Source organism: Mercenaria mercenaria, chromosome 16, assembly GCF_021730395.1.
Source record: "Mercenaria mercenaria strain notata chromosome 16, MADL_Memer_1, whole genome shotgun sequence".
Lineage (NCBI taxonomy): Eukaryota > Metazoa > Mollusca > Bivalvia > Venerida > Veneridae > Mercenaria > Mercenaria mercenaria.
This window is the reverse complement of record NC_069376.1, coordinates 14312529-14456707: the sequence shown is the minus strand read 5'-3', so window position 1 is coordinate 14456707 and position 144179 is coordinate 14312529. Positions and strand designations below refer to the sequence as shown.

At 34.4% G+C, this 144179-nt stretch overlaps 3 protein-coding genes and 1 long non-coding RNA gene across 5 annotated transcripts; 3 read left to right on the top strand and 1 right to left on the bottom strand.

The window, feature by feature from the left end:
• Positions 1-29634: 29634 nt before the first annotated feature.
• Positions 29635-34909, bottom strand: LOC123541334 (failed axon connections homolog). Of its 2 annotated transcripts, none has more exons than XM_045326757.2 (6): positions 34527-34909; positions 32980-33112; positions 32207-32409; positions 31660-31868; positions 30822-30941; positions 29635-30275 (listed from the first exon to the last, which is right to left on the bottom strand). In XM_045326757.2, the coding sequence occupies exons 1-6, from the start codon at positions 34622-34624 to the stop codon at positions 30175-30177; spliced, it is 864 nt and encodes a 287-aa protein (XP_045182692.2). In that variant the 5' UTR covers positions 34625-34909; the 3' UTR covers positions 29635-30174. The 2 variants fall into 2 exon arrangements, with proteins under 2 accessions (XP_045182692.2, XP_045182693.2); XM_045326758.2 differs by lacking the exon at positions 34527-34909 and adding an exon at positions 33447-33589.
• A 2856-nt stretch (positions 34910-37765) lies between these two features.
• LOC128549485 (uncharacterized) lies at positions 37766-121247 on the top strand. The gene is made up of 5 exons (XM_053526151.1): positions 37766-38193; positions 89117-89915; positions 90375-90533; positions 93308-93923; positions 121031-121247. The coding sequence occupies exons 2-5, from the start codon at positions 89343-89345 to the stop codon at positions 121243-121245; spliced, it is 1563 nt and encodes a 520-aa protein (XP_053382126.1). The 5' UTR covers positions 37766-38193; positions 89117-89342; the 3' UTR covers positions 121246-121247.
• Positions 121248-121261: 14 nt separating this feature from the next.
• On the top strand, positions 121262-131323 carry LOC128549249 (uncharacterized). Its single transcript, XM_053525770.1, has 3 exons — positions 121262-121346; positions 121479-123648; positions 130479-131323. Exons 1-2 carry the CDS (start codon positions 121262-121264, stop codon positions 123455-123457), a joined length of 2064 nt encoding a protein of 687 aa, XP_053381745.1. The 3' UTR covers positions 123458-123648; positions 130479-131323.
• A 2183-nt stretch (positions 131324-133506) lies between these two features.
• Positions 133507-139138, top strand: LOC128549484 (uncharacterized). Its single transcript, XR_008367758.1, has 2 exons — positions 133507-136729; positions 136792-139138. It is a non-coding gene; the product is annotated as an uncharacterized LOC128549484 (long non-coding RNA).
• Positions 139139-144179: the final 5041 nt, after the last annotated feature.

Here is a 144179-nt window from a genome sequence, read left to right as displayed (position 1 = left end):
ATTTGACCGTGTCGTCATGAAAGCACTTCTTTTGTCAAATATTTGCAATTAATTGATATTAAGAAGCGCACCGAGTGGGCGTCAGATAGGGGTAAACAATGCATTTTGAAATAAATTTGTACTGAAAGTGGTTAGAGAGTAAAAAACATTGAGAGACATTCTTGTCGTGAAGGAGATATTCATGTCGCCAACGATTCCCTATAGTTAAACATATTGTAGAAAAACAAAGGTGGTTTACCGTATTATCTTTTAATTTGCAAACGTTTCACAACATATTTACAAAAATGGTCCAAAGTTGCAAATGATTTAGGCAATTAAAGTCAAACTAAAGCAGTACATAAATTGAAAGCTAACGGAAGTAATCAACATATCCAGGCTATAATTCCAGTTGTTAATTAATCGAACTTATATTAATCCACAGAAACCGGGTTTCTTGTTTGAAGGAAAAGTGTAGAGAATTAACTCTTAATGCCCAATGCTCTATCACTTGGTTTTAATAGAGAAATTATAAAGTCGATTTCATGTACTTGTTTAAAGTATGTCTCTAATAATATAGATAAATATAGCATCAAAATAACACTTTGGTTGGATGGTAAGAAAACCCCTGGAGGAAATATGTTTACCATGTTAACAGCAAAATGATAAAGACTGATAAAGAAATATTACATTTGTGTCTTTCTTTACTGAATTCAATATACTCGTAGATTAAACGACATGACTTCGTATTTCATCATTATATTTTACTCGTTTCAATAAAGTCGTTAGGAAAAGACACCCATGTAATATCCTATATATTTGTAGAGCTACATTAAAAATAAGATTTCGTTACATTTTGTAAAATAGTTCCAGTTTTAAGTTTCATTATATTAATGCTCTACTCATGTTTACATTTATTAGTACGCAGGAGTATGAACTGTGACCTGAATGGAACAATGTTTGCAGCAGCGTTGTTTGTGCCGTGTGGCGGCCGTAAAAAGTCTCCCCGTACATTCAATCAAGGCTGTTATATTTCGATCTTCTCAGATTGTTCAGCACGACTTTTATGTCGTGTTATCGGTACTGTTTAGTTTCTCAACATGACCATTTGGGCCTGGATGGTTCCAATAATCCCGCTTTCATAGCCTTGGGTATTGTATAATCACCCCTTGGATATGGTGTTGGGCGACCTGTGATGTTTTCACTTTTTTCTATTTTGACATTTGAAATCAATTGAAGCCAAGGTTTAATATACGCCTTAGGTGTTGCTGTTGTGAAACAGTTTCCAACTTTGATGGAAGAAGAAGCTCCAAGGTGCTTAACTACACTACGCGAGGGCATCCTACCTTCTGTAAGCAGCTGGGCGCCGTTCTTACAAGAAAAAATCAACACCCTGAGTGAGGGTCGTGCCGATCACGTGGAGTTTATCAATCAAACGCTTCCTCCCTACATATTCAAAGCTGACAGCTGCAATATGGAAATAAACACACTAGATAATTTCTATAAACTTCTCCTTTAACGTATGGTATTCGATTATTTCCAGCACAAGCGGATAGACGTTTACTAAAACACTCACTGAAAGTAGCTTTTTGACGAAACGCATAATCGTTAAACATACGATCATATTGTTATGTCAAAAATGGATTTAAAAATGCCGTTTCCTGTTTCTCGTCAATAACGACATTGGCTTTTTTTCTGTCGTGCGGGTTCCAGTAATATCATTTGTGTGACACAATAACGTTTAATGAGATACCAGTTATAAGATTTCATTGTGCCTAAATCTCATTGTCAAACCATGTACAATGCTGCATCTCCAAACATTTGATAAAACAAATTCCTTTTGAAGAAACATGTCACGGTTGTCTGTGAATTTAGCGATTTTACCATTTAATTATCGTTCGTTTGAAATATTCTCGTAAATTGTCTGACATTGCGGATTAAAATTAGACTGAAATCTTCTTTTTTTCTTCTCCCTTAATTATTATGGACATATTATGGAAAGTAGGTCTTTTCGAAGTGATAATCGTATGTAAATTATGCATACTCTTTATTTTGAACAGTTGTTTTTATCTGTTTATTTAATTAATAAGAGATAAAATAAAATAGCATATTGAACTTCGCTACAGAAACGCTCTCACGAATCATGTTATATTTTTCTTACAGTATAAGTAGTCCGTAGATGTAAAGAGACTTTAAGATATTGCTAAACCATTTGTCTTTATTTCCCTTGTGAGATTTAAATAACAATGAGATTAAATTAGTTCTTTCAGACAATTTTGTGTAACCAATTCTTCTTTAACCACACCGGGAACGAGTGATGCTAGATTTGATTAAATTCTATATTCGTCCTTTATTCTGTTAAATAATTTCCCATTATTCGCGAATTAAATTCAGCGCCGTAGAGGTATATTGTTTTACATTCTGCACATTTTAACTTACTTTGCTACAATATACGTGTGTTACTATTGATGTTGAGCTTATAGCATCTGTTCGGCAAAATGAATTTGAAAAATCTTTATGGTAGCACTCTGCTTTTTATCGACATACTTCGCACCGTTCCTGAGTATGCGGATTCCACTGATAATTTGTTGTAGTTTGTAGTAGTTTTTTTTTCTTAACTATTCAAGAAACAAATGTCTGAGTCGGGAATCGAAAGCTGATAGCCTCTGTAATAAAAGTTTTCCTACCATTTTTACCATAACACTGTTATGATGACGGAGAATGAAATGCTTAACAAATAACAAAATCTGTTAAAATTAATTTGAACGAATGAAACAGATCTTAGCCTTTACTCAGCTAGATTTCTGAAATGAACTTTTCTATCTTTCAATTTGAACAGTACCATCAGTCGTTGAATGGGGTGCTTACCATAAAGATATTGACGGAAAGGCTAACAATGCAGGTGTTGATCAGACAATAAAAGCAGAATCAATCCTGTTCAACCTGATAAGGGATAATTTTAATACAGCACGTCCAACATAAATTTCTGAATTTGAAGCCAAGCAGCAAATGTCTCAATAAATTTCATTTAAAATAGGATACCAAAAGCCATATTGAATAAAAACCTTCATGTTGATAGAAAATATGTATCTTTCACTGCAGCAAAAAAATCTGTTAAATATATAAATACAAAACGTACAATGTATATGATTTCTGCCAATCTTCAGTTCAAACATAAAAAATAGGACTCAAGAACCGTTAAATAAAAATTCAAAACATCTGATGCTTATAATACTAGTATTTGAAAACTGACTTTCCGAAGGTTGGTTGTGTAGCGATATATTCCCTCCGCGCTCGGCCCCTTGCTTGCATTAAACTTTGGAAACTACAATGGGACGAGTTTTAATTATAAATTGACGAGGAAAATGGTAAATATACGTGTTTATTGAAATACACTATTAAGACATAATCATAAAATGATTTCTGCAAACAGAATTGCAGTATAAAAACAATCTTTTCTTTGCTTTGCTTTTACTTTCAGCTTTAGTTTCCTGATTGAGGTGTAAAGAAACTTACGGGGCATGTGCTATAACTTTCTTTAAAAACTTTTATTGAAAATGTTTAGTATTTATAACCATTGTTTTAAACACATTAATTTGCATCAATATCTTAATCCACTGCAAGGGTAAAGTCAATTAGGCGGTATGTAAAGCCCCGTGTTTATACATGACCTTTATTATCATAACCGCTTTAGAATGCTATAAGACATTACTTTGAGAAAGTGTATGATGTCGATACAACACCCAAATATATACTAGTATTATCATTGTAAGATACGTCTCAACAAAACGTCTATGATTACCTGGGCCTGTTATTGGCTGAATGAGAAACTGTAACCATACTCGTACAACAGTCCGTCTACTCTCAAGACCGAGCGCCATATGATTTGTTTGCTTTTTCGGCAGGTTGAAAAACCTTGAGCTTATGCAAGTTCTAAAAATCAGGGTCTTCCGTAAGTGAGCAAATTAGGCCCCTTTTCGGCCTTTTGTCAGTTTTCAATCCTAATAGTCCTTTTAAACTTAATTTGTTTAAACGAATCTATCGAATGCAATTGCAGTAAATCATTTGTTTCTGTCATTAAGTGTTCTTTGTGATTTTTCATCATGAAAGTTAAAGTTAAAAGGAAATATGTGCTCATTTGACGGAACGCTTTTATAATTGGCTATCGATACCGATCGATATGACATGGAATCTGACTAAAAATGGGGCAAAAAACGTAAAAGCTGTCGTGCAGCTTGGTCGGTACAGATTTAGAAAGTTAGTTTTTGGCCCTGGGTTCAGACCCCAGTCAGGCTGCATGTTGTTTTTGGCCCTGGGTTCAGACCCAAGTCAGGATGCATGTTGTTTTTGGCCCTGGGTTCAGACCCCAGTCAGGCTGCATGTTGTTTTGGGCCCTGGGTTCAGACCCCAATCAGGCTGCATGTTGTTTTGGGCCCTGGGTTCAGACCCAATTCAGGCCGAATGTTGTTTTGGGCCCTGGGTTCAGACCCCAGTCAGGCTGCATGTTGTTTTTGGCTCTGGGTTCAGACCCCAGTCAGGCTGCATGTTGTTTTTACACTGTGGTATTTTGTACCCAACGAGGGACTGTTAATATTCTCCGAGATCATATTTACCTATTTTTTTCTGTCAAGCAAAACGTTCAAAAGCGAACTTTAATATTAGGTAAAAGTTTTCTGTTCTTAATTGAATGTATGCAAACATTTTCTTCAGAATGGTACACGCATATTTTACAGTTGAATTGTAACACAATTGTAGATAATTCTTGTGAGAAATACATATTCTAAACAAGCAAATGTTCAGCTTAAAGTGATATTTTATAGTCATAATCTACTGTTTGAAAATGTTCTATACCGTGATATATTTCTTATTTAAAGCCCCTTTAAGGTCACTTGAAGTATTTTATTAATTTATTATTATTTTTTTTTGTTGGATTTAACGTCGCACCGACACATGATATCGACGTTCCAGCTTTAATGGTGGAGGAAGACCCCAGGTGCCCCCCGTGCATTATTTCATCACGAGCGGGCACCTGGGTAGAACCACCGACTTTCCGTAAGCCAGCTGGCTGACTTTGTTTTATTATTAGGTCTTCTTACTAAGAGTGTTGTTCAGAATACTAAAGAAAATGTGTATATTTATTATAATTATACCTATAGAATATAAAATGCACTGATTTTATTGAATAGAAATATATTATTCGAGCCTCCTTTAAACATATTACGTAGATAAAAGCAAGATATCCTTTAATGACATTAAACTTCAAGGAGAGTTCGGAAACATTTACAGTGCTTCAGTCTATCGTTGATATTACTAAAGCATTCGTGTAAATTTCCCTTGTGAGATTTAAATCACAAGGAAATTAAGTTTCCATGTCCATACGTTTTCGTTAAACCAAATCTGCTATAACCCGGAAACAAGATCGAGGAAAAGGGTTGCGAATTGTGACTAAATTCTTTATTCCTCTTTTATTCTGTTATTTGGTATATTTTTTATTTAATAAATCAAACGTCTAAAATATGTGGAGGACCACTTAACTTCTATATTAATGCAGAATTTAACCTTAAAACATCTACAAATTTTTCTTTTTACCAAACTGTTTTTTTTTAATTTTTTTGAGGAAAAAATTTCTGTTCCCTTTAAAAAACCTGATGGACTGACGCGATATTATTAGCTTTTTATATATACGGCCTGCGTAGAAGATCATGCGACTGCCACGCAATAGATTGAGGGGTCCCAACACAGCCCGGGTTAAAAAAGTATTTAAAACCAAATTTTGAAATCAGATTGTTTTAGAAAAAAACTATTAAAAAAAACGGTAAACTGCAAGGTTTCGTTGGTCTTTAAATAAATAATAAAAAGCTCGTTTTCTCACAAGACTTCGAATAACCAATAGTTGTTTCGCCCCTTCGTGGTTTTTAAAATTAAACGTCAATGCCTTGCTCTAACTGGTATTTGAAATCTTTTGTAGCATCCAAATCTTTTTTGGGTCTAGTGGGTGTACGTTTTTAATCTTTTTGATTTTAAATTTTAGGTTTAAAGGGACTTTAAAAAAAAACATAAATTTGAGGATTAACAGTAAATTGTCTCACCAAAAGATTTATAATTTAAAAGAAGTTTATAGAGATATACCTAAAATTTTAGATATGAACAAGTAAAAAATAATGTTTTTTCCCTTTTATGTAACATTTATGATAAATATAGTTCTTCATTTTTGTATGTCTTTTTGAAGCAAAATTAAAAAAAAAAACTAAAACTTTTTGTTTACAACCTGTAGTGCTTTTGCAGATAGTCCACCTACCAATTCATAGTAATAATTATGAAACCCCCAAGTTAAACGAATTTCGAAAAGAACTTTTTTTTAAAAATTAAAAAGTTGTCAAATTACGATTTTGGTGTCGTCAGAAAATGTTTTTAAGTTAATAAAAAGAACCCCATTTCCACTAATTTGAAATTAAATGACAATGTTATTTGTCCCATATCACTACATACATAATTTTAATCTGAAAGTGCCCCCTCAAAAGCCCGGGAAACATGAAAGAAAATTTAGATTCGGTTTGATTGAGTCTATTCATCAGCAATAATAGAAAATGCCACACTGCCAACGACACCTAGCACCAGCTTAAGCAGTATTCAATTTTTAAATGTAAACAAGTTGAAATCAATGATCCCGAAGGACTAAAAAATATTACAACATAAAATAAACCCGGGGCGAGTACTTTTTACGGCCCCGCACAGCCTTAATACTTGTTTTGGTAGTAAAAAATCTAAAAAGTAATCCCTCGGAAGCCTCCAAAAATGCAAACAATTTAAAATTTGAAGACTCTTTTGAGCGAATTATTATGAGCATTGGAAAATCAACATGCGCCATCCCCTACCGGTTTAAGAGCTTTTCAATCTTAAAATCAAAATGAGTAAAACCCCTGATCCCGAAGGGTAGAAAATAAAACCCAAAACTGAGATGAAGTGGGGCGACTTTTTAGGGCCCGCCCCACAGAACAAAAACCCCCGCGTTGTAAATAAATAAAATTGGGAAAAATTAGATCCCTGGAAGAATCGAGAAAAAAAAACAGTGAAAATTCAGACTCGGAAAATGAAACGAGCTGAAACAATAAATCAAAGGGGCCCGGGAAATATAAAAAGCATAAAAGAAAACTTTTAAAAAATTTCCCCGGGGAAAAATTGATATTAAATGAATGACTTTCACCCACTTTTTTAAAAATAAATTTGTTTCCATTTTTCCTGATCGATTGATGGTCTATTACTATGCCCAAAATGTCCCAAGGGGCAAGATTAAACCCCATTATGTATAGATAGTCACAAAAAAATCCTTCAGTATTACTGTAAAATGTAGAACTTTCTTTTTAAAAATAAATGCTTTATCCCTCATTCCATTCCATCACAGGTCTGAAGGGGGTTTGATTGTTGCATGTAGTTTAATCTACCATACATGTAAAAGGAATGGAAGGTTGTTTGAGCAATTTGATTTGTTTTAAAAATTTTTTGTTTTTTTAAAAAAAATATGAAGTTTTTTTTGTAATTTTTCCCTTGTTTTTTTTTTTTTTTTTTTTGTTTCATTTCCAAAAAATTCCTCGTTTTTTTCTCTTTTTTTCCAATCGTTTTTAGGCAATTAAGAATCTTTTTACAATAAAACTTTTAAGGAAAAAAAAAAACACTTTGCTTAACCCTCGTAGCACATGCAGCATTGTTAAATTAAGTTTCCCTAATCAATTTACCAGGTGTTATGAAACACAGTTTTGCGTCTTTGCTCGTAAATGATTCGGGGCCTCTTTTTGTTGGCATGTATTTATGTTTGGGAAAAAATTAGCACCAAGCCTTTGGGCAAAATGAATAGTTCAAATGACAGACAATTGCCACGAAACGTACTTAGTACTTGGACTGAAAAAAAAAAAAAATTAAAATTGTCTATTTGAAATCAGCCCGATTTTGAGCGGGAAAATTGTATGAAAAACATAAAACCCCCAAATTGTATTTTTTTTAAAATTATTGTACACTTTTTTAAAAAATTTCGGAACGTTAATAATATTTTTTTTGGGGATCATTCTAAAATTAACTTTTACCATCATATAGATTTTTTATTTTACATTGAAAATTCAAAATGATAACATTTCACTTAATTTTAGAAATGCTACAATGGGTGTCGTATCAAAATTAAATGCACAAAGATTTTCGTTTAAATTTTAATTGGGAATTTTAAATGCAGTTTTTTAATTTTATTTAGTAAAACTTTTGGGAAAATGGGTTAAAGGTTGAGAAATCACATGAAACGACGAACAAACATTTTGTATTTACTTTTTTTAATTTTTTGGGTTTTTTGCGAGTTTATTTGTCTGCGAATTCAATATTGTTTCTAGCGTTTGCATACATCTTGCTGTCATATAGTATGCGAAATCGTTCATTGGAAGGCTTATATATTTTAGAAAAAAAAAAAATTCCTTATGAAAAAACTTTAAAAACACTGTAAAAATTAGTTAAGGTTAGGGGGAAATATGTGCATTCCAAGATTCACTCCCTACAGTTTTTTTTTAATTGATTTTTGACCACTCATACAGAGACAAAGGATATAGATAGATATATATTTATGCTTTTGACTATTGAAGTGATAGATAATAACTATTTTCAAATCGAACAACTTCAAAAAGAAATTTCCCTTATTCTGTTTTTTGTTTTTTGCAATTTATGGAAAGTTTTTTATTAAAAATAATTAACCCCTCTTTTGTCACAAATTATTTTTGTAAAATTAAACTCAATTTTAAAAAAGACGCTGAAACCTGTAATTTTTGGGAAAGTAAACATTTTCTGTTTTTTCCCTTTTCTCTTTAGCCCCAAGTTAGGAGTATAATTTTTTTCCAGACACGTACCCGGAAGAGTTATTTGGGGAAATTACTACACCACTTCAGTCTACAATGTATAGGGTTAGTCTCTATTCTCTCAATATTTTTCTACGGTGGCCTCCCCCAACGATCGCCATGTCTAAAAGCAAGCGGCGTAAGGTTTTCAAATTTTGGTCTACGCAAACAAAAACAACCCCTTAATTAAGATAAAACATTGCATTTTGATAAAATTTAAGTATGCCTTTGTTCCTTTTATATTTGTACATTTAATATGTAATATAATTAAGGATTTTACTTGATAAAAGAAATTTTTCTGATCTATATTAAGCATGTTTTTTTTAACTTCTTTGTAACTAAATAAAAATTTAAAACCCCTGAGAAACTATACGTTTAATTCACATGTGGAACAGATAGTATCGAAAAAAGCTCCAACCCTGTATTAACGTTATTCAGGAAATAAAAGTTAACAAAAATATAAATAGAACGGGGTTTTTTCCCCAGACGCTGTGACATGGTATTATATTTTTTACTGAATTTTGAAATCTGCGACTATAATGGGGTTTCTATTTTATAAACTATCGGGGCTTCTGTTCGTTAAAGCCGGGGGAAAATTATATAAAATCATGCGTTGATGAAAAATACAGCAATTGTATTCTCGTTAAAGTTAAAAATATTGTTGATAATTAATCATGTTTCGACTTTGAGCAACAAAAAGACTTTCTAGAACCTGGTGTTGATTGGGTTTGGCGGTTAAAAGTGAAAAACCAAAAGAAATTGAAAAAAAATGTAATAAATTTTGGGTTGTTTAATTAATGATCTTTTTGAAATATTTCAATTGTATTTTTTTGATTTTGGAAGAAAGGGTTTGTGTTTGAACAATTTGAAAAGACAGTCTTTTAATTTGTCATATTTAAATAGAGCGGTTTTACGTTTTTACTGGGTACATTGCATAAATAAAACCAGGTCGTACCGGGTTCTTTTAAAAATCGGGGTATTTAAAAGGTATTAGATCGTTACGGTGATGTTCTATATTAATTATTACAATGTACCTACTGACAGCTAATTATTTATTTAAGTGGTTCATTTAATTGAAAAAACCCCCTCATTGTTTAAAAAATGCACATGTATATATATCAAAAAAAATGTTGCTAAAAATTTTGATATTTACCTACAAAATTTCGCCGTTGGGAAAATTTTCTTTAAAATGATTTATTATGTCGTTTATAAGACTTTGGGGAATTGAAAACCCGTATAACACTTTGGGTGTTTCAATTACCAACGCACAAAATTTACCCAAAATATCGATGCATTTGCATGAAACTGGAAAATATTTGGATCAATCGACCCCTTATAGGTATTTTTTTTATTCTCTAAAAAGTCATTGTTGAAATTTACATGGTCTTTGTTGAAAGTACTGCCCATTGTTGAATGACAGACTGTAGTACTGTAGTTCGATATGCCTCCCATGAACCAGAATTTCTTTTTTTAAAAATTTAAGGTTTAGGGGTGTTTGATTAAATTTGAAAGCAATATATTCGGATGATCTTTTTCAAAAGAAAGTTGAATTTCTTTGATTTTAAATGCGTGGGTTTGAAAACATTCTCGTTTCTTCAAATTTCTAATATTCTTCTTTATCTTAATATAATCTATATGTTTTAGTTCCTAAAAATATCTTCAGATTTATAATTTCCAAAAAAAAAAATGAAAAAGATTTAATATATTTTTTATTTAAATTTTTCTTTTGGGGAAAGGCTCTCAAAATTTCCAAAATATTTGGGCTGGAGGCTTGTCCTGCCTGCTATATTTCGGCAACTTCAATGAATACAATTAATAAACGAAAGAATAAATGTTTGTACTTTTAAGTCACAAAAGTATTTTTGAAAAAATTAAAAGAAGATAACAAGGTCGATGTCAATCGGTAATTTCCGAATAATTTCGACATTCCCCGGTTTGACCTTATTTCCAAAAAGGGTAAAAAATCATAAAACAATTAAAGTAATTACTTTGTGTGTCATCCCCCAAACAAAAATTTGTTATTGTGTATTTGTCAAATAATTTTTGTTTTTCAAAATGTTTGTGTTTAAATTTTGTTCGTTGAAAAATGTAATATTTTTAAAACCCTATTTATATGATTAAAGCTCGTTTCAAAGATTACTGAAAAGGCCCAAGGGCAAACAACATGGATAACTTTTGGGGGAAAACATTTGGGGAGTTCAACAAATAAGGAAATTTAAAACGAGAATTTAAAAGGGTCAATATGAACGAACACTTGAAAACAGAAGAGAAAGCGACGGTGGTTACAAAAATTTGGTGGGGGGAATACACGTATGGTAAGTGCTGATAAATATCATTTTAAAAAAGACAGCTTTTTGTATTTTTTTTCTTTTTTAAAGTTCTTTAAAATTTTATAAGTACCAGTTTTGTTTTAAAGGGTTTTTTCTCATTTTTGAATTCTGATTCATGAATTAAATTGATGTGTTCCCAGCGCAATCTGAAGAAAATAATACGTCCTCCGATGTATGAAGTTATTTGTTCAAAACACATCTTATTAGTATCAAATTTGGGCCCGAAATAAAAATTGATTTCATATTTTCTTTGAAAACATTCGCATTTTTTAGAAAGGTAATAAATTTGAAAAAAAAATCCCGGGGGTTTTTGGGGGCCCCAAATAAAATTTAAGGAAATTAAAACAGCATATTTTTTTTTTCTATTTTCAGGAAAATTTCCCATTGTAGGTGGTATTTTTGGGGACCCCTTTTGTTTAATTTGGTTTGGGTCCCCACTTAAAAAAACTTTAAAATTTCCCTGAAAGGGGTGGTGGCGAAAAAACAGAAAAAGCTGTTGGATTGGTGTCATAGTGTGGGGAAGTAAAGGAAATGATGGGGGAAAGAATCCCCAAAGTTTGCTAAAATATTTGGTACGATTTGAATATTTGCGCAAAATACCTCTTTTTCAGCCTTAGAATTAAAAAATCAAAGAAAGTATTTTTTACAAAACAGAAATTGCTAAAAATATCCCAAAGGTTGGGGGTTAAAAAAAAATTGTAATGCCTGTAACAAATATTAAGTCTCAAAAAAAAATGTAAATTCGATGTCTTTTGAAAGACTGTAAATGAAAAAGGGAATTTAATATGCTTATTTGATATTTTTTTAACGTGGTTTTAAGGGGTTTTTTCATTTTACAAAGGGTTTTAAGTCGTATTCTTTAAATTTTCACACTTATCATTTAAAATTCATCTTTGTATGTTAAACTTTAAAAGGACTGATTTATTAAAAAAATTTTTTTTTTTCATTACTAAAAGTATTATGATTAGACATATTTTTTAAAATTACTTTATTTAATATCGTTTTACTTCTCATTTTATTTTTATTAAAAATTTATTATTATATTTTTTTTTATTATTATTGTTGTTGTTGTTTTTTACTTTAAATGTCATTTTATATAATATTTGTTAGTTTCATAATAAAATTTTTCAGGGGACAAAAAGTCAAATGGGAGAAAAATTAGCGAATTATTGCGCTCCCTTTTGGTTTCTTTTAAAGTGCGGTGGGTACACCAAAGCCCTGTCCTGGACCCCCAACTTTTGACGGTAAACAAAGGGAAAAGTTTGTCATTTTAAATTTTTGATCAAAAAAAGGGGAAAAATTTTTACAACCCTTCACAATTAATTTCGTAGTATTTTGCTAAAAAAGGAAAATCCATACTATTTTTCTGTGGGTAGAATTTTTAAAAAAATATGACGAGATTGAAAAAGCCCTTTCTAATTCATTAATATCTGTAAAACCCCTAAAATGTTTTTTTTGGACTGCAATTTTATGCATATTCATGTATTAAAAAGTACAAAAAAGCATCAATTACGAAAGGAAATGTATTCTATATTTTATGACGAAAGTTTTACAACTTAATAAAGACACATAGTTTTATCAATGCTTATTTTAAAACAGAAAAACGTGAAGTGATTGATTTGTACGGAAGAGAAGGTTTAAAACCAATGTCTCTAAACTGTTCGTGTTTTTTTTTATATTCCCCGTTCAAAAGTTTAGTCGTGTTTAGACCCGGTTTGTTCCAAAGGAAAAAACTCGAAACCATTCAACTTTTTATGTTACTTCCCTTTTTTTCTCAAAACGATTAAATTCAGAGCCAAATAAGATCGGAAAGATAACAAAGGGGGGAAGTTATAAAAAAAAAAAAAATTTTTCAGTCGGAACCCAAAATATAGAAAGTTGTACCATAACCTGCGTTTTTAAAGTAGGTTTTTACCTGCCCTTTAAAGTACTTTCTGCTAGTTAACCCCTCTATCTCTAAGTTTCTCACAAAATTGAAACTTTCTTATTAAACTGAATCCTTTTTCTTCATATCATATATTTTGGGGTTTTAAAATACCCTTAAAAAATTACAGAGGAAACAGCAAAAGTAATGGCTATTGGATAGAAAAAAGGACACATTTTGGCCAGAGGGAAAAAATTTTGAAGATGTAAAGTGTTAAGTTCGATCAGCTTATGAAAAAATTCTTCGCAATTCCCTTCTGGACGATTTGTTTGATATAATCTCCTTGGATCTGCATGCGGGGGTTTTCCCAAAATGACACTTGGGATCTTACTTTTTTTGGAAACCTTTTATTTATTTTATTTTATTTAAACACGTAGCAAGCTCAAAGCATGCAATCAAAGTCATGAATACGTTAGAAAAGAAAACATGATATGTGCAAGCAAACGTTCTCTAAGTAGAAGAATTTAAAATGGTGTGCCTTTCTTCCTTGATCCCATTGTCTGTGTTGTTCTATGTATATTTTTGTTTGTATTTATAATTCTGGGAATAAATTAATTAAAAAAGGTATAGAACTGTATTTGTTTTAATTGAAACTTACTTGGAATTACATGTACAATGTTACAAACTTCTCAAAAGTAGAGATAGTCCCTATTTTTTTTTTAAATGATAAAAAAAAGGAGAAAAATTTTGAAATAAGAAAATGCTCATATTTTCACTAAAAAAGAATATTGATATTTAAAATTGGGGCTATAATTATAAAAAATTTCATATTTTAATGTAAAAAAAAATTGGGTGAGCAAGGAAATGTAACTCAGCTTGAGCAGAATTATCAATGTCAATATATTGGATATTTTCTTTTTTGATTTATTTTTTTTTTCGCAGTGATTGAATTGCTAAATAATTTTCCCATTACACTGTTTTGCAAAAAAAAAAAAACAAACAGAAAAAAAAAACATGACCGTATAATAGTAAAAGTACAGCCATATAAGCGTGACCTGGGCCAACAGGACCTCTTGCACCTATGGCAGACGCCTTTCCCCTTTCTGTAAAATTAGACCTATCATATGACTTCCTCCTAATTTCTACCTAAATCTTTTCATGACCGGGAAAAGATTTGTGACTTAATAGTTTTTGTGTAATGTGAAATATGCGAATTTACTGTTTAAACTAGTAAAACAAACCATTTATCTAATTTTTCAAAAATTTTAATCGGTTAAAACAGCTAAAGGGGTTTTTTACATGTTTTTAAGTTGAACTTTCTAAGTGGCTGTACCAAGAGTATAACTACACCCCAACCAATTGACCGTTAAGCAAGGCGAACGGCAAAAACATGAAATTGTCCTAATTAACAATATTTTTACAGTTTCGAGCAAAAGGTTTTTTCGAAAAGCTTACAGTTGCATATAGAGTAGAAAGGATTTGCAGTAATTTTTGAAAATTTACGATTGTATTCATTAACTTCAATTTTTCGTCAGCACAGGTTTTTTTTTTGAATTTAAGGGTTTCCGGCACGTGAATAACCATTATTCAAATTTTAAAAAATCAAAGTACGCTTAAAATATACAAATAAAAGTCCCTCATATCTGGGGGGGACCATACGCTGAACGATTTTAACGTATTGCCTAATTGTTTTAACCCCGCATAACCTAAGAACCGAACGTTGTATGAGAAAAAAATTACCGGTAGAATATTGTTATTCATTTCGAGACAACAACACGGTGATTCTGTTGTGTTTTGTTATTTTTGTTTTTTTGTTTGTTTTATTGTTTTTTTTTAAAGTTTTTATCAGGATGTCTAGACATCAACTAGTCCCCCCAAAATTTCCGAGTCTTTATGTAAAACAATATGAAAAACATAATTTAGTACTCCCTTTTAAAAAACATAAATTAGAGGTGTCTCGGGTTAGGTTTTTCCGCGTTGGCCTTTCTTGTAGCATGAGCACTATGCCAAACTTTATAGTGCTGTTTCACCTACTTGCGGTAGGGAAATTTAAAAAAAATCCCTCCGGTTACATTTAGGGCCGGCTTAAAGTCTTGCACTATTTTTGAATGCCCAAACGATAAACTTTGTGACAATGTATCAAATTTTCTTTTTTGTACGCACGGCCCGGGGTAGTCCAACAACCCCACATCATTTTATTTAAAAAAATCAAATGTGGGTAAAAAATAGTGATTCAAAACTGTATGTTTCTTGATTTCCTTTTGTGTTAAATTGTCTAACAAATAGTTTTCTTTTCCAAAAAGGTTCGAATTAAAAACAAAATAAAAAATCTAATAAGCTACATTGAAGTTCAAAAAAAAAATTCATTACTGGGAAATTTTAGTTGATGTATGGTTCAACCATTGACAGTAATTTAATGTTAAAATAAAAGCGGGCCCGTTTCATTCAGGGAAGTTGCTTTTTCCCGTTGACTTGGTTTCGTATTTTTGCATTTTCTCGCTGGTACTTTACTCACCATTAAAAATTCCTAAAAATCTGCTAAAAAAAAAAAAATAAAAAAACAAAAAAACGTTGCATTTAATTAAGGATATGTTGCCCTTTTTTTTCATTTTTACTGCACATGTTGAACTTCAATAATACAAATATTTATCTAACGTGCACAGACACATTTACGAAACTTAAACCAAAAAAAAATTTACGTCATACTTAAATTATGTACGCGTTATTGTTTTAATGTGTTTAAATTCGTTTCTCAATTTCTTTTTAAGTATCGCCAGGCGAGTTTCAAAATACTTGATTTTTTATGAGTTTTTAAAAAATACGCCTTAAAAAAAAAAAAAACTGACAGGCAGTTGCTGTTATTTACAATTCGTCAAATGGGAATTGTCTTAAATGTGGGAACTGATGTGCGCAGCGGTGAAGCGGACGCAAGCCATAAAAGCATGAAACTGCAATAAGGGCAAACGTTAGCGGAAAATCATTCCTACAGCCAACATAATTTTTTGAAAAATCGACTAAAAAGTTTAAAATTTCAAAACGAGAAAGGACGTGTAAACGAAAGTATAATAAATCTAAATTGTCTAATAAAAAATTTGGCCCTTTGGGGCACCCCAAAACAAGGGAAACAGTGAAATTTCAAATCGGTTTAGAGTCTGTTCCGAGCAGTAATGGAAAATGCAACACTGCCCCCGCCCCCTAGACCCTGAAACTAATGTGTAATGTGAATTAGCCTGCTTTCCCTCTTTAGAAAGTGTAACATACTTATTTTCAATTTTTTTTAGTGCTGTTCTAACTTAATTCATAAATACACTTTTATAGTAAATATGTATACCAATTGCAATACTAGACCATTTGAAAATGAAAAAAATGAAGAAAATATACTAATGCTGTAAATAACAATATGAATTCATTTCTAACATAAATTTTTATTTGATATTTTAAAAATGTAGAAAAAAGCGTAACCAGCCTATATCGTGTGGGTGTAGAAAAACCCTTTTTTTTAAAAACCCTCCAGGACTTTTGGAAGGATCGTGGGGTTTACCCAGGCTTTTTGCCCCCTTTAAAAACCCTTTCCCCCCCCCTTTTCCCCCCCCCCCCTTCCCCTTTTAAAGGAATTTTAGAAAATTTTTTTTGTCAATTTCACATCACTTTTCATTTAAATTCTCTTTGTTTTAAAAATATTATTTTAACATGCTCAAAAATTTTTTTAAAAAATGTGATACATGAAAATTTTAAATTTTTATTGGCTTTTCCTATTTCCCCTTTCCCCGTCTGACCATACTTTGTCTTATTCGTCAGGTAGTCCACAAAAGTTTCATTTCCCCCCCCTTAGAAATATAAGCAACCCTTGATTTTTACGCAAAGTTTTAATTATTTAAAACCAGCATACGCCCCTTTTAATTACATTTAATAGATTTAGTTTTTTTGCCTGTATTTCATTTTATTAAAATTTTTCATTTTTTGTTTAATTACATTTTTGTAAATTTGCATTTGACCGCCGCACTACATTTGGGTTTAAATTTTGCTTTTCCCACCAAATTAATTAAGTAAAAATTCTGCCTTTTTTCAGCTTGATTTAAATTTTTTTCAAAATTGTGCATTTGGTGCTGTAATTTTATTTAATCCATATTTGCTTTTTGTCGCCTGTAATTGCATCAAATTTCAGTCCTGTTACATTATATATAAAAATAGATTTTCCACTAGAAAACATTACTTTTATGTTATATGTCTGTAGTTACGTTGATTCATTTTTGAATTTTGACGCCTGGAAAGCATAACTTAATAATTATAACAATATGTTTTTCACCGTCCATGGATACATCACATACAATAATAAAATTTGCTGTCTTCGGTCACATAGAATAATATTCTGCTTTTCACAACAGTTAGTTCCATATTCTCAGATTTTTTTTATCAGTTAAAACACGGAGGAAATAAGGAGTTGTGTCTCCGACGACAACCAGCTTTTGACATACGGTATGCTGAGAGGACAGTATTAAGTCAATAATAACCTAAAATACCCGCATGATGACTAATTCATTACTAACCGAATAAACGAAGTAAATACTAATTCTTATCATCAAATTTCAGTGGGAATATCAGAATGTAAATATACACTGCTCTCTTGCTGCTTATCGTTCGTTCTACCAAGGTTCGTAAGTTACATTCTAGAATATTTAACCTCTTGTGATTCAGTCTCTGTGAATAAGAAAATAAACAGGGCGAACACTTCGTTTTGTTACACCTTTGCTGTCTACCTAATTCGAATACGATGAATAATTTAAAGCCTTAGGTATAGTTATCGTCCACCTAACATGACAGCATTGACATATAGATCAGTGATCGAAACTAGAGCGGCTTAGGGCGATTGTGTCGAGGTCAACAAATTAATTTAATTTAATGCCTCGAAATAAAAAATTTTTTGTTTGCAGGTTTTGGTTTAGCAAATCAAAATCTGTTTAAAAATTTTTTCTATTCTGTCGTTATAAATGCATTTTGTAAATCCGAAACACTGGAAAAGTGAAAAACCCTTTTTTCGTCAACAGTTGGGGCCCGGACTTCTGCGGTAGACACCCTCTCACATGTGAAAGAAAACCCAAAGGCAGACAATCAACCTCACTTATCCGTCACCATGACGAATTCTTGTTCCCTGTTTTGAATAAAAAATTTTAAGTTTATTTGGGCATTTTTTGGGGCACACGTTTTGGGGATTTATTAGAAAAGAAATTTTATATTGTAAACATGAATAATTTTATATATGTTGTAACATAAAAAAAACATTTTGTGTTTTCACAGATATGCATTTGTTTTTAAAAAATGCACACTGATACATAATCCTGAAAAGAAACGGCTATTCTTCAAAATCAACCATTCACTGATATTTATTTTGAAAATACTGTAGACGTAAATTTCGCAAATAATTTATTAAGTTTAAAACATTTGTTGTGTTTTTTATAAATTTGAAGTATTCTTTTAGAGATAAAGATTTTAGTGAAAGGGGCATGGCTGGCATTTACACCCTTATTTATACATAATTTAGAACTTTTAACGTAGCATTTTTTTTTACATTTTTAAAAAAAAATCACCCTTTTAAACAATAAAAATATTGATTATTTATTAGAAAAATTTAAAAGGTTCGATTAAATTACATTAACATTTTAAATTTTTCTAGAAAATTCACCCAAAACTTACAAATTTTTTGGGCTTCGGACGTGTTAACCGTTTTTATGCACAAAAATTTTGGAAAGCACGATGTTTGGGAAAAAGAATTTTTACCATGTGTAGTAGTACTATTTTTTATGAAACCCCGTTTTTTTAAATATTTTAAAAGGTCAAAATTACTTAATTTTGCTTCAGTAATTTCTTTTTCAATAAAACCTTACTTAATAAAATTTAAGCCTAGATTTGTTTTAATTTCAAGTTACCAAGATAACGGGAAACTTCCCCAGTCTTCTACAGACATATTTTTAACCGCTCGTCCATGGCAAAAGATATCAGATTCTTTTAAAAGTCTCTTTGTACCACTGCGGTCCCCTAATAAGCTTTTTGATTATTTAGGACACGAAAAAGTTTACGTTAGTGTCCCAAAAAACATACCAACGTAATAAAAAGTTTTTTTTTCCCCTAAAAAAGAAAAGACTGTCAAAAAAATAAAGGAGAAATTAAAAAAAATGTTCCCCATAAATGACAGAACGAACAGCAGAAAAGCTACCAAGTAAATGGGGGTAATCCTAAAGAAAGGACGAAGCTTACACACTCCGCCGTAAAAGTAGATAACTTAAATGGGAGGGTGGCGTAGGGGCAGTTCCATCGTAATCGAAGTTGATCCTTAAAAAGACAGGGGGATAGTAGAATACGTTGCGTGTAATAGAAATTTACCCAAATGACAAGGATAACAAACCGTTCAACTGTAAGAGAAAAAGACCCAGAAAGACAGGGCGGATAAAGAAACGTTCCCCGGTAAAAGGGAATTGACTGGAATTGACGGGTAACGGAAAAACGTTCCGCCTAAAAGGAATCGATGAAAGACCGGAGGATACAGAACACTTCCCCCTTAAAAAGGAAACTGACCGAAATAAATGTGGGTTCAGAAAGCGTTTCCTGTAAAAGAAAATTTACCTTTACTGACAGCACGGATAGCAAAAGCGATCCCCTTAAAAAAATTTTAATGTAAAGGGGAGGACAGATAAAAATACGATCTGTGTTTAAAGGGAAAATTTACCCTTAAATGAAGGCCCGATAAAAGAACCGTTTTTGTAGTAAACGATTTTACCCGAAATGACAGGCGGATAAAAAAAAGTTTTTGCCCTAAACGGAATTTGACCCTGAAAAGACGGAGGAAAAAGAAAAGTTTTAACCCTAAAAGAAAATTGACCATAAATACAGACCGGATTACAGAAACATTCGCCTAAAAAGAAATGACCCCGAAATGGCTCCGTTTTTAAAGAAATTGATCCCGGTAAAGCAGGGTTTGGGTGTAGAAACTTTTCCGTAACAAGGGACCCTTTAATGAAAATATCGTATAACAGAACAGTTTCCGTAAAAAGGTTTTATTTTTAAAAATAGGAGAAAATAATTTCTTTCTTCCGCGAACAAAGTTGACACTGAAAGACATGTTCAACCCTAAAAGGAAAATTGACTATACATTTTAGGGCAGATAATAGGACTTTTCCCCCGAAACGAATTTGATAAGAAATTTCGGGGCGAAAGTAGAACGCTTTCCTTTTAAAAAAAAGTTGCTTTGAAATACAAGGGGGATAACAAAAAAGTTTGCTCAAAACGGAAAAAGACCCCGTAAATTCAGGAATTGTGAAAAACATTCCCAAGTAAAAGGGAAAAGACTTTGAAAAAAGAAACGGATAGTAAAACGCTTCCCCCGTAAAAGGAAATTGACGCTGAAATAACAGGATGGATACCGGAACCCTGACATGAACGGGAAGGACTTTTTAAAGAAAGGGGAAAAGTAGAAATGTTTACAGTAAATGAAATTCCCGCAATTAAGGAAAAAAAAAACAAAATTTCCCCCGTAAACGGAAAGTATTTTTTAATTACAGGACGGTGAAAAACGTTCCCCAAAAAAATGGAATTGACTCTGAAATGAATTGCATACTAAAAACATTCCCCTGTGATGGGGACACCCTGAAAAAAGAAGACGGAAACATTTTCCATCGTAAAAAAGTTCAATTTAAGACAAAACAGGAGCTTCCTAAAATAACCCTGCTCACATTCGAATAATTTTCCCCGAAACTGGAATTTAACCCCAAATGTTAAAAAATCAACGCGTTTCAATCTAATATCCTTTTTGTTATGGAGACAGTACATGCTACAAAAAATTTTAACCCGATTTTTTAAGTTTTAAAAAGGGGCATGGTTTTTGGGCCCAAAATGATATAAGGACATGAGATTAGATGCAAACAAACAGTTATATAATACAAAAAAGCATACGAAGCAATTTTTATATGATTTGTTTTGCAGAAAGTAACTGAAATAAACTTTTACAAATTTTAAAATCACAAAAGGGGATAATTTGCCTAAAATACATATCAGAAAATGGGATTGACACAGTGAAGCTGGTATTTGATCAAAAAAGATCAATTAAAAAGTTTGAATTTATTGCTGCGAACTTTAACCAGGGTTTTCTAAGTCCAAAAATGGGGTAATTTTCTAAATGCGTGTCAATGTTAGAGTTAAGGTTAGAGCTGTGAGACTCAATACTATCACCTAATATTACAACATCGAGGACATATGTGAAGTTTCAATTCAATATTCAATATCTGCATCAGTTGTAGAGATAATAAAATGGAACAAAAAAAAACAGAAATCTGCCCGAAAATGAAGAACTGTTACAATGCAAAAGGAATTTAACCGTAAAAATTTGTTAGTACCACGTAAATGGCAGAATAGGACAAAAACGAAAAATGAGGAATATTAAAAACCCAAATAGGTTAATTCGGGAAAAATAAAAGATTATAGAGTACGTTCCCCCGTAAAAGATAGTTTAATCTGAAAAAAAGGATGGGAAAAAAGACACGCAAAACTAAAGTGGGAGCTTACTCTTATAAAAAATGGGTATAAGACGAACCCTCGAAATGACGTTCATATCGAAAAAAATACCATTTAAAAGGTGATCCTCTGAAATGAAGAACGTTAACAGAACCGTGCACAACAAGTTTTTTGCGTAAGTATCGTAAAAGTTTTTACAGAGAACAAGAAAGCATATGAAATATTTTTCTCTTGCGTTGTAAAAAATTTGATTTAGATTTTTAAAGTTTTGTTCAATGGAAATGTATAAAAAAAAGTCTTAGGGGCCTCCGTGGACGAGTGGTTAAGGTCGCTGACTTTAATTCACTTGTCCCTCTTCGATGTGCGTTCGACCTCCACTCTTGGCGTTAAATTCTTCATATGAGGAAGCCATCCAGCTTGCTTACGGAAAGTGAGTGGTTCTAACCTGTTGCCCGCTCGTGATGAAATAATGCACGATTGTGCTATTGCACGGAGTGGCACTTGTGGTCTTCCTTCATCATCAAAGCTAGAATACCGCAATATGTACGATTGACCTACCAATATGTGCGTTCTTCCAGCAATTTCTGTATCTCAGAGGACTTTTCTTTATCAGTCGCAGTAAGATGTTTATTCAGATCTTTTTTCAAGGATTCTGATAAGTACTTTATAATGACCTGCGTATCCGCCATTCTTTTACCATTGTATTCTATCCAAGGTATGCATGATTTACTCTTAGGTCCATTTTCATGATTTTCATCTATCTGTGAAGTATATAAAGCGTTCCGAATATTCTTTTTTTTTAATTTTACGTACTTAAACTGCCATGAAAATGAAATATAACCCTTAAAACCAGCAACATCTTTTAAAAATAATCAAATGACCTAGGGCCAATAGTTTCGACAATTGGGCGGCAAGCCATTCAATAAGTGTTTTATTACATGACGTAATAAATCAATTATTGCAGTTTTACTTATCAAATAGTCAAACTTTGCCCCACGTTCGACTTTGTAATGTAGTGATTGACGTATAAGCTTAGAAATCATAAGTGCAATATTGACCGGTCATATTGCACCCGGAGATTTATGTAAGGAGACATGAAATCAGAATGACATAACTGTGAAAAACGTCAATTATAATTATTGTAACTATGGTACAGGTAACGAAGCCACATCGACATTTAAGTCATTAATATCCGACGAACTTACATTGGCTTGAACTGAGTTTTGGTTTTAAAATGGACCTGTATATCAGCGTGATGATATTATGTCTATATAGTCTACCATTTAGTTAAGTATAGAGAGTGTGTTTCTAAGAACCATGTGGTCGTGAAATCAATTCTACGGCAAATAAGTTCTCCATCATTAATTCATGTTGAGAACCTGGTAGTTACAGATTACTACCCACTGTTACAAAACAGGAATACTTACGAAACACAACGCTAAATGCAAAACCAATTAACAAAGTAATGTTTTAACAAAATTTCAACCTCTTCTTTATAGTTCAGTTGAATTATATACATGTATGTGTCGTATTTCAAATAATAACATTGTCTTAACACACAAAATGTCATAATTTAACACTATTTTTGGTTAGGAACTACATATCTATTGTTTTGATTATTATGCCTCCCAAATATAATCATGTCTAGTACAAGAAGCCGGAAAGCAGAATATATACAAACGGCAGGATGTAAGCACTCCAAAGATTGGCCACACATACATGCTTCGGTGCAATGGGTGTTTGCGTTTTGTTTTTTGTTGTTGTTGTTTTTTGGGGGGGGGGGGGGGGGTGTTGATTGTTTTTTATTAATTTAAGGGTATTGCACGAACAATATTATAATAACATAATGTAAATCAATTACATATATTAAGATTTTATTGACAACGAAGATGGATTCATTTCTAACTTTACACATTTAATTTTTTATTTAAGTTAATTTTGTAAAGAATTTATGGATATTTATATCTGTCATAATAAGCACATCCCCGAAATACTGTAATCTGTCAAATGCGTAACTGAGTAGAAATTTACCGCCTGTCAATGCTTGAGTTGTGGCAGAACTGATTGGTGTTTAAAGGGGTACTGATTTTAGACTGCCTCTGCGTTTTTTACCGCTTGATAATATTTGCAAAAAAAGACAGAGAATTCGACTACTAGTACTTCTTGTTTTGTTGGATTTAAATAGTAGCAACGGACTAGTGGAAAAACGGATACTTTTACACAGTTGTTTCGGCTTAATGCTAACTGTTTAAGTTTTGATCATAAGCTGCAATATTTGCAGTCTCTAGCTTCATTGAAAAAGGATCCAAGATAGGGATGAATTTCATCCGGCCATAAGTGTGAAGAATAACAGTATCGTATGGATAGTCGACGCCGCATACTCTGTGTAATAAATAAATCATATCATTGTAAACATTAAAATATCAACAAAAAAATGCTCATCTCTTACCTTTTTTCTACAATTTCTTAACATTTTACTTAAAGTTTCACTTATGTTAAAAAAAACAGATGAAACAGCTGTCCAAATAGATATCGTGCATAATAATCATGGTATGGTAGATGAGCGGCACTTTTAATACTGCACAAGAGCTTTTCACAGTTAAACCCGCAAACGGAGGTTAAAAACACGATAGATTTATAAAACCTTTTATTTATGTTTAAGAACAAATATCTATTTTATTTCTATAACGTTAAATGCGGCAGCCACATTTTAAACATAGGCATTATAAGCCTTTAATTTAGATGTTCTATTCGATGTGTTGTATGAATAGGCAATGCAGCTTGCTTATCTATAAAGACCTTTTGAAATGAAAATAGCGGTCATTGTTGACAAAAGATGTATCACCGGAAGTAAATGTACAACATAAATATTTTGACAGAAAGACAAAAAGTGACCTTCATAGCAGGTTTTATATTAGAGGCCTTTAAGCGGATGCGCTCTTAAGCGCAGTTTTATCAATAGCATATTCCTTATAGATGTATAACAAATCCCAAGACTCATTATAAACAATACAATACAATTAATAGAAAATATCTAAAAGATTATCCTTTGAAAGCATTTATAAGCATAATTCAACTACATTGATAACGTCAAGAGAATTGTATATTTGCACCGAATTAAATGAAATATTTAAATGAAAGATTAACAAACTATAATGCTTACCTTTGTGCTGCCTTGTGTTTGCACTTGATGTATATTGCTCCTGCTGCAGCCACACCCAGTGCTAGAAATTTCTTCTTGTGGTTCAATATGGTATTCATATTAGCATCGGTTTAGACTGGATTATAATTGACAGTACGTTAACTGAAACTATGCAATTCTAAAAGTAACACTATCTCCATATATGAGTATCCTTTTAGCATTAAAGCAAAGTAAATTGTCTGTCATTTATTCATTTCTATTTCAGTAAAACGGACACGAAACCCAATCGTTAATTTACATATTAAATGACTGACATACCCGCTCTAATTTCATTGTAGCGGAACAGTGTAAACAGTCGCAGTGGCAAGTATGCGGGTCGATCTATTTTAAGCTACGTTATATGTATACATTTAACACAATAACTTGATTTCATTCAGTTATGATGACGTTCTGATAGCAGTGGTAACCAAATTACAACAAAGGTCAATTACCTGCTAATAAAGATTTCTATTGACAAAACTCAGGGGAGGTGTACCAACAATGCTAATCTTGTAATTTCTCCAATTTTACATAAATATGTGAACAACCTTTGTCACAGGTCATTAACATGAAAACAAATACATTGTACTTTATTAAAAATTCATGAATGGCAAAAGTTAGTTCAAAGTTTCAATTAGTGCATAGGAGAATTGTCTTACTGAATAGAACTAAACTTCTTACAAAATCTGTTTTCAAATCTGACCACCTCATGTACTAAAACGAAAATAAATCTGTACATATTGCTATTTTCAGCATACATAAAAGTAGTGCAATGTGCGGACAATGATTTTTGTACGTATGGTGTACCGAACTGCCTAAAATTGTAAGACATGTCAGACTTAATGTGAACAAGATTTGGCAACGATCAAAAATTCTTTTCAAGGATTGTGCAGGTATAAGAAAGGTTTAATTTATTATAGTGGAATTTATGTACTTACGCGCTGCTTATTTCACGGAAAATTTGGTGGAAATGGAATTTTCGGCACTTCCTGGGGTAACTACCGAAATTACTTAACGTAAATTTCTCATTCATACGTGATTGTATATTTATAAATTATAAAAACAATCGAAATATTTGCTTTATCACGATATATGCAAATATTTTTAGACAATCTTGAAACATTAGGCCACAGTATTTCCGCATACTGGTCCGGGACGAGTTCGATGTGTATAGTGATTCCTTATTAGATGTTTCACCGTCGTAAACTAACCAATTTTGATCTATCGACTTTTTAAACAATATAAGAAAAATGATGCAGCATGTTTTTGAAAACACAGTGAGAAAAATCGCAGAAAAAATGTACAGCCAAATATGTTAGGAGGTAATACAATTTGTATACAGTTGTAGATAACTACGAAACATTTTACAAATTTAAATGCAATCAGTTGAACTTGAACTTGCGAAAACCGGATGATTAAAATCAGCAATCTCTCAAAAGTAACTTTTCTGCATCTTGGTTCTTCGTTAAACAATGATATTTTTTCACACTTTCATATATTTAAACTGATAATAAATGTGCATTGAAATTCCGGCATTGAAATGGACATTGACTTTACATTACTACGGTGTTGACAGCGGAAACAGCGGTCCAGTACTAAGACTGTCTACGAAACCAAGGATAACGAGTTCTTTATCTGAAAATTACGAACATTGGGATCAGTGTTCAGTATACACCTGAAAATGATAGACTTGCTATTTGCCGAGACTTGTTTTCTATCGTCGTTAATATAAAGTAGACTAGTAAATATTCGTACACATGCATAATCTCATAAACACTTCTTTAATGTATGTTCTCTGAAATGAACAAATAACTGGCTCAACTGAGACACCATACTTTAAAGTAAATTCAGTTTATTCACCACGAGTTTCAAAATGCACGGGAGTTTCGTGATAATACATGCCTTAAATTTCACATGGTTGAAGTGTAAACAAATAGTTAAATTTGCTTCGTTTTATTTCTCACGGAAAAGATCGGACGTTTTTTTATATTGGAATAATTATAGAACATCTATGCATTTAAAGTTGAAAGTTGATTGTTTTCTACAGGACGTAAAACTGAAATAAGTAACCACTTTCACTTTTTCAGCAATGTTCCTCAGGTGAACTTTGACATTGTTTACGAAGATAAATCAGTTTTGTGTCATCTTGAAATGCGTTGTTCGGCTGAAACGTATAGTTCCCGGAAAAGATCTGAAATGGTTTATTTTGGGGATTTTTGTTTTATTTATAAATTCAACACAATGTGCAATATTTCCAGTTTTTGAAAATGATTGAAATTCAACTTTATTTAAGAAAAAGTTTCGATCTTTCAGTAATATTTTGTCAGCGGATGCTTACAAATTTTAAGTGAAACGGCTTTCTTGTCCAAGGGAAGTGTGTAAAGCGAAAAACTATCATTACACATTGCGTTTATTCTTTAATGTGAAGGATCGGTAACAGATTAAGGAGATCGGACAGTGAAAAACTATACTAAATGGATATCTCTAACCATGAATAAGGAGACATACATATTTCAGTAAGAAAATCTCAGGTAAAAGAACAATCATATATTTTATTCCTTGAAATAAACATGGCGGCGAAATATTTTAGAAAAACTGTGTACGTGTTTTTGCGCATTAGAATGTTTAACGACATTTTCTTGAAAAAGTAACGCTCGTGTGCACTATTTTGGCATTTCTTTGATTTGAAAATAAATATTTTATAGCAATTTAGGTTGCATACGATACCAAAATTTTGCACCAAAAATGTTCACTCATTTTCTTCCAAAGCACCGTGGAGATAGGGTTCAGCGTAGCTTTCATGCTCGCAAAATTACCTACAGATATATCTTTTCAACTTTTATCATACATTTTTTGTGTCCTTGCATTTCGAAAGCTGTTTCGAGGGTTCTGATTTTTCACATGAACTTCTAATTTCAGTTTGCGGAAATACCTTAAATCAAATTACAACGAGGAAGGGTGTGGCGGGCATTAATACAACGCAGGTTAGTACGAAATACTCTTTCAGTGTTTTAGCAAATGACTTAGAGATATATCAAATTATCAAACGGCAGATTTCTTAATATTAAGCGGATTTTAAGGTGTTTCTGAAGCATTTTGATGTCATAGAAGATGAAATTTTCCGCCTTTCTCCGAACAAAACCTATAGTTTACGAATACGGATGTACGGTATGGGTACGGTTCGGGATTAGAAATAGCTTTGACTCAATGCAAACTTGGAGCGCAGGTATAAAATTACAGACTACAGTATATGTCGGATTGAAGCAATTTGAACTAAAAGTACTTTGAATGTATATATTTTGTAACCATGATGATAATTACCTTAACCTTTCTTCAGTATATTATACAAATATACATGTACATTAAATGCACTCGGGACGTTGAATTCTTCATGTGAGGAAGCCATCCAGCTGTCTTACGGAAGGTCGGTGGTTCTACCCAGGTGCCCGCTGGTGATGAAATAATGCACGAAGAGGCACCTGGTGTCTTCCTCCACCATTAAAGCTGGAAAGTCGCCATATGACCTATCATGTGTCGGGGCGACGTTAAATCCAACAAAAAAAAATTAAATGCATGCGAACATACAATAATCTGCGAATTTTTGCCGTACGAGACATTAGAGAATCACATCCTGGCATGTGCAGAAGACCGCTCCAACTCTGCAATGAGTTACGCTGTCACCCCGGTATTGAAGTACTTCCGGGTCGTTGTATCCTAGGAAGTAGTTCTTTGAAATTTTGAAGTTCCCAGTTTTTATCCCTACTTTGACATGTTAAATTCCAAATTTATTTATTGATACTGTGTACATTTTTTGTCATTTCTGATGCCTTTAACAGTTGTTTTATTTGTGTTTTTCAGGACTTCATTTCTGTGCGGAAGGATTAAAAAACTACACCAGACTGGCGGCCGTGACAGATGTCAGTGGGAAATTTAAACATGGACTAGATACTTTGATGTGTAGCAAAAACGTTCATTGTTGATGGTTGTGTTTTTCTGTGATATATTGACTGGAATAGTATTACTCTTCAGAAATACAGAGCTGTCGATGCTGCATTTTTTGTTGTAAAAATTCACAATCCATGTCCAAAAGTGCTTGTTTTACTATACAGCAAAGAACGAGAAATTGTACTGGTCCGACACCCTACATCGATTAGAAACACAACCAAATTGGCACGGTGTTGGGGTGAAGTATCGACCCGTCCGAAAAAATCTGTAACGAGCGCCTTTAAGAAATAGTTCGATACAGCTTGAGCGTAAATAAATGGGGATCGACCATGTTTGGTTCTAAATTCATATATGTATCTAAAAAAATATTCAAAGTAAGTTACCGTTATACTCTAACTGTGACTTTTAGTTATATCCAAATAACATAGATTGCAAGTTTATGATAAAATAATGTTACCACTTGTTTATAACCTATATACAAAAGTACCAGTCACATGAACTGGCATAACGTTTTAATAGCTATGATATTGGCGGTATTTAACTGTCAATTAAGAATTCATTAAAGTGTCGCAATAAAAAAAACATTCGTTTCAATGTTTTGATAGATAAATGGCACAATGAGCCTCACAGTGTTTTGGTACTAAACAGTGTTGAGAGTTGAGCTCACGGAAAAGGGTGGAGTTTGGTAAGTAATAAACACGTCTTCGTTATAGAAAAGCTGAATGCAACAATACCTGCTTTGAGGCTAGAATTAACTGGTTCCCGGCTTGTGATGGTCATGCAGGACCTGCAGGACGAAAGCAGTTTTAATTGTAAACATGTTTGATCAGTTACTGCATTACCTAAGTGAGAGTAGTTTACTAACGTGACATCCTGTCCTACTGTATAATATTTTAGCTGAATTTGAGGTTGTATTGTATGAGATAACATATTGAAACAAATTAAAAAAAAATATTTCCCAACTTTGCGTAGTGTATGTAAAAAATTAAGCAATATAACACAATTCCATCACAAATTATGCATGTAGTAAAGTCAAATTTAACATAAATGTAGATCTTGTATAAACATTAAGATTATTATATGCTTAAAGTTTAAAATGTCACACATGTTCACACCTACTTTATACGATGCTACCTTTAAAAGTGGGAGTATAACAATTATGAACATTTGTAACAATAATGAATACACATGAATTGTCAAGATGCACAAAACTAAAATTTAAATCGACGAACTCGAGTTTGCTAAATATCCTGGCATATGTATCTATCTATCTCACATCAGAATGTATAGACTTAACATAAGGGTTATGCGTAAATCCTGTTTGCAACAAATTAGTTTTTATTTGCATGTTATTTCATGTACTCCTTTTTCCTCCCGAGTTTGCTTCAAACTGTTCACAATTTCACCAACGACCTGTCTATAAGCGCCAGCTGTCACCACAAATGTCCCTTTCGTGGCAACTCTAAGATTTAGACGAAAGGTGTATTTCATCTATCTAAGCAAAATAATTCAAATTTTACATTTGGCTGTTTTCATAATTTCGTCCCAGTCTGACCAATACATTTCCCTTATTCTGTCAAGGTAGTCCATAACATTCTGCATTTCACCGCCTGTAATTACAAAAAAAATATCTGAAATCACCTCTCATGTATTTGTGATAAATAACATTCTGTATTTTACCGCCTATAACTACAAATCAATATTTATTTTGCATTTAACCACCTGTAATGGAATAACAAGTCATTTTGCATTTCGCCTCCTATGATATAACAACAAATTGTTCTTTTTTGCTCCTGTAATCTCATGAAAAGTAACCATTGCGCGTTTCGCCTCTCGTATTACATTAAGTCACATCGTCCCAAGTATTGTTTACATTGCATTGCAGTTTGTATTACGCTTTCTGTAACAACGCTAAAATTTCTCTCTGTGTCACCACATCAAACAACAATTTTTGCATTGTTCCAGCTTTTGGTGTATGCCATAACAATTCGCTGCCCATATCTGACATTCTATCCGACAACGAATTATCAAAAGTCATACACCTTTCACCTTTCAGATTTCCAAAATTGTAACAACATAAAAAATTATACATTTCACTGCCTTTAATAACATAAAATATCACTCTTGTAATAACTCATCAGAAATACATATTTTACCTGTAAGAAGTTGGTGTCCCGGACATTCTGCAGGTGAACACCATCGCACCTGTGACAGAATACCAAAGGCAGCACAATCGACCTCACTTATAGTGTCACCCATGATGAACTTTTTGTCCCCTGTAATTAAATAAAAAGGTTACATATTTAGATCATTTTTATTGTCACCCTATTTACTGTCTAGTTTAATATGCTAAACAGCGCCTGTAATATTTCAATTTCATTAAAAAAATAAGTATGGTCATAATTTTTGTTGAATAAATTTTGCTTTAAAAAGATTTAGTTATTCAGTGAAAAAAAAATCATGTAACACTAAAATGAGTGTTTGTCGAACTATATAGTAAAAACTATAACTAAAGAACAAGAGAAAAGTCCAACAGAAAAAAAATCTACATTCAAAGACCACAGCTGCACTTAAAGCACTGCATATGAAAATGTTGCATTTGTAAATTTAAATACATTCTCATCGACCAAGCACTTGCAAATGTACACAGTGTCTTATGGTAAGGGTCAATATTGATATATCTTCTGGTCCTTCGGGAATATGGGGTACATACAATTTTATAAGTATGGTAGAATCACAACTGAGCCGATATGTCCGGCTTTATGGGTGTTGCGCGTTTCATTATCTCTCATGAACGGATCAGTCAAGCTAATTCTATTATTATTTTGCTTTGTTGCTTTCCATGCTTCCAAACATTTTATGCTATCAATCCGAGTCTTGATACCAGTCTCGAAATGATATCACTTGTCGTCGGTGTACGTGTCATGAAGGAGATTAGACCAAACCGACAAATGCACTTTCAGTTTTGTAAACCCAGGCTCTCATCATTCTTACCAAGCGTATCAGAGAACTTCCTAAGATCTTCTACCAACATATCTTTCACCTCCTCATCGCTATGGCAACCAATACCAGCTTCTTCTGTCAGCTTCTTCTGATACCATCTTGCTAGTCCTCTTACGAATTTGTTGACTATTGCCGGGCACTTGAACATATTGATGAGCATATCATCCCAAAATACGTACCAACGCAAATGGTAATGCACCCTAAAATTTAAGGCAAAACTCAGCTTCAGTTTGTTTACCATGAGACCGATAAATATGCGTCTGTGTTGATGCTTATGTTGCAGAGAATCAAAATATTATCACCTGCTAAATTATTTCATTTGTTATTTGCAGATTACGTCACGTTAAGTTTAGATAAATTATCTTATGCATTAACGGCTTGTTACTTTTCTTCATCAACCTTGCCAAATAGTTTATTGTAAATTTCTTAATTTCATTTCATTTCTCTACAAATAGGAACTGCATAAGAATGCTAGTATTCACAAAAGACGAAGCATTTGAAGGAATGTATCCGTTACAATTATAACATGTTGACTTACCAGTATGTGTGTTCCTCAAGCCAAGTCTGTATCTCAGTAGCCTTTTCCTTGTCTTCCAAGGGTAGGTGTTCATTCAAATCCTTATCCCATATTTCTGATAAGTACTTTATAATCATCTGTGAGCCAGCCATCCTCTTACCGTTGTATTCAATCCAAGGTAAACACGATTTATTGTCTGGTCCATTTTCATGATTTTCATCCATCTAGAGAGTAAATAATGAATACTTCATGGTCTTTCATATACTTTGCTTCATAAGAATGATAATACATTGTTGATTTTCAACAGTAAATACAAATACGAGTTCTATCAACTGAAGAGTTTTCTCCATCGAAGCCACTCCTGTACAATTTAATTTAATAATATGTTTTCCCTTTTTTCTATAAATAGTAGACGGTTGGTTTTACCCTTAAAAGATATTCGAAAATCAAATCAATTGCAATAAGGTTACACATGTTGTAAGTGACAAAATGCCATTGTAAAACTGGACTTGGAAAGTACGACATAAATAATACACTTATTTTCACTAGAATTGTTCATGCTATCACCAGTATCCAATATATCTTGAACTATTTTGACTTGTGACACATTCTGATCAGGAATTCTATTCCCGGCTGGATTTTTATATCACCAGGATCACTCTACAACTATATAGCCAGTTGTATTTAGACCTGTCTCACGGGCATGTTAACCCTAGATATTGTTGCAATGTCTTTAACTTACATACTGTTGGTTGAGAATAATACATATGTAGTGCAATAAAATTTTACATTACCTGATATGGAATTTGGTTAATTCTTAGGTATGTCTCTAGCTTCATGGAGAATGGATCCATATTTGGGACAAATTTCACGCGTGGCCATGTGTGAAGAATAACCGTATTGTATGGATAGTCAACGCCACATATCCTGAGTAATGAATACATTCTCATTATAAACATTGAATTGTAGTATATGAAATGCAACTTGCACATTTGCTTGTAAATGATTTTGCCTATAAGCACTGTTATTGTCTGTGTTTGCTTTGGCTTATCAATTGTATACTCCTTACATATCTTAAGCAGTGTTAAAAATAGACAATGCAAAAAATAAACAGCGATAGAATCGAACTTTTTGAAATCATCCCAGTGTAGTTAGATTTAAACTATTTACAGTGACTCACATATTTAACTGAATAAAAAGAGGGAAATATATTTGATAAAACTCCGACGATATATAAATTTTACAATCTTAAATGACTTACTGTCTTTATAGTTCGTATTTATGTGTTCTATGTCGTATAGTGGATACCGTTGTGTTTCAATGTAAGTTCGAAATATCAGTCTTTAGTGATCGTCAAGTGCAATATTTTTAAGTACGTTACCAGTGACAGACACATTTCATTGAAATAACATAAAATACATTTCACTATGTCCATTAGGCCTAAAAAAAAATTCTTTGTTTCCGGTAACATGCTCAAAAAAATTAGGGTAGGTAGGTCGGAAAAACTTTTTTTTTTTGGATTTTTTTTTTATTAAGGGAGACTTTTCGGAAATTATTTTTGTGTCAAAAAATGAATACAAATAGGGGGGTTATGCCTCTAGAGCATCAGTAACTTGATTTATAACATCACTGACCATGTTTAAAGCATAAAAAGTGCAGTTTTGCAACTTTTTGTCAAAAAGTTGAAAAAAATGTTCTCCAGGGCCATAAAAACATTTAGGATCGGGCCAAAAATTTAGGGTAGGTCGGGATACCGGAAACAAACAATTTTTTTTTTACGCCCAATGATTCGTGAAAAAAAGTAGTAAATAATTATATTCATTCCGACCACTTTACCAACAAGAATTATTAATATGACACATTCTTGAATTAGTTTCCACTTCCTGATAGAGTTGTGTGTTATTAGCCTTGCAATGAGAACTTAATGTAAACTATATGTACTTTATTGGTTACACTCTATGGTCCATTGCCTACTGAAAACTTGTTTATGTTTTAAAGTGTATACAGAATGTAAAGTTAGGTTTCGAGGTCAGCGATGGTTTTGTACTTTAAGTGTTCTTCAGTATGATAGTGGTTCTTACCTAAATAAATCATGCTGTTTCGGCAGACGTGTCTATAAATTGAACTCTCAAGCGTGAAAATCAAACTGTAGCGTCAGGTTTAGGTATTTGTATTGTTCTAGGATTTATTTGTTAAACATTATTTGTAAACATATTTTTGTATTTAATTTTACAGATCGACGTATTGTATATATAGATCATCAACTTTTAAAGAAATAATAGAAATCAGCTGTTCCATGCAACGAATATCGTTAAAGAATAAACAAATTACGAAGTCTTACCTTCTAGCCCCCTTGTGTTTTCTGTTCACATAAATTGCACCAGCTACTGCCAGGCCAAGCGCTAGAAATTTATTCTTGTGGTTCAGTACAGTATTCATTTTAATACTGGTAATAGCAAGTAAGATAATTACATATACTTATATATAACAATATAATGTTTTAAAAATATATACAATATAGTGTTACAATTAAGGTTTTGTAACCTTAATCAAGCTTTTATTAAGCTTTTCTTGTTGAATATAATCAAGAATTGTTGCATTTAAACTTATATGTCCTCTTTAGCAAAATTGAATACATTAAAGCATTTTGTATAACGACCTTGTATTTATTCCTTTCGTTTCAGTTAAATGGACACGGCACCCAGTCGTTATCGTACACGTAGACAGAATTGAAAATAGACGATTATTATTGTAATACCCGCTTTTATTTCATCATTGTGGAACATTACAAACAGTCACAAGCGTGTAGTTCAGTCTATTTTTAGCCATGATATACTAGCTTTTTACGGTATCATGGTATTGAAATCTGTACTTTAAAGGTGGTTATATGTAGGGCACATCGTCATCATTTATCAATATTTATTCACTATACATTTTGTATAGAAAGAAGTTAATATTAATTTTAAACTACGTATTGGTGCATTAATATCAACCGTTACGGCTGCGTTCCACAAAAGTCACCATTCAAGTAACGTTTTAAAAACTCGGCAATCAAAACTCCAGAAACGTTAATGAACCCAAATCTCTTTTTTCTAAAAGATCAAAACTGAATCGACAAAGCTATGCGCTTTTCTTTGGATTTCAGGTTATTTTGAATGAAATCAAAAGCACTCTTTCTATCGGAAGGCAAATTCATTTTTAATTTTTATTTGGGTGTTCATATTTTAGTGATTGTCGCAATTTATAATTTGCTTTTCTAATATTTACGAAAAAATAATCTACGGTCTACGTACGTATTTCAACAAAAACACGTAGGGTCACAAAACTTTGCAGGAATGTTGGTCAGCATGTGTAGTTGTGCACCTGGAGTTTCGCGTCCAGATTCATTCAGTCGTGTAGGAGTTATGGTCCCTGACTTTGTAAATTTTGGTCATTTTAGTGTTGTGTCGCGCCTAGCTCCAAAAGTATATGAAGTAGAGTAAGAAAACTTTACAGGAATGTTGGTCAGCACGTGTACTCATGCACCTGGGGTTTCATGTCCGGATTCATTCAGTCGTGTAGAAGTTATGGCCCCTCACTTAGTTAAAAAATGGTCATTTTAATGTTGTGTCGCGCGTAGCTCCAAAAGTATTTGACCTAGATTCACCTTAGTTTACAGGAATGTTGGTCAGCATATGCAGTTGTGCACCTAGTGTTTCGCTCCGGATTTATTCAGTATTGTAGGAGGTATGGCCCCTGACCTTGGAAAATATTGTCATTTTAATGTATGCGGTGATGGACAGGTATCTAAAAATCTCAAGAAAGCATATAAGTTTATATGTACATTATGTATGGTTATTTTTTGCTTTTTTTAAAATAGCAACATATTGTTTTCCCAAAGTTGATCTGTGTCCTTTGTCATGTAGTGGGAGCATCTGAATCCCATGGACACATTTCTAGTGTTACAGTATTTTATCGCATCCACTTTTCTGCTAACGCCTTCATCAGGATAGTTAACATACTAGTATATTACCTAACGTTTTTATAGTAAGGAAGTGTAAAATGTAAATATAAAAAAAATGAATATCTATTTCGAGTACTCTGGTGCTGTTAACAAATCATCAAAGTATCTTTAGCCCAATTCGTTGATTTACAGGAATTCCTGTTATGGTTTATACCAATATTAGGAAAAAAAACAGTTACATGTAATCCTTAATTGTTCACGTGGTGCGAATACTGGCAACTGATTATATGTTGATTAGGTTTTTGCGAGTTAAGGATTATTAGTAACAGAACTAAAGTAATATTTTTTTTGTAAAGGAAATCACTATCACTCCTTGTATAATACGTTTACAAAATATAGAATATCTCAGGCACAAAAAGAATTTGTTTAGATATCTGGAAATTAGTGTTGTATTTCTTAAGAGTTCTTTGAAAGTTGAATACTGACAGATTATATGTTTGGGAAACACATGAGACTTGTTTTTACATACGATGAAAATTGAAAAGCGTTTGTAATGCTTCCGTGAGGTAAACTGCCTCAATTATAAATATCTATATTAAACGCGATATCCACTATAGCAGTATTGCACACATGGTAAACAACGGAGATACCTCTTTTTAAGGTATAGGTTAAAATGTACAGTCGCAACTTCCGAGGTTGTTTTGTCGCGATAAAAGCACGTCAACAAAGGTGAGTGTCATCACATTTTTAGTATTTTTACATTGTATCGCATTTTAGAAATCGGAGAATGGTAGGCGATGTAGATCGGATATAACTTTTCAGAGACCTTTAAGTTGTCTAATTTATTCCTGTTTGCAAGCTGATTTAGCGATGAACTTGGCCGGTTCGTTATGAAAACACTTTCATTGTCACATGTTTGCAATGTAACTGGTATTAAGAAATAAACCGAATAGGCGTAAGATAGCTGTAGGGTATGCAATGTATTTGAAAATTAAATTTGTACCAAAAATGGTTTGGAAGTAGAAATATTTCCTTTTTTTTTAGAGATAGGTAAATGAAGTTAGATCCCTACTCCAATATATATGTTATTTCTTTTCTTGATTTTCTAAGCTACTTTAAATATAAAACGTCCTAAAAAACAAAAAGGGAAAGTACACACGTTAAATTCACAAATAGGAGAGACAATTTCTCTCTATATGACTATGTAAATATACTTATGTAAATAAACCTTTTAAGCCAGACTTATAAATATATAACTCTGAGTAAGACTGACCGAAAAACATTGTGAATTCGGCGTGCCTAACATTAATAAATATTAACAAAATTGCAGTTTACAGGTTCAAACATTTTTTGAAAATAACACAGGAAAGCCAGTCTTGAATATCAAATATCGCTTTGTTATCATTCATTCAAACTAATTAATGCTTTGAGTATAAAACTTGTTCGGTCAGCCGTAAGATTTAGATATCACTTATCTCCATACGATTTTTGTTAGACCGGGCGAATAGGCTCTTGAAATGGTTTGAAGCCAAATGAGTGAGGCTGTTTCAAATGATACGAAAATTAGGCATCTTTATTTTATATGTTTGAATAGCACTGCCACCGTTAACTCGGTGTACAGTTTACAATACAGTTACTTTGAGTGCACACAACCTTGTCGAAATATCGATGCTTGTTTAAACATGTCTCCTTTTTTGTAATCATAAGTATAATAAGCGTTTAAAGAATGGGCAAAACATTTAAAAAATAGATATTATGTACTTTCTTAAATTACAAATTCACTAAGATTATAATTATAAACCCTTTATTAACTTGTTGTACTGATATGTCTTTAGTGTATTATAAATCTAGCGCGTTATCGATATAATTTTACCTCACGTTGGTTTCCCATTCGTTTACACCAAAAATAGAAATGGATTTTCAAAGCTGTTACTTAATTTAGATTATACGTAAAGCCAAAGGAGATTTGATTAATGTGCATAACATTTCTAATAACCTTAAGATACCGTGTTTAAAATAAGCTGGAAGAAATTGTATAATGTCGGATTTATAATAATAAAAGAAGGTAAGTGGCACGTTAGATATTATTTAAACGAGATAGTATAGTATACGTAACAGGTCATTCTAACAAATATTCTGCAAATAATATACGCCTTAATACGGATCATAACTTTAAAGATTTTTCACTCTATGAAATTACAGAGTGTGTATAAGAAATCTGTTAAAATCCCATTAAAGATTTTAACACTGTATGTAGATTAAATGAAGTGTATCAGTGATTTCTAGTCAGTATTTATATATTGATATTTTTGAATTTTCGGAAAATGTGACTAAAAAATAGTCATCCATTCTGGTACCCGCCCGCTCGGCTCAATAGGGAAAACGTTCGACTACGGATCACTGGACGACATTCCCCTGGTTGGGCGAATGTTCTCTGTGACGATTTGATGAAAGACAATGTGTCTGAAATCATTCGTCCTCCATCTCTGATATTTCATGCGGGGTAGTAGGCAATTCCTTGACATGTCTGTAATACTGTTGAAACATGGCGTTAGGCCCAAAACAAACAAACAAAATCTATTAGTTTTATCTGTGCATGTAATAAGTAAAACTCTTTTTTTAACTTGTGATTTTGTGTTACGTTGTAATTCTAACTTAAGTAACATCCAGTAATTGTCAGGTAACTTACCGAGTCTAACTCAGGTTGGATGATACTTTGTAGTTATAACTTTGTAAATAACGCACTCAGCTGTTTCGATAGAAGTCCGTAATGCTGACTCTCCCTGTGCGCGATCCCAGCATGCAACAACTCCCGCGTTGGACTGTGTCCCATATTTATGCCTATTTATAGAATAGTCGGGTTCGACGTCTACTACACTCCCTCCACTTTATCGAAATGGGTGACACTTTGTGGGCTGGACACAACCATAGACAGGGCATTGTGGCGCTAACGTCGTCATCCTGGTTCTCTGCACTGTTTAGGTAAAGGTTTTGGGGCCTAGCACCCAAACCCTCCTTGTTGACTCCTAGTACATGGTCCTTTACCATGATTTAACCATAAAATTTATGCCTCTAGTGTCTAACCCTCTTCGACTTTTAATGGTCAAGTAGACCATTACCACACTCCTCCCTGTCCTAGTGTCTAACACTATTCGACATCCTATGGTCCTGGACGACTTCATCTCTCCTTCACTCTTCCCCCTCCACGGCAAAGGCAAAGTGACTACACTTAACCTCTGCTCCCCTTAACAGTACAATCTTTGCAACGGTACTTATCAATATCCAGTGCTTCAGTGGCTGTAACATCTACACATGACCCGTGATACCATTTATCACTGTAGTCACAATGAATCATAAACGACCCTGCCATGGCTTTCTGCAAAAAACAGTACACCTCGATGTCATCACCGGAAGTGTCTACTCGTCCGGGATGGATTAGCTTTCCACTGCACAATCCACGCTGGTGGGGTTCGATCTCTACAAAGCTTTAACCTATCATGATTCACCACGAACACCGAATTTCTGAGCTTAACACGGAAAATGTTTGCTGAAACCTTGGTAACTATGACACAAGGACCTTTCAATGGTGGACATAGTTTCTTACATTTCTCTTGAGTACCGCTGTGTCCAACAGATACACGATATCTCCAACCTCGTAGTTCCTTTCCAGGATACGAAGGTCGTAGTTCTGCTTCATACGCTTAGAGCTAATCTTAGGCGTTGCCCTTGCTGTGGTAGTCCTATGATAGTTGACCAGACCCATGAAGCGTTCCACATCTTTAGAACATGTAGGTACAGGCCACTCTCGCACTACCGCCACATCAACATCAGACATCGCCAAAGTGTTGCTACTCACAACTCTTCCAAGGAAATCTACTTCCTTTTCGAAAAGTAAGCACTTCTTTGACTTCAACTTCAGACCATTGTCTCTGAACCGCCAAAGAGCATCTGCTAGATTAGTAAGATGTTCCTGGAACCTAACACTAGCACATCATCAAGGAAAGCTAAGACTGTCTTTCAGTTTAGCCCCCTTAGGACCAGATTCATCACTCTTGCATAGGTTGCCGGTGCATTACAGAGTCCAAAGCCTAGTTTCACATGCTCGTACAGTCCGTACTTCGTGATAAAGGCAGTCTTTTTCCTATCTTCTTCCTTGATATTTATCTGCCAGTATGCAGAGTTGGCATCTAACTTAGAAAACCACACACTGCCAGCCAAAGTATCAAGGCAGTCATTTACCAAGGGCAACGGAAATACGTCCTTAAGCGTGATGCCATTAAAGGAACGATAATCGACGCACCACCTGACCGATTTATCACACTTCCGGATCAGGACCGGTGTATTTTCTCTTCCTCCCCTGCAAAAGTAGCTGGGGTGCGACGCATACGCTGTCTAACAGCTTTTGCATTACCTGTGTCAATGCTATGTTCAATCTTAGTGAACTTCCCTAAGTCGAACTCATCCCTTGCAAATACCTCTTGAAACTCAGTCAGCAGCTGCGCTAACTGAATTTTCTGATCTTCATTCAAGTGCTTGCTTGAGTCCAAATACATCTGCTGCAAATGATCTAGAATACCATTGGTCAATGTATCGGATTCATCCGGACTATCCGGTGAACCCTCCGTGACCTCACACGCCCCCGATGTTTCATCACAGCTATCATGGTTGCTGTCTAGGAAACCATCAACTGGGTAGGCCAATTTCCATACCCTTCCGAAGCAACCGTTATCTATCACTGGTGTTCATAACACACATCAATGGCTCCGCCCCTGTACCACGGACTACCCGTGAAACAAGGACTTTCACATTATCAATGGGCTCTACAACATAGTCTGACATCTTCTGATCCAGGCTACATTTAACCCTCATGACTGATTTTGGCGGAATGACCTGACGCTTAAAAACTGTAACCCGAGCAACATCTGGTACCTCACCACGCTCCGCAACATTTAAGTTGATAACCTGGCTGTTAAACGTCAATATGCCCCGGCCCATGTCTAACATGGCAGACCATCGACGAAGTAAGTCGAAACCAAGCAGCATGTCTTGTTCAATCGGAGCTACGTATAACTGCTCCCTGTACCATTGCTCCCCTATTTTCAGTTTAACTGGGTCCACTACAAAATCCTTCATGCCCATCTTGCGGCCTGCTGTCATGAGCTGCACTGTGCGTAGCCTCTTAGGTTTCCTTTTCAGGGCGTCAAACACCTTATCTGATAAAATGGTCTCCTGCGCTGCTTTATCTACAACCGCAGTAACAGCTTGATCCCGAACTTGAACCTTCATGCTAATATTTATTTATATTGTTGGGTTTAACGTCGCACCGACACAATTTTATTTCATATGGCGACTTTCCAGCTTTAAGCTGGAAGAAGACCCCAGGTACCCCTCCGTGCACAATTTCATCACGAGTGGGCACCTGGGTAGAACCACCGACCTTCCGTAAGCCAGCTGGATGGCTTCCTCACGTGAAGAATTCTACACCCCAAATGAGGTTTCGAACCCACATCGATGAGGGGCAAATGGTTTGAAGTCAACGACTCTAGCCACTCGGCCACGGAGCCTCTCCCCCCCCCCCCCCCCTTAACTGCGAGGCTGACGTCAGCTGGCATACCTTGAACTCCTCAAGTTCACCACTGCCAGTCTCCTTTGGTCCCTCACCCTGTTCAGCACCCTTCAAGCCAGAATCCTTAGTCAACACTACTTCAGGCTGACCATTGTCAATTTTCCCCTGCACAACCGCTTCAGCGCCGCTACCTGTTTTACCCTGTAAATTCACTAATCGTAATGGTTCCAACACTGCTTCAGTGATACCTGGCACTGGACTATCCAGTTGACTAGGCTCACCAAGCACTGCCCCCTCAAATGCATCTTGCACCAATGCATCACCATCCGGCAGACTGTTCACTGGCGGATCCGGAGTGGGTGAATTGTCTGGCAATATGACACCTCAACATCCGGGTCCTTTTCGATTGCCTCATTTAGGCCTGGTCCCTTTCGGATCGAGTCTCGGCCTTCAAACTCGATCCTTTCTTGTTTAACGGTTGGTTGGCCGCACCCTTGTCTGCTCCCTTCGGACAATTTCTAATGAAATGCCCCTTTTCGCCAAAACCGTAACATGCTCCTGACATTAACCTGCTGTTTCAATTCAGCAGATACCTTCTCCAGCCCTAGCTGCAACTTCTTTTCTAATTGCTGTTGCAACTTGCCCATCATGCTTTCAAGAGAGGACAGATCAAAAGTGGCTGCACTTCCTGTCTCTCCCTTTTTGTGCGAAGCTGATTTGTCCTTCACCGCATACACTGCATAACGGTCCTCGTCAGTATCAACCTTTCGCTTATCGCGTTTCACCTTGCCAAACATGGCCTGGTGAACCTGTTGGTAACGGCGGACGCCATTTATTGCCTGCTCCATGGTCACAGGCTCTGACATACATACATGGTGGCCAGCTTCCCTATCACTCAAACCCTGACACAAGCGAGTTACTGCTTGCTGATCTGAGTAATGTTCCGGCAAATCACGGAACGCCTTTGTTGCCAAGGTTAAAATTCTATCTGACCAGTCCTCCAGGGACTCCCCCTGGGACTTTGACGTTTGCTGAAACCACACCTGTTCTGTAGCCGGAAGCTCTTTTCGCACCAAATCTACTTTCCAGCTTGCGCATCAACCTGTGGTAAGACAGATGCTCTCTACGATCAGTAAGGACTGCATAGAAATCAGCAGCCGTACCTGTGAGACTCGAACATAGACAATTTAAGCGCTTCTTTTTTGTCCATTCGCAAGCTTCTGCATAACGAACAAATTTTTGCTTAAATGCATCCCAGTTACCCTTACCATGATAACAAAGATTTCTTGGCAACGTGTTGATAGCATCCCTAGCGCGCTTCCGTCGCGCTAGAAGACCTTCATATGTATGTGTCTTTGAGCTACAACTACGGCCTGGCCGTGTACTAACTTCATCATCAGAGCTGCTTTCACTGTCCAAAGAACTCGATTCACCAGATTTGAATCTAAGCTGCTTCGGTGTTGTGTTCCTCACAGGAGTGTGTACCCTATATGTACGATGCACCCCTGTGGAAGGTACACCACTGGTAGCCATGCTAAATACTGGTATTGAACCGCCCACCATGGAAGCACGCACACTGTGATGTCGCACAGTGTAAGTGCAAGCCGAAGCGGAAAGTCCTGTACCACCGCTTCCACTCATCGCAGGGTTAGACAGGGTGGGTAAATAACTTACACTTATTTCAGGCTCAGGCAAACCGGCGAATGATGAAAACACCTTTGGTTTGGCTGCCGGTGAAGTTTCTTCACCGACATGGGGCTTAACCAAAGTGTTCTAAGGTTCCCATGTGTCTGATATATCAGTTGACTTCAATGGAACAGACGGAAGGAAGTCAAACTCCCCGACCGGAGGTGGACTTACCTCTTCCTCAAGACCAGATGTAAGTGCCTTATTCGGACGTTAGTCAACTCTATCTAAGGCATTTGTTTTCACTTAACTCCTAAAGATACTTACTAAAATCTCCGGTGTTATGTTTCCAGTTGCTTTCCCTTATCTGTACTATCAACTGGGCAAGTCTAGCTTTTATCCCAGGTATCTGCATCAATTCTGAAGGTGTCGCAATATTAATGCGCACCTTCTTTAGCCAGCTGCTTCCCAAATTTAATTTAAAAATTGGCGAGGACCAGGGGGGATGCACAACAGCCTGGTTGAGGTCACGACGATCCGCTTCTGCAATGTTTACTTGTTGTACTTCCGGCCTTGTTATCTGTTCCATTAGAAATTCGAAGACATTTATTTTGATTATTCATTCAATGTAGAAAGCTAGCGCACAAGTTAAGAACTGAATATTGTGTATTGTACCGCGAAGTGCGGATTTTCAAATTGTCCTTGTGTAGACTTTGGAAAGTTCCACTTTTCTCTATTTTATACCCGTATAAACACAGAAAAATGACATTCAATTCTGAAATAATTCACATGAATTATTGCAATAATTTTATCTGAGGGTATCGTTAACACAAAACTTAGTTCTGTAGTAATACCAGAGGGAATTAGAAACCCTTTATTGCTTGAATAGTTACTGCGTTATTATCTGAGGGCATTGTAAAAACCTGTCATTGTAGTAATTCCTGGTAGTGGAAACCCCTTATTTACATGAATATGAAAAGTGACATCTGTCAAAATAGAGTCTACATTTACAAAATTCTATATAAAATTACCTGTGGTTTTGTATGCTAAAGTGTGGCACGTGGCCGTTAACTGTTGCCTGTTGTTATCATGGGTTGCAAATTCACAAACGAATTTGAATAGCCGCGGAGCAGGGCTTTAAGGTATAGGCCCATGTTTGGGAGAAAAAAGTTCAAACGTCATTAAATCATAGAAAGAAAGCATTGTTTTACATGAAAATTTAACAGCGTATAAAACATTTATATTATTCAACAAAACTATTGTCAATGTACTGATACATGTATTGAAATTCGGAAAGGGACTGCATGAAGGGGGCACACTTCTGGACAGTTCAGTGGCTTTAAAAACTCACCATTTTTAAAAGCTGTTACATGTCTTCGTTTTGATGCATTTGAAACATCGTGCGAGTGTTTAAACTTTACATAACTAGATAAAACATCGTTTTTGACAATTGTTTACATTTATTTCTTTACAAATGACATTCTTATTTAAAGGGGGACAACTCATTAAGAATATTTTAAGTATCCAACTCCGTGGGACAGAACAGTAAAACGTTTATTGGACAGATAAGTTGTTTGTCAAGATGCTGTTCATTTACTAAAAAAATCTGTTGTTTTGTGGTATACTGCTAAACCTTAAAAAGTAATTATACGACTATACCCCAGCAGAGCTATTGAAAACGTGTCTTCTTACGATTGATAGAAGAAATTAAATAAATAAAACTGTCTTGTATGAACCCACTATCAGTTACAACCACTACGTTATGTTCGTGAACGAAGTCATAAACTGTGCCTGATGTAAAGAATGTTCATGTTCAACATGTTCAAGGTGGTTTAATTTTTGGCTATCTTCTGTTGAAAGTATCAATATTTGAGAGTTGCACTGTAAATAAATGTTGGTTTATAGCAACACGAGAAAGAATAATAAATTTTCACTTATAAACGGAACGACAATGATAGCTTTATATCGCAGCCAGCATAGAATAATACCTGACAAATTAAAAATTAGGTGGGCCGCGCCAGGTGAAAACTACGGTGTTCAGTTAGGGCCAGCAACTGTTCCTTATGAAGTCGAAGGTGAACTGCATTTTATTTGACCTGGCGAGGCGAGGTTTCGCGACGGTCGACTACATTATTGTGCAGGGTATGTAGAGCATGTAAGCAATGTAGAGTTGAATTTTATACCACAGTCAAACATACGTCGCGGATAGCTACGTTAAGCTACCGTTTTAAACGTAGTAATACGTATCGATCCGTACCTGGGCCGTACGGACTGGTACGTACTGATACGGGTTACTACTTTACGGTACGGTTCAGGTACGGATGGTGTCGGCCCGGTACAATTTCTCCTTCTTTGCTGTATAGTAAAACAAGCATTTTTGGACATGCATTGTGAATTTCACAACAAAATAGCAACATTGACAGCTCTGTATTTCTGAAGAGTAATACTATCCCATTCAATAAATCACAGAAAAACACCACCATCTACGATGAACTTTTTTTACACATCAAAGTATCTAGTCGATGTTTAAATTTCCCACTGACATCTGTCATAGCCACCAGTCTGGTGTAGTTTTTAACCCTTCCGCACAGAAATGTAATCCTGAAAAACACACATAAAACAACTGTAAAAGACATCAGAAATGATAAAAAATGTACACAGTATCAATAAATACATTTCGAATATAACATGTCAAAGTAGGGATAGCGTTAAATTGGGAAATCAAAATTTCAAAGAACTACTTCCTAGGGTACAACGACCCGGAAGTACTTCTGTACTGGGGTGACACCGGATCCATACGGATAACTACGTTTCTATCCGGCCAGACGTAGCTATCCGCGCCGTATATGTGACTGGGGTATTTAAGGCCTATGCTATTTTGAAATTATGAATTAGGTGGGTGGGGTACATGATATTATTTCTGATGAATTTCGAAGTTACTGTAAAACAAACGTTATTCCAATGTGACAATACATCAAAACCATGAAGTGCTGAAATCTTACTTTAATTTAAAAAGTAAAGAAGGAAAAGTTATCAGTATGTTCGTGTCACAATTTTCGGGGTAAGTATTCTATGTCATCGTTCATAACTGTGAAAAACTATAACATACATAATAAAGCTAAACTATCCGTGTAAATGAGCTGAGAGCTATATTTCCGTTTAATACTTTTCTAAACAAGTGGGCCAAGATGGCCCTAGGTCGCTCACCTAAGAAGCACTCCATAACAGTGTAAAACATGTTTGACCTAGTGATTTCATGGAAACAAATATTCTGACCAATTTTCAATAAGATTGGACCAAAAAATTGGTCTCTTGCGATAAAACAAGCATTTTCTTAGATATGACCTAGTTTTTGACCCTAGATGACCCATGTTCAAACTCGACCTAGATTTTATCAAGGCAATCATTCTGACCAAAATTCATGAAGATCAATGGAAAAATACAGCCTCTATCACATCAAAAGTTTTTTCTTTGATTTGACCAAGTGACCTAGTTTTTGACCTCAGATGACCCATATTCAAATTCGACCTAGATTTCATTAAGGCAATCATCCTGACCAAATTTCATAAAAATCAATTGAAAAAAACAGTATCTATCGCATACACAAGATTTTTCTTTAATTTGACCTGGTGACCTAGTTTTTGACCTCAGATAATCCATATTCAAAATTGGGCCTAGATTTCATCAAGGCAATCACTCTGGCCAAATTTCATGAAGATCAATTGAAAAATACATCCTCTATTGCATACACAATGTTTTTTTCGATTTGACCTAGTGACCCAGTTTCTGAACCCAGATGGCCCATGTTCATACTCGGCCTAGATTTTATCAAGGTAATCATTCTGGCTAAATTTCATGAAGATCAGTTGAAAAATACAGCCTCTATTGCATTTACAAGGTTTTTCCTTGATTTGACCTAGTGACCTAGTTTTTGACCCCAGATGATCCATTTTCGAACTCTGCCTAGATTTTATCAAGGTAATCATTCTGACCAAAATTCATGAAGATCAATTGAAAACTACTGCCTCTATCGCATACACAAGGTTTTTCTTTGATTTGACCTAGTGACCTAGTTTTTGACCCCAGATAACCCATTTTCAAACACGGCCTAGATTTTATCAAAGTAATCATTCTGACCAACATTCATGTAGATTAATTGAAAAATACTGCCTCTATCGCATACACAAGGTTTTTATTTGATTCGACCTAGTGACCTAGTTTTTGACCCGAGATGACCCATTTTCAAACTCGACCTAGATATCATCAAGGCAATCATTGCGACCAAAATTCATGAAGATCAAATGATAAATACAGCCTCTATCGCATACACAAGGTTTTTCTTTGATTTGACCTAGTGACCTAGTTTTTGACCCAAGATGACCCATTTTCGAACTCGGCCTAGACTTTATCAAGGTTATCATTCTGACTAATATTCATGAAAAAGAATTGAAAACTACAGCCTCTATCGCATACACAAGGTTTTTCCTTGATTTGACCTAGTGACCTAGTTTTTGACCCGAGATGACCCATTTTCGAACTCGGCTAGATTTCATCAAGGTTATCATTCTGACCAATTTTCATGTAGATTAATTGAAAAATACTGCCTCTATCGCATACACAAGGTTTTTCTTTGATTCGACCTAGTGACCTAGTTTTTGACCCGAGATGACCCATTTTCGAGCTCGGCCTAGATTTCATGAAGGCAATTATTCTGACCAATATTAAAAAAGATCAATTGAAAAATGCAGCCTCTATCGCATACACAATGTTTTTCTTTGATTTGACCTAGTGACCTAGTTTTTGACCCGAGATGACCCATATTCAAACTCGGCCTAGATTTCATCAAGATTATCATTCTGACCAATATTCATGAAGATTAATTGAAAAATACAGCCTCTATCGCATACACAATGTTTTCCTTTGATTTGACCTAATTGAAAAATACTGCCTCTATCGCATACACAAGGTTCTTCTTTGATTTGACCTAGTGACCTAGTTTTTGACCCGACATGACCAATTTTCGAACTCGTCCTAGATTTCATCAAGGTTATCATTCTGACCAATATTCATGAAGATTAATTGAAAAATACAACCTCTATCGCATACACAAGCTAAATGTTGACAGACAGACGACAGACGACAGAAGACGGACGCCGGACATCGAGCGATCAGAAACATATCTATTTGTTAAGGACGGTATGTTTCGCCCAGATATGTGAAAATATAAATTTGTTAAGTTATCTTTCGGCGTATTATTTAGCATGGATGATTTTTAACTGTGAATATATACTTTTTACACACACATATACATATATATTCACCTTTACCCTTTATACAATAGGAATATGTTTGTTTTACCTGTAAGACTAAAGCATTAACCCCTCGTGAAAAAATAATGCATGTGGCGTTCACTGTTGATATATACTTGTAATATTATATTTTGACGTTACACTGAAACAAACAAACCCTTTTTGCATATTCATTTATATAAAACAAACAAAAACGGGAACAATGTTTATTTTGTCTGATTGAGAGTAACAACGAAACGACACAATGAACTTTCCCCAGGTTTTGTTGGTGGGGAAAGGCTACAGGGGTCCCTCCAGACATTTTTGAGGCTCAGACTAGTACCCAGATCGAGACACTAACCTCAGTTGGATGGCTTCCTTACGTGAAAAGTTTCATACCTCAAGTGGGTTTTTGATCCCATGTCGGTGATGGGCGAGGAATTCGAAGTCAGCGACCATGACCATCAAGTTTTTCTTTTGCAAGTATAAAACATAAATATTCAATTAAATTTCGTAAACAAAACTGATACTCTCAATGACATTTACCGCGTCAGAAGTTACAAATGGTTTGCCGAATACACCATACTTTTAACTACATCAGTTTACACACCATGTGGGTCGGAAAGCACGAAAAGGTTCTTGAACGTATATGTGAATAGTTACCTTTGAAATGTAAACATAGGCATAAAAGTAACTGTTTTCATGTTCGTGGTAAGGATCGACTTGTGATTGTCAATGTTCCCGATACGGAATATATATGAATGTATAAACACGAGCAGTTTCATCTTACAGGACTTACAAGAACATAATAAGCAGTTGTTTATTTATTGTATTTATGTTCTAGTAACCTTTGACACTGATTTCGAGGACAGACCGGGTTTGTGACATATACATGTCTGTTGTTGTGCTGGAAAAAGATAGATCCAAAATTTGAACTAAAAGCTATATTGCATAAATGTTTCGTTATTTCTGTGCATACAATTCGGTTGTTTGAAGGTTAGAATATCTGAAAATTACAGGAAATAAAACATGTCTTTGAAAAAATGCCGATCTTTCATCATTTGTTTTGTTGGCGCATGATTACAAATTTAATGTTAGTAGGCCGTGATGTCCATGAAGCCGTGTAGAGTGATAATTTTGATGACACGTTGGTTTTATTTTGTAATTGTGAGTGATCGTTAAGTGATCAGAAAGATCGGACAGTGGGATGTTATAAAAAAGTGATGTTTTATTTAGATTAGAAAGCCAATCGTACTCTACAATAAGGAACTCCAAGGTAAAATACTTTTATTTCGTTCACTGAAGAAAACATGGCGGACATATTTTTGTAAAAGAGCGGTGCACGTGTGATTCGTGTAACATAGTATAACGGCGTTTTCTTAGAAAACTAACGCTCAGCTCATTTACACTGACATATCCTTGATTGAAGAATATATATGTAACCGGGTTAGGTAAACGAAGATTTGCACGGTTTAAACATTTATTTCGACGTACCACAGAGTATGAAAAGCCTGTATAATACACAAAAAACATACATAAGACATAGTACAAGACATTCTATACTTATTCCATAAATACAAATTACACACGCGAATATAAAAATATCACAGAAAGACGGTCCTACAGCAAAGTTAATTACTTAAGAAAAAAACAAGCTTACCAGGATCGTCTGTAGTGCCATTATTTAAATAAATACTGGGGTTGTGGTACCCATGTAGAATTAAATAATCATAGTATCTATATACCAAGATATTAATCAAGAGGGGTCTCGCGACCTTCCTCTCACTACTGAGACCAAGATGTGACTGCGCTGGGACAATGTATTTTCGGCGGGAAGTTAGTAAAAGGTTAAAAGAGTTCATGCACGTGAAAAAGATGAACTAAGAAAATATCTCACTCACTCCATTCGCACCATAAACACGAGATAATTACTGAACTGTAGTAAACATTCTACTATAGTTAGGCAATATCATAGTTAGGCAATACCATAGATAGGCGATACTACAGATAGGTAAAACTAAAGTTAGGTGAACACACATTACAATAACTGGTCATAACTAAAGGTGTTTACCCGTTTTGGATTAAATTGAGAACTAAGCAAGGTGACAGATTTACCAATATCATCTAAAATAATTCAAAGGGCTACATATTTCCCCTCTGTGAAGAAATGTCTCCAGACATTTCAAAATGCTACAACAGGTAGATCTGAAATAAACACTATGTATATCAATCAATACAAGACTGGGGTGCTTGTATTTTACCACTTGAACTGAAACTATGAAGTCTGTAATTAATTTGCTAGGTTAACTAAACATAATTCAAAATTTAAGAGTTAATTAAGGACTTAATGTGAAATATTTCAAATTACTAATATAACTGAAATAAAATGAAAATTAATTACTATATTGGTATGAATTAAAGGTTTTAATTCTAAATCTGAAAATTAAAGGTAATATCAAGTTTAGAGGTACTTAACCAAAATAGTTAAATTAAAGGTACTGTATGTAATCTAACATACTAAACTATTTTATTGTAATCATGTCAGTTAAGTCTTAGCGTACAATAACACTAAACTCAAATATATTAAAAGTAAGTAAAACGTAAGTACGAAAACAGATTTCCTCTGGTTTACTTCACGGTATTTGCCAAAACTCAGTTTCGGAAAGCAAAATTTAAAACAATAAAATCAGTGCATTTACTGGTTACTATCTGTTGCGTCCAACTGAAATAAATACAACAGTATTAGTAAATTCTAAATTTCAGACTTGAAGGCTGAAACTGTGCCATACAAATAAATGTTCATATATATATATCTACAATCAAGTACTAATCAATACAAAAATACAAATTACAGTACTGTTACAAAATTCATGTACTGTTACAAAATTCATGTACAGGAAATGAACAAAATTTCATGTACTGTTAAGAATTCATGTACAGGGTATGAACAAAATTTCATGCCTACACAAAAACTTCATCTAAAATGTCTGAATTGGTGACTACAATAGGATAAACCCATTCTCCAAGTCTGTCGGGTGGTTTTCGCTGACGAACTGGGCGAGGAGCTACCTCTGTTTCCACAGTTGACTCTGGTTCAGCTGGAATGGAAATACTGGCCGAAGGCTTCTCAGATGGTTCGGTTAAATTCTGTCTATCCACACTGACTTCAGAGGAAATGCGATCTTCTGATATAGAATATCCGGGCCCAGTAGAGGAAGTAGATTCCAGAGTCTGCGAAGTCTCCGGTTCTCTTTGGGTGGAATTCCTAACAGTGGATTCTACTAATTGTCTCTGATTTGGATGTTGAGGTTTCGGGAAATCTGGCTGGCGTAAAGGTGGTGAGACGTATCTCATGACACCTGAATCACTGTCTGACTCTGAACTACTGCTGACAACACTGTGATCAGTGGGGATTGGCCTGTTCAGTCTTCCAGGTTTCTTGGCTGCACTCTTACGAGTGTCGCTGCTGGCGGACTTAACAGATTCCTCCACTGGTAAATGATTAAAGGGCAGTAGCATATTTCTGTGAAGAGTCTTTATGGGTCCTTTCCCAGATTCCAACCTGACTCTGTACACTGGAATGTCTGTATTGGGTATGTCGAGAACAGTGTATACATCATGGTCCCAACGGTCAGCCAACTTCTGGGTGCCCTTGGTGCCTACTTTACGGAGAAGTACCCGGTTTCGTAGCTCAACCTTTGTCTCTTTGACTTTCTTGTCAAAATTTGTTTTGTTCTTGTCTGCTACTTTGCTGGCTTCTTCTGCCGCTGTCCGATAGGCAAACTGGAGTCTGTGACGCAACTTTGATGCATAAGTAGACTGGTCACCGGTATGTTCCTGAGCAGGATCTGTTCCAAGATATGCATCGACTGAAATGCGTGGATGCCAGCCAAACATTAAATAATGTGGCGCAAAGCCTGTTGCGTCATTTTTGGTGGCATTGTAAGCCTGGACAAGGGGAGCAATGTATGTTTTCCAATCAGACTTCTGATGGTTTTCCAAGGTTCCAAGCATTTTAAGGAGTGTCTGATTAAATCTCTCAGCTTGTCCATTGCCCATTGGGTGGTATGGCGTTGTTCTGGTCTTTTTGATTCCAGTTAGCTTACATAGTTCTTGTATGGTCTTGCTAAGAAAATTGCGGCCTTGATCGCTATGAAGCTTCTCCGGGAACCCGTAGTACCTAAAATAACCTTCATACAGTGCTCTTGCTGTAGTCCTAGCAGTCTGGTTCTTACAAGGAATAGCTTGAGCATACCTAGTAAAGTGGTCTGTAATCACAAGGATATTTTCGATACCACCTTTGCTTGGTTCTAACTTCAAAAAGTCTATGCATACCAATTCCATTGGCCTGGTGGATACTATTGGTACAAGGTCAGCACAAGGACGGTTTACTGGAGTTTTCCGTCTAATACAACGTGGACAACGTTCTATCCAATCGTTGATATTTTTCTCTAGACCTGACCAATAAAATCTTTGCTTGGCAAGCCAGATGGACTTTTCCTTCCCCTGATGTCCAGCATCATTGTGTATTCCACGCAATGCAATTCTATGATGTGATTCTGTAATCACCAGTTGTTTCACTTGTTGATTGTCATGTAAAGCGGTTCTGCACAGAATACCTTTATCAACAAAAAGTTTGTTGGATTCACGAAGGAGTTTCTGTACAGCTTTCGATTCTGATTCGAAAGCCTTATTCCCTCCTCTGTGGGAACCGCTTTCCAGTAAATCAACAACACGTGAAATACAGAAGTCTTTCTGTTGTTCGACTAGCCAATCAATTCTGGCTATATTGTCAGATGTTGACATTTCCTCACTGGCCACATGGGGACTTGCCACCTCTGAAATTGATTCTGCTAGAGGGGTTGCATTCACAGCTGCCTGATATATGGCTTTTCACTCATCGTTAAAAATATGACACCGGGAAAGACCATCTGCATCTGCATTTGATTTGCCACTTCTGTAAGACAAGGTGAAATTGTAGTTGGATAGTTGTTGAAGCCATCTGTGTTGTGTAGCATCCAACTTAGCTGTAGTTGTCACATAAGTAAGTGGATTATTGTCAGTCCTAACTTCAAAACTATTCCCATACAAGTAGTCATGGAATTTATCCGTAACACTCCACTTTAAAGCTAAAAATTCAAGCTTATGTGCCGGATAATTCCTTTCACTGGGACGTAAACTACGACTGGCATACTGGCATATTTACCGTCTTGCTGCTGCAGAAGCACAGATCCAAGACCCAAAGAACTTGCATCCGTATGTAGTATAAATGGCAAAGAATTGTCTGCATATCCTAATATAGGTGGAGATGTTAAATGTTCCTTGATTTCTTCAAATGCTTTTTGTTGTGCTTCACCCCATACCCATTCTGCAGCTACTTTCTTCTTATTCTTTGACTTCTTGGACCTTTTTTTACAAGTCCATGACCCTGAAGTAAAGCGTTTAAAGGTTGCACAACCTGAGCATAACCTTTCACAAATTTTCTGTAATATCCCGTAAAACCCAAGAATGTTCGCAGGGATTCAACTGTTGTTGGCACTGGCCATTCCTTTACGGCTGATAATTTTTCTGGATCTGTACCGATTCCTTGTTCAGAGATTAAATGTCCAAGGTATGTAACTGATTTCTTGAAAAATTCACATTTAGAAGATTTAAGTTTCAAGTTATGCTGTTCGAAACGTTGAAAGACTGCTTCTAGACGTTCTATATGTTCCTCAAAAGTTGTAGAAAAAATTAAAATGTCGTCTAGAAAAAGTCAGACATTCGCGAAGATGCATATCGCCCATGCACTTCTCCATAAGGCGCTGAAAGGTTGCAGGCGCATTGGTAAGGCCAAAACCCATGCGGTTCCACTCATAAAATCCAAGTGGGCACACGCTAAAGGCTGTCTTTTCCTTGTCTGTTTCCTCAATTTCAACCTGCCAATATGCTGAATTTTGCATTGGACAATACATCAATCGTGTCGTCAAAGCGGGGGAGCATGTAAGCATCCTTTCGTGTCCTATTGTTTAATTTTCTCCAGTCAATACAAAATCTAAGAGATCCATTTGTTTTTCTGACCAATACAACATTGGATGAATAAGGTGAATCAGATTCTCTAATGACACCAGCGTTCAACATTTCTTTGACATGCTGTTTAACTTCCTCATACATAGCTGGAGGGATGCTTCTATAAGGCTCTTTAAAAGGAGTGTTATCCTCTAACACAATCTTGTGTTTCAGTAAATCAGTTTTACCAGTATGTTTGGTTTCAGTACAGAATACATGTTTCCATTTTCCAAGAACTTGATGAAATCTAATAACTTGGTCAGGAGTTAAAGAGCTAGTATCAGCTAGATATATCCAAGTCTTGTATCAATGAGACATCTGCAGAGGTATCCTCTGTAGGTATAAATGAGGAAGAATCATCAACAACTTTGGCCTCTGAAATTTCACAAAGTTGTGATTTGGGTTTAAAACTCAAAGTCTTAACTGTCATATTACATATTCCGACAGGTACTTTGACAGTAGACTGTTGTTGAATTTTCACAATTTTTGGACAAACAGTATATCCAACAGTACATTCTGGGGTATCTGTAACAACAGAACTAATGTTGTTGTCAAAATTCTTCACAATACCATTTACTGTTGCTGTTTCATAAGGTCCTATGGAAATAGTTCTTTTTCCACAAGCCTTAACTGAAAAAGTCCTTGTATCCAGACTATCCACTGCAGTTTTCCATTCAACTGGTATCTCCAAGTCTTGATCCACAGACATAGATACATAGGTCTTGCAACGCCGGAGAACATTGGTACCAACAATTACAGGACAAGATGAATTGAACTCATTATCTGGGATGACAAGAATGGGAAGGTCAAGGTCAAAGGATGACAAGAAAGGAATGGAAATAGAACCTTCAAAGAATCCTAGGTATTTCATAGAAGAACCATCTGCAATGGAAAGTGATAGGCCAAGGGATTCCAAAGACAAAAGTGGTACCTTGGGATTCAAACTATTAAAAGCAGACTGACTAATGGTAGTGACCATAGACCCGGAGTCAAGTAAACTCTGAAAGGATGAACCATTTGTGGTCACATAATGATCATTTGAAGAACCAATCAAACGATTAACAAAAACTTCACTATTTGATTCAACGTTGTTTTGGGCACTGTTTTCACCAGCTTCAGTTTTGCCCTCAACTGAAGCGGTTAATCTTTTGGCTGACGATTATCCCTGTTGTTGTTGTTGTGGTTATTGTTGTTGTTGTTGTTGTTGTTATGGTAATTCCCACGTCCACGATTACCAAAGTTTCCAAAGTTCCTTTTCTGTCGATGTTGTTGCTGATTAGCAGACTGACTGTTGGAATAATTATCGAAATTCTGGCCTCTTCCTTTGCTTCGATAATTTTTGTTGAATCCTTGGTGTTGTTGTTGTTGAGAAGAATATTTCTGTTGTTGATCTAATTTTTTCAAAATCAAATCAAATTTACTGTCTATCTTTTGATCAACTTTCGTCTCCCAGGTATCCATTCTAGTTTCCATGTTTTCCATTTTGTTTGTTAAATTGGAAATTTGTTGCGGAATATCATTTTCTGCTGAAACAACATGATGTTGTGCTTTACTCTTTGAAGAATCAGAAGAGTGCTGACTTGAGATGTTGGCTGATGTAGAAATTTCCTTCTCAACTTGTTGGATTTCTCTGAGCAAGGTATTGTAATCAGAAATATAATCATATTCATGACGGGTTTGAGCCTTAATGACTTCTGAATAAAGTCCTGACCAAAACTTGTGACGAAGTAGATCATTCTTTGCTATAAAAGGTAAATGGCCTTTATTGATGATAGTCTGGAGAAGTGTCTCCAGTCTACAAGCATAAGCCGTCACTGACTCCGTAGGTTGTTGACAGCTATTGAAAAATTCTCTCATCAACTGTTCCCTTGATGATGTATTGGAATACATGGCATCTAGCTTGGTTAAAATATCGGCCACAGTAGCCTCCATATCAAGTGGAACTGTTAAAAGCCTGGCAGAACCACGAAGAGAAGCTCTAATGGCTTGAAGAACATGATTCTCCGTGTATTCAGTGTTTGCAGATAAGCACTGTACTTCATATCTCCATACCAGATATGGTACTTCACCCTTGGGTACTGGTTCATCACCCGAAAACAAGGGATCTTTGGAACAAATGGTTGTACCAGAGAAGTCGAAACATTAGGAAAGTGGAAAGCCGGAGTGGAAGTAGAAGTGGGCTTTGTAGACAACTGAGGTTGAGTATGGATCGGTACCTTTGGTATAGCACCAGTGCTCATATGGGTCAATCTATCAATCATAGATTTGAGAGGTCTAGTTGCCGCAATTGTAGATGCAGGCTGTTGTTTTGGAATTAATTCATAACGCTCTTCAATATATTTCAGAATAGACTCCATTTCCGGAGGAGCTTTGTGACTACCATCCTTACTACTACTACCACTACTCTCATTATCTTCGGAAGCCATATTTCAATACAGATTTCAAATTCAAAATCAATTTCAAAATTCTATTATATGCACTCAAAGTATACAAGTGTCCATATAATAATTCACAAAACAATATTCACTGTTTTTCACTAAGTATGTTTGTAATTTCCAATGTAGTATTTACAATAACTAATATTGTAAAGTACTATCAATTTCGCGAAAAGCAAAAATTTTCGAAACCGACACTTATCGCGATATATGAGCTCACGCAAAAAAAACAACAGAAAACGAGAATACCAGGCTTCAAATATATTTAAAACACTGACACTGTTCTGGACAATTACATAACAGTACCACAAGTGTCAAGTATCAACTGTACTACTACTGGTGTACTGTACACTTGAAACTAAAATCACCTATCCAAATATAAGTGTATGTGAAATTATTCACAAATCCAATATTTGGTGAAAATATTCACTATTATCTAGGTATGTGTCACATAAAATATGTCACACAAATTGAACACGTGTTATAATAACTGCAACTTGTAAATAAAATCAAAGATTCACTTTACACTATTCTTTGGAAATTATCAATCACGAAATACGAGTCACAGATTCCTACAAAATAATTCTAGATTTTATTTTTAACAATCAAGTACACTAGATTGTATATATTTTAACGAAACTTTACCATAATCAACTGTCACTTGACCTAATGCTAAACCCAAGTACCCAAGCACCTAGAATCTGAATTTATTTAATGCTATTAGGTTTAAAAAAGGTCCTCAAGTATTTATATTTTCAACTGCAATTTGAATTATATCAGACCTTTTATTTTTAATTTAATATAATTTAATTCAAAATTGTCTAAGATTTTAATTTATTTCCTCCCTATGAAATGCTGAAGTCAAATTGTCAAAATATTGAACTCAGAATTAAATATCAAAACAATGTCACATGATCAAGATAACACCACAGCTGGTTAGATTTATAATCCTACAACAAAAGGATGAAGTGACAAACTAGGTCAAATCCAGGTAAAGTTCCCAGCTCTGGAATGTAAACAAATAGTACACACAGGACCTTATGAATGAATGAATGGGCTGTAGTAAAATTAATGCTGAAAACAAAACATGTTTATATAAACTATTAAATTGAATATATGCTAAACTGCTGAAACAAAATATCTTGACTGTCGGCTACTACTACCTGGGTGCTGCAATTTTCTGAAAAGAATAATTTTTGTTAATCTGAAATACTTTGATCAACACCAAAATATTGTAAATACAGTTATATCTATCAATTCTGAAACTTAACTGTACAATACTTTATAGACTGAAGTAAGGATATTAAGCATACGGGTACACCTGTACTCAAAATATAAGCAAATACTTCAAATACTTATATAATACTGTATAACAACACTCTTACACTATCACATACCTTTCTGGAACACTCAGGAAAGAAGAAAGTTTGTGCAGGGTGCAAGCATGCAATGTGAGTAACACATTTAGTAAAGATCCTATTTGGGTACTGAGACTCGAACTTTTACGTCGATTTCAGGGAATATGGGTACTGATGCAATGGCACTTAATTTCGCAATTGTTGTTTTTAATAAATGATAGGACTTACTAATTTACCGACTGAGTCACTGACTGACTGTGACTGAGTCACTGATAATTGACCGGCTGGTTAACTCAGAATGACTGATTAACTGACTTTATAATTAGGTTTTAAGTGACTATTTGGGTACCACCTCTGATTTTAAAATGGACCTATCACATAATTACAACCGTTTCAAAAACTGAAATCAGATAAATATTGTCTGAACTTTCCAAGGTTTCAACGGCACAGACTGACTTTAAAATGTTTTATGAACACTGGACTTAAATGAATACTGGTGAAATCTCAAACATTGAGTTTGGTTGAGGGTACCACCTACAATCCAATTCATAATGGCTATGCTATCTATTTAGTTAGACAAAAATTTCTTTCTCTTATATTTCACCTACAAAAACAGCTGATTCTCTTTAAAAATAAAATAACTAAATCTGATAGATGCAATATGACAGTACTTTAACATTGTAAATTATCTGTCAGTGCAAAAAATGAATATTAATTTACTCAAGATTGCAATAAAACTGAAATTCTGTCTTTTTTTTAAAATTTACTTTTACATAATTCCTGTGAACAGGTGAATGACAGAAGGAAAAATAGCCCAGAAAAATTCACTGTCCAAATTACGATAAACAGCTAATTACTGAAAGAAACCTGTCCAATACGTTCGTAATTTAACTGAAAATACCTATTCGACAGCCTACGTACACACGCAAATGCAGGTATTTAGGTATTTAAAATTCAAATACAATCAATAAAATAATAAAAATACTTACAGAAATATCCTTAAATCCAGTTTTTCCAACATAAAGATTAAAATTACACTAACTACACTTTACACATATTGTCAGTGTCAATTCCTCCGCCGATTTTGTCAATACACAAATAGTCCTGTTCACGATGATAAGTTCAATCCTTCGCGCAATTAAATAGTTCACCAGAAATAGGTATAGGTCCTATTCTGTAAGATGGGGAAAAGTAGGGGAAAAGTTCAAGAATTTACCTTTGAAGGAATTTCTAGCTTTTAGTACGTACTAATTTGAAAGGTTCGTCCATAAATTGACAGCAACGGATCCGTTGTAGTTGCCTAACTCAGCACAGCTGCGGCGGCCGCTCTAGATATTTCTGTAACCAAGTTAGTAAAAGGTTAAAAGAGTTCATGCACGTGAAAAAGATGAACTAAGAAAATATCTCACTCACTCCATTCGCACCATAAACACGAGATAATTACTGAACTGTAGTAAACATTCTACTACAGTTAGGCAATATCATAGTTAGGCAATACCATAGATAGGCGATACTACAGATAGGTAAAACTAAAGTTAGGTGAATACACATTACAATAACTAGGTCATAACTAAAGGTGTTTACCCGTTTTGGATTAAATTGAGAACTAATCAACGTGACAGATTTACCAATATCATCTAAAATAATTCAAAGGGCTACATATATATTGTATATACAGTGCAACCTCTCCAGAGCGGCCCTCTCTACAGCAATAACCTCTCCACAACAGCATCACCAAAATTTCCCATAGCGGAATTTTACTATTAATTTAACCTCTATAGAGCAACAACCTCTCAACAGAGGTCAATATTTGCGTTTCCCAAAGGGTGTTGCTCTGCAGAGGTTGCACTGTATATATGAGAGACTTACGGTACCAAATAATTACCCCGAAAATTTATATGCATTTTCTTCTAGTGCACTGTTGGGACATGTTTTTGAGTGTCATTTATACTTTATAATTTATTCGGAGATACATTTTCTTATAATTATTAGTTTCTTTTCGATCCCGTGCATTTCTCGCGTTGTTACAACAATCTCAGTTTTACATAGGAATTTTGCATTGTCGAAATAGCATAGTCCTTAAGCGTTGGTTATCGAAAAATACGGATAAAAATACAGTTATATTGCTCTACCTATTTTGCTTGTTTTTTAGCTCACCTGAGCAATGCTAAGTGAGTTTTTGTGATCGCTCGATGTCCGGCGTCCGTCGTCTGTCGTCTGTCTTCTGTCTGTCTGTCAACATTTAGCTTGCGTATGCGATAGAGGCTGTATTTTTCAACTGATCTTCATGAAACATGGTCAGAATGATTACCTTGATGAAATCTAGGCCGAGTTAGAAAAGGTTTTATCTGGGGTCAAAAACTAGGTCACTAGGTCAAATCAAAGAAAAACCTTGTGTATGCGATAGAGGCTTATTTTTCAATTAATCTTCATGAATTTTGGTCTGAATGATTACCATGATGAAATCTAAGTCGAGGTTGAAAAAGGGTTATCTGAGGTCAAAAACTAGGTCACTAGGTCAAATCAAAGGAAAACCTTGTGTATGCGATAGAGGCTGTATTTTTCAATTAATCTTCATGAATTTTGGGCAGAATGATTGCCTTGATAAAATCTAGGCCGAGTTTGAATATGGGTCATTTGGGGTCAAAAAGTAGGTCACTAGGTCAGATCAAAGAAAAAGCTTGTATATGCAATAGAAGCTGTATTTTTCAAGTATTCTTCATGAATTTTGGTCAGAATGATGTCCTTGATAAAATCTAGGCCGATTTGGAAAAAGGGTCATCTAGGGTAAAAAATGAGGTCACTAGATCAAATCAAAGAAAAACCTTGTATGCGATAGAGGCTGTATTTTTCATTTGATCTTCATGAAATTCGGTCAGAATAATTGCATTGATGAAACATAGGTCAAGTTCAAATATAGGTTATCTGGGATCAAAAATTAGGTCACTTTTGTGTATGCCATAGAGGCTATATTTTTCAATTAATCTTTCTGAAATTAAGTCAGAATGATTGCATTGATGAAATCTAAGTCAAATTTGATTATGGGTCATCTTGGGTCAAAAAGTAGGTCACTAGGTCAAATCAAACAAAAACCTTGTGTATGCGATAGAGGCTGTATTTTTCAATTGCTCTTCATGAAATTTGGTCAGTTTGGTTCGATTATGGGTCATCTGGGGCCAAATACTAGATCACTAGGTCAAATCACAGAAAATACTCACTTATACTCAAGATTTTAGCTCCAATTGGTCAGAATATTTAATTCCATGAAATCACTAGGTCAAACATGTTTACACTGTTATTTTGTGTTATGGTGTGTTTCTCAGGTGAGCGACCTAGGACCATCTTGGCCCTCTTGTTTAGTTTTTTTGTGAGATCATCATTATTTGCATTTAATTAATCGTAAGAACCTGTTGCGCTAGGACAAACGACAATTTTATCCTCGGCTTCACCTCGGACAACGTTTGTGTTAGTTCTAGCCACTTGCACCAGAACAGAAAGAAAATGCCCCTGTACATGTTATGCCTTACCCCTTGGTATTATTTAAGAACCATGGTCATGAAGGGGAAAATGTACTAACCCGTTTCAATCGCGCATTTCATACTTTAAACACGCAGTTCGATAAATGTGTACTATGGATATCAAACAGATGGTAATTTATCTTCCATTGTGTACCGGTCATATTTCTTTAATACTGCTTATCTTAGAAAAAAACGCGCAGCTTATAGTTTTTTCAATTTTACACAAAAAAAAACTTGCTTGAACTTTCCTCGTGAAGTCCCGTTCTAGATTACAAAACCATCCTGATTGGCTGTTGTGAAAATGTATGTCAATCGATTTCAAATTAAAAATCATATACAAGATGAATTTCATTCAGTGACATCATTTCGAGTTTTAATGTTAAATTGTGTTTTTTGTTGTTGTTTTTTTTTTAATTCCGGTTTTGTTTATTTACATTTCGCCTAACGTGTGCATACTGCCATGACCTGTAGACTGAATGTTCATTAGGGAAGTTCACACAAGATTTTATTTTGTAACGTTCACGAAAGCATAAAATATGTTGACAATCTCAGCAATATGGAATACTGAGACAATGTGACTGGTACACATTGGAAGATAAATTACCGCTTGTTCAATATACTAGGTACCCATTTACCGAACTGCTCGTTTAAGTTTAGAAATGTACGATTGAAACGGGTTAGTATAATTCCCTCTTCTTAACTACGGTTCTTATAGAATACCTAGGGGGAAAGGTATAACATGTACAGAGGCATTTTCTTTCTGTTCTGGTGCCAGTGGTTGTAGCGAAGAACCCTAACCGTGAACTAAAGTAAGTAACCCTAACCATAACCCTAGAACGAAAAGTCGAAATGTAAGCGGTAATATCGCGAAAGTATCGATCAAAGAACTGGCACGAAAAGTAGAAGTTGCCCTGGAGGAAGTAGGACATATTTTGTGGTGAAATTTGTCAACAAACAGACGATTTTTTTAAAAAAAGTCTAAACCCACAGAATTTCACAAGGAGAAATATGTTGAAAAGGCTGCTGCTGGAAAAAGAACAATCTCAACTACCCATTAATACAATGTATGCGTCAAATTATAGGAAAAATATCTAGAAATACGAGAAAATCGAAGAAATCAATTTCAAGACTGTTAGATGCATAACTTTGTAATTATACATGGCATTTATCATAGATAGGTTACTTTTCCTTTGCACTGATATAACATGGGCAGGATTAGGATTAAGAAACGGTGTTCACGCAACAATTTCACTATATAATTAGATTGTTTCCCTTGCGTAAAAGAAGGCTTAGGGTAATCTCTATAGAATCTAGCGCAAAAAGTAGGAATTAAGAGAGCTAATTTCAACTTCTCGTGCTAAGATATTTCCTCGAAAAGTTGAAAAGTTGAAGTTTGTAACGCGACAATTGTCAAGCAAATGTCAACTTATTCAGTGAATTTGCTAATCCATGTGGCAAATATGCATGTTTTTTCATGATTAGAGGTAAAACGTGGGTAGTTTGGATGAGGTACTAGGTCAATTGTCACCTAAGCCTAAGTCTTTGCGGAGTTGTCTCCATTTTTTTTCCAAATATTTCATCCGGGATCATTTTTTTCAGCTCAAATAACTCTTTTTCGGGAAATGATATCTTAATATTTTTTTTCAGTCCTTGTATTCTGATGCAGTTAACTTAACATACATATAATATATATAGCTCCTACTTGAAGTTTGTATTTTCAGTTACAATGCCTAGATTCTAGGTCGAAAAGTTGTCGGGTCTAAAACTTCAAGATTTCGACCTTTTGCGGTAAATTTATAGCACGAAAAGTTGAAATTAGCTTAATTTCAAGTTTTTGCGTATCAGTTCAGCAGAAAAGTCGATGACAGAAACAGGATTCCGTAAAAACACATTTGTAGAAAAACTCGTACCGTATTTATTACATACTATAGCCCATAATTAACGGTTAATGCGAATACGATAATGTTACCCATCATTAGCAAAACGATAGTTTGCTACTGCGGAAATATTAAGTGGTAGTAATGGACTGGGAATTCATGACATGAGTAATATCTGAGCGTATCCTAAATACATAGTTTGTTTAAATTATTTCTGTGTATTGTTGAGTGAATATCTGAGGGTACGTTAACACCTATATAGCTCGAATTGTTGCCTTTGCATATTTTTAGGGGTTTGTTACACTTCGTAAAGGTCTAGCTCCCTTATTTTAATGTAGTTGTTTAATCAAATGGTATCGTAATAACCTACCTTATTTAATTTTCCACTGTATTAAATGGAGGATTTTGTATTCTCCTAAATCACTTGGATTATTTTTATTTCTCAATTTCTAAACTCTTGATAAATATATCAACAACAAATTTAATACCGTTTAACACATTAGATATCACGATCTTCGTAAATTAACTGTTGACAACATTATATGAAACAAAGAAATCCAATAATTATTCAAAATATAAATGGTGATTGTCAACGTTGGACTCATGTTTCTCGGAAAATGCATACTTTGTAATTTGACAGGTTGAAGTCTGTCTGTTTTACTGTGGCTGTGATACCTATTTCTAGTTATTTATTCTTATATTCATGTCTTCGATATCATCAATTTCATCATCATCCTTATCATCATCATCGTCATTTAGAACAAATACCGGTATACTTATGAAGTGTTGTAACCAACTTTCTTATCTCTGCAGTTGAATGTAAGAGTATAATGGGTTGAACGCACACTGCGTGCCTCTACGGTTACACATCCATACATCCATGCATGATACTTTGATTTAAGCTTTAAGCACTTTTAAAAATATTTACATAGTGACATAGAAACATAACAGCAGTATGACTTTGAAAAGCTGACCGTATAATAAAAATAACGTAAATACTCTCCTGGAAGTATTGCACAGCCTGACTTTTCCAAAATTTCGATTTTATCATGAGGGAAAAATTATTAGGAATTATATTTTAGGACTCTGATGGGAAGTCGCGCGCGTATGTGACTAGAGGTCAACTCTGATAAGTGAAATACAGGTACCAAAAGGAATATCGATATTCGAAGACAGAGTTCACATAACTCGGAGCAGATAACAGGCCAAGACCCAGAATTTTTGACGGGGTCACACCAGCTAGAACGAGGATTTCAGAAATCAAAGCTACTTGGACAAACAAATGTTTTGCTCTATGTAACCGAGGCGCATAGCGAGGTATTTGAGGGGTGTCTTTGCCCGTATAAGAGGGGTCGGGGCTTCTCCCCCGATAACAATTACATGATACATATGCAATGAAAACAATATGTTTAATATACCAATAATGCGTATATTGTTATTATTTCATTTTTTTAACTTAATGCTTAAATACCATCGCTTGTTTTATGCACATCAAGATTTTTTTGAAATCTCACATCAATCTCACACCAACTTTTCAAAAACACATACTTAAGTTTTTTTTATGTTTGTTTAAGAAATAATATATCTCATTTAGTGATTTGTCGCTGAATAAGTTATTATTTGGAGTTTAGATGCGCCGCCCGAGTGATATAATTATACGCATCTGAACGACAAACAATGATTTTATTTAAGAACATATTATTTCGATTCTAACACGTTACCAAGGACTTTAAAGTACATCCTTGACGGCATTCATTAAATATTTGTCCGTTTTCAGCTGGTTTCTTTCCCAGCGCGCCGCTATGCTGTTTGACGCAATGACGTAATATTATGACGTCAGAACAGTGAATTGTTGTATAATAATTCATTGTTTTCAGCCTTTTTTGTTTAATGGGAAAATGAATCGGATCGTGTTAGAATTGTAAATAAATCATTTTTCTCTTAAAATGATACCGTTTTAAAACTGTCTTTGTAGAACTGTTTCAGTTATCGAAAATGTCAAGTTCAAGATCTACATTATTTTGTTTAAGAAATTGTCTCATGTCTCTCCAAATTATTTGTAAAAAAAGATGTTCAATGAATTAGTCATGTATTTGACATAAATCACTAAGATTTAATTCGATATAAATCTGCGTATAGATTTGTTTTGGAAGCTTCCAAATGTACTATCTATCTTTAAGTTAGTTCTCAAGATATTTCTGTACATATTGATTTCTATGCTAAATCTATTTTGGAAGTAACATCTCCCATTTCGCTTCAGCTTTATTTTTGACTGTTTCTTTTTTCATCTGATGTTCAAACAGGAATTCATTTGTTTGTCCAAGTAGATTTGATTAGTGAAATGCAAGGTACATTTTCTAGCTTTATTTTGTACTCGTTCCGCAGGTACACGTTTTTTTGTTGTTGTTTTCTTTTCTTTTTGTATTATAGATATTCGTGCTCCGGAAGACTGTACAGACTTTTAACGTTTTCATATTTTTACTCAACTCGTGTAATAAATTCAAGATGATAGGACACTCGTGTAATGTCCTCTAAGTATGTGGACATTGTTTTTAAAGATTGGTATGAAATGGTAGCCACTGGTGCATTTTAGGGTCTAAATTTTGAGTTACGGGATACTAGAGGGTATACCCCACTCTTATTTGTTGGGGTCTCCGTCTAGAACATTGAAACATGCGAAAAGATCTCCTCTGCTGCAAGTTTCGGTCTAGATTTTGAGAAAAAATATTATTCCTTTGCCAAATTAGTGGTGTGTGACTTAGATTGGTCCGAGAGCTCACGGACTTTTACTGCAACAATTGAGGCGAAAAGAAGTTTATACACTTTTGGAAGCAATATATCATATCCTGCATGAAAACCCATTTCTTAAGTGTCAAAGCCGTGCCTATCTATATTTTGTTTACTTATGTTTGTGATAGGGGAGGTAAAACTCAATTGTAAAAATATTAGGGGGTAGGGTAAAGTTTAGGTCTACCAGTTTTTCCACTGATATATTACAGTAACTATCTGATTGTCAGTAAATGTATATATGTCAAACAATGACAGCAATAAGAATTTCATCAAAAAGAACTGAAGCGCAAACTGGATATTCAAGGTCAAAGGTCCGATTTATGTAAAATCTCAAAAATTGGCATGTTTGAAATTTATTTTTATTCTTAAAATATAGTTTGTTATCATAAGTCACTCATTTTTATTTATGCAATGTGTATATATCAGCCAAAATCAAAAATGCAAAGATTTGTATAGGTCACTTATTAGCCCAACGGACTCATTATCTGTCGAATTAAATGCGGTTCCCTAACGTGACCATAACGTCACGTACATTACGAACCTTACCAAAAATAATAACTCTAACTACAAATAACATTTCAGATTAATATTTGATAATCGTCATATACGAAGCACTTGCGAGGCGCAACATGAATAATACACAATTTTAATCATATTATTACAACAATTCATAATATTCAATACATTTATACATATAAATATATGTTTGGCATTAAACATATGCCTAATAACAACATGAAAGCGTATTTCTCTCATAATGTAACTTGTATATATCGATTTACTAATCATTAGTTCATCTATCCTTACTTCTCACTGCCAATAACGTCAAAACATTACTTAAATATAAAATTTAACGTGTGAACAGTTACGCCTCGCAAAGCTGAATGACCACTTTTCATAAATTATTACCGTTATTCAATGCGCTATGTATTATAGCGCATAATCAATTGTCCGTGACTATCTTACACATAAGGGAAAATAGTTTTCTTTTAATTCGTAAACTCAAACTCAGAAAACTATATTTCCCTAACGTGACCATAACGTCACGTACATTACGAACCTTACCAAAAATAATAACTCTAACTACAAATAACATTTCAGATTATTATTTGATAATCGTCATATACGAAGCACTTGCGAGGCGCAACATGAAGATTAAAGAACGGGATTATAAATTAAGTATATGAGATTTATATTCTAACACATATACAAACCGTTACTATTATATTATACAGTAAACAAAACAGAACGGAAATATTTAAATTGCCTTGCAAATAATATATAATATTAACTGACACACCAACTATATACTTTTTATAAGGAAGGACTTATATTTACAATCCCAGTGCTCTAGACACTGACAGTCTTTCCTTCAAAGAGTCCTTAATATATCCGTCCTTTGCACTGTCGCTCAACCAACGACCGTGCCTTTTAAATATTCTGTCTTTAATGCCATTTTGTGCCGCAGCAGTAGCCCCTCCTGATCTCAATGAGTGTAGACAATATTTCTTGATATTAGAAACATGAGGCGTCAGTGCCAGTTTAAACTGATCCCGCAGATTTGAATAAGACATCTTTTTATTACACTCTCTACTGATATATCCGCCTTTTACTTTAGATAGATTACAAAACAAATAATCCGTTTCTTTTAAACATGCCCATTGTATCAATTTTCTACATTTACAACAGGGCACAGTGCAGTACCGGTTCGGGATATCACAGTCCAAGCTCCGTCTCTGTATTTATCAGTTTTACTGGTTTCCATGAAAATACCCATGTACTCCTTGTCAAAAACAATATCAGATACTAAAATATTTAAAAGCTCAGAGCTTCTCAAAAATCCTGCAAACGCGATCAAACATGCACAAATTATTCGCTGATTTTTAGCGTTGTTTTCTTCATAAAGACGTTTATGCAAATCAAACAAAATCGAAATGGTATTTGGTTCTTTTTTGATAACAGGTTTAGCAAGAATTCTTTTTCCAGCTTCCAATTCATTTTGGACCAGCTTTGATTCTGTCGGTGACTTAAGATCATATAAATCGTGGAACCATTTGATTCCGTAAAAAGCAGCAATAACAGAACTTGAACCATTGGCACTTTGAATAATTGAACACAAATATAATGATACTGATAAAGGTTTAGCCGGCAATATATCACCTCTTCCCAAACCATTACAATAAGCCCATTTTCTCCAACGATCAAAACTGTTCTTATACTTTTGACATGTATTTTCGGCTCTAGATTTCTGCAATAATTCCGGAAGAAGGTCCACCTTGCCCGCCAATACCTCTGGTAATTCTTCGATTTCGTCTTTATGGGCCTGGAAAAATAGATGTAAACAAAAGAACCGGAATTATTCAAAATCAATTATATAATTATGCTTCGAATAAAATAACTCTTACATTAAACTGTTTGAATTTCGTTGTCAAAACAATTTATACAGTCATCTTAGCACAGCCGATGAGACCACCTTTTTATGATTTAAAAACAGACGCAGTTGTCTCATAACAGGCTTTGCCTCCCTTTTTTAAATCTGAACAGACGCAGTCGTCTTATAACAGCCGGTGATGTCACCTTTTTATGAATTTAAACAGACGCAGCCGCTGATGCCACCTTTTTATGATTTAAAACAGAGGCATTAGTCTCATAACAGCCGGTGATGCCACCTTTTTATGAATTTAAACAGACGCAGCCGCTGATGCCACCTTTTTATGATTTAAAACAGGCGCAGCCGGTGATGCCACCTTTTTATGAATTTAAACAGACGCAGCCGGTGATGCCACCTTTTTATGAATTTAAACAGGCGCAGTCGTCTCATAACAGCCAGTGATGCCACCTTTTTATGAATTTAAATAGCGACAGTAGTCTAATAACAGACGGTGATGCCACCTTTTTATGAATTTAAACAGACGCAGTCGTCTCATAACAGCCGGTGATGCCACCTTTTTATGAGTTTAAACAGAAGCAATAGTCTAATGACAGTCATTGATGCCACCTTATAAATTAAACAAACACTGTCGTCTTAAAACGCACAAATGTTGCCACTATTTTCTACACTTAGTTTAATAAATCAAAATTACAAAAAACCTCATTATTAGTACAGCATAAATATACGTGTATTTATATAAACCATTTTAACATTAGCAATATGATAGGATATGTATACTATCAGTTACTACAAATTTGGTTAGGACAACTCGTACAGTAACAATGTGAATTATCATTACTCGATTATCTCCCTCTAAAGTCAATATAGAGTGCCAGCATTCTAAAAGCAAAATCAGTATTACCAAAAATACCTGATCCATTTTTACATTTAATATAACACTCTTTTCTCACTGGCAAATCAAACCATGCCAAAATATTTGGAATAAAATTCCCGTTTGGCCATATCAATGGCCAAAATATCGCTGATCTCCAAAGAGGTAATACGATAACGCCGTATCCTCTATCCACTTCGATTTTTCTAATCACATTGTATAACACAGATATTGGGGGAACAAACAAGCCTGCATAATCACCCCATGGCTCTGCAAAAGCATCTATTCCCTGACAAGACTCATTCCAAAATCTTGAATAAAAAATTGGAAGCTTGGCATTATGAGGCGAAGCAAACCAATCAACCTCCAACCTTAGATGAAAATGATCTTGAATCAAGGTCAACAAATCAAAAGAAATACCCCAATCATCATAATCAACGATTCGAGACAAATAGTCCGCTCTCTCATTTGATGTTCGGGGTATCCATTCCATTTCCAAGGAAATAGATTTCCTGAGGCATAAACTAAAAATATCTAAAGCTACACTTTGTAAAACCCTCTTCATTGAACCTTTTTTCACAATCGAGGTAACACCTTGGTTGTCAGAATACCATTTTACTTTTTGACTTGCTAAAATATGAGAAATTGCATGTAATACCCTATATACAGCGACCAACTCCCTCCATGTGGATGATTTTAACCTTTCTTCTTCATTCCACATACCATGAGATGTTCCATTGATTGTATTTACCTCATAACCTGCATAACCCGAGCTACTAGCGTCTGAAAAAACAATCTTTGAGCACTTTGTGGACTCAAACATACCCCGTTTATTAAGATAAGTCAAGTTCGACTCCTAAAACCTTAACTGATTTATACTATCATCGGACAATGCTATATACGAATCCCAATAAGGCGCCTTGAGAATGTCAATACTTAATGCACGTGTCATTATCTGAGACACGTGACCTGTGACAATGGACATTGATATCAATTGACCAACTATACTAGTCAATTTCCTAGCAGTCACTGTTCTATGAACTTTAATAGACAGCAAAATCTCTGAAATTGTTCGGAAAGCTTTATCTAACCTCCGTTTAGGAATACAAATGATTCCCGAATCAGAATCCAGGACAGTTCCTAGGAATTCTAACTGTTGAACAGGTTCCAATATAGACTTTAAAGCATTTGGAATAAAACCAGATAATAACAAATCTGTTTTTATTTGATTGCCAACATTTCTAGTAATTTCTATGATCTTATCACAAGCATATCCATCATCGAGAAACATTAAAACAGATTTTCCCTCACCTCGCCATTTTGAAATTAAGGGTCTTGTAATTTTAGTAAAAATATAACAAGCGCTTGAAAGCCCAAATGGTAAAACCAAAAATATATAAAACGACGTTTGTATTCCGCTCTTATTAGTCCAGGAAAACCCAAGATATTCTGTGTGTGGCTTAAAAATCTCAATAAAATGATACGCTGATGTAAGGTCAAACTTAATCATGCTGTGGCCCTTGTATAAAAACGACAAAGCTGTTTTTATATCTTCGAATCTAACAGATTGCTTCCAAATATGCGAATTTACGTTTCTCAAATCTAATATGAGCCTTTTCTTATCACTGTTCTGTATAGAAACAGTTAATGGGTTCACAATATACGGCTGAACATCACATTTTTCAATCAAACGTCTATCAAGTAAATCTGATATGGCTTCTTCAACAAAATCTGCCTCTAATAAAGAAGACTTATTGTTTTTGCAATGTGTTTTGGGGGGCATTGAAAATAAAGGTATTTTGTATCCATTTTGGATAACATCTAATATAAAGTCATTAGAACCAATGTCTTTCCAAAACTGGATATTTTCTCTTAACCTACCTCGAACTATAATGTGTTTTTGCCCCTGCTCGTACTCGTAATAATCGTGAGTAAATCTATCATAGTCAAATAAATACTCATCTTTTAACAAAGTCCCAACACTCTCATTCTGATTTCCCTCCGAACTGGATCCCGGCTGCACCGACTGATTTCTGCACTCGTGGACAGTACCTCCTGATGTGACCACTGTCTCCACAGGCAAAACATGGACCGGGGCTGCACCTCTTCCGACTGCCGATCGAAAGCCGGGAGCGTTGCCGACACTGCCGTTGAAGCCTCCGTAACTTCCGTAGCCACGAAAAAGACCTCTCCCATTAGAATGTCCTGTGCTCGAGCCTGCGATGGCTGAGCTCCCCAATGTAAAACGGCTGCTGCCAGACCGACCAATACCAGACCGACCCTTGCTAGAATCTCTCTTTCTCTTGAGTGCACGAATCTCCGCCTTAATGATTTTACTCTCGTCCTCCGAGTCACTTGCAATGGGATTTGCTTCATATTGTTTAACCGTCTCCCAACCTCCACTCGATGAATCAGCCAACCTTATTAATTCATTTCTTCGTTTTAACTTTTTCTGAAGTTCATCACACAGTTCCTTAGAATATTCCAATTTGTAATTGTTTATACTCCAAGCAACTTGCCCTACTGTGTCCACCAAATCTTCATTAAACTCGAATTGTATCTTATTTCCGTTGTACTTCCACACAATGTCTTTCGCCTTTTATAACTTTTTTACTTCGCTAGAAACAGAATCTGAATTGCCCTGAACTTCCTCTCTTAAACTCTGAACTTCAATTCTTTGCTGTCTTATTTCATTCATTAAATCCTTCATAGTTGGATCAGCATTATTTTGCTCGTTTCTATCAGCCATTGCCAGTAAAAATTATACATGTACATGTAATCGTATAAAATTTAACGTGTGAACAGTTACGCCTCGCAAAGCTGAGTGACCACTTTTCATAAATTATTACCGTTAATCAATGCGCTATGTATTATAGCGCATAATCAACTGTCCGTGACTATCTTACACATAAGGGAAAATAGTTTTCTTTTAATTCGTAAACTCAAACTCAGAAAACTATATTTTTCTATACGTCCGTTAATCAATTTATTAATCTGTTAAATAGTGTATTAGGTACCATAACAGTTTATAAGTTAAATATATTTATGTCAAATACGCTGCTACACCTGAAGTCACAGCGTTCCGTTGTTGTTGTTGTACCGACACTGAAATGTTACAAAAATAGCGTAACAACAAATTTGCGTTAGAAGATTACTTACGTACACTGAAATTATTAAGAAATGATAAAAATCTCCTTTCAGAATGCTAACGTCATGCTCTAAACATGATCACAAAAAAATAAAACCTTCTGCAAATTACTACAGTTATACACAACTACTTAATTTCATAAAAGATACTATTCAAAAATCGCGTTTAGTTTCTACAGATATTTATTAAACTAAATATTTGTATAGATGTAGTTTTAATACGTTAAAACATTCACGGAACCTGTCAGATAATTTAGTTAACAAATAATCAATGCCTTCAAGTTGTTTATCGTCTAGTTTAAAACGGTTCAGAGTTCAGATGCGTAGGAACATTAGCCCGAGTGGTTAAATACTGAAGCATCTGAACGATGAACCGTTGTAAATTCTACAATAAATCACAAGAAGGCCTTGATTGTTTTCATTCTGGCATGCTCATTGACATATTTTAATAAATATTATGATGGACTTCATTTACCAGAGTAGTAATGTAACGTATGTATGTCATGCGGCATTTAACATCATAATTGACGACAAAATGCTCTCTTACCGGTCCGCACGTCAAAATCGTTGTTTATCGCAGAATATACAGAGCTTGATTTCCTTATTTAACTGGAAATCAGACCGAGCCGTGTAAGAATTCTATATTTAGATCTATTAGCAAGTATTAAAATTGTAACTCGCTTTTAGACACAATGCCTTCAAAATAAATCGGAATGGAGAAGATATTGCGGATTACGCCAAACCCGGGGATCGAATTCACGACCCCGTGATCCGTAAATATTATCTTTTCCTTTTGAACTAATCAGGCGGTCTACATATTTTTTTTCAAAATTCTTCTTCTTTAGGGAAAAGGAACCTTTTCCTTTAGGAACGCATTCCTTAGGGGAACGTTTTCTAAGGGAACAATTTCCTACAGGAACTCTTTCCCACAGGAACGTTTTCTACGGGATTACTATAGGAATTCTATCCCATGGGAAAACTAAATGTACTTTTTTAAACAAAACAAAAAATAAACAACAAAGTAACATGTGCCATAAAATGTATTTTTTATAAAACAGCTATGAGGTGTTTCTGATAGTTTAAATGAAAATTAAAAACATCCACACTGTTCCCATAGCAATGTCATAGGAAATCGGCAATACCCCATATGAAATCGTATATTATTTTAGAAATACCTTCTTAAATAATAAAGTTTGACTAATGAAAGTTGGTGGGTGGTATATGGTAGATTTTGGGCTATCATTCAGTATGATTTCCTAGTTCAAAGACTTTGTAGAAGTACTTGGCGTTTTTGCTAAATATTGTCTGTGGCGACCATTAATAACAAACGGTTTATAGGAGAAGATATAAATAGATGTTCAAGTTTGTAAACTTGTCGTAAACTTCTTGGTTGATATGTGGTAATCAAAAATAGTGAGACGTATTAGTGGCCAATAATAACTTGTGAATTACATACAGAAATATCATTTGCAATATGATACCTTCTTCAATTATTGGCAAATTTTAAATGTGTTAGCTGAAGCTAAGTTTATATTTGTGCCAAAATAGATAATAGGTTAGATTATCGCCACTTGAAACAGTAAAATAAGTGTCCCGTTTTTAATCTAAAACAACTTTTAAAGACTTATTTACAGTTTAAGCGGGTAGATTTTTATTCATTTATCTAGATTTTAATCGTTTACATTAATGTTTGAATAGGTACGTTACTAGACTATGACCTCTGATAACAGGTCATAAATTTTATTTCAGGCTAAATTATGTCGGTATCTAGGCATGACACGTCAGTTTTAGCATTGAACATTACAGCATATATTTGTATATATTATAAATTAAAGAGAGCTATTTTCAATATAAAATTCAGAATTACATGTTAAATAAAAACATATACAAATGTATATGTTAAGGTTATAAAACAGATGCGGTTTAAGTGTAACAGTGTAACAGAAAATAAGTAACGTTTCTGTCTTAAACAAAATATGATTTAAAGACGACTTAACTTCAGTCTAAATCCCGACGTTTTTTTACTAAAGCTAAGAATTCTAGTATTTATTCAGTATTTGTACAAACATTTTGGTTCCCCTCTTAACCACATTACAAAATGATTTCAAATTCAACATTTTTATTGTGCTTTGTGCGCTACCGCAACAGCCACCCCCATCCCCATTCAAAAAAAACACACGAATCCTTTGTTTGGTACCTTTGATTAAATAAGACGCCTCACTAAGAAATCATTAATTCCACCAATCCCGTCACTTAATTAGTACAGATTCAATTATAGCCACTCTATCAGCAGTACATGAAGCGTCAATAGTTCCGCATATGTATGTTCAACTTTCATATCTGTAGCCTCATTTATGACGTCAGCTTCAACTCTGTCGTCGTGTTTAGAAGTTACTTAAAGTTAACATGTAGTAGTGTAGATGCACTTGTAATAAAAAGATTAAGTCGCGCAACATTTCCACTGCAGAACTTAGTCATATTTCTCGATACAAATCTAATGACCTATAATAATTGCATGTTTAATTAATTATTGTAGATTGCCAGTAGTTAGAATAAGGTTATAGAGTCAGTTTTTTCCATTTTAATTAGCCACCCTCTTTTTAAAAATCCAAAGCCGACCAATTAAAAAACAAAAAATAAACAAGTTTTCATAGTACTATATGAAAACCTATAGTAAATTATGATTAAACACTTCCGCCAAATATTTGCCAAAATCCTGCCACGAAAACAGGGTCAGTTTGACCTTACTTGGCCCCTTGTTCCTATTTTGTAAGTGCACTTTAACCTTACCCTAAACTTATAATACTAACTCGGTACACTTGTGCCCTCAAAATCTTTGGTTAAACCAAATGAAAACCTCTTGTTTACGGACGTAAGCAAGTTGAAGGGACCACGATCCACTCACACAATTAAAAATCACAGGTTTGTAACCTTACTTTTATTTTTTTTTTTTTTTCGTACTTTCGGAAAACCCGGTTATAAATAGCTGACATATTTTCTGAAAATGGCTATGTAGGAAACCACAAATTCAACACATCAAAAGCCTGCCATTTTTCTGCCATGAAGGCAGCAAACTGTCATTTGCTTTTACTTTGACAAAACCTTTGACAAAACTTTGGCAGAAATTTGGCAGATTAATTTCATTAATAAAATGTAAGGTATTTGATCTTATTTTCAATTAGTAAGTACATTATTAGACATATAAAATCATTTTACCGTTTGAGTATGACACACGCTTAAAAGTCCAATACACTTACGTTGTATACAAAGAAAACGCATCGGTTAACTTTATGAATGAAAGTATTTGCGACACCGGTGTCGTTTTACTAGTAGTACAAAGTAAAATATCGGCTAACTTTATGAATGAATACCACTTTTGTTTAAACTTCCCTGTTTTGTTTGATTTACATTTGATACGTTTGCTTTACGTTTTACAGCTGATTTAATATAAGTGTTCTATTAAATCTTTACGTTTTACAGCTGATTTAATATAAGAGTTCTATTAAATTTAAATACATATAATATAAATGAATCAAAAACAAATATATTGTGTAAAAGAAAGGAAATTTACTGATAGTATAAATCCTCAATATGTTACAACAAAAAATGGTAGACTTATGTTAAGAGCTCAGTGTGCATCCTGCGGCACATATAAAACACAGTTTGTTAAACGTTCTGGAGGTGCCATTGATATTCACAAAGCAATGTTACCTTTATTACCTAAAAAGGTTTAACACTTCCAGGATATAACTATTGCGGGCCCGAAAATGCTTTAGATAATGGACCCCTGTCAATGAACTAGATGCAGTATGTAAGACTCATGACTTTTGCTATGACAGTGGGGTACAAAATGGTATATGTGACGGGCAAATGCTTTCCTACTTAAATAACACCAAATCAAAAACATTTGGAGAAAAGATTGCAAAACATTTAGTTGTGAAACCTATAATTAAAACGAAATACAAACTTGGGCAGGGAAACAAGTCCCCGGGAGCAGGAAGCTCACTAAGACAAAAACGAAAGTCAAAAAACGGGAAAAGGGGGTAGAGTATACCCCGAAATAACATGGAGCGATGAATTAGCAGAAGAATTACACAAACCGATTAAAAGAAAATTTAGGAAACGAAGAGTGATTGTCCATGACATTGATGATACCTGGTCTGCTGATTTAGTTGATATGCAAGCTTTTTCAAAATATAATAAAGGAGTTAAGTACTTGTTAACCGTTATTGATATATTCAGTAAATATGCTTGGGTTATTCCATTAAAGAATAAAACAGTTACTGGAGAATCTGTTACAGAAGCATTTGAAAAAAAAAATTCTGGAGCTTCAGCTCCTGATGAGCTTCACGCTCGGCTTGAAAGCAGAACACCAACAAACTTATGGGTAGATGAAGGAAAAGAATTTTATAATAAAAAGTTTGAATCATTTTTGAATAAAAATAAGATTAACATGTACCATACATTTAATGCAGGAAAGGCTGTAGTAATAGAAATATTTAATAGAAGTTTAAAAAGAATAATGTGGAAATATTTTACAGCAAATAATACTTATACTTATTTAGATAATTTGCAGGATATGGTTGATAAATATAACAAAACAAAACACTCTAGTACAAAAATGACACCAACCGAAGCTAGTAAAAACTTAAATAAAGGTACTGTTTACTTTAATTTATATGGTAATTTAAAGATACCAAAGACAAAAGCAAAATTTAAAATTGATGATCGAGTTCGCTTAAGCAAACTTAAAAGACATTTTGAAAAAGGATATACACCAAACTGGACAGAGGAAATATTTATAATTTATAAAATTAATAAAACAAATCCCAGAACATACACTATAAAAGATTTAAATGATGAACTAATTCAGGGTTCATTTTATGAACAAGAACTTTTACCTACTACACAAGAGGTTTTTAGAATAGAAAAAGTTATTAGACGAGACTATCAGAAAAAACAAGCTTTAGTAAAATGGAAAGGTTACAATGAAAAATTTAATAGTTGGGTACCATTTAGTGAATTGGAAAATATTTAATTTAAAAAATATATTATATAAATGAGTAATAAAAATCTATTCTCTAATAATGGAATAGAAACAATAGATCAATTAATTATTCACTTAACTAAACTAGCTGCTGCTTACAGAAAAAGTTATAAATTTTGTGGGAGAGTAAGTACTGGGTTATATATTATAGCAGGTATCTTTGGTTGCTCAGCTGCATTAGCACTTGTTCCAGCTATTCCTATATTTGTAGCAGTTGCTGGCGCTGTTTCATCAGTAATTACCATATTTACTAATAGACTAAAACTTGACGACAAGAAATTTATTCTAAAAGCACATCATCACAAAATAAAACAACTAATAACAAAAGCACGAATTGGAAACGTAAATAAAGAAGAAGAGAAAAAAGTTATTCAAGATATTTTTACAATACTATTAGAAATGCAGAAAGAAAAACTCTATTCAATGCCTCTTGAAATGCATATGAAGAATTTAAACTTAACGGATATAAAAGTAAAAAAGAAGAAGAGTTGTATTAAATTTTACGTGCGTTTTTTTAAAGATTTTTTCTATAAGTATATTATATATAGATGGTTAATAGAAAGGTAGATAGAATGATTATGCCAAAATTATCTAGCACTTTAGGAGAAATAATGAATCCAGACAAAAATTCATATAAAAAAAGTTCTTAAAAGAAGAAATGTTATTAAATCAAAACTTGATCAAATAGTTAGCGATGAATATAAAAATCACGTTATTGATAAATTACAAAATGTTATAAATCCTTATCTTTTAAAAATAATTTATTTGAATGGAACTGTGGTTGTCTATTAACTGAAGAAGAAAATACCGAAAGGTTATGTGATTGTCCTAAACCGAATAATCACCGAAATAACCCTAAAAGAGTTATTGCAACCGATTGTGATACTAATGAAGAAAAAATATATAGAAGCACTTACGCAGCATCTAAAGACCTTGATATTAATTCAGGGTTAATAAAAATGTGTTATGAAGGGAAAAACAGAGTAAAAAGTGGAATATCAAAAACTAACGGAAAAAGATATAAATTTAAATATTTTTAACTTCCTTTTGTATTTTTGCTTAACAAATTTTTTTCTAAATATAATATATAGATGGAAATTGAGAGATCAAAAAATCAATATATTAATAAATTTGAAATTAAGATTGAATATAGACAAGATCCGAAGAATCAATTATATTTAACTATAAACGACTCTCATGAAATACTTAAATCTGAACTTAAAACTTTAAAAGGTATAAAAATAAACGTTGTTTTAAAATTAACTTTTGTAAAAAATGAGTGCAACAGATACAATATATAAATCAGCTTATTTTCAATCAAAGGCTTTAAAAATTATTAACACAAACGAAATAAAAAACACTTTACGTCAAGCCTTTGATGAAATAATAAATAGAATTGGCAACTGGATTTCAGAAGGAAGCGGCTGGAGAATAGAGTCAGTTAGTGCTCATTATATAAACAGATATAAGTATAGTCCATTGGCTGCTTCAAGTTATTTAGAATTACCAAGGAAATTACAACATCCAAGAAAAGGATTGATAAATATAAAGAATGATGATAATGAATGTTTTAGATGGTGCCATTTAGCTTACAAATTTCCTGTAACAAAACATTCTGAAAGAATTTCAAATTACAAAAACACATATAGATAAACTTCATTATAAAGGAATAAAGTTTCCCGTTACATTAAATCAAATACCTAAAATTGAAACTCAAAATGAAATATCATTTAATATATTTGGTTATGAAGAACCTACGGGAATTTATCCACTGTACATATCAAAATATCAATATTCCGAAAGATGTGACATGTTATTAATCAATAAAGATAAGATAAATGGCGCGTCACCAGCCGCTGTAAGTCATTATGTTTGGATAAAAGACTTTAATAGATTAATGTTTAATAAAACAAAATGTAAAAATAAAAAACATTTTTGTAAAACATGTTTACAATGTTTTACTCAAGAAAAAATGTTAAATGAACACATACCAAATTGTTTAGCTATTAATGGTACCCAAGGCGTAAAAATGCCAAAAGAGGGAAGTAAAGTACAATTTAAAAAATATCATAAAGGTTTAGCAGTACCTTTTATAATTTATGCTGATTTTGAATCAATAACTAAGAAAGTTTTAACTGCTTTACCATCATCTGAATCTTCATTTACTGAACCATATAAAAAACATATAGATTGTGGTTACGGTTATAAAGTTGTTTGTTGTAATGACGATAAATATACTAAACCAACACAAGTTTATAGAGGCCCTAATTATAAGTTTATTGAAAAAAATGCTTGAGGAAGAGGAATATTGTAAAGAAATATTTAAAGAGCACTTTAACAAAGAACTAAGAGTGTCTAAAAAAGATTCAACCGAATTTAAAAAACAAACGTTTTGTCATATCTGTGAAAAAGAAAGTATAGAAGGCGAAGTGCCGGTACGTGATCACTATCATATAACAGGAAAATTCAGAGGAAGTGCTCACTCAGAATGTAATATTAATTTTAGACTAACACACAAAATTCCTGTTATTTTTCATAATTTAAGAAGTTATGACGGTCATTTTATTATGCAGCAAATAGGAAAATTAAAAAAAAATAATGTTATTCCTAACAATATGGAAAGATATATGGCATTGATGATAAGTGATTTAATTTTTATAGATAGTTTTCAATTTATGTCTCAGTCATTGGATAACTTATTAAAAATATTCCAGAATTTAAATACTTATCTCAAGAATTTGATAAAAATATACAATTATTAAAAACAAAAGGTGTTTATCCATATGATTACATGGATTCATTTAAAAAATTCAAACAAACAGAATTACCTCCTAAAAAGAGTTTTATTCAATTTTATATGAAACACACATATCTGATAACGAATATGAACATGCTAAAAGTGTTTGGAATAAATTTAAAATTAAAACAATGGGAGAATATTATGATCTATATTTAAAAACTGACGTATTACTTTTAGCTGATGTGTTCGAAAATTTTAGAAAACTATGTTTAGAGTACTACAAATTAGATCCTTGCCATTATTTTAGTAGTCCTGGTTTAGCTTGGGATGCAATGTTAAAAATGACTGGAATTAAGTTAGATTTAAATATGATATTGATATGTATCTTTTTATTGAAAAGGGACTGAGAGGAGGAATAAGTTATATTTCAAACAGATACAGTAAAGCAAACATTAAATATATGAAAAATTATGATCCTGAATTAGAATCTAAATACATTATATACCTCGACGCCAATAACCTTTACGGTTGGACCATGTGTCAACCTTTGCCCTCTGGAAACTTCAGATTTATACCCGAAAAATAATACAAGAAATTAATTGCAAAAGGTAAAACTAACTTTATAATTGAATGTGATCTTGAATATCCAAAAGAATTGCATACTGTGCATAATGATTATCCTTTATCTCCTGAAAAAATTATTATACCAGACGAATGGCTTTCCAATTATAGTAAAAATATTAAAACAGAATTTGAAATAGGAAAATGTAATGTACAAAAATTAGTTTCCAACTTTAATGAAAAAACAAAATTATGTTGTTCATTTTAAAAATCTTGAACTATATACACAATTAGGGTTAAAAGTAACAAAAATACACAAAATATTAACTTTTGACGAAAGTTCTTGGTTAAAAAAGTATTTTAATTTTAATACTCAAAAAAGATCTAAAGCCAAAAATTCATTTGAAAAAGACGTTTTTAAGTTGATGAACAATTCTGTATTCGCTAAGACGATGGAGAACTTACGCAAGAGGGTTAATATTAAATTAACTCATGATGAAAACCTTTTATTAAAATACATAGCCAAACTATCATTTGATAGTTCAACGATGTTTAACAAGAATTTGTTTGGTATTCATAGAATAAAAGAAAGCTTGTTATTAAACAGACCTTGTTATGTTGGATTGTGCATTCTAGATTTATCATAATATTTAATGTATGATTTTCATTATAATTATATTAAGGAAAAGTATGAAAACTCAGCAAAGCTTTTATTCACTAACACTGATTCATTATGTTATGAAATAGAAACCAAAGATGCATATAAAGATTTTTATAAGGACAAAGATTTATTTGATAATAGTGATTACGATAGTAATTCAAAATTTTATTTCGACAATAATAAAAAAGTAATTGGAAAATTTAAAGATGAAGCTGCCGGCATTTCCATTGTTCAATATGTCGGATAAGAAGTAAAATGTATTCGTATTTATTAGAAAGTGAAGTTAATGTTAAAAAATGTAAAGGAATTAAAAAACGTGTTGTTAAGGAAACAATATTTCATAAAAATTACAAAGATACTTTGTTTAATTCAACCCAAAGTAATCACACCTTTAAAGTTATTCGTTCTGATAAGCATAATCATTCCAGTTATGTTATAAATAAAACATCTTTATCATGTTATGACGATAAAAGATATATTCTTGATAATGGTATTGATACATTAGCTTATTCTTAAATTAATTAAAACTTAAATTAAATTATAGAACCATAAATTGTTAACTGAATATTCATAACGTTTAAAGAATCAATATAAATAACATCATTTATTTTAAATTCATTAGCATAGTTAATAGAAATAGATTCATTTTTTTCTGTTATTTTTTGCATTGTAATTTTGAAGAATTATATTTTCGTTGTTTTTTAGTTGTAATTTAGCTTCTCCTTTATCTAATTGATTTGCATCAACAAGAATAATTAAGATGCAATTTTGTTTAATTGTTACATTATTACCATTTTGAACTGAACCAGGACTAGCATTTACAATTTTCCATTGAAATAATCCGCTATCGGTATCTTGGGTATAACATGTTAAAAACAATGGAGGTTTTCTTATAATTTGTCGTTCTATTTTATTTACATTTTCGTTTATATTATTGAATATTCCCATTATATTAATTATTCCAGTTAGGTAAAAACACAGTAATTAAAACTTAATTAAGGTATGATACTTCTGTAGATGATGAATCGTCGTAAGGATGAATGTCAAACATTGTTCTTTCTGTTAAATAAATTTTTTTTCTGATACAGAGAAAAACTGTTACTGACCCCGGATGTTATATTACGCTCCCAGAGGGAAATTCATCGATAAAACCATCTCGCCACCACCTAAAAACAAAATGTGATATTGGACATGTTTTCCCCACTCCAAACGCCGCTAATAAAAACCTGATATCTATTATATAAGTTCCGGCTTTTTTGACTAAAACACATTTTTTAATAGTACATCCGGTACAGCTAGTTTATATTCTTGGTTTGTGTTTATAAAATCTTTATGATCTACGACATTACCAGATTCCAAATTAAATGCATTAAAATAGCCCATACCACTTTTAATTGTATTATCATATAATGAAAATATCCAGACACCGTGGCGACCGAAACACTTTTTCATTTTTATGAACGAATACGTTTCAACGGATTTTGGTTCTGGTTCTTCAAGATAACCACTGTTGTATTCAAACAGAAACACTTCACGTCTTACTTTTTCTAGTTCTTCTTCTATTTTCCTGTCTTTCTTTTTAAGTTTAAGAATTACTTCAGCTAAATCATCAACTCGTTTTGTTGTAACTTCACCGGAACTTTTAATTTCATGATATATATTGTCTATTCTTTTTTCAAAAACAACGTCTTGTTTATCACATGCATCCAGCTGATCATTAATTATATTAATTGCTTCAGTATTGGTAGAATTTGATTGAGTATTAGTAAAAATTGCTTTCGTATTAGCAGTAATTAACTCTCTAACTGATTTTTCAACTAAAAGGTCCAGTTCATTTTTATTATTTTTAATTTTAGTATCGGCTTCGTTAACATCTTTTTGTAATAACTTTGTAAGATTACTTAAGTCTGCATACTGTAAATTGTGACGTACATCAATAGTACTTACCCAATTTCGAATTTGTTTTTTAAAGTCCTCTAATGCTGTGTCATGCTCATCACCTCTTTGTGAAGCTGTCTTTTCTAGTTCAGATTTATATTCTGCAAATTTATTTGAAAATGTATCGAACAAATCTTGGTGTTTTCTTGTAAAGTAAGTATTTAGTTTATTTACTTCTGTTCTGATTTCTAACTGATACATATTTTGTGACTTTTTCTCAGCTTCAATGATCTTGTCTTTTAGTTCTCAGTGTTTAATCATACTATCTTTTAATTCTTGATCTTGAGTGAATACATTTCAAAATTAACCCGTAATACTTCTTTCATCTGAATGTCTGTCAAATCAGATTTCTCTTCAAGTTCTTTAATAGAATCAACCATAGCTTTCATTTCTTCTTCAATTTTACATTGTAATTGAATTATTAATAATTCACTCTTTTTAAAATCTTTTGTTAATTCTTCAATATTCGTTACTTCTGCTTTTAGTGTCTGTTTTATACGTCTGATATCTTCAAGATTATAGTCATCTATTACAATTTGAAATTTTTTAAACACAAATCGTCTTGAAACTGCATCGTTGGGTTTATCTGGATCTCTTAGGTTGATTATTTCATTACCTCCCATATCTAATGCTCTGTTCATTGTGTTATCAAGTTCCTTATTTTTGTGAAGATACGATTCCGTTTCCTTTTTAAGTTTTTTGAATTGTTTTTAATAGAATAATCACTTAAATCAATATCAAATTTAACTTTGCTTATACTGTCAGATTGATTAATTTGTTTTACATCATTAAAAACTCCCATTATATAATTATTATATATTACCAGTAAAGTTTTTTTCTTAAAAACTTCCTTGGTTTGTCAACATATAAGAAATCATATTTTTGTTTTGTTGCATTAGCAAAAGAATCACGATTTATATTTTGTTCATTACAAATCATATCATTTTCCTTTTTACCTGGACTTTCAAACAAGATATAATGTGAACAGTTAATACGAATATCTTTTGGTGTTTTATAGTAAGACCGACTTAAATAAATAACACAACAGTTTTTGTGACGTCCTTGAAAGTATTTTGTTAAAAACGATAATAAAAATACTACGAGTGATTTTACAATCAGATTTAGTTGTTCTTTAATTTTAGATAAAAATAAAACATATGTTGTTGGTTTGGATAGTATTAACACTATGACTTACTCTTGGCGTAATATTAGTGATGAATATGACAATAAAAGAATCCGTTATAATAATGGTAAAGAATGGAAAGATATAATATTTACAAATGGTTCTTACAGTTATACGGACATCAGCAATTATATACGGGAAACATTAATATGTAATGATGATTTTGAATTTGATAAATCAGACATTGCTCCAATAAATGGGGAACTACAACACCAAATATAACTAACTCTGTGGATACAATTTACATTCATTGTGATCTTATTGATAATTCACTTGTTGATGGTAATTTTAGTGATATTATCTATGCTTTAATTACTGCAGATTTAACAAGAGCTTATCCGTTTACAAAAGAACCAAACAGAGTTGGATATTCTGAAATTAATAAATATATTATAAATTCAATTAGAATATATATTACAGATGTATTTGGTAGAATAATTAATTTTAATGGGGTTGAAACAAGTTTTACACTAATTTTAAAAGAAATATGAAATTATAAATTTTAGTTTTATATAATGTACAAGAAAGTTTATGACAAAAAAAGAGGAATATTTATTTATGTTGATGCCCACACGGGAGAAGAAAATGTACATGGTAGACCTGTGGTCTCCGGAGATTCCATCTCTGGTACAGGTATCTTTGACACTTTAACAAAATTTTTTTCAAGTGGAGTTGCATCTTCAATTAGCACAGCTGGAAAAAAAGCTCTGGAAACTGCAGGAAAAGCTGCGCTAGAAAGTGGAACAAAAAAGGTTGGAACGGAAGTTGGAAATTTAGCTGCTGATAAAATTGTTCAAAAATTTAAAAAGAAACCTTCTCCGGCAGTTGGTAATTTAATTGCTAAGGAATTACAAGAAAAGAATAACAGTAAAAATAATGAGGAGGATATTAATATGAGAATAAATAGAATATTGTCAGGATCTGGGACTTAAGCTCGACAAAAACGTATTAACAGGATAATTTATAAAAATAAAATAATATATAATATATACATGTTTAGAATAAAACAATATTGTGAAAGATACGAACTAACTCCTATTCAATTAGATACAACTTTAATATCTGTCTTGGGAAATAATGTTTAGCAACAAAAAAACGGATACCACTTTACAATTAATGATAGAAGCTCATATTTTGATTGGTAAATGGTTATTTTGAAGTAAGTTTTAAAGTAAATAAACTTGCTAATGGTAATAATTATGTTGATGGAGATCAAATTGCTTTAATTAATAATGCAGCTTCATTAATTGATCAGTTAGTGGTTAAACAAAATGGAAAAAATTGTTTATGATTGTAACAATTTATATAAGGTAGTAAATGTAAAAAATTTGGTTGAATTGTCAAAAGATTATGCAGAATCAACTGAAACAAATGAATTTATCTCTTTAGATACTTCTGCTGTTGCTGAGAGCAGGGATGATCAAGCTGGATATAATAAAGGTTTTGAAATTAGAAAGAAATTAATTCAAGGTGGTAATGAGATAAATGCTAAAATTCCATTAAATAATTATTCATTTTTTCAGGGTTTAGAAACTAATATTTTACCTTCAAGTCAAATTCAAATAACACTGCAGCTGACGGATGATGATGAATTAATTTTTAGAGCTAATGCTGCTGATGCAGGTAGAGTAATTGTAACAAAATTAATTATATGGGTTCCGCGTTTGATTTTTAATGAATTTGGATTTAATTTAATTTCTGAAAGATTTACAAAAGCAAGATGGTCATACCTTCGGGAAATGGTGGCACAATCGACTGATACACGACAAAATAATATATCCTTCAGAATAACAGCTAGTATAACAAAACCACAACATGTATTTGTTTATTTACAACGACCTGACAAAAGTAATTCACAAGAACATAACCCACATTTATTAGATACATTTAAGGTAATGCTAATAATTATAATTGCACTTTGAGCTCCTGTCGTCTTGAAGTTGGTAATGGTGTTTTTTATCCAGAAACAGAATACACAAGTATATCAAGAATATATGACGATGTAATTAATTATTATTATAAACAAAATAATAAGACTACTGGAAGTCTGCTAAGTAGATCAAACTTTTCTAATTTATTTGGATTTGTTCATTTTAACTTGGAATATTAAAAGGAAGTAATAACAGAAGATCCTAAGCATATTACATTAACAGCTAAATTAAATATTCCACCAGCAGCTAATATTCGTGTTTACGCAATTGTATTGTATGAAGAAACAGTTGAAATAAATATTATTGGAAATGAACTTTTTATTGTTTAAATAAAATAAATTTTAAATATATAATGGTAACAAATTATATTGAATATAAAGTTAACCTTACAGATGGACAAAAGAAAAATTTAGTACAAGCTTATAATAATAAAATTCCACATACTTTTAGATTAAAACATGAACAATTACGTGGAAACTTCCCTTTACTTTTAACAAAAACACAAATTAATCAAATTGAAAAGTCTATTAGAAAAAATAAGGGATAAGAAATTACAATTTCAAAAAACACAAATGTCCAGTCAAGGTCAAAATGGTGGATTTTTAGGAGCTTTGGCTGGTTTGTTAGGCCGGACAGTACTTCCGGTAGCTGCAAAAATAGCTCCAAAAATATTGGTGCCGTTAGGGGTTGGAGCCCTTTCTGGTCTTGTCAGTACTGGTGTTAGTAAAATACTTGGAAATGGTATGATTTCGGTAGCTAATGATAAGAGAAATATAATATCACCATATCTTACACCTAATCAAAGAAAGCAACTAGTAGGATCTGGAGTGATTAAATCAACACAAAAAAGCAGAAACAAAACGGTGGGTTTCTGGGTATGCTGGCTGCTGGTCTAGGAATACCTTTGATTACATCTTTGTTAAGTGGTAAGGGACATGGTAAGGGACATGGTCAGGGTATAAAGATTGATTCTCAACGGAGGCCGTACAGACGAATTCCTATAGTAAAAAAAATAAAATTTATAAACAAACCAATTTCTAACTTTGAAAACAATGGGTTCAACAATTAAAAAATTAAAAACTTTAGGGGTGTATTTAGTAGAAATAATTTACCAAGAGTGAAACTCTCGGAGACCGCGGGTTTACCAAAATAAAAAAAAATAAAGACCGAATGCGGAATAACCAATTTAGATGACTCTATTGGCCCTGGAACACATTGGGTTTGTTACTTAAATACTTTGTACTTTGATCCGTTTGGACTTCCTCTGCCGAAAGAAGTAATTAAATATATACCCGGAGTCAAGTATAACAACATACAATATCAAGACAAAACAAGTACACTCTGCGGATATTATTGTTTATTTTTCATTAAAATGTTACAAGACAAAGCACCGTTGTATGATTTACTGTATAAAATACTAAAAGTTAACAATAAAAGAGCAAATGAACAAACAATTATAAATTATTTTAATTAATAAGGACAAAACTATTGTAAATTGTTTTTAGTGTGGAGTTTAAATATAGAATCTTTGATTCTCTCAAAGTTTCCTTCTGTTTTTTTTTTCATTTTTTAGATATATGTTTTCTTCATTTGGTTAAACCAGAGGTTTTCATTTGGTTTAACCAAAGATTTTGAGGGTACAAGTGTACCGAGTTAGTATTATAAGTTTAGGGTAAGGTTAAAGTGCACTTATAAAATAGGAACAAGGGGTCAAGTGAGGTCAAACTGACCCTGTTTTCGTGGCAGGATTTTGGCGGAAGTGTTTAATCATAATTTACTATAGGTTTTCATATAGTACTATGAAAACTTGTTTATTTTTTGTTTTTTAATTGGTCGGCTTTGGATTTGTAGAAAGAGGGTAACTAATTAAAATGGAAAAAACTGACTCTATAACCTTATTCTTCTAACTACTATTGCCTGATTACATATCGGAGTAATGTAGATGATAATATATTGAATTTACGACAAAATATTTCTGCTATAACATTTTTGTTGATCTTTCTTTTTTCAGACTCCTGAACACTAAGCAGGATTGCGTTTAAAATGTGGAAAATATTTCCGGCTCTCATACCTAAATATAACGGCAGATTAAGATGAATCCCTCTTGCAATTTAAACATAATTGACGTTGAATTTCAAAATTTAAAGATGTTTAAAAACCGGTAATAAATGAAGTAAACTGAGCGAACCTGGACTTAACATTTTGTTTTACGTTGATTCAATAATTTTCTATTAATCATGGCTACTCCATTGTATGATCCTAAACTATCAGGAGCCAAATTCAAGAATTGGATTAAGGCTGGTTTAGGTGTGTTATTTACCAAAGAAGGTATTGAGCCTTTTGTTCATGATGAAATAGAACAATTCCAGCAGAAATGTTTGAGCGACATTTGCAACAACAATGGACTTGCTACTGGTACCACGTGTTCTTGTTGTTGCACAGAAAATGTTGTTGTTTGTCCTACGAATAGAATTTGTAATGCAAGACGTGGACTATGTAACTTCCATAGAAATTCTGCCACGCAATATCTCCCGTCTGGCTGCCCTAACAGGATATGTCATAATTTCAAAAGCGAGATCCAGCATGCCCATCGATACCACGGGCCGTCTTATAAAAACACTGATGCTACCAAATGGTGCAGCAACCCATGGGAAGTTGCTAAATGTTTTATGCCACCTGACGGATACACAGATGCGACGAATGCAGCGGACACTGATTTTAATGGAATCATCAGTGTTATTATGAACTATAAAGCATTTCAAACAAAAATTCACGACGACCTTTCCAAACCGAACAACATCTTTGAACAGGTAACACTTCATAAGTTTGGTTAGATTAATTAATCTGTTAGTCAGTTAGCTATTCCTACGGGCCATCCTATACTAACCTGGTCGGTAGCACTGCCATAAATCGAAGCATATAACTTGGCATAAATTCTCCTCATAACAATTTAATGTGTTCCTTAATCCACATTTTAAAGATCTACATTAATTTCCTTGGAGTATGGAATGGAAAACCGAGCGTTAACTTTTATTTACAACAGGCTTGTCACTTAACGTATTATCATTGTGTTTTTTTGTTTTGTTTTTTGTTGTTGTTGTTGTTGTTGTTTTTAAAAAAACACAACATTTTGCTGCAGTCTTCATAAAAACAACAAAAACACGACAGAAACATATGAAAAAATGCTTGAAATAAATATTTGCGATTTGAATTATGTATATACATGTATTTTGTTTCTGAAACAATTCTTTTGTGATATTTGTTAACAGGGTAGAGAGGTAGGCAAAGCAGTTCGACATTGCCCACAGTTAGAGATGGAAGATACAGATCTGCAACACATTTTTAGTGTCTTACAGAATCTGCTGTCAGATCCTGCGCACCTGTCTGGTAATACAGTTGCGCAGAATGCTAAAACGAAATTATTACAGGTTGGTGTTATTGTAAAGGTTTGGAAGAATCTTTCTTAGCTATAAGTTTCACTTTTTGTAGTGGACGCAACTTGACCCCGATGGTTTACCTTTGCATTATAGTACATAATGAGGCACAACCTATTATTGAAAAAGAGTGTACGTAAAACACGAGTGCACGAGAAAAAGGAAATATAAATTTGGAGAAATGTACATTATTGTATTAGAACGTTTTAAGTGATCAAATGCAAGTATATATATTTGATACTGCACTGTATAGAAACTACTCTAAGCACCCTTGATTTCTATAACGAAATAATCGATATGAGTAATCAGCCTAAGGTGAATCATCGCGGTCAGTTTGTGACTATTATAGTTGTACAGAAACAGAAAGACACAATCATTATGCATCTCTGTATGATGAGATGTAATTGCCTGTTTTTTCCGTCCGTCACAAAAAGAAATGTTCGAATTACTCTTCAAGTGCTATTTGTCTGCTCATCTGGAAACTTTATCGACTGAAAACATAGTAAATCTTTTGATCTGTTTTTATGCCTCCGGCATCTACTGATCATGTCATATCTGTAGTTTGAAGATATAACAAATTATACTAAATTTATTACATTACAATTGAATTATCTCCCTTTAAGCACAAATTACTACACTTTAAAACACAACATAAAATTTAATTTTCCATTTAAACTTGTTTAATACAGCATCAATATGTAACATACACAGTGCATACAGTACATTGTAAAACTTTTCTTGGTAAGAAAATTCGAAAATAGCGTAATTCGAGGCAGCCCATTTGAAATCAAGATGGAGTGGATAGCTCAGTGGTTTGCACGCTGGCTTTTCAATCCAGAGGTTCGAGGTTCGATCCTCGACAGATGCCTCAGGAATTTTCAGAAATGCTTTTCAGTGATTCCCACCCAACTAGAGGTGTACTTGTCAGAAACCCAGGCAATCCTCGCGTGTATTGGTGCTATACACCGGGCACGTTAACGAACCAAGGGGTCTATTCAAAAAGAGCTAGGCTCTGGTACCCGGATTCCCTTGTATCTCAATATATGTCTCTTCAACTAGTCTGCACCTGTCAGACACTTGTAAATAATGGTGGTGATAGTGTAAATATGTAAATAATGGCGAAGGCTTTAACGCCTTATTTGCGGTTCGTCTCATAAGGCGGAAAAGACAAAAGATAAAACATAATGGCTGCCAAAATAAAAATTAATGATGATAAGAAATGTAACTAATGGATTTTGAGAGGTTGGGTGTTTAAACTTTCAAAAAGAAAACACAACTTCGCCAAATATAGCAAATAAAATCACAAACTATTTTCGGACATTTCGACACAGACTATGAACTATCTTTGAAAAGTAAAGTAATAAAATAAAACAATGAGAATTCTATAACATATTCTGTCATGTAAGTTATGTTTTATTTTTCAGTAGAAAATACGCTCTTTATATGAGCCTAACAGACATCAATAATTCATATTTCAATAATACTGTTTTATAGAACCTGCTTATTTTTGGACCGGATATCTTAGCACAATTTATAATATGTGTATTGTAAAGAAAATAACAATTGAGCCGAACCATGGAGTCACTTGATTTTATCTATTTTAATACTTAAGACTTTAAAAAATCACAGAATAAGAGCTCATATTTCAATTATATTCATTAAAGATATGAGTAATCAGCCTAAGGTAAAATCGAGTTATCTAAAACATTTGTTTCAAACTGAGCTTTTTTAGGAAAGTGACCTGTAAAATAATTAAACTGACAAGGTTTTCGACAATTTTATTTCGTATTGGGTTAACTCGTCTTAACAAAGTTTTGACAAGAGTAATAAAATGTACATTTTGTGTACGATTTTTTCCAATATCAGAGACTCTTTCTGCAAACCAATCTTTATGAATTTGGATCAGAATGTTTATAATGATGATTTCTAGGTCAAGTTTGGATTTGGTTCATCTATTCTAGAATGAAAAACAATGTCACCCAGACAAATCAAAGGAAAAGCTTATAAGTACATTAGAGGAAACTGTTTTACTCAAATCTTCCTGAAACAATGTCAGAATGTTTCTTTTCATGAAATGGACAAGTTCGAATCTGGGGCATATGGGGTTAAAAGTAGTTCACTAGGTCAAATAAAAAAAATTGTCCAGTCTTACTGACAATTTGTCAGAATATTTGTCTACATAAAATCATTAGAAAAACATGTTTACATTGTTATGATGTATTACTAAAGTGAGCGACCTATGACCATCTTGGCCTTCTTGTTTTTAAATCGTTCATGAATATTAATCAACAATCAAAGATGTATCGCTCCTCCTTCCAGTCAACTCTGGTGAGCCATTATGACCCATCTTTGTCATTTCGTTAGTGTCAAACTTAATGAACCGACGTGTTCCCTTTATTTCAATTTGACAGTACTTATCATATGTCTGTCAGTAACAAAATTTGTTAAAGACAATACAATTTAATTGTATTTCTGCTATTGTCAAATATTGTGTATCTCTTAATCTTCCTTTTTAAATGAAGTAGTACTGGGAGAGATTTCCTTTTTGTAGGAATACTAATGTTTTACAAATATTTAAGTTTTATATATAGTGTCAAATATTTAAAATGAATTTTCAAAGCTCATATCACCAGGTATATATTTTTACAGATAGTATTGTAATAATTATTAAAGTGCAAAATTAATGTATCTATCAAAAAATATAATAAAGTTAAATAAAAATCATTATCTCCCAATATCTGGCTATAATCATTTGGAATCTATTTTAGCTTCAAAATGATACCTTAGTCATTGGTAAAGACGACGTCCGGAAAGTGCTGGATGATGTTTGTAAAGAAGTTCAAGATAAAATAAGGACTATTGACAGACATGGGAAAGTTTCAATGTCTCAACTAGATAAAGCATTAAAATCTGCAATGGATGAAATAGAAAAGCAAACAAAGGAATCGGTTATTAAAGTACAAGCTGAAGCAGGAAAACAATTGAAGATTATGGCGGAAGAAGGAGATACTATTGCGAAAAAGGTCATCGAAGGAGTTCAGGGAATTGATGCTGGGATAGGAAAAGTTTCAACAGAAACTGATAATGCTAAGAGAAAGATAACACAAGAGACTGATCAAGAAGTTAAAAGATTGAAAGCAGAGGCCAGTGCTAGAATAAATACGTTAAAAAGGGAAGCAAATACTAAAGTGAAAATGGTTTCATCAGAAGCTGGTAAAGCAGTTAAACAAATAGAGGGAGCCAAAGATGAAGGTTTGAAAGCAATGAAGACAGTAGCCGAAGCTGAAGTAAAAAAAATTAATTTAGAAACGGATGAAGCATTAAAGAAGATTAAGAAATCAAAAACAGATGGTAAAGAAGATATATACAACACCTTAAAAAGGGGTAAGTGTATTTTCTTTTTAACCTCAAGCATTTAGGCAAGACGTGTGAGAATTTGTAAGTTCCAGCTAAACATTTTGCTTTTGATTAACTTGAATCCTTATATTTAATGCAGAACAATAACAGGATAGCTTCTGTGTCACTTAAAATGATATCAAATGAAGCATTTCTCTTCTTCGGCAAATATTATAGTAATTACCTCGAATGCTTCAATGGCTGCCATATTTCAGTAAGCCTTTTCAATTTCACTTAGAAAAAAGCAATTTCTACATGTATTTCAAGACAGTAGAGGTTAACTTGATAAATTTATACACTTTTAGTAGAGATGGTACCTACCCAAATAAATCAAAGGGGGACAACTCTGAATTGACCAATAAACTGAAGCCAACATTAAACATTGATCAAAAGTGAAACAAAAATCAGATATGTCCTTTTTCAAACAACTTATCAGGCAGACAAAATATGACCTACATTTGTTTAAATCCCTTTGTATTATATACAATATGCATGCTTTTCTCATGACTTACACTGACAGTTATTTTATAAGTTGTAGTGAGGCCCTGATAGAAAGTTTAGTAATGCATGAAGATTATATAGAATAATGCATACATTCCTTTGAAGAAAATTAACGACATTAAGAAACGTTATTAAGTTCTGATCTTTTAGCCAAAGTTATTTATTTATTGTTCTCAATGGTGATACATTGGTTTACACAACATTTATATATCAAAATGTAAAATGTATATATCCAACAGTGAGAAATAACAAAAAAAGTTAAATTCATTGTCCTCAAATATAATTACAATGTTTTAAGGTAGTGGTTGTAATTACTACATGTTAAGGTAGCTGACAGGTAATGACTCTGTGTAATGTATTTTAAGCAATTCTCAATTTAAACATTCTCTGGAGGGAACTAGCACGATCATTTGCTTTCCTTGAAAAACGAATAAATGCTGAAAAAGCATATGGAGATTACTCTATTTGATGATTTTCGTTACAGGTCAACTACCCTAAACAAACTAAAAGGTGTTTTATTTATTGTTGAAAACAAAGTAATCGGATAATTTCAGATATCAACATTAATTTAAAACTTATACTGTTTACACAACTTGAAAAAAAGGTTTTTGTTGGGGCCTCTCATTTACAAATATATCAACAATTATCACCTGAATTGAGTGCATTCATGAGTGGAAATATTGATGGTAAAATAGTGTAGGGGTTTGTTTACAATATAAAATCTTTAATAACTTCTTTAAGGTACATTTTTGGTATGGTTTTGGTAAGCTTATAATAAAGAGCATGTCATTCTCTTTCACTCAGAATTTTTTCAAGCATTTTAGACTCTTGGCTAGTCTTGGAATTTGACTTTATTAAAAGACAAAAGGAAGTTCAGTATAGGCTCTTTCAAAATGTTGAAAGTAGAGCAAACTTACATTATACTCTATTGAATTTATTTAGCTGTGGGAGCTTTTGATATAGACTATAATTGGGGAAGTCCTAAAATCTTTGAAAAACGGTCAATACAAGAGTTGTCCATTTTGCTTCAGATATTTTGAGAAAGTCATTTTTTAGATATCAAATATTTCTATTTTTGACATGGAGAAGAGGGAAACCATAAATATATTTAGAAAATTGGTGCACTTAGCTATCATTTCACGCTGAAAAAAACCTGTTAAGATGAATTTGAATTTTTTAGGTACCATCTCTACTTTTAGTTCAGTATAACTATAACAGTAGCGTTGACGTGTGACTACACGTACCTTCAAACATAGCTGTTGTACTTTGATCTCTTCAGCTCATTTTGCACAGCATTTATGTTGTGTTAGTGTACTGTTTAAATTTTTAGCTTGATCATTTCGGTCTGAGTAGTTCTAATACTCCGGCTTTAAAAGCTTTTGATATTGTTGAATCACCCCTTGGATATGGTGCCCACTTTATATACGCCTTTTTGAAAAACGGCACGTATTATCATTATGGGAACGCTCCTTAGGGGCACTTGGGCGGGCGGCGACGACGGACGTTGTCCGAAGCATATCTTTTTCATGCATACATGGATTTAGATGAATCTTGGCACAATTGTCCGCCATCTTGATACGTAGTGTCTTGCGCAAGAACCAGGTCCCTAGGTTTAAGGTTACGGTCAAACTTAAGAAGTAAAAGGTCAGATACAGGAATAACTTTGTTCGGAGCATTTCTTCTTCATGCATGGAGGGATTTTGATGTAAATTGGCACAATTGCACACCACCCTGAACGTCATGCGTAGGTCTCTTCTTTAGAATAACTTCCCTTTGTTGTTACTATTAATAGCATATATCGTAACTTTTTCCTGACTAGTCGTAGGGAAATATCGAGACCACTTTTCTGTACTACAACATGCATGTTACATCAAATACCTGGTACGGATTTTTGTGTGGACTTACAATTTGTTTAGGGGGGTTTAAGATTAACTTCCCTTAGTTGTTACTATAAATAACTAATATTGTATCTTTTTTATAACTGACAGTAGGGAAAACCAAGACAAGTTATCTCTGGTACAACATAGATGTTACGTTCAAATTTTAGGTGTATTCTAAGTTATCTCTACCTGGTAAAGATTTTTATGGGCTTTAAAAAACAAAAAAATTACAAAAATTACAAAACAACGACAATGTTCCATTGCAAATACAGGTGCTATTTGCTGTGACAGGCGTATTTTGTGACATTCTGGCACTCTTGTTAATTTTGTAATTTGGCATTACTTGGCATCAATTCTGTAATATGCAGGCTCCATAACCACTGACCCCTTATCTAAATTCCAGTTTTTAAGTTCTATCAATTGTTTTCTCGTTTAAGGCACTCAGCCATTATTTTATCTGGGGATCATACAATGAATTTATGTTGAGTTCTGCACGTTAGAGGACGTGAACGGCAGCTTGCATATCTACTACCGTCCATGAACAGGTCCAATAAAACCAATTCTGCAGCATTTTCGTATGTCGTATTGGGCGACCTGTGGTTTTCCAACATTTGAATAATGCAAATATGGGTAAACAGTTCCTTCCTACATTTCCAATTACTAGGTAAATGACCCGAGTTTGTAATGGGACTTTCTGTTACACACATTTTGTATATTAAGAAAATTGTTATTATATTGGCAATAATGTATATTCAACTTTTTAACATTGCGGTCACTCTACAGTATGCATTACTTAAAAAAAACGCAAAATGTGTTTATTTTACTTTTTTATACTTTTAAGTGTTTACATATTTAAACACAACTGGGCATGCCTGATTAATAGCTTTGCTTACTGTTTGTAATTTTTTTTACATATGGATGTATATAATATATTTTGAGGTACTGGACATATGCTATGGAAAAAGTATATGTATATGATAAGAATAAACTCATTCTACAAGATTACTTTCCGAAATGACGTTTTCACACATAAAGGATATGAATTTATATGATTGACACACGCGTTTCCTTTCTTCCTTTTATATTTATAATTTTACAGGAATATCGGCCTTTAATTCCGGGTTGATTTGTTTTCTTAACATATCTAGTACTTATGTTAAAGGCATTTAATGCAGAGCCTTCATATAGATAGTTCATTTTCAGATATTTGCTATGAATATAGAATTCTCCATCAAAACTCAACTTTACTTAATATATAAATTGAATATGTATTCAACATTTATAATATTTTTAATGTCATGATGTTACTTTTTACAAGGATAACCTTTTTATACATACCTCCGGAGAGCTGAAACCTCTTTTCAAAGGATAGTGTTTCTATCTAGCGTTGTTAGATAAATATACCTTTTCAGAGCAACGACCTCAACAACAAATATTTTTTTTTTGTTTCTTACGGTGTTCCGTTGGGGCCACCGCAGCGAAAACACGATATTTTGACGCGTAAACGCGATACTTTGACGCAAAAATATGATGCTATAAGGCGTAAACACGAATAACAAAATATCGCGTTTTCGTGCTGTTAATATCGTATTTTCGCGTTTTCACCCTCGATCAGCTATCATGTTTTCGCCTTCGTAGTTAGAAGGGTGGAAACGCAACATTTTTTGCATCGAGTTTTCGAGATCTTGTATCGTGTTTTCGCGTTTTCGCTCTCTCAACTTTAAAGGCGAAACTGCGAAAACATGATGTTTTAACATCGTAAGTTCAACTTTAGGGTACCGATTTTATCGTATTTTCATATATTGAATATAATCTAAACACTATAATCTGATTTCTACATTGAAATAATTTCGCCCAAGGTTACAGAGATTTAAAGGGTTTTTTTTTTATTTAATTATACTAAGAAAACTGAAACAGCAGAGTTTATTTTAAAAAAAGGATCTACAGGAAAATATACTCAATCTCGTGATTTGGGGGTAGGGGTACCATAATGTAATTTTACGCGAAAAGAATTCATACTTTTATTCCTTCAATCGACAGAAAATAAAGTTTTCATTATCATAATAGTTTTTAGTCAAATTATAGCGTTTGGGTTTTACACGAGACAAGATTAAAGCAAACCTTGTATTCAAAACTCTGCGTCATATTTGTCGCTGTGGCGTAACTTTTACGAAAATATGGACTCAAGCGTTAAAAAAAACACAAACAGGAAGGCATAATACGACTAATACGGCCGTATCTGTCGTACCAGTTGTTCCAGGATCGTACCAGTTGTTCCAGCCACAAATTATATGTCATTTTAAAGACGTTATCAAATGAAATAATGATGAGTAATAAGCAAACAGATACTTGTTGACTGAATAGAACGAATTAGGAAAATAATCTGACCGATGTGACGGTGAAATCACAGTTCATCAAAAATGGACGTCAATGGTCATGTTTGAAGGTTTGCGGGGGGAAAGTTACAGAAATTTAAAAAATGTAATATATGCATTGTACGAGGAATATGCTGCATTTTACGCTTTGGATTTTTTTACGCAAGTGACACATCAAATATTATATAAAATGTTCTTATATTTTGCTTATTAATATACTTTTCCTCTCTGTTTTCACATTATTTGCGTCTTGCCGTTGAACGAAATGTTTGTTGTTGTTTTGTGTACAGATATTTCAGAACAAGTTTTAGTAAAATAACGGCGATTTTCTTTCCATTTGACAAATATTTGTCTGCGTAAGACAATGCTTTTAATATCAGCATAAAGGAAAAATTAATTCTCGTCGAATAGTGTATAATTTAAGAGCATTTGTTGACTGATGCCGATGCAGGCAGCTTTGACGTCTCGTGTACAAAAACTGTATGGACTGGTATAAAGTAAACATCACCTTGTTTGATTATGGAAAATCACACATGCCAATTTCAAGACGCTACTCGAAAGTTCGCAAAGTTCCACCTAAACAGAAACAATTATAACTATTATTAGATTAACAGAAATTGTGAGTATATCTGCGAAAAGTTAATTATGGGTGTTATTTATTTGTATTAATTTTTTAAAGATTTTTTCATGTTTATAAATGTAAATGTAGCATTTTGCAAAGGATCTATAAAAATTGATAAGCTCATTCTGTTTTCATTTTAAAGTTTGATAGGACGAGCCTCTGTGGCCGAGTGGTTAAGGTCGCTAACTTCAGATAATTTTTGCTTCCACCCTTGTCTGGGGCGTTAAATTCTTAATGTACTGAAGCCATCCAGCTGGTTTACGGAAGGTCCGTGATTCTACTCAGATTCCCACTAGATGGAATTATACCCGGAGAGGCTCCTGAGGTCTCGTTTACCATAAAAGCCTGTAAATCGCGATATAAAATATATATATTCCGGTGTGGCATTAACTTTTGTATGTTTGCATGTTTATAGCGAAGACAAATGATGTATTATCATTCCCAGTAGCGTTGTCATTGGACAAGATTTGTCTTTTTGAACCATTGCATGAATGAAATGGTACAGTGTGATTTAAGTATCTATATTTTGATATTATTCTATTATATTCTAATGATCATATTATGATCAAACTTTAATTTGAAAGAAAGATTAATTTTTAGCTAAATCTTGAGAGGTCAGTGCCTTTAAATAGTTTTACTCGAATGTTACTCGGGATACCCTTTGTAGCGACTGTTCCAACTATTCCGATAAGCCAAAACCATGACCGCCTGAATAAAAAAAAAGAAACAGATATAACGAGAATGATACAAAATAATTTCATTGAACGGTAATGGTCCTCATAAACCCTACAGACTTTTACATTAGAAAAATAAGGAAAATAAGAGGAAGGATTTTGATTTTTTGGTATCTGCATAAAAATAAAATGAATATGCCTATTTGTAATAATACAATAAGACAATTGAAATCAGTAGTCTGTATGAAAATTAAATTATCGCATTGACACTTACACTTCTTAATTATAAGGCATTCTTACCGGCAAATGTAATGTAAGGGGAATAACTCTTTTTAGTCCAGAGTGGTAAAAATGGTAGTTTTAGCTTCCCCTTATGTACCACTTTACAATAAAAGAGGAACCATCCGGAAGCTTACGAGAGGATTAATGGCAAACTAAATATGTTTGTATATTTATTCTTTAACATGTGCTAATATAATGAATAAATTACCATACAGACGCATTTTTCATGCGCACTTCATAATCTTCAATATCTTGAAAGTACGTAATTCAGAGTATTTTGATGCTTTCGGATTTTCAGTGCTTGTTCTGAAATGACACGCGTAATGTAAGAAAATGGATCATGGTAACTGGTGATTTTTAGAATATATCTGGCTTCAAGGTAACTTTCAAATAAAAAGTGGAAGTTGATTTGTAATACGTATTTTTCCGTTTCGTTGATAAATTCAACTTGGTTATTATACGCTAACACTACAATCTAAAACAGTTCATTTTTCAGTAGACAATATTTCGAAGTAAGTTAATGTTAACGGAACGAACATCGTGATCTACATGTGTATATCTAAATGTAGAAACCAAAGGCACTGAGTCCCACTACCGGTAGTAAGGTTTAAGTGTTTCTTGAGCCGAAGATCAGTTCCGAAGCCATGATGTCAAACAGTGCTAAAACGTTTACTTGTATGTCAGAGAGCTTGAAAATTATTTTCTAGTCAACACAAATCAGAAAGACATTAATCAGAAAAGGTGTAGAATGAAATTTCATCCTTAACGAGAATCATTGCATGGATGATGGTGGCAGCGACAAATAAATCTCACAAAATAGCGCTGAAATATGTTCCAGAATGCTCCATCATTACCATGGAAACAATTCAGATGGTCGTCACGGAGAGCGAAACTGTGCTGAACAAAAGACCGCTAACTCATCAAGCGTTGATGACGTGGACCCATTGACGCAGTCACACCTATTCTGCGGCCAGATACTGACGTCACTTCCGTATAACACCGTAGCCTTATCTTTGAAAATCAATTCAGATTTGACGAACATCCTGCAGTCACAAGCGGGCAAAATTACGACCTACGATTCTTGACAATTTCTGGAAACGATGGAGAATGAGCTATTTAACAGCACTGCCTGAAACACTTTAAATTTTATTGATAGAACTCAGTATTTCACGGAAAATATTTCATTGAAAAAAAAACACGAAAGATTTTGAATTAATCTAACTTACTAGGTTCATGTGTAACAATGAAAAGTAAAAAGCAGATTTCCACCAATTTAAAACACTGCAACCCTCGAACGAGAAGAATAAGAAGAAAACACAGCAACCTGCATATACTCTGAAAAAAATAATAAAATGAAACAATATAACCAACAGCTTGTTGAAACTTCTAAAACGTATATTTAATGGATATGTTGTAAAATTTTGCGAAAGCTTACAGCTTGTGAAGGCCAAGATAAAGGTGATCGTTTAAACATTCGTCATTTACGTTCTGCATCTGACAGAGCAAAAGTTTAAATATTTCGATATAATTGTCTTTGTTTAAAGGGTGCAGTTGTGCCTTAGTTGAGCGCCGATATTGTTTTACAATAGTATGACATAACAGTGAAGCAAGTAACAGATCAAAAGCTCGTCAAGTAAAAATATTTTAAATATATGCAATTACATCTTATAAAAAAGAAACGTGCAATATTTGTCTTTTACATCACCCTTTCTTGTTTTACCCCTTTTGTAAATGGTTCGTTGCTTCAATATTTTCTGCCGCTTATTGAAGCCTGACGACAAATGCTCATTAGATAAATTATAAGCTTCTAACACATTGATACAGTGGCTCCGTTTTATAAATGATAAGAATGTCTACAGTTTGCAAGACTATGAAACGTTTAGAGGGATACATGACAAAGCAAACGTATATTCTGGGAGCACAGGGAAAGGCATATTACGTTTGCGTACTGACTGTTTTTCTTTACATGAACTGAACAGTTCTTGATTTGAACAAAGAAATGTGTTCTTAAAAGGAACTCTCCCAGTCACGGGATTATCCGCACTGTATTTAATTGTACCGGAAATCTGGTGCACAAAACAAACTTGTTGTACGGTACCCGATGTCCAGACATGAGTCTCTTCTTGTACGTGACGATTGAAAAGTTTCTGGCAAATTTAATTTCAATATTGAATCCGTACTGACACTCGGTAACTTCCGTACAGTAACGTATTTTCCATTAGCGATTTCAGCATTCTGCTGATGGTTGCTCGTATAAACTACGTAAGCAGCTGAATGATGCCGAAATAGCATTCGGAGAATGCGGAATCGAACGAAAATTGCCGAGTGTCATCACATGTCTATTACCTTAGTCACTCAAATGACGCTTCTTGCTAGAGAAATACATTGCGCCAAAATACACTCATATTGCCATTTTATTTAAGGTTGACGTTTCTTAAACTATCATGGTCCAATGATTCATTGTCTTATCAGGGGATTCATCCATGGCGCGAAGCCCCGGGGATGAAAATCCCCGAGACAGTAACGTCCGTATATAATTATTCGTCTTTGTTGTCTGCATATACTGAGGCATTTTTTTTCGATATTTTCCGGTTCCGGTTGATGCACCATGCCGCAGACTGGTTGTCTTCATGAACATCCGAGCACCCCAAATCAGTCACAGAAATTCGTAAACCGCGCCAACATGCTTCTTTTACATCTTTTTTCGTAATGAAAACTGTATATGCAACTGAAAAACACTTTTAAAACAGCAAGGAAGTGTAAAGGACGTCAAGTTTCTGCGAGAAGTGCAAACAAACAAAAAATATCCTAAAGCCAGTGCGAGAACGCGGTGAATTACGTCACCGTCCCGGCTTCCCGTAAATTTTGCAAAGTATGATATTCGCTGTAAGAGGTATGATGACACTAAATGTAAACTTGGACCGAGGTTTCACTTTCTTTTGAGTGTTAAATATTTCTTTGTATGTTGATATATAAAAAGATAAATCCCCATGCTAGGCGGTGCCTTAATTCATATTATAACTACCGTTTAATTTTTTATTTTATTTTTATGATATATTGTGTGTTCAGTTGTCAATACTTAAACGCGAAAACAGCAGTTGAGTTCAACCACAGAAATAACAACAAATGTGTTGATTTTGTCAGTGAGGTTATAATATAGGGATAACGCATGCTTCCCCCCCCCCCCCCCCCACCCCCCACACCGTTAAAACATCTGCCTAACCCCGGTAAATCTTTAAAATAAACAAACAAATCTCTGGTTACCAGCGTTTCCAGAAAGAAGTTATACAATAGAAAACATTTAAAATTCCTGAAATATGTTATATGAAATAATGTAAGAATAAAAGTAAAATCGATGAAACTGCGTTATAGAATTTTGAAAAAAATGGTCTGAAGTGACCTCAAACCCGTGATAACGTGTGTGAAAGTCAGAAAACTTTCTACATCACCACCTTGTCGTTGGCTTACTTAATAGATTTTATTAGAAAAAAATATATGAGCCGCGCCATGAGAAAACAAACATAGTGGCTTTGCGACCAGCATGCTGTTCGCTAACGATCTCCCTAATTGCAAAAGGCTCATTTTTGAATATGAATGTTGCATAAACTAACGGAAACATCCGAAATATTTGAGAAGATTTATTAGTGCCAGGCAATATTAATAAATATAAAACAGGCTATACTATATTTTTTTTATAAGATGTACAACTACACATAGTGTTTTCTTTGCATGTGTGTAAAATGTATAAGATGACTCTAGGACTGTAATAAGTGAACGAATGCGTAAATCAATAAACTGCTATTTTATAAATAATGAAATAGCACTTTAAATGAAATGCAGCACTGGTGTTCCATTTAATGAGGTGATGTCTCACAAGCATCTTGGAGTTGTATTTTCAAACGATGGAAACTGGCACTAGTATCAGAGAGAGAAAAGGCGTGGAAACGAATCACAATAAATGAGAAGTTTAAAGTTTATTCTTGATCGCAAGTCTCTTGAAACAATCCCTTTTTTTTTTTAAAAATGTGTTTTATACTGCCTCTTCTGCCGTATTCTGTCCAGATGTCGGGTGGAATATCATAAGTTTATAACCTTTGAACAGTAGACATTTAGCCATATTTCTCCAGTTTACAATGGTGTGTTTTATTTAATGATACCATGTATATTCGTATGCAACGGGCCTTTTGAATAAATTACGCCAAAAGTGATGATTCTACTTCCCAAACAGGAAGCAAATTAAGTATTAAGTTTCCCTTCAGAAAGTAGGGAAAACCGAGTGGTTGACTTCCTGAACGGGAAGGAGCGCGAACAATGCAAGAACTTCAATGTCAAAGAAACATCGTAGCGAAATAATCATTTGATAGGTTTATGAACAAATAATACAAAATTTGATAGAAGAAGCCATCCAGCTGGCTTACGGAAGGTCGGTGGTTCTGCCCAGGTGCCCGCTCGTGATGAAATAATGCACGGAGGGGCACCTGGGGTCTTCCTCTACCATCAAAGCTGGAAAGTCTCCATATGACCTAGAATGTGTCGGTGCGACGTTATACCCTACCAAAAAAATACCATCGTCGATAATGCAAACAAGCTCCATAAACAAGACAAAACTCCACTTCCGATTCCCGGTATTACATATAGAGCGTACAAAGCTACGTGATCCGACTATACTCAATCCTATCCGGTGAATTAACGCTCAAGGGCACCCTTGAAAATGAAATAAAATAATGAAAATTATATTCCTAAGTAATAATTTCACAAGATGATTTTGGCTTAAAACCATGATTTATCGATATGTAAATTTGATAGATTTGATTGACAGTGCAAGATCAAGTTTTTGTCAGTTTACAGCAATTGATCTGTTCGCAGAGATCGCTGATTGGTTTAATTTTTTTTCTCTCGCCTGCTCTTAGTTTTTATCATTGGAAAATAGCTTTGAGTGTATAGAAACCAAATAAGCCAAAATTGCGCATTAAAGGGGACAGTATGAAGTTTGCAGCATTCATTAAATATAAAGTACTTTGTGTGATATTGGTGGATATAATGATGAACCAGACTTTGGTATTGGACTAAGTTAATCACACTTTTGTGAGTAGTTCTTATCATCTATCATTATTTACGCATCGTTATAGCTGAATTTACATAAAATGTATCTTTTGACCCGGCTTTCGTATTATTATTTTGTCTTTATACTTGTACGAAAAATTACCAAAACAGATATCTTCTGTTTTTGTAAGCTTTGAAGGAAAGTGAATTTAATCATCAGAGAATTATGACTATTGTCTGTTAGAATGCGTTAGTTATAGAGATATTGACACGCGGATAGAGGAAAGATTGATTTTGTAAACAGTAGCGAAATATAAACATCTCATTTTAATATAAAAATTGTCAGAGACGTACATGAAATATTATTGTGATACGTAGGCTATAATGATTGTTGAAGATATTATATACATCTATATCTTAGATATGTACTCTTGATACCAAAGTCATTTAAGTGTAACAGTAGTTGTTTGTAATAAAGAGATCAACCTCTTTCTGCCTCTTTCTGTATAGATCAACTTTATGCATCGAGGCGTGTCTATACTTTTAGCTCACCAAGGAAAAACCAAATATAACATCGGTCCTTTTCACTTAGATTCCTCTTACTTTTTCGTTTTTACCTTTGCCAAAGATGTTGCGGTTTATGAAAATAGATATGGAATATGTGTAGGTTTCTGGAATATTATTGTCATTGGAAACATTGATGATTAACTTACTAGAAAAAGAGCATAAAGAAAAAAATGTTGTTGATTATATGGCACGACTGAATCAAATTCAGCGCGAGTGCGCAATTGGGATGTTACAATCAGCGGCACCTAACGTCCAGAAGATTTGGCGAGAATTTCGTGCAAACTCACTGTGGCAACGTTAAATGTCGCAACGCCGCTAAATATCGCAACCACCGTTATATGTCGCAAGATTGACGTTAAATGTCGCAACCACCGCTAAATGTCGCACCTTTAACGTTAAATGTCGCAAAAATTTGCCCACCGTTATATGTCGCAACTCCAACGCTAAATGTCGCACAGCAAAATAAGAGTAAAACAGTCTTTATAACTTAGAGATAAGATAAGAGGTAATGCATGCTTGCATGCATCAGTATGCAATGTGTTGATTTGGAAGGGCTGAAATGACCTTTTACTCTAATCTGCACGTTTGCTTTTCAGTGGTCCCGCACCATACATACGTTATATATTCTATATCTAAAGGTTTGAGCACTAACGTAGTACTCGCCACAGTACCAAATTTATTTCAGGTCTGAACTATGTAATTCTATGGAGTCCTGTTTAGCTCATGAGATATTAAGCTCGCGCTCCGTATTGTCGCGCGTTGTATCGCATGTCTTTAGTCGACACAACAGCCCGGGGGCCAGAAATTGTTGATGGAGGAGGGGGTGGGGGTGGAGGCGGGTGGGGGACCAGTTTAAAACAAAAGCGTCATCGGCGACGTGCGGTAGGTACGGGGTTCCTCTATCCGTATTTGTGGGAAAGTTTTTTTATGTACAGGTATGAAATGCTGGCCTGTGGTGCATTTTTGTCTATTTTTTTGAGGTACGTACTAGAGGGGCACTCCCCTTATTTTAGGTGGTTAGGGTCTTTTCCCATTCACAATTTTGAAATACAGGTATGGAATGCTGGACTTTTACTGCATTTTTTATTCAAAATTTCGGTGTATGGGAGGGGTTATCCCTGCCATTTTCGAGGGCTCAGTGGCTCTCCCCGGGAACGTTTGAAAAACAGGTATAAAATGGTTGCCTCTGGTGCATTTTTTGTCTTAATTTTAAGGTACTGGAGCGGTACTCCCCTCATTTTAAGGGGTCAAGGGTTCTTCCCCCTGGGGAATTTTGAAATATAAGTATAAAATGTTCGCCTCTGGGGCGGTTTGGGTCCACATTTTGAGAAAATATTATTTCCAAAGTAGTCGGGTGCAACTTAGATGAGTATAAGTCACTACTAAGCCAACAAGGATGGGGCTGGGGTGGGGGATCGGCTCGGGCCGCGATCCGGCCCTGTTACACAACAAGATGTTTAACTACGCGACACGAAGACTGTAACTGTGTTTTGTACCACCTGTAGAAAACGAAAATTTTCTATTAATCAGCCATGGATTCTATTTCTTTGTTTGGAGGTCTACATTTCAAATCATAAGGTAACTATCAAGCTTCGATGGCGGAGAAAGATCCTATGTGGCCCTTTGTACATTTTTTTAGGTAAAGCGGGAATTTTGATATTATTTTACTTTTAGTCTCTTAAAATTGTTTGGTTTAGTCTCATTCCCCTAATTATCCTACTTTTCCGCCTACCCACACATAACCCCCTCTCTCTCTCTCCCCACCCCCTTCAGAAATGTAAATATTTATATTTTCTATTAATTGGTGCACGGCGTTCTTGGTGCTGTGTGTTTGTGTCTTAGATTTCTGTGTCGTTATTCACCCCGTTCCCCACCCATACCTAACCCCCACAAACATACAACATCATTACCAAATCGTATTTAGTTAGAAGAAACCTCAGAATATTTCTGTCCTAAAACACTGGTCCTATTACAAAATAATAAATATTTTTCTTGTGTGACTGTTCAAACAAGGTTTGGAACTCAGGTGAGCGATCTAGGGCCAACAAGGCCCGCTTGTTGCTATACGTAACAACACTTATCATTAAGATAATTATTTGTATTACATAACCCTGTTAATTTTTCTTCCCTCAAAAAAGTAAATATACACAAGGAATTGATAGTCATAGTGTCATAGTGCGACATTTAGCGTTGGTGTTGCGGCATATAACGGTGAGCAAATTTTTGCGACATTTAACGTTAAAGGTGCGACATTTAGCGGCAGACGATTTTGCGACATTTAGCGGTGGTTGCGACATTTAACGTCAACCTTGCGACATATAACGGCGGTTGCGACATTTAGCGGCGTTGCGACATTTAACGTTGCCACACTCACTGTACTGACTTCACGGTTGATTAATCGTTTTAAATTCAACACATGAAGTTCTTCAAATCGAATGCACAGACGCTTGGGGTTCGGACCTCCACACACTCCTCCGGCCCTGGTTATGTTTAGCCAATATATTTTAGCATTTTACCTTTATATGTAGTATGAAGAAATATTTAGTTATTATTATTGTTATTATTATTATTATTATTATTATTATTAAAATACTCCAGTTATACTTCTAGTTTCTTTTGCTGTTCAGTATATACTTCTTGGACATTATCAGGGGAAATAACTTACTAATGTTACCCATTGTCGCTGAATATGTTTTATCAAACGATCGGTCAGAATCTCTTCCGAATTTTATCAGTAGATCTACATAAATTCATTCAATTCAACGACATTTTCATTAAACGGCTAGCGGCCTCATTAGCGTAGTCCAAATTATAAAGCAACCAAGTACCAATTCATGCCGGGCATTTCTTCACCTGTGTACTTAGCGAACATTTTTTGCACCTGGCTAAATGCATTTTTTTTGTTCACGATCTTTAAACATATTTTGAAATCATAAATGTAGCTTTTCTCAATCATGGCATCCACATCGTATCAACGCAAACTACATTTACAGTTAAAAATAACTGTTCTTTTTTTATGACCCCCCCCCCCCCCCCGCCCTTTCATATTGTTTTGCAGATGTCGGTTGGTCTGTCGGTCGGTATGTAGACCAATCCGTTTTCGGATGATAACTCAAGAACGCTTGCCCCTAAAATCATGAAAGTTAATAGGAAGGTTGTTCATGACCAGCAGATGACCCCTATTGATTTTGAGGCCAGTATGTCCAAGTTCAAGGTCACAGTGACCCGGAACAGTTACACGGTTTTCGGTTGTTAACTCGAGACTGCTTAGGCCTAGGATTGTGAAAGTGGATAGGGAGGTTGGTAATGACATGCAGATGACCTCTATTGATTTTAAAATTTGTATGCCAGAGGTCAAGGTCACAGTGACCCTGAATAGTTAAACGGTTTCCGAATGATAACTAAAGAACGCTTGGGCCTAGGATCATGAAAGTTGATAGTGAGGTTGGTCATGACCAGCAAATGACCCCTATCTATTTTGAGATTAGTATGTCAAAGTCAAGGTCACAGTGACACTGAACAGTTAAACGGTTTCCGAATTAAAACTCAAGAACGCTTGGGCCTAGGATCGTGAAAGTTGATAGGGATGTTGGTCATGACCAGCAAATGACCCATATATACATTTTGAGGTCAGTAGGTCAAAGGTCAAGGTCACAGTGACCAGGAACAGTAAAACGGTTTCTGGGCGATAACTCAAGAACGCTTGGGTCTAGGAAATTGATAAAGAGATTGATAATGACAAGAACTTGAGAATGATTGGACCATGGGTCATAAAAGATGATAGAGATATTTATCATGACCAGCAGATGACCCCTATTGATTTTAAGGTCAGTAGGTCAAAGGTCAAGGTTACAGTGACCAGGAACTTTAGAACGCTTGGACCTAGGATCATGAAACTTGATAGGGAGGTTGGTCATGACCTGAAGACCTGAAGATGACCCCTATAAATTTTAAGGTCTGTAGGCTAAAGGTCAAGGTCACATTGACCCAGAACAGTTAAACCCTTTCCGGACGATACCTCGAGAACGCTTCGGCCTATGATCAGTAAACTTAATAGGGAGGTTGATCATGACCAGCAGATAACCTCTCTTGATTTTGAGGTCAATAGGTCAAAGGACAATGTCACATTGAACCAGAATCTAAGAACTTCTGTTAACAGTGAGCAAATAATTTCTGTTCCTTGTGTAATTACTGAATGCATCGGGGGGGGGGGGGGGGGGGGGGGGGGGGGAGGGAGGAGAGCATTTCGTGTCCGATGAGCTATTGTTACTGATTGATATTCATTAAGAAACCATTCCATTAAGAGACTACATTTTTTCTATATCATTTTATTATTCAGCCACACAATTTCGATCGTACTATTCAATATAAAAAGGTTAGAATAAACAAAGCTTTTTTCGACTTTGACAAAAACGGTGAATAAATGAATGAGGTTAGAATAAGTACGAGAATATCTTGCATTTATATCCATTTTACGAATCCATTTGCATACTTCTATCCGATACTTTTCTGAATATAGATATAGGATAGTCTTAGGAATATTTAATCTTAATTAGATAAATAATTGTGTGCTACACGAAGTTCGAAACGGCAAGACTCAATAATTTGGAAAATTGTAAATGAGACGCAAGATCACACCATCAAACAAGGGAATTAACCCATAGGCATTTTCAATAATGTGTTTAAAGGGTTACTTTCCCTTGCGCTGATACTCTAATTGGCTTACTTCTATACTAATATACTATTTTCAAGCGTCGGTTGTATTTTGTTAAACGATCATTATCTCTCACCTTAATTTATAGACATCCAAAATCACGAAGTTCCAATTATTACAAATATTGACGGGGTCAAAATTCGAAGTGTACCCTGCTATATTTATATGTAGTATAAACGCGTGGAAGAGTCTATCGAAGCGCTGTAGGACCACATTCGTAACAGATCGCATTTGTAACAGGTGTTACAACTGCGATCGCATACGTTACACCTGTTACAAATGAGATCGCATATGTAACAGAAATCAAGCACATATGTAACAATTTTTGAGACAAATGTGATCGATGCCGATTTTTGATGTGACATCTGATCACATTTGTCACATGTCATTTTCAATCGGAAAAATGAACAAAAAAGTGCATTTTTACATCAGAAACACATTTGTAACATGTTTTAGCTCACTTGTACGAAGTGACAAAGTAAGCTATTGTGATCATCCTTTGTACGTCGTCCGTCGTCCAACCGTCCGTCCGTTCACATTTTTCTTGTGAAAACGACAGAGGCAACATTTATTATGTGAGTTTGACAAAACTTGCACAGAACTTATATATATCTATGATATCTCGGTTCCTTTCGAAAACCAGCCATATCACCTGGTTCATCTTGGCGTTATGGTCCCAGAGATGGCAATAATAACTGATTTTAGCCTTGTGAACGCGCTAAAAACCACCTTCTTTTTGTTATTTAAACTCAGCTTGCATACAATTTATCTTTCTATGAGAATTCGGTTCCTTTCAAAAACCACCGTATTACACCATTTGACTTGGAGTTACGGTCCCTGTATTGGCGAAAAAAAGAAGAAGAAGAAAAAAGATGATTAAATCCTTGTCAACACAGTAGAAACTACATTTATTTTTTGATTGTAAATAAAAATATATAGGATCTCACTTCCTTTTAAAATAGCTATATCGCGCCATTTGTCTCGGAGTTATGGCTGAAATGGCAAAATTTGCTTAGTTTAGTCTTGTGAACACAATAGAGACCATATTTATTACTTCACTTTGACCAAACTTGTGTAGAAGTTACATATCTATAACATCTCGGTTCCTTACGAAAACCAGCTATATAGCAACATTTGTGCTGGAGTTATGGCCCCTAAAATGACAAAATTTGCTAATATTAGCATTGTGAACATGACAGAGATCACATTCATTATTTGATTTTGACCAAACTTGCATTGAAATTATATATTATTAAGATCTTGCTTTTTTTCTTTAAGAGTAACCATATCACGCTATTTGTCTAAGAGTTATGGCCCCTAAAATGGCAAAAAATCACACATTTAATAATACGTATAGTGTTATATTACTCGTGTTAGCTATAGTGGGCCATGACGGCCCTTTTGTTTATTAGAGGGATATTTCCGGTCAGGTTAATATCTTGGTACTGGTTTGTTATCTGGCAATTAAACTTGACAAGAATACCATTATCATGGCTGGTCTGTTCATAGTAGCATGGTACTACATGTACATGTCACTTATAAATTTCCCATATCGGTTTTGGTTTGTAAGATTTCATTTTTACTAAATGCATGAATACTTGTATATGAATATGTATGATTAAAGGGGAAGATGCATACCACATGCAATCCCTGTTCAGCTTTTATAATCGGCAAATCGCTGGTTGTATCGCTTCAACAACAAATAAAGTGCACACGAGGGACACACATTAGAGACCGGGTGAAAACTACCCGTATTTGTTGCGATTTTCGGCACTCGAGGCTGTTTCAAGCTGGAAAGTTGTCGGTTACTAACATAAAGATACTGTTGTACTGATTTTAAAAGTATTAACATCATTATCATCATCATCATCATCATCATCATCATCATCATAATAATAATCATCTTGGACTGGTCCGTTCTAGAATCAATGGTAAGATTAACTGCCCTAAACTGTATTTCCTAAATACTGTTGAAAACAGGCGCTCTGAATCCAACAAACAAACATAATATTCATTAAAACCATTCTACAAGGTGCCACAATTTGAGACGGTTGGAGTAATAGGTGTAATATGATCACTACAGATTGTCAATAAATGGTGGTTATTTTTACCAAAGTATTTGAAAATCTGACCAAATCTGACCAACGCGAGTTATCTGGGCACACTGGTTGCAATGCCTCGAATATTCCTGAAGGTCCATTTTCTCATGATGCGGCTCAAATAATTTTATGACGTCATTGACATCGACGACGACGACACTAACTTGTGTTGGTGCTTATGGCAGTCATTTAGTGATGTTGCGATGACAACCAACTCATTGAACATTTGCAGTATAAAACTAAACATGATACATATGTGCTTCTCATGTCAACCCCCATGTTGGACAAACACACTCGTAACACATTTCACCTGTTACGAATGCGATCGCATACGTACGAAATCTGTTACAAATGCGATCTGTTACGAATGTGGCTTACAAAGCGCCGACATCAGCTGCTGTTCTTGTCTGGCTTCTGATTTATAAAGAAAATAATTTAAACAAATTAAGTAAATATTAACTGAGAAAGAAGTAATTGGCATTCTTTTTCTTCGTATTTGTAGCAGATGGAAAAATATTAAATCTAAAGCGACTGAGTAAAATATCATTGTCGTCACACAGGCATTGCTGCTGGAGATACGGCTTACATGTCATCTGGAGTCGTGTCTCTAGAATATGAGTCTGGATATAAGAGTCGTATCCCTACCCAGATCTAATTGATTTTGGCTTACAACATTTGACAAAACAGTGAAGATCTCAGATCTTTCATTTGCATTTTCAATGCCACTGAATGTCATAACAGTTTTATGTTTGCTTTTTTAAATTGGACAAAAAAATACAACAAAATATGCGAGGTGCACATTACAAAGCCTCTGCCAAATCACGCTGCAATAAAACAAACATTAAATTATGTATTTAGGACTGGTAGTAATCGTTTAAGGGACAAACGAGTTTTTCATTTGACTGCCGTTCACATTATCCAATCCACTGATCTAACTGCATTCAGCTGTACCAATATTTCAATAGTAACTGCCATTACCTTTACCCAAATCATCACCACGTACCAACTTCAAAAGTAAATATCTTTGTAGATAAAGCGAATCGGAAGCTGTTGTTTCGAATAATTACAGAGAAATAATAAAACTTTATCATGGAATATTTCAAATATTTCAGTTTTGCGGATAAAAATAATATTTGCGGTCGATTCATCAAATGACTCATTTTGTCGAAAATTTTCACACTCTTTCTGCAATTTCTTGATGGATAATATTTTAATAAATAGTTTGTCCCCAGAATTCTGTGGTTGTTTCCGAATTGAAACCACTGTAGTTTTGAATCCTTATTATTATAGTATTTTTCCAATCAAAATTATTATTCAAGTTCAGGTCTGCAATTCATTTACTTTTTGAAGTTGGTGCTGTTTCATTTTTAATATTGTGTTATATATTTTACGACAACTCTTATCAATACTTTTTATTAGCCTTAACAATAATAGCTGGATCGGATTAGTATCTTTAATTGCTGGGTGTGTAAAATGCAATCTGTCCAGCTCGGCTCTCAATGAATGTAGTATATTCTGATATTGAAGGAAATTGGTTTGAAAAATTCTCACAGGTGTAGAAGTCACAATTCCTATTTATAAGGTCATTTACAAATAATATTCCTGCATTAGGATAATGTCTGTAACAGACTCTAGCCGCCCCCATCCCCATTATAAATTTATTGTTGTACCATATTGGCATGGAGAGAAATTCTTCCCATTTTTCAGGATCCTTTTATTTGAAAGGAGAATAAAACCAGTAAACACATCTTTCTAACGGAAAAAAAAATTGTCATCAATAATCATTAAGTCTGTACAAGAACGTGGCGAATAGGAAATGACGTCACCATGACACCGGCTTTCCTGTACAATGTTTAACATGTTTCAAGTTTGTAAAACAAAGAGCGGATCCAGAATTTTGTGTTGGGGTGGGAGCGCAACCAGAGGGGTCCGGGGACATGCCCCCAGAAAATTTTGAAAATAATGGATCCTTCTGGTACATTCTGGGCGTTGAAAACAACTTTATTTGGTATTTTAAAAGGACAGGTTTTGTGACAAAATCAATCCAAATAACAGGCTAATTACTGAAGTACGAAGACGCAAGCTATTGTGCAATATATTCATCTACTATTGGAGTCATTAAACCCTCGAGTGACAGCTCCATTTTCCTCAGTTTTGCTAAGGTTCACTCTCTAGCATTGAAATAGTCGAGCGCGCTATCTCCTTTGACAGCTCTTGTTTATAACAATGTCATATATAAGCGAAACTTAAAAAAAAGCTTGGATGTGTCACGAAAAGTTTAATCAATTATGCTTGTTTTAGCTTAACACAATGGCGCTAGTTTGGATCTTTCACATTCTTTGTCCTGAAAAAAAATTGTGTTCAGAATAAATAAAATAATTATGGATCTTCTTGTGCGTTTATGTTGGTATATATAGAGTGACATTGAGTGACATTGAGACTTCTGGCAAATATGAGAATCACGTTGTGTTTAACTAAGCGACTTTCAAGTTTTGAAAAATTAAATTAAATCTTTGACATAGTCTACTTGCTTGTTTGCTTACTTGGGGATTGCGCCGTTTTTCAACATAACAAGCACACTATCCAGTGATCAGTACCGCGTATTGTTGATTTGGTTATAATGGTTACATTCTACCAATTCAGTTCCTTCTTTATTTCATATTAACAATTTAATATTCAGACGTCAGTTTCAGCGCTTTAGAGCGTTTCAGTGATATGAAAGCCATATAATGGTCATTTAGTACGACAAGTCTTCTTTTCAATCTTCTCAAAAATAGGAAAAAATGTTTACATGTTATGTTACATAATTATACAAAAAATATTCGGTTCTGAGAAAGATCACCTCTAAAAATGCCCCCCATGAAAACAGCCGTTTAGCAATTATGTGTATGTAGAAATTTTTCACAAAGAGTAAATTTTAATCCAGGAAATTCACAATGAAAATGGTCTAGATTTTTTTCAAATCATTAAGCAATAAAACTAAGGCCAAAATATAACTTGTCACCTCCTCATATCACTCATTATACCAAATTTCATCCATAGCATGGAACTACATTTGTGACTACTTCACTGAGTAGTCACTTCCGGTTTGGTGTAATCCGTCTTAATAGTAATAACATGAAAGCTTCCCACTGATATATTGATTTTGTTCCGGATTGCACTGTGAAAATCTGGTTACGCTAAATGCTTTTTTGAGCAAACTTTTAGCTTTTATAGTATGTTTGAAATCAAATGTGTGTTGTTTAGGTCTTCCGTTTCTTCACACATTCGTAGAATCGACTTTTATTACATGTTTGACGTCGCGGGAGTGTAATAAAGCCATTAATGATAATACACTAGTGTAATAAAGCTTTGACGTCGACGTCATTTATAGTACAGGCGACGTCGGTCAAATTGTCCTGTTTATATAGTAAAAGAAAGTCGATTTTTTGATGTTTCGACAAGAAAGGTTAACATGTGATAAAAAGAATATTACATTTGTGACTTTAAACTCGTTGAAAAAAAATAATAAAATGCTCGGCAAACCTCGCATTTTATAATTCTATTCAACTCGTTTAATAAATTCAATATGAAAAGACACTCATGTAATATCCTCTATATGTTGCATGAAATTCATTTTAGGTATGTAGCTCTCAATTAAGAAAACTTCTAACATTTCAGAAATTTACTGACGTTTTTAACCAACATCAATGAGGACCCTTAGAATCATACACAGACTTTCAAAAGAAATCTCCAAAAACCATTGGATCCGTTACGTATCCCTGTAGGATTTGTGTTAAATTCGAGTTTACGTATTATTTGGTTAATGAAAGTCTGTGTTGTGTATTTACTGTGTCTAATCTAAACTTAAAGATTGAAAGCGACTTCTAAAGATCTTTTAGTTAATCTAGCTAGTCGAAACGTTGGTCGAACGTGTGGCATACGCCCGTGATCTTACCGATTGACCTCGTTTTCCTCCACCTGAATGTTACAAACACTTCCAGGAACGGCTTTTTACGGAAGCATTTAATTGACTGAAGACATCTTCAGAGTGCATGTGTTAATCCTTACCATGCTGGACACGATTAATTCTTCCTTTGTAACCACTGTAGATCCAAGCAGTCTGATCATGATCTGCACTGTTCGCTATTTAGTTATCTTTTTGGTAAGCACCGCTTTTAACAACTAATGGTACTATCCAGTTTGGAAGGTAGACGAGTTCATTACGCAAATTTAGCATGGTAAGGTTTAAGACCTTTAAGTGTGGGTGTTAATCGTATGTGCGTGTTTTAAGTCACATACATGTAAGTGATTAAAAGAAATGACTCGTAACATTCGATATATGACTTAGTCATTTGAAAAACGTAGGAAAGACATTTAAAGATGTTTTTCACAATTATTTCTAGCGGACAGAATTTTCTATAACTTTGCATATTTATAGATTGATGTATGACAAGTTAAAATAAAAAATAAAAATTATAGGTACCCGTGCTTCTTTTTTCAATATTCAAAGTTTATTAAGAACACCAAATCGATATTTTTGTCTGAAGAAACAATACATACATGTCACAGTAAAACTACTGCAAACAATTATTTACTTAAAATTTCACTCTGATGTTTCTGTTTATGCATTACAATTAATGAAACCACTATAACTATGCATAAATTGTCAACATATAGATATATTAACTCAGAAAAAATTCTCTTGACAGATGTCGAAAATATCTGAAACTGAGAAAAACACGAAGTATTTCTTAATGATATGAAAAATCTAGCGGACAGAATTTTACAAAATTTTATATTATGTAAGCTAGAAGGAAGACAAAAAATTCTAAACCAAAAAAATAATATCAACCCGTGCTTGTTTTCAAGAAAAATTAAAACATATTCACTCCGCCCACAAAAGTACTTTTTCATTACCCCACCCACCTAAAAGTATGAACATTATTTTTTCTTACACAACAAATTGCACAATGTTATAATCAGTTTCATAACTATTTTTCTTACTCACATTTGGAATAATGCTCCTTTAAGTTTGCATGCCTCTAGGTCAAATACTTTTTGAGATACGTGCTACACAAGCTTTCACATGCCATTTACGTATATATTTGACCACGTCAAGGGACATAAATCTGTTTTTACTGAGTGAAACCTCAAATAAAAGCACTGGTGCACAACTTCGCATACAGAATTTAATTCTTGTATGGTTTCATGACTCTTGGCGCATATACTTTGGAGGTACATGCGACACAAATGTTTAGACCCTTTATGTACAGTTTGACTGTCAAGGGCCATAACTCTGGTCTTACTACGTGAAATGCGGGATGGGGCACAAAAAGTATAACAACATTTTTAGCAAGTCACATTTGAACTTGAAGGAGATAGATCTACGTTAAGATTTTCTGGAATTTGATGTGACTTGGAGTCGGCTGAATCATTACTGGACGAAATAGTTTACTTTGGCTGTCCAGAATGTATTCGATTCGAGCACTTCCTACGACTACTCCTCCAATAAAACACCATCACTTTTAAAGGTAAAATATGCATGACCTATATTGTCAGTACATACGATATTTTTTGCACCAGTGTGCTGCATATCCGACAATTGTGCACTTTCGGCGGCGAATCCTGAACTTTACAGTGGTTATCACTTGCTGCGCAATTGAGCTGCGCACAAAATATTGTGATGAACTCCTTTAATTCATTTTTTGTCTATGTCTCTAGAACGATTCCATAGATTTTGACACTTTGCAGACAGCGCTATTTATAGAACTACTGTTCATTTCATTAGACGCTGGCTGCAGCGTAAGTCAGTGTGTTGGTGTAGTCCTAGATGAGAGAAAATATCAATAAAATATTAATTTAAACGGCATAAAAGTAATCAAAGGTATGTAGATTCCTTTCAGATTCGTCTAATTCTTCTTTTTATGTCAGTATTAGGAAAATACAGGTTCTTGCTTTGGATAAATCCGTGTCGATAAAATGTCGGCTGCTTCAGATTAAATAGATAACAACTCAAACAACTGTTATTTTTACTTTTTTTATTTTCTTGATATGCTTTTGGTTTACTCTGAATTATTTTAACTCGATTGTGATGAAAAGCTTCGAACTGATTGGAACCACTCTCGAATCCGCAGTGCTGGTGTCATAAGAGAGCATATGGTCGTGGCCCCAGTGGGATTTGAATCCATTACCCCTGTACAATGTTCTGCATCCAACATGTGCTGAAGATACGGGAGGCATAGTTTTAATAACTGTTCGTCCGTGTGTCCGTCCGTCATATTTTCTTTCGTACTTAGGCCTAACTCCAACAGCTATGATCTAGTTAAAGTGAAGCAACATGTTTCTTGCAACACATCTTTTTTCTTTTTCCATTCATTTGAAATGAAGTTATTTTATTTTATTTTAAAGTTAAGCCTACTTTTATTATTTCGACAGGCATTTACAAGGATATGTGTCAAACACAAATGACATCATACTTGTTGCATCATTTATATCCGTGGCTTTTTTGTTCTTTTGATCCGTGTGCAGGTTGAATGCTCTCTAACAATTTTATTTGATGTACTTCTCGCATCCTTTCACTTCAGATATATGAGAAGAATTTTCCAGCGTCAGTATAAATGAGCCATGCCACGAGAAAACCAACATAGTGGGTTTGCGACCAGCATGGATCCAGACCAGCCTGCGCATCTGCCAATTGTAATTAGAGAAACCGTTAGCGAACAGCATGGATCCTGACCAGACTGCGCGGATGCGCAGACTGGTCTGGATCCATGCTGGTCGCAAATCCACTATGTTGTTTTTCTCATGGCATGGCTGAAATGGCTTGTTAGTCAATAAATAAAACTATTGTCCGAAGTACATTCAATATGTGTTTTATTAAATGATGTCAGAAGTTAATTTTCAGTTTTAATTTTATACTTCTGACTTTTTCAGCAAGTTTTTTTTTCAGTGGTGAGGGTCCAACTGTACCCTTACACGGACAAATATTTGTCTTTATACACGATTTGATGTGCATTTTTGTGGATATTAGGCGTTTACCAGTAGAAGTAGAAGTTTTTGTTTAACAGGCTGAAAAAGAACAGTACCGACCAGCTATGGGGACCGGGGTCATAAACCCCCTCCTACACACCCCGCCTTTTGAAAATTCTTAAAATCAGCGCTTTATTTCCTGCATTCTGGGCTATTTTAGGTGCATTTAAGAAAACCTTTTCCCATGCAGTTTCATATATAGTTTACCCCTTAATTTTACATTTGTATGCGCTCACTGTTTAATTTTGGAAAAATGATAAAATTAAATTTTCTTAGAGGTAAAGTTCCTTGTTTCTTGGAGATAATTAACATCGATACAAATAACATTGGGGTCTTATAAAGCAGAATCCAGATACACTTTGAATGCTATCATAATGTTGCAGAGCCCGCCCGCTTAGCTCAGCAGGGAGAGCATTTGTCTTCGGATCGCAAGGTCGCGAGTTCGATCCCCGCGTTGGGTGTATGTTCTCCGTGTCAATTTGACACATTGTGTCTGAAATCATTCGTCGTCCACCTTTGATAATTCATGTGGGGAGGTTTGCAGTTATTTGCGGAGAACAGGTTTGTGCTGATAGAGAATCCAGGATCACTGGTTAGGTTACATTGTAACTGCCCGCCGTTACATGACTGAAATACTGAAAATAAAAACGGGGTAAATCCAAAACAAACATAATGCTGACTTTTTTAAACATTTTCTTCTTTTCTTCTATCATTTTAGAATATGGAAATAAATGGTTTTTCGGTCAATAGAATACATCTATCTACCTTTTTATTGTCAGTAGTATGCACTTAGCTACCTCTGAAGCGGTCATTGATTACAACTATACTGGCAATGAAAATGATTTTTTGACACTCTTGACCGAAACAAATTCAAACCAAATCAATTAAAGTTTGATTAAAATTGATCTTTTATCAAGTTCTACGATATGCAGCCCGCCGTGCGTGATGTTACTTCATTTCAGTTGATCAATTATTTTCGAGGCAAAACATTTTTAACTTTTAAGTAAATACTTAGACACTTTATTGTCTGCAACCTGCATTTCTTCAAGTTCCTCACGGGAGAAATAGGGCATTACAATGAAGAATGGACTATAACTTATTTCTCACATAGATCCAGTGGGATAAATGGCCATTAATTCATTTATAAATTAGGGGTCAATAGTCATTTACGAACATAATAAGAAGTTAATCGCTAATTTTGTTAGGTCGCTTTCTTTCAGTATTAATCAAAACAGATTACAGCATTCATAATGATTATGTTGTGACGGACTATGTTGGCTTGAATTTTTGTACTGAAATGTTTGACGTCTGTTTCCCTATATTTCAGAGCTGAAAGACGACTTGGCTACCTTCTACAAAACAAGATACAGTACAATACCACTGTCACCGCTAGTCGAGGGACATGACACTCCACTTGTAGATTTTTACATTTTGCCTGAAATGAATTTCATTGAAAAGCAGGACAAAAAGCCAGCTGGGAAAGAGACTAAAACGCCTGTCAAATCGTTGTCGGAAGTATTCCAGTCTGAAAAACAGTTGTGAAATGTATTAACCGCTGATGCTGGATTTGGAAAAACTGCATTTTCAAAATACCTTGCTGCCACGTGGTGCCAGGCTCATCGTCCCGAATGAAATACAAAAAAGTACTTCTCAGAAGATTCGATTAACTGCCATGCGTGATTTGAGTTTTTGTTTCTTGTGTTATTACGGGATTCTTCTGATGATTGTAGTATTGATGATTTGATAATGAATCAAATTATACAAATTTGGCACAGTCTTCAAAAATGACATTAGAATCTATACAGGGATTCTGCGCCGGGAACGATTTTTAATTATTTTGGATGCTCTAGATGAATGGGTCCATCCTGAAAAGAAATGTGAAAAAGAGCCAAAAACAATCCCTCATCGTAATGCTCGTGAAAAATGTGTAATCCTTACAACAACAAGACCTTGGAAATTAGGTGTGTTAAATCTTAAAAATAGTGAAATAGATAAGAAAGTGGAACTAGTAAAACTAACCTCAGAGTCAGCACAGACATTAGAGGAAAGAGCGATTTCAAAAATAAAGAATCTCAATGTTGCTGAAGCAAAAGTCCTGGCTGAACAATTACAGGAAAATATCTATGAAAATGACCTGAGGGATCTGGAATCCGTCCCCCTTCTTTCTATGTATCTCATTAGTTTATGGTGTGAAGGTATTCCACTAGTACAGTCAAAGTGTGGACTATATGCAAGCATTATTGAACTCCTGCTGTCAAGAACTTTAAGCAAACATCGAAAATGGAAACAGCGTGCGAACCCTCCCAGATTGATATCCCACAATGCTTCAGTGAACATGAACATTGTAATCAATTACTGCACGTATCTGAAAGCTTTAGGTAAATTGGCATTTGAAACTTTATTCAGTGACACAAAGGAGAACACTCTTGTTTTTTTAAAGTCAGTGGCAGAGAAGTATCTCTCACCAATGTTTTTGAAATTAAGTCTTGACTCGGGAATATTAACACAGAGTACAGAAAAGACACTTATCAAACAAATTTCTAAAGTTTCGTTTTCGCACAAAACCATTCACGAATTTTTTTGTGCATTGTACATTAGCTGTCAAAATGAAAATGATGTCAAAAACATTGTTGTAAACAAATGTAAAAGTTTGCAAAGTATTCTGGACATGTCAACAGTGCTTGTTTTCATCAGCGGAATGAATACAGAAATCATTTCTTCAATATCACAGGAATTTCTTTCTGTTATCCGTGAAGATAAGATAACGAGCGAATACAGATCCACGACTGATGAGGACTGTGAACCTCTGGAAGACATACAAGACATGTACATTTCTTGTATGAAAGAAAACACGAGCGATAAGGAACTCAAACTTTTCTGTCAAGACTTTTTCTTTAGTGAAGATTGTGAAGAAGAAAAATACTTTTCATATTTAGCACAGCTCGCGGTACAAAATAAAAATAACATGGCGTCAATAAATATCTACACAGACGCCAGTGATCGTAGTTTACGTGAAATTATTGATTCTTGTGAATTGCACGAACTGTTCCAGATCAATAAAATAGTCTACCGGGGTGAAGAAGAAAACGCACAGCTTCCTGTACTGTTGGACAAGTCGTCGAAATGTGTCACTGTTATATCGCCTGATCAACCTGGTTCTTGGAGCCGTGAAATGTTGGAAACATTACAGAATAATTCTCTGTTACAAGCAATTTATATCTACGGTTTCTGGATGAGCCACGATGTACTGAATGACTTTCTGAATTATATTATAAACAGAAAAACAATGACGGAGATTGGATTGTGGGACTTATACTGTACCGAGCACGAGTGGCCGCGTTCGTGTACTTTCAGTTTAGATTTTAGTCAGCATTCAGATCTAAGGAAGTTAGAATTGTGGGAGATACCTGAAGTGTCACAATTGAAAGTTAATAGTCAAGTGAAACACGTGGGGTTGTACAGTATCAATCTAGGTGAAATGTCGCTGCCTCCTGAAATGGCGAATATTGAAAGTGTTGATTTGGGGAATGTAAACATGTCTGCTTCAACATTGCGTGATCTCGTTAAGGTAGTGGAGAAACTTTCACACAAAGTCACAGTAACAATACGCTCGTGGTGTAAGATAGAACCGTGGACAGAGTTTGAACACGTTAAACAATATATACACTCATCTCAGAATTTCCGAGTTATACCGCAGGATGATAGCGGGCGGTTTGTGTTTGAAACAAAAGTTGAAAGTGAAGTTACTAAATAAACTCAGACCGATAGTGTAAATGTATATATAAACATTAATTATAAAACATTCACATGTGTTTACACACTGATATATATGACATTAGTGTGACATACATATGTGTAAATAATTATAAATAGTGACATAGTGTGGACATAAAATTAATTATTGGAGGAAAGGATGGAGGTTCATACACATGGATTAATACACAAGTAAGTTATTTTATTTGCTTTTATTTATTATATTCTAAACGTAATTTAATATTTTTAACAGTTTTATAGAATTGGGCCTCGTTATGTAAAAAAGGGCCATCTTAATGAAAATAGAAGTTTCCTTGAAAACAGAATACTTTCATTGAGCTATGCCATCAAATTGACCCTAGTCATTATTTTACTTCTGGAGAAATTCAATGGATATATTTAAAAGTTTTATAAGCCCCAAACCCTCTTTACTCCCGCATCATATCCGGCCTGCATCTACTAGTCATACCTTCCGTTCTTCCCGTCCGTCCGTCTGTCCGTCTGTTTCCAATTGTTAACAGAAGAAAACTACAAACGCTTTACCATTGATAACTAAAGACATGTTTGGCCTACAGACGTCAGACTTCATAGGAAAATTTTCTATAGTCAGTAAATGACCCCTATTATTTTAAGGGTCAAAAAGTCAAAGGTCAAGGTCACAATGACCTGGAGGGTCACAATGACCTGGAGACTGAAAACGGTTTCACAGTGATAACTTAAAAATCTAAGACTTTGGCCAGCAGGCGTCAGACTTAATAGGAAATTTGTCTATGGTTAGTTAATGACCCCATTATTTTAACGGTCAAAAGGTCAAAGGTCAAGGTCACAGTGACCTGGAGACTGAAAATGGTTTCACAGCGATAACTGAAAAATCTAAGTCTTTGGCCAGCAGGCGTCAGACTTAATAGGAAATTTGTCTATGGTCAGTTAATGACCCCCATTATTTTAAGGGTCAAAAGGTTAAAGGTCAAGGTCACAATGACCTAGAGACTGAAAACTGTTTCACAGCGATAACTGAAAAATCTAAGACTTTGGTCAGCAGGCGTCAGACTCAATAGGAAATTTGTCTATGGTCAGTTAATGACCCCCATTATTTTAAGGGTCCAAAGGTGAAAGGTCAAGGTCACAATGACCTGGAGGGTCACAATGACCTGGAGACTGAAAACGGTTTCACAGTGATAACTGAAAAATCTAAGTTCTTGGCCAGCAGGCGTCAGACTAAAAATGAAATTTGTCTATGGTCAGTTAATGACTCCTATTATTTCAAGGGTCAAAAGGTCAAAGGTCAAAGGTCAAGATCACAGTGACCTGGAGACAAGACTGATAACGGTTTCACAGCGATAACTGAAAAATCTAAGACTTTGACCATTAGGCGTCAGACTTAATAGGAAATTTGTCTATGGTCAGTTAATGAGTCCCATTATCTTAAGGGTCAAAAGGTCAAAGGTCAAGGTCACAGTGACCTAGAGACGAGACTGAAAACGGTTTCACAGTGATAACTGAAAAATCTTAGACTTTGGCCAGCAGGCGTCAGACTTAATAGGAAATTTGTCTATGGTCAGTTAATGACCCCCATTATTTTAAGGGTCAAAAGGTCAAAGGTCAAGGTCACAATGACCTTGAGACTGAAAACGGTTTCACAGTGATAACTGAAAAATCTAAGACTGGCCAGCAGGCGTCAGACTTCATAAGAAATTTGTCTATGGTCAGTTAATGACCCCCATTATTTTAAGGGTCAAAAGGTCAAAGGTCAAGGTCACAATGACTTTGAGACTGAAAACAATTTCACAGTGATGACTGAAAAATCTAAGACTTTGGCCAGCAGGCGTCAGACTTAATAGGTACTTTGTCTATGGTCGAGTAATGACCCCCACTATTTTAAGGGTCAAAAGGTCAAAGGTCAAGGTCACAGTGACCTGGAGAATGAAAACAGATTCACATAGATGAAAAACACTTTGACCAACAGAAGTCATACTTCATAGGATGATGGTTTGTGATCAGTAAATGACCCCTGTCGTTTTAAAGGTCAGAAGGTCAAAGGTTAAAGTTGCAATGACCTTGAAACATAAAATGTTTTCCCATTGAAAACTGGCCTTGTGTTTACAAAACATTCTCAGTCTCAGCTGAATTTCAAAAACACTTTAATATACAGGCTTCAAACTTTAAAGGATGATTGCCTGTGGTCAGAAGATGACCTCCGGTTGTTTTAACGGTCAATAGGTCAAAGGTCAAGGTCGCAATGACCTTGAGACTGAAAACTTATCCTGATTAATAGCTGAAACAACTAAAAAGATTTTAACCTTCATGCGCCAAACTTTATAGGATAATTGCCTGTCGTCAGAAGATGACCCCTGTAGTTGTAAGGATCAGTATGTCAAAGGTCAAATTCGCAGTGACCTTAAGACTGAAAACGTATCCTGATTAATAACTGAAAAAGATATTAACCTTTATGCCACAAACTTTATAGGATGATTGCCTGTGGTCAGGAAATGAACCTGTAAGTTTTAAGGGTCAATAGGTCAAAGGTCAAGCTCGCAGTCCTATTGGGACTGAACATGTATCCTGATTAATAACTGAGAAGGTTTTAACGTTCATGTGCCAAACTTTATTGGATGATTGCCAGAAGATGACCTCTGTTGTTTTACTAGGCAGTAGGTCAAAGGTCAAGGTTTCTGTGACATTGAGACTGAAAATGTACCCTGATTCATAACTGAAAAATATTTTAACTTACATGTACCAAACTTTATAGGATGATTGCCTGTGGGCAGAGATGACCCCTGTAATGTTAAGAGTCAATAGGTCAAAGGTCAAGGTTGCAGTCATTTTGAGACTGAAAACTTATCCTGATTAATAACTAAAAAGGATTTTAACCTACATGCGCCAAACTATATAGGATGATTGCCTGTGGTCAGAAGATTAACCTGTAGTTTTAAGAGTCATTAGGTCAGTGGTCACGGTCGCAATCTTCTCATCTGGAGACTGGAAACGTACCCTGATTAAAAACTGAAAAAGATTTTAACTTACGTACGACAACTTTATAGGATGATCGCCTGTAAGTCAGAAGATGAACCCTGAACTGTTAACGTCAATAGGTCAAAGGTCAAGATCGCAGTCATCTTGATACTGAACACATATCCCGATTAATAACTAAAAAAATAACCTTCATGCACCAATCTTTATAGGATGATTGCCTGTTGTCAGAAGATGACCCCTGTTGTTTTACAGGGCACCTTTAGACTGAAAACGTGAATCAGTCTAATTTATAACTGGAACAAATTCAACACACATGTGCTAAGCTTTATAGGATGATTGCCAGTGATCAGATGATGACCCCTGTAGTTTTAAGGGTTAATAGGTCAAAGGTCGCAGTCATCTTGAGACTGAAAAATGTATCCTGATCAATTATTGAAAAATATGTTAACCTACATGCGCCAAACTTAATAGGATGATTACCTGTGGTCAGATGATGACCCCTGTTGTATGAAGGGTTAAAAGGCTAAAGGTCATTTTTGCCATGAGCTTGAGACTGAAAACAGTTTCACATTGATTACTATGAAATATTTTGGCTTACATGCGTCAAACTTTATTGGATAATAGCATGTGGACAGTAAAAGACCCTTGTCGTTTTAAGGACCAATAGGCCAAAGGTCAAAGTCGCAGTGACCATAAACCTGAAAATGGTTTCACATATATAACTGTAGAAAACTGGCCTACAGACGTCAGACTTCAAAGGATGATGGCATGTATACATTAAATGGCCCCCTGTTGTTTTAAGTGTCAAAAAGTCCAAGGTCAAGGTCACAGTAACCTTGGGACTGAAAACGGTTTCACAGCGATAACTCAAAAAGACTTTAGCCTACAAACGTCAGACTTCATAGGATGATTTCCTGTGGTCAGTAAATGACCCCTGTCGTTTTAAATGTCAACAGGTCAAAGGTCAAAGTCGCACTGACCTTGAGACTGAAAATGGTTTCCCTTTGATAACTGGCCTTGAGTTTACAAAACATTCTCAGTCTCAGCTGAGTCTAAAAACACTTTCTGATTAATAACTGAAAAAGATTTTAACCTACACCCATCAAACTTTATGACCCTTGTTGTATAAAGGGTTAATAGGCCAAAGGTCATTATCGTATTGTCCTTGAGTCTGAAAACGAAACGGTTCAACATTGATTACTTTTAAAACCTTTAGCATGTTCTTTGTTTTATATAAATTCCAGACACATCAGACCTATTTAATATACTTTCTAGATTTTCACTCAGTCATCGAAGAGCATCCATACATTTGCTTAAAACGAAAAGGAAAAGAGGTGTTGAATACTATGCAATCCTCATTATTGTCGCATTTCAGCAGTTCGTCCGCAGAATAAACCTAATTTCAGTAATTTTCTTCATATAAGACTTTTCTATTCAGACGGTTAGTAAGGATTTCCTTAAATGACTACTTGTGTAAAAATGTCTTGGCCACTTTCTGAAGTAAGTCAGAATTCATTGTTTGAGATCAGAAGGCACTTAATGTCTCCGCTACTTTTTTCACGTTTTTATTACATTTCCATTCTTCTACTTCTCGCGCGAGACTACCCGTTTCTGTAAGCGAACAAAATACCAGTAAATATGGGGTTAAGCAATTACACTTGGGTCACGTGAGTAAAACACGTGATGAAAACTCTAGTATTGCGCGGGTAGACATCAGGAAATATTTACTTTCACTTTACCAAGCATCTACTTGAAAAGCATATAAACAAAGCTTTAAACCATCCGCAGACATTTCTCTTTGAAATTAAACATTACTAAAGCTTATATCTGCCATAAAATATGATCTTTACAAGGCGGAAAAATGGCAATATATATTGATATTGACTACCTTCGAGTGGACCGCGGAGGCACATCCGGCGAATTACATCAACGCACACTTGAACCAGAACTACTACATTCATTAAGAATATGTATACATACGCGTAAGATTTTATGGGAGCATTTTCGCCCGCAACGTCACGCGCATTGAGTAAAGTCAAAAACAGCAACATGTCGTCACAATTGAAATATAAAAAAGTAACTTTTACATTGAATGTTTTGCATTTCTTTTGCATTTGATACTGCGGAACGCATATCTTTGTTTTTGAAGGTATTTAAGTAAGTACTCTGTATCAACATTATAAAAAACTAGCTGCATTTGATATGGTACTTAAAAATCGTTTAGTGTCTTCTCTAAATTCATATGAACTTAGGCTACACCAGAGGCCACAATCTACTTACATAAATTCAAAAATATGCCTGTTCCGTACCTACCACTCCCACCCCCACCCCACTCAGCGCTACGCGTCTGTGCTTTTGTGGCCGAGTTGCGACAATCACTTGCCCATCAGCTCGCTGGATTGGACCTTTGCTTGAAGTGTAGAGGAACTAAACAATCTACTTTACGGCAGGTCGAAGGTTCTGTCCAGTACCCAGTCGTGTTTGAAATAATCTCTGGACGTAAAAACGTTATTGCCTTTAGCCAACGCGTGAAATATTTGGTGTGCAGTTTTCATTTATCAGGATTGTTAATTTCATTGTTATATGTTTCAGGCTTTTTTATGTTTTTGGTAATAAATGTATGATAAAACCGTACGTCGTGACTGAGTGAAAACTTATTAATGACTTGAAAAGACTGCAGTTTTCAGATGTATTCTGTCTGTACTGATGATGCAAAACAATTCAAAACAGGTTGTGACATAAACATCACCGCCTTTATATCGCGCGTTTTGCGCTTCTCTAATCATTAAGAGGTAGATTTTTTTGTTAAATCGTAACCTTCGTATTAAATTACTGATTTTATTCTTCTTAATTAAATGCATCATTTGCACTGTTTAAAAAATTAAATGTACATGTAAAGTACAATTTAAACGTCTCTGAAATTATATATTTTATGCACTTTTAATCACGAGCGCGTTTCCACACTCACTAGTTTACCAGTGTGTATTTTTCTACATAGTCATAATTTTTGTACCAGCTTAGAGCTTGGCTGACAGGTCTCGGTAACTATCGTCTAGGCCGACATCCGGTGTAAGTCGTTTCCATGGATATATTGCCTGTAGCTGGTTCCGGTGGTTTATCTGAGCGTCTCCGAGCATAGTTCCACCTTTGGCTTCTGCGTAATAATTTCTCCCTCAAGATATCGTCTGTTTGTTTGTCCGTGCGTTTGTTCCTTTTGTTGTATTTATTTTTTTCAGAACAGATCAGATCAGAACATACCTTTATTAACTCAAAACCTTTACAGTTTTATAAGTATACAATGCAATACATTTATACAGATCCACATGACATGGTGATTGTTGTGTGTATACATGAAAAAAGATGTATACACAAAGGCATGGTACTATGAAAGAAAATGAGACACATTAGTAACAGTTAATCGCTCAAAACAATTAAATGCTTACAGAAGGAAACTGTGTAATAAGGACACAGGGGGGTGGGAGAGAGAAAAAAAAAGAGAGAGAGAGAGATAGATGGTTGTTGTAAAAAGTCATCACCAGCTCATGTATAGCCTACTTTGAATCTCATTATAAATTGACCGATTAATATCTTTAATATACACTTTACTGTTGGGAATTTTTTAATAGACTAAATTTATATACTATAATACAGGTATTATTGGAAGTCTATGACCTAGTAAAATAGCTGTGTAAAACATGAGCATTTGTTTCTGTTTTGGTGTCACATGTGCTGTTTTAAAATCGAATGTCATACGTTCATCTTGCTCGAAATGCAAAAGTATGCTAGCATATTTTTGTGTCTTATGTCGATCTGTGTCGATGTAAAGATTGCCCACATAAATGGATGCTGTATGTTATATGTCAACATTCTAAAGCGTTTTCATGGATTTGAATGTCGTATGCGAGATATGCTCAAACTAGTCTTATGCTTTCGTGAAATTTATATTTTGGAACTGATTATGATTTTTACATGGTTTACATATACGCAGTACGACGAGCATTCAGATGATAGTAAAAATGTTAATTATATGTTTTCATTGTCTTTTTCAGGTCCAGTTTCCCTTTATACTTAAGATAAAAGATCGACGACAACATCTCAAAACTCCAGACGTACTTCCCGTGGCCAGGGCTACGAATACATCGCCATAAAATACGTGGATGTACACTTTGCCGCAAATACTTCTGGAGCAAATATCTACTTTCGGTGGCTACGCTTCACACACCATAATATACTTGCCATGACCTCTTGTTTCCGGCCATTGGACAGAAAACAAACATTGCAGGACTATAATCGTATTATACCCAAAAGTCTGTGAGAAAAACTGCTTTTAATCATAAATATTTATTACCAGAGACAAATCATACTGAATTTCTTAAATCATTTGGTAAAGAAATGTCTGACTTTCACTTGTGTAAACATACCGCTTTTGAACTTATTTTTCTACTATGAAAAGTTAATTAGTAAAGTTTTGTATGTAAGTTAGTATTATGTGGAAGGGTATCAAAAAGTCACACGCGCTGTCATAAGGCAAATTACACTAGAAAGGACATGCTTTTACGAAAACCTTGTAGAGTACCTAGCGGACTTTTCATAATTTTGATAAAAAAGTAAAACTAGGAATTATTTTTGCTTCATATGATTGTGAAAAAAAAGTCTTTGATTAAACATTATATGAAAATTTTCCTACGTAGAGACTACTGGTATTGAAAACTTATTAGAATTACTAAATGAAAGGAATGACTAATTTTATATCTCTACTTAAAATTTTATAAAGTTTCACTTATTTCTATATATGTAACTGATAGATGTTGCAAGAGAAATAATATTTTCATCAACAAAATTTGGTATTTTACAAGACAAGGGGACTCCGGACTATTTAATAAACAGGAATCTGGTATTAAACTTTCTACACGTATAGTAATCATAGTAGGATCTGAATTCTTAGAGATATTGTTTCTTTGCATATAGAGTTACTTAGGTAGTATATATTGATAGACTATTGATGATATATTGTCTTCCCTAGTAATTTGTACTAATAACTGTTCTGAAGTTTAAGTTATTTGTTTTTGTTATAAGAATTACATGATATAGATAATGCGTTTTATTAAACATTTACAGTGAGTATTTCCATTGAAGTAAGTGAGTTATAATTTTTCTCATGTCAACAATATGGTTCACAATTTTGATAAAGATCAGATTTACCCTTGTAATAATCTGGGAAGATTCTATATGTAAATATATGATATACTAGTTGTAATTAATTGAACATTATTAATAAATCATGAAAGTGTCATATGAACATTATTAATATGTTTAATTAATTATGTTTATGAATGAATACATGATAATATATAATGCTGTTTTAATCGAAACATTGTTACTAGTGACACGTTATTTGCTCATTTGAGAGCTCAAAGTGAGTTATTGTGAACGTCCTGTTTCCGTCCTCGTCAACAACTTTGGCACAATTTTGATAAAAGATCAGAATGTTACCCTTGATAAAATCTCGGGCAAGATTTCTACTATGTCAAATAAATCATAAAAAGTATGTCAATTAATTGGAAACATTATTAAATAAATCATAAAAAGTAGGTCAATTAATTGGAAACATTATTAAAACATTATTAAATAAATCATAAAATATAGGTCAATTAATTGGAAACATTATTAAATAAATCATAAAAAAGCAGGTCAATTAATTGGAATCATTATTAAATTTATAGAGGCCCCATTTTCTATTTTCCATTCATAAAACTTTTCCAGATTGTTTACATCTATAATATTTTGGTCAAATTTGAGACCCGATCATTTCAGTTCAAAAACTAGGTCACTAGGTCAAATCATAGATAAACCAAATTAACACCTTAGTGACAACGTTTTCTACCTGACTTTCATAACACTTTGCGAGAATATTTGCACTCTGAAATGTAGACCATTTTCAAACTGGCTTGCCTGCTGTCTTAAAGTTACATAAGGCTTTTAATTTTGTAGATAATGCAGCTGTCCATTTAGATGTTATGCATAATTAAATGGTTTGAATGACACCTCTCTCAATGTTGCACATGAATTAATACAGTTAGGTCCATAAAGGGAGACAATCTTAAATGAGGGATTAAATAATATTTTCTACGATGTTAACTAATATTCAAACTTTTGGCAAATATATAAGAAAACAATTATTGAAAACAGGATTTAATAATAAACAGAGACATATTTGATGGTCAGAATAAAAAATGCGGCTGCACTATTTTGAACAAAGGCATTACGAGCCTTTAAACTATGTCAAATAATGTTTTCTACAAGAACATGATAAACCTTTGTCAAAGTCTTTGTGTCTGAAAAATCTAGGTCAATTTCTAAAACTCGGTTAGTTGAGGTCTTTAACAAGGCCTTGGGTCTAAAACTAGGACTAAAGGTCAAATTATAAAAAGAAAACATTGTTAACGCTCTAGAGGAAGTGCAGTGTATTGTATTAACCATAATTTTACCTTGCTTACCTTTTGGATTATCTCTCTTTTAAGCTCACCTAGGCGCACAGTGTTCGGGATGAGCTCTTGTGATCACCCACCGTCCGTCCTAACTTTTCTTCGAAAGACATATCCTCTGAGACCATTTGGTGGCCTTTACCCTTTAGCTCTTACCAAAGTTATTCAAATGTTAATTGTTCCCGGCAGATCTCTTGGTGCCATTCCACGGTAATGAAACGGAAAAAGCGCCTACATATTTTGGAATTCATGTTATATCGGGAAGGAACTTGGGCGCTACATTAGGGGCGTTTCACCTATTTTGTATCATTGTGCGTGATAAGGAATATTTTGGGTTTAAATGTTAAAGGTCAAGGTCACATTGACTCAGAGAATTAAAATGTTGTTTTTTGGAAGTTATAAAGTGTAACAGCTACTGTTTTTCAGAATTACATAAGGATATGGTAGATCTGAGGAATTGCCCAATGATTTGGGATCAGTGAATCACAGGTCAAGGTTGCAGGGATTAGTTTTCTTACTTTTCTTGATCACGAGGCACCTCTTGAAGAGGACAACTTTCTGTTGTTTGTTTGGTCAGTAGGTTAAGGGGTCATAATGACCAGGAAACTTAATACTGGTATCTGATTTCTAAGTAATCAAGTATAACAGCTTTGACTTTCAAACTTTACACAACAACGAAGTTCTGTATGAGGAATATCACTATTGACATTGGGATTGTGGCTTGTCAGAGGGATCTGAATGTCTGCTAATTGTTTTATTTCCGGGATCTGAATGACAAAGTGTAATAGCTACAGCTTTTGAATTTTATATCATTACAAAGCATCTCTTGAAGCGAATCTCTATTATTGTTGGGGGCAAGAAAAGAAAAGGTCAAGGTCACAGAAATATGGAGACTAAAATGTTTCCTAGACCGTACCTTATCAAGTATTATATATATATATATATATATATATATATATATATATATATATATATATATATATATAGCTTTAAGCAATGCCTTTAGATCTAGTATCATTCAGTGAACATTTCCAAAATATGAAGGGTCAGTGACGCAACAGGGCAAGGTCAGAAAGTATATAACTTTTGTTTCTTCAATTTAATTATTTGATAGAAATCACATCCTACATCCCCGCACATACACCACCCTTACCCCTATCCAGCCCTGTACATTTTTCCTGCCCTGTCTGCTACGCATGGTGTATTATGCTCGGTTAAGCGGTTATCCTTTTTCATCTTGACTTGCAGCTAGAGATAACCCCATACACCCAAAAGGTTTTGCTGCGTTTTGTTCATTTGTCCCTGCTTACAAAACAGTGGATATGATGTTTCAAACAATGATTGGTTTCAATTTCATGACCTTTTTGCATGATTAAAGGCTTTCAATTTCTACACATATAATGGTAAAGAATATTAACTTGAAGACATTTTATCAATAAGTTCTGACAGTTTTATCCCAAAGAGGGAATGTTGTATAAAATGCGGTGAGGCTTTTGGGTAGAAGGTGTCACTCATAGCTGTAAACCCTTGCCAGTATTGATCAATGGGTCAGAAATCTTATTCCTTACAGTGACTGTTCAGGGATTTAGAAACATTAAATAATGTACAGATTTATATTATATCTTAAATGACAAGAAATGCAAGCATTTTTTAATTTTACTGAATAAATTATCATTATGGGTAAAACGCTACCTTAATGATATGACTTGCTCTGCTCCTCCAGTCTATGACGCTGTTTGTGTACATGATATTTCAGCAGAATTGCTTCCCTTTGAAAGGGCTGGACTCCAGATTGTTGGCTTAAAAGTATTTTTATTTAAAACTGAAGTTTTCGCATAATGTAAACATTAGAACAGGAGTTTGTTTTTGGTTGATGTTTTTGGTGGTTATGTTTCTCAATTATTTTAGACAATGTTAAATCAAGAAGAAAACGGAATTAAACCATAGTTGCTTCGGCAGAAATATTTTCCTACTAACTTGAGAAATTCATAGTCAACGACTGTTTATCTAATTTAAAAGCTTTATAAATAAGGCAGTTTACTTGCGATACATCGTGAAAAAAACGCTTTGCATTTAGTAGAAACAATTATTTCCCGTATGTTTCAATAACATAATATGTCAGTAACTCAGCCTCAAAACCTTCTTAAAAAATAAAGCAATACATTTTTGATGTCGTAAAATTTTCTTTTTTTGTTTGTTGTCGTACAATCTGGAGGTCAGTTCCTTTAATATGATGAAGAGATTTATCACATGTTTCCTACTTAATCACCAGTGTATGTGTGAAATGTTACTTGATATAAATTGTTAGATATTTATAAAAATATATTGTATATATATATATCATATTGTTCTCAGGTCATAAGGTTATTTTGCAACTGAGTCCGCTTCCGGTACGGAGGACTTCGTATTGCATGGAATTGTTCGTTCACTTATGTGTAATTAGTTTAGTGTTTGCATTTGTATTTATAATTATGTCTCCCACCACACAGTGGTGTGGGAGACATATTGATTTACTCCTGTCTGTCTGTCTTTCACAAAGCTTGTCCGCCCTCTAAGTCGAACATTTCTCATCCGATCTTCACCAAACTTGAAAAAAAAATGTGTTTGACTATAAGAACTCGGCAAAGTTCGATAACTAGCCAAATCGACCAAGGCACTTAGAAGTTATGGTCCTTGAAAGTAACTACCAACAACTACCGGTGTACATTGTAAACTGGTTACTCCACTACCGATACAGCATTGTAGACTGGTGTGGCATTATAGAATTTTAGACCGGTAACTCCAACACTACCGATACATCATTGTAGACCGATTACTCTAACATGCGAATACCAAAATGCCACAAACAGTATACAAAGACAGACTTACTATTCAGATTATTATGCAGTTGTGAGAGACATGCGCTTTTCTCAAAAGCACCTCTAGTTCCTTTCACGAAAAACAGTAAAAATTGTCTGTTTTTGTATAAGTTCACCCTCAGACTGGCTTTATTACGTATAATTTTGATGACGTATGCGGGGCTTGGGTAGTACTCTTGTTTATCAAAGGTTCATATCTACATTAAATGTAATATTTTACATACAGGAAAAATGTAGTTCATTATATATTTAATGTTGTAACTATTGTCCATTAGTTCTTGATGGAATAAAGTTATTTGTATCCTACACATGTAAGTTTATTTGCATCTGTTCCGATGTCTTGTACATTATTATTTTGTACTATTATTTTGTATATAAATGAATCTATGTCTTACGTATATTGATCTTATATTATTCAATTTATTTTTGTCTATGAGCATGAATGATAAAAATGGATTTTAAACGGGTGCAGTTTCAGTAGTGAAGTTATTTGACGAGTTGAATTGATTAATATAGATCACTCGGTTAACATATAGTACCATTTAATCAACGAATTCAATAACTGTACTTCAATGAGAAGTTTTTTGAGAACTATTTTATCACAAAGAGAGAATACACGCCTTACACCGACACCAATACTTTATACCCTTTTCCCGGCGTTATTCCGAGCCCCTTAACTGGTATTCAAAGTCTTGTCAGTAACAACTTTTTAAATTTCAAAAGTGTTTTTACTATACAATGATACTCCAACATCTCGACTTAAAATATCCACATGTAGAAAAATTCTAGGGATTGTTGTCAATGAATAATCTAGGCTTTCACATGATGACCCTCACCCTCTGAAACAGCCAGATACTTCCTCGTTGAACCGAAACTAATGCGTTTGTGTAACAATTCTTTTTTAAATTACGAACAGATATTTAACTGTGCTTGCAGACGAAAATGTTTTACAAAACTGTGCTTGCAGACGAAAATGTTTTACAAAACTGTGCTTGCAGACGAAAACGCTTTACAAAAAGTGGTTTCAGTTTCTGTAAGGTTATATATTACCCCAGTGATTTAAGATAAGCAAATGTTTTGCCAAATCTTTTTGTTGTGTATGTATCTATGATAAAGTAAAAGATACAACTTTGTTTTTATTAGCTCACCAGAGCACAGAGTGCCCAAGGTGAGCTATTGTGACCGGTCATTGTCCGGCGTCCGCCGTACTTCGTGCGTCTTCCGTCGTCCTTCAACATTTGCCTTTTGAACACTCTAGAGGCCAAATTTGTAAACCAATCTTCATGAAACTTGGTCAGAATGTTAGTCTTAATAATTTCTAGGTCAGCTTTTAAACTTGGTTATGTGAGGTCAAAAACTAAGTTAGTAGGCCAGATCAAAGGAAAAGTTTGTGTACACTCTGGAGACCACATGTTTTACCCAATCTTAATGAAACTTGATCAGAATGTTAGTCCTAATAATTTCTAGGTCGATTTCGAAACTGGGTCTTACGGGTTTAAAAAAGTAGACATGTGGGTCAGATCAAAGGAAAAGCGTGTGAACACTCTAGAGACCACGTTTGTAAACCAATTTTTATGAATTTTGGTCAGAATGTTAGTCTTGATGATTTCTAGGACAAGTTTGAAACTGGGTCATGTGAGGTCAAATACCAGGTCAGTAGGTCAGATCAAAGGAAAAGTTTGTGAACACTCTGGAGACCACAGTTTTGACCCAATCTTTATGAATCTTGGTCAGAATGTTAGTCTTGATGATTTCTAGGTCAAGTTTGAAACTGGGTTATGTAGGATCAAAAGCTAGGTTAGTAGGCCAGATCAAACGAAAGCTTGTAAACAGTCTAGAGACTACATCTTTTACCCAATCATTATGAAACTTCGTCAGTCTTGATGATCTCTAGGTCAAATTCGAAACTGGGTCTTATGGGTTCAAATACTAGATCAGTAGGTCAGATCAAAGGAAAAGCTTGTGAACACTGTAGAGACCATATTTTGACCAATCTTTATGAAACTTTCTTAGAATATTAGTCTTGATGATCTCTCAGTAAAGTTAGAAACTGGGTCTGGCGGGTTTAAAAATTAGGTCAGTAGGTCAGACCAAAGAAAAAGCTTGTGAACACTGAAGAGAGGACATTTTTGACCCAATATGTATGAAACTTAGTCTTGATGATCTCTAGGATAAGTGCTTAACTGGGTTATTTGAAGTAAAAACTAGGTCAGTAGGTCAGATCAAAGGAAAAGTTTGTGACACTCTAGAGACCACATTTGCAATTCAATCTTTATGAAACTTAGTCAGAATGTTAGTCTTAATGATCTCTAGGTCAAGTTTGAATCTTAGTCATGTTTGGTCTAAAACTGGAACAGTAGGCAAGATCAAATGAAACATTTGTGAACACTCTAGAGACAGCATTTTTGACCCAATATTTATGAAACTTGGTCAGAATGTTAGCTTGATGATCTCTAGGTCAAGTGTGAAACTGTGTCATGTTGGATCAAAAACTAGGTCACCTGGTCAAATCAAAGTAACATCTTGTGAACACTCTAGAGGCCACAGTTGTGTCTCAGTATTTATGAAACTTAGTCAAAAAGTTTGCCTTGATGATTTCTAGGTCAATTTTGAATCTGGGTCATGTGTGGTCAAAATCTAGGTCACCTGGTTAAATCAAAGGAAACGCTTGTTCACGATTTAGAGGCCATAGTTGTAACTCAATCGTTATAAAACTGGGTCAGAATGTTTGTCTTATCATTTCTAGGTCAAGTTTGAATCTTGGTCATGTATGTTCAAAAACTAGGTCACTAAGCCAGATCAAAGGAAAATGTTTCCAGCACTCAAAGAGACCACAACTTAAGTTTGAAACTCATGAGAATTAGTGAGAATGTTTGTTTTGATAATCTGTAGGTCAAGTTCGAATCTGGATCATGTGAGGTCAAAAACTAGGTCACTCGGTCAAATCAAGGGAAAAGCATGTGAACACTCTAGAGGCGACAGTTGTAACCAAATCTTTATGATTTAATCAGAATGTTTGTCTTGATGATCTTTAGGTCATGTTCAACTCTTGGTCATGTGGGGTCAAAAACTAGGTTAGTAGGCCGGATCAACTCTGGTGAGCAATAAAAAGGACCAAGATGAGGAATATAAAGTATGTTATGATAATAAATTTCTTTCGTTTTGAAATACAGTTTTAGTGTGTTTCATCTAATTAGCGTGATACAAACAAGTCTGTTTATGCACTATAATAACGTTTATATTTCATTATGATGAATATTTTATGCATTATGTAGTATCGGTTCTAAGTCGATGTATGATATATCAGAATGGTATGAATACTGAACTGCATAAAATTTACGGAAATGATTAAAAGATGTCATTAAGTTCTGACTTGTGTTATTACTAAACATGTTTCATTGTGCACATTGAATATATATTCATGTGTACAAGGGCAATATTCATGTGTATAAGGGTAATGTTCATATGTACAAGGGAAATATTCATATGTACAAGAGCAATATTATATCATAGGTAAAAGAGCAATATATATATGCGCAATGGTAAAATCATAGGTACAAGGGCAATATCACTATGCATAAGGGTAAAATCATAGGTACAAGGGCAATATCACTATGCATAAGGGTAAAATCATAGGTACAAGGGCAATATCACTATGCATAAGGGTAAAATCATAGGCACAAGGGCAATATCACTATGCATAAGGGTAAAATCATAGGCACAAGGGCAATATCACTATGCATAAGGGTAAAATCATAGGCACAAGGGCAATATCACTATGCATAAGGGTAAAATCATAGGTACAAGGGCAATAACACTATGCATATGGGTAAAATCATAGGTACAAGGGCAATAACACTATGCATAAGGGTAAAATCATAGGTACAAGGGCAATATCACTATGCATAAGGGTAAAATCATAGGCACAAGGGCAATATCACTATGCATAAGGGTAAAATCATAGGCACAAGGGCAATGAGTAATTTTTCATACATAAAATAGCAATATTCATGCCTATAAGGATAATATTCATATGTACAAGGGTCATATATACAAAGGCAATATTCATATATACATGGGTAATATTCATAAGTACATGGGCAATACTCAGATATCTGTATATACAAGGGCATATTTCATATATACAAGTGTATCCTTGTATTCACAGTAATATTTATACAAAAGGCAGTATTCATGCAAAAAGGGGCAAATTGAATACTCTATGTACAAAGGATATATCAAACGTACTAGGGCACTATTCATATGTGCTTATTAAGTTCATCTGAGTTTTCTTCATGGAGAGCTGTTTGAATAGGTTGTAGATCATTTATTATCCCCCGCCGATGAAATCGGGAGGAGGGTATTGAAATGGCGATGTCCGTCCGTCCGCAGCCATTTCTCAGTAACTACCCGATAAAATTTCATGAAACTTAAAATAAACATGAACCAACAAACTGCGATGATGCTCGTCATTTTTTTTTCTTTTTTGTTTTTTTTTTGTTTTTTGTTTTTTTTTGTTTTCGGATTGGACTATTTCCATTAGAGTTATTATGTCTCCCCCAGGAGACATATTGTTTTTGCCCTGTCCGTCCGTCCGTCCGTCCGTACGTCACACTTCATTTCCGAGCAATAACTGGAGAACCATTTGACCTAGAACCTTCAAACTTCATAGGGTTGTAGGGCTGCTGGAGTAGACGACCCCTATTGTTTTTGGGGTCACTCCGTCAAAGGTCAAGGTCACAGGGGCCTGAACATTGAAAACCATTTCCGATCAATAACTAGAGAACCACTTGACCCAGAATGTTGAAACTTCATAGGATGATTGGCCATGAAGAGTAGATGACCCCTATTGATTTTGGGGTCACTCTTTGAAAGGTCAAGGTCACAGGGGCCTGAACATTGAAAACCATTTCCGATCAATAACTAGAGAACCACTTGACCCAGAATGTTGGAACTTCATAGGATGATTGGTCATGAAGAGTAGATGACCCCTATTGATTTTGGGGTCACTCCGTCAAAGGTCAAGATCACAGGGGCCTGAACATTGAAAACCATTTCCGATCAATAACTAGAGAACCACTTGACCCAGAATGTTGAAACTTCATAGGATGATTGGTCATGATGAGTAGATGACCCCTATTGATTTTGGGGTCACTCCATCAAAGGTCAAGGTCACAGGGGCCTGAACATGGAAAACCATTTATGATCAATAACTAGAGAACCACTTGACCCAGAATGTTGAAACTTCATAGGATGATTGTGCATGCAAAGTAGATGACCCCTATCGTTTTGGGGTCACTCCATCAAAGGTCAAGGTCACAGGGGCCTGAACATTGAAAACCATTTCCGGTCAGTAACTTGAGAACCACTTGTCCCAGAATGTTGAATCTTAATAGGATGATTGGTCATGCAGAGTAGATGACTCCTAACGATTTTGGGGTCACTCTGTGAAAGGTCAAGGTCACAGGGGCCTGAACATTGAAAACCATTTCTGGTCAGTAACTTGAGAACCACTTGACCCAGAATGTTAAAACTTCATAGGATGATTGGTCATGCAGAGTAGATGACCCCTAACGATTTTAGGGTCACTCTGTTAAAGGTCAAGGCCACAGGGGCCTGAACATGGAAAACCATTTCCAATCAATAACTTGAGAACCTCTCGACCCAGAATGTTGAAACTTCATAGGATGATTGTTCATGCAGAGTAAATGACCCCTATTGTTTTTGGGGTCACTCCGTTAAAGGTCAAGGTCACAGAGGCCTGAACATTGATAACCAGTTCTGATCAATAACTTGAGAACCACTTGACCCAGAATGTTGAAACTTCATAGGATGATTTTGCATGCAAAGTAGATGACCCCTATCGATTTTGGGGTCACTTCATCAAAGGTCAAGGTCACAGGGGCCTGAACATTGAAAACCATTTCCGGTCAGTAACTTGAGAACCACTTGTCCCAGAATGTTGAATCTTAATAGGATGATTGGTCATGCAGAGTAGATGACCCCTAACGATTTTGGGGTCACTCTGTGAAAGGTCAAGGTCACAGGGGCCTGAACATTGAAAACCATTTCTGGTCAGTAACTTGAGAACCACTTGACCCAGAATGTTAAAACTTCATAGGATGATTGGTCATGCAGAGTAGATGACCCCTAACGATTTTAGGGTCACTCTGTTAAAGGTCAAGGCCACAGGGGCCTGAACATGGAAAACCATTTCCAATCAATAACTTGAGAACCTCTCGACCCAGAATGTTGAAACTTCATAGGATGATTGTTCATGCAGAGTAAATGACCCCTATTGTTTTTGGGGTCACTCCGTTAAAGGTCAAGGTCACAGAGGCCTGAACATTGATAACCATTTCTGATCAATAACTTGAGAACCACTTGACCCAGAATGTTGAAACTTCATAGGATGATTGAACACGCAGAGTAGATGACCCCTATTGACTTTGGGGTCAGTCTATTAAAGGTCAAGGTCACAGTGGCCTGTTCTTGTAAAATCATTTTTTAGAAATAACTTGAGAATCACTTGACCTACAATGTTGAAACTTAATAGGATGATTGGACATGCAGAGTAGATGACCCCTATTTATTTTGAGGTCACTTGATCAAAGGTCAAGGTCACAGGAGCCTGAACAGTGACTTGACAACCACTAGGCCAAGAGTGTTGAAATTTAGCGGGATGACTGGACATGCCAAGTAGATGATCCCTATTGCAGCCAACCATCAGTGTCTCTTCGACTTTCGCTCCTGACCCCTATTGACTTCTTGTATAGGACTTTGCATTGGGGGAGACATGCGCTTTTTTACAAAAGCATTTTCTAGTTGCCCTTGATTTAATGAAAACTACACGTCCGCAGCCATTTCTCAGTAATAAGTTTGTAGAATGTCATGAAACTTGAAGTAAATATGAACCAACATACTTTGATGAACAACGCTTCAATGTCCATAACCTTTCGGGTGAGAGAAAAAGCATTCATTCTAAATCTGTAACCCGAATAGTCGGCTATTCCATGTAACTGTGATCTGAGTCCGTCTACGTATCCACACGTGCTTGTGGATGTATTCTATGTACGTATCCGCACGCGTTTGTGGATGTATTCTATGTACGTATCCACACGTGCTTGTGGATGTATTCTATGTACGTATCTGCACGCGTTTGTGGATGTATTCTATGTACGTATCCACACATGCTTGTGGATGTATTCTATGTACGTATCCGCACGCGTTTGTGGATGTATTCTACGTACGTATCCACACGTGCTTGTGGATGTATTCTATGTACGTATCCGCACGCGCTCGCTTTGATGTAGTCTACGTATTTGTGATCTGCATCTGTATAAGTACTAGTATCCACACACGCCTGTGAATGTTTCCCACGTATCTGTTATCTGAGTCCCTGTACGTATCCACGTGTGCTTTCGGATGTACTCCATGTATATTTGATCTGAGTTCTTTTACTTATCCACATGCGCCTGTGGATATATTCCATGTATCTGTGATTTGGATGGTTATCCACAATCAAAAAAAAATTGACCAAATTCCATGAAGATAGGATCATAAATGTGGCCTCTAGAGTGTTAATAAGTTTTTCATGTGATTTACTAGTAATCATTTAAACTCGTTTTTGACCCCACAAGACCCAAATTTTAACTTGGCCTATTAAAAAATCTCACGACAAACATTCCAACCAAGTTTCATGACGACAGGATCATAAATGTGGCATCATGAGTGTTAACAAGCCTTTCCTTTCATTTGACTTGGTGACCTAGTTTTTTACCCTTCATAACCCAGATTCGAACTTTTCCTCCAGATCATCAAAAGGGAGTTTACTATGTCTTTCTGATTCGGGAATGGAGTTAACTCTTTCTGATGAAAGATTCTACAAATCAAAAAGATTTTGAACATATAACGTCGAGGGGCAAGATTTTGTCAAGCCAGCGACTTTTAATTATTACTTGGTCTGTATTGGCATAGTGGTGATTACAAAATGGAAGGAAAATGGCGGGAGTCTGTCAAACTTATCAATACTTTTCCCGAACGTATTCAGATGACCTAAAAATCACATGATATAGGTTACTAGTATGTTGGCCGTCACACTTTAAGTGGAAGCGGTTAGACCCCATTGCTTCTGCGACCTTAACATGAAAGACTTTCATCGCATGAGATTTACGTGCAGAAATACCATTCCAGTAAAGTTGGATATAGCCCATGTCTTTACAAAACGTCTAAGATAAAAAAAAATACAATTTTAGTTGTATCTGTTAAGTATTTGGTATTATTGTTCACATCTCATTACACCTTTTTGTTTATCATCAAACCACAGACATATCTGATAAACGAAAAACATCTTTAACATAACTTTATCAATCCCCTTTATTTTTAGAAGTGCATGTATGTACAAAAA

Coding starts and splice junctions, on each gene's coding strand:
- LOC123541334 (XM_045326757.2), bottom strand. CDS start 34,624: ATGAATACTGTACTGAACCACAAGAATAAATTTCTAGCGCTTGGCCTG. Junction 33,113..34,526: donor AAACACAAGGGGGCTAGAAG/GTAAGACTTCGT, acceptor TTCATTACTCAG/GATATGTGGCGTTGACTATC. Junction 32,410..32,979: donor TTAACCAAATTCCATATCAG/GTAATGTAAAAT, acceptor TTTACTCTCTAG/ATGGATGAAAATCATGAAAA.
- LOC128549485 (XM_053526151.1), top strand. CDS start 89,343: ATGGCTACTCCATTGTATGATCCTAAACTATCAGGAGCCAAATTCAAG. Junction 90,534..93,307: donor CTAAAACGAAATTATTACAG/GTTGGTGTTATT, acceptor AATCTATTTTAG/CTTCAAAATGATACCTTAGT. Junction 93,924..121,030: donor ATACAACACCTTAAAAAGGG/GTAAGTGTATTT, acceptor CCTATATTTCAG/AGCTGAAAGACGACTTGGCT.
- LOC128549249 (XM_053525770.1), top strand. CDS start 121,262: ATGCTGGATTTGGAAAAACTGCATTTTCAAAATACCTTGCTGCCACGT. Junction 121,347..121,478: donor CCCGAATGAAATACAAAAAA/GTACTTCTCAGA, acceptor AATTTGGCACAG/TCTTCAAAAATGACATTAGA.